General features: G+C 37.7%; 1 protein-coding gene across 2 annotated transcripts; it reads right to left on the bottom strand.

Annotated features, from left to right (window-relative positions):
• Positions 1-20,576: 20,576 nt before the first annotated feature.
• LOC102310064 (glutamate receptor ionotropic, delta-1) lies at positions 20,577-112,770 on the bottom strand. 2 transcript variants are annotated; one of them, XM_042225867.1, is made up of 15 exons: positions 112,456-112,770; positions 99,365-99,570; positions 65,447-65,500; positions 56,026-56,199; positions 52,910-53,071; positions 51,681-51,800; positions 41,480-41,581; positions 39,775-39,972; positions 38,333-38,663; positions 35,962-36,100; positions 29,689-29,884; positions 28,098-28,264; positions 26,570-26,810; positions 22,702-22,840; positions 20,577-21,661 (listed from the first exon to the last, which is right to left on the bottom strand). In XM_042225867.1, the coding sequence occupies exons 1-15, from the start codon at positions 112,727-112,729 to the stop codon at positions 21,249-21,251; spliced, it is 2,916 nt and encodes a 971-aa protein (XP_042081801.1). In that variant the 5' UTR covers positions 112,730-112,770; the 3' UTR covers positions 20,577-21,248. The 2 variants fall into 2 exon arrangements, with proteins under 2 accessions (XP_042081801.1, XP_005934559.2); XM_005934497.2 differs by lacking the exon at positions 22,702-22,840 and having other exon boundaries at positions 112,456-112,768.
• Positions 112,771-139,028: the final 26,258 nt, after the last annotated feature.

Here is a 139,028-nt window from a genome sequence, read left to right as displayed (position 1 = left end):
CTCTGGTGCAAATTACTGACCTCTGTCATCATTTTAAGTGGGGGAACTTGCACAATCGGTGGCTGACTAAATACTTTTTTGCCCCACTGTAATCATTATGTTAAGCTGTCACTGTTTAGAATTTCCTGTTAAAACACTAAAAGAATGTGTAGTGCTTAAGTGCAGCAGGCAACATCTTGTATTCAGATTTGGGAATGCCGATAAATTAGGATATTTTCAGGATACATGGTAACATTACTATAACAACAGCCCGGTCACTTGTTAGGTTATAACTAGAATGAGTCCCAAGTCATGAATATGCAGAGCAATAACTGGTATACACATTAACATTGCTCTTGAGCTCATCTAATTAAATGATTTATCAGTTGACACAAATGTAAACAACTAATATTCTCCAGTAGTTTGATTCAAAAAAACAAAACAAAAAAGCTGAACATTTCATAACACTAGTCTCTCTGTGAAGATTTGTCCTTTCTCTACATTACAACATATTTGGGTTTTTTTTTTATTTATTTATTTTTTATATTTTTTATATTTGGGTTTTGGAATTCAGGTCAAGCAAAAAAAAAAAAACTGTTTAAAAATGTCACCTCATTCATTTTTTGATGGTTGACAGATTGAAAAACTGACTAACAGTTACAGGAATTACAGTTTTCTAAGTTTCAATGTAAGTGACTATGTCTAAAATGTAAAGATTTACAGTTTAGCATTGACAACAACCCACCTGTGTGTTTAAGTTTTAGTCTTTTGATACAATTACAGATAACAAATAAATTTCCAGACCTGTTTCAACTGTGGCTTTAACATTAAATTGAGTAATACATTTGTGAAGCTCTGTAAATGCATGTTAAATTGTAACTCATTCAAAGAGATATCCCTGTTAGGCTAAAGTAGAAAGATTAATAAACTGGATTTATACATCACGAATATATAGATATAGGTGCCAGAAACATTAGTTAATATTAGATTATTTCTAGTCTCATAAACGTGTCCTCATACATTTAGTTTTACTTCTGAATATTTAGGGACATCACAGCACTGGAGTCACATTTCCACATAAATGTTGAGTATTATAGTTTTATCTTCTTCAAATAAGTACAAATGTACCCAGTTTGAAATTAATATCACTGTTTTAAGAGCTTCTTACTCAACGTCACTTTTATCTTCATTGTTTTACATTCATTCTACAGTCATTTTTTTTTTTTTTTTTAGAAATGAAGAAACATTATTCACACCATTTAAGTGTGACTTTGAAATGACCAATGAGTGCATCACATTTTCTGGTGCTCTACAGTCTAGTTTAGCTTTGAGCTTTGGACATCTGAAGCTGTTAAATCTGTACCCAATGAGTTGGCTGCCTCTTGGTTAACAGCAGTTGGTTCATAAAACTGCACACAGTGGTCGGATACATTTTTGTGGCTCAGAGATTCTATCAGAACAGGTCAGTGTGCAAAGTTTTGATTGTCTTGAGTGAAATATTATCTAAAAATAAAAAATAAATACATAAATAAATAAACAAATATAACAAAATTTAAAACTAAAGTCATTATTTCATCTTGATGCATGCTCAATCACCCAGGTAAGTAAATCTCCAAAAGTCGATTCTGTTCATCTGGACGTAGCGTTTTCAGTGGGAGAAATGTTTCGTCACTTATGCAAGTGACTTCTTCAGTCTCAGCTGACTGCAGGTTTCCCCAATCTTATAAGCAGTACATTTGCACAATGACTTAAACCAGCCAACTGAAGGAACAATGGGCTGGGAGGGCTGGGAGGTCAGTTCCTTCATCATAATTATGCAGTGTCCATTAAAGTTATGGATAGAATCTATGACAAAGGCCAAGTCCTGTGTCCAGAAAGCAACCCAGTATTTGTATTTAATTACTATAAAAAAAATGTTGTAAGCTGAATGATCACTGTAATGATGATCAATCAACCTTGTGCACGGAGCTTTTGAGTCTTTTTGAGCTTTTGAGTCCAATTAAAACCAAACAGAATTTAAACAGAAATTTTTAAATTCCTCCACAAACAGTGATGTTGCTGCAGGATGGAAATTTAACTGCATGGGTGGCATAGGTGCTTGATAGCCTTGTTTTTATGTAGGCATACAACCAGAATAAAACCGGCTTAGTCATCAAGCCTAGAGTCACAAGGAGGCTGCTATTTTTCCCCAGTGCAACTGAGCCATAAAATGGAAATTAACTTGTGATGCACAAAAAGAGCCTCACATGCGGAAAATTACAAATAGCATGGATGCCTGTTGAAAGCAAATCAAAGATTAAAGTGAAAGTGAAACATGATTTAGAACAATTTTCAAAATTGTTATTTTGTTAAGTATTGAGAATACATGCATGTTTTAAATGTAAATTTACCTTTAGTTATACAATTAGGTCAAAAAATGATGTAAATATTAGCTTTATTTGTATTTTCTGCAATATATTGTGATATATTGCATACCGAAAGATGCGATTCCAATAATTAGACTTGATGGAAATGTTTTGTAGTTAAGAAATGGGTGATGGTGTAAATAAGAGGGAGCTGGTGATTCCTGGATGCGCGTGGCAAGCTCAGGGGGACGTGAGGCAGTTGAGTGGCAGCTAGTAGGCAGAGTGAACTGTGGGGGAAGCAGAGGAAGTAGTGAACCTGAGGCACTGAAAAGCACAAGCTGGATCTCAACCAGTACAAAAAGTTCTTGAACTTGTAAGTTGGCCATTGCATAACTAGTATGTTGACAGATTTGAAAAATCTGGTGAATACTGAAGTAAAGATCCAGGAGAACTGGTGTTGATAAATGATGAATCTGAAGTGTGCAGGAAGAGCAGCAGCAGTCAGTTCGACAAACACACAGAGACCAAGTGTACACAAACAAGGAAGAGTAAGAAACACAAGGAGGGGAAAAAAAACAGCTCACACACAGGAAATAAGTGAAAAGGTCGGGTGATATCCTGCCACAGAGTGAGAGAAAGACCAAAAGGAGTGGGCAGAAAGGGAGATGGTAGATAGGTGGTGAAGACTACAGAGTGTTAGTCTCGGATTCTGTTTTTCCTACATGTATTGCAGAGATGACAGTGATTTTACATAATACAAAGTTTTTCCACAACCCATTAAAACAATCACTAATGTTGGTTAAAATCTCATATATAGCAAAGTATCTATGTTTTAATTGTTGTCCAGTGAATTTCTATGTATATGACTTTGTGAATGCAGAACCCTCCTAAAAGTCTGATCATCGCCCGCGGTTAAAGAAACGGATGAGATTTGCTGGTGTGGCTGGGGTATATGGCCTGTAAAAAACACTTTGATAGTTTTATGCTTATCACAGTACACAATAAAAGCATAATATTTTGCAGTCTCTCCTAAAGTGCTTCATAAATGTTGTATTTACCACTTTGCTACACACGATCACTCCGGTATGATGATTAGTAGTCCTTGCAATGTAGAAATTCATTGGTGGCTTCTTTTGCAACCCAGCAATATCTTTTTGATCCTTCTCAGAAAGGAACAGATAGCAAGTACTTTCTGAGTCCAGTGTATCCAAGGGCCTTTCATTTCCAGCTGATAAGGGAAAAGAGCTCTCTTTCACCTGGTGTGAGAGTCAGTGTAAGGTTCTCTCTTATCAAAATAAAGTAAAAGAGCCTTTCTATAACCTTTCAGTTTCCTTTAGATAAAGACTACAAGAGGACAGAAACAAACAAATACTTTTTCATTTTCCTTTATTTGTCATCATGGACTGATAGTCAAGGATACATACACACACCTAGAGAGCGAGACTGTCCATCTTGACAGTAAATCCTCCTTCCTTCTTTTTTTTTTAGATAGTCCACTTAATCAAATGTTTCTTTCAATAAAACCATTTGTTTCATTACCTTTAAATATAAAGTTACCAACTTTAAGTTATGCACAGTATTAAGTTCAAAGCATGTCGATATTTTTTGTTTCATTAGATTGTCTTCATGTCATATGGCAAGTTACAAATTCTGTGTTAATGTATTATCAAAGTACAGTTGAATGGTCAAAAATCCGGCATGCGTGCCAAAATAATGCACAATAAGATTGGTAGATTCCTCAATAATACAATCAAATATCTAAAAGAAGCGTGCACTTAGAGTGTGAATTAGGGAAATACTGTTTGTTTTGATGCTAAAGTAAATGGAGGCTGCACACTACACAACACTACAAAGCAAATTATTATTATTTCTTTAAAGTAAAATATATGAAGTTTCTTACTTAAAATTACTGGCAACTTTATTTTTATTTAACCTTTATTTTTACAGGTAGTCCCATTGGTTCCAATGTCTCATTTGCAAGAGAGACCTGTTCCAGACAAACATATTAAAATTACATATTTTACATACTTATTTTGTCTTTCCTGTAAAATACCTAAGGTTACTCACTGCCTAAAATTACTCAGTGTAATTATTTTCTGAATTTATATACGTTTATCTGTTAATTCTGTCCTATGTGACATTTTTATTTCCCAAAATAAATAAATCCAGTCATTAAATGTTTAAATCCTCATTTCGTGTGCACTAGCTGGATGTCTTGATTTGGTAGCCCAGTTTAAGATGTGTAGCTATCGCCAGAAAGATAGCACAGTTTAAGCCTGGTTTTACAGAGCTTCCCTCTTCCTATCTCCGCTGACATATGCTGCATTTGCTGACTTACGAGTAAAGCTGTTCTGATTTACATTTCTTTTCTGTTTCTGTTGCACATGAAATATTTAGTGAAATGTGGCCTTTTAAAATTAGATGTTAAGCAGAAGCCCCTTCCTTGTCTTTTACAAGCTGCTGCTAAAATCCCTGTTTCATAATTGCCTCATGAAAATCATTGTATGAATAAGTTAAAAACAACGGCCGTGAATTTGGCTGTATTTACATAAAAGCAAAATATCTAGAGGCAGAGTTGCAAAATTAACATCAGTCGTTTGACCTCCTTTAGTAAAGTCTGCATACAGGCAACAATTTTTAGGCACCAAATTCAAAAAGGGAGAATCTATTAATGCTATTTAGCTCCAGTTAATAATTAAATTCATAAGAAGGCAACATTTTGGTAAATAGGTTCTTTTACATCGTAACAAAGAAGATTCTGTGGAGACTGGTCTGTTGGGAGACTGTGAAAATCTGAGTATTATTTATCATCATTAATATTTTTCCAGAGATTTATTTGTGAGCCAACATTTCAAACATATTACAAGGCATAAAATTTGTAGGCCCATCTTTAATATCCCCTCCTTTTTTAGTTAAAATGTCCTTGATCAGGGACATTGATCCATATTGAACCATCAGTCTCGGGGATCAAAAGTTACTGTAACACATATTGAGGAGCCGCTGATGATCTGAGCTATATTTTTTTTGACAATCTATCCAACAGCTCTAAAGTGTTTTCAGTCAAACGTGTAAATTAAAAGTCCATCTCATGAAATTGAATTTTTACTTTATGAGTAAAAGCCTGTGAATCGTAGATGAAAAGTTAAGATAGCAGCAACGACTCATTTTCGTCTTCTGGGCAACGTCTTTACAAATATTTATGACATTCCCTCTAATAGCTGATGAAATATTTCAATTTTTACCAAAGCGGTAGACCGACATTTTCATCCCCACAGTCTCACTGCTGGCTTGAACTGGTAAAAACATCTCTACTTGCAGTTACTGCTGTCTAGAGCCAAGATACATGAATTTTGTTTTCTGTCACTTGCATTTAAACTGTTTGTGTGTCACTTGTCATGTTTATTTGAGTTGTAGGCAAGTATCATCAGTCTTTCTGTCTCTACTCATGTGAGAACAGAATATAAACCTTTAAACATTCTGACAGTACTGTATGCTCTTCCTTTGGATTCATTTTGATATAAATGTCAATTAATTTACATCATAAATTAAAACGTGGCAATTATAATTTTGATTTCTAAGTGCAAGTGTTAAGTTTATTACATTAAAAAAATGAAAAATGTAAAATAATCTTGGTAGATCTGCATCTTAAATATTGCGTATCTAACTACGCTTTTAGCACTTTTAGTTAATGAAATCATTAAATTCCTTTTTTAATTCAACATTGTTAATCATAGAACAGGAAAAGATTGATATAATGTTGCTTGGAAAGGGGAAGCGAGTCTTAGAAAAGCTCCTGCAATTCTCTCCAGCAGCTCTGTATAAAAATAGACATTAAGAGAAAGTACACAGAGTTTTGCAATGTTCTTTTGACCAGCGTGACATTGCCACAACAAAAGCTTTTTAGCATTCCTAATACCTTTTCTTCAGCTTGAAAAAATAACCTCAATAAATAGATTCTGTGCTGAGAAAGAAAGATAAAACATTTAATTCTTCATGGAATATCAGTCAATAGATTCAAAAATTGCATACTGGGTTTCACGGTTAAACACTGTGTAATAAAGCAGTAATAGGTCTAAGACCATACACACACACACACACACTTATATGTGTCCGTGAAGGTTCTCAGTTTTCCAAGTCATCATAGTCTAAGGAGCTTGGAAAGAAAACGTCTTGATGCATGCTCAATCATCCAGGGAAGTAAATCTCCAAAAAGTTGATTCTGTTCATCTGGACGTAGCGTTTTCAGTGGGAGAAATGTTTCGTCACTTATGCAAGTGACTTCTTCAGTCTCAGCTGATTGTAGGTTTCCCCAATCTTATAAACAGTACATTTGCATAATGACTGAAAGATGTCCCCTTAGGCCCATCTTTCGCCATCTTACAATGCTGTGATTGCAGCCATTCCCCAACTCTCTGTGAATGGTACTCATGGCCATTGATCAGTGGTCTTTGATCAGTGGTCTTTGATCAGTGGGTTTTGGTCAGTGGTTGTTGATCATTGGTCATGACAATTTGCATAATTAAGATTAAGGAACTGACCTTCCAGCCCATTGTTCCTTCAGTGGGCTGGTTTCAGTAATTATGCAAATGAACTGTTTTTATAAGATTTGGGGAAACCTGCAGTCAGCTGAGACTGAAGAAGTCACTTGGATGAGTGACGAAACGTTTCTCCTACAAAATGCTACGTCCAGATGAACAGAATCAACTTTTTGGAGACTTAGAAAGAAAAGTGAAGCTTTTGCTGATTGTGACCCAAACCCAAACCTTGGCTTGTGTGATTAGGTAGATGATCAATAGGGGTCCAATAGGATCAATAGGATTTTAAGCTTCCATAGGCCTTAAAATCTGGGATTCTCTACCAATTGTTCTTGCAACTGAAGAAGCTTCTCAGATGAGAGGTGAAAAGTCTTCAAGGAAACTTAAAGAAGTCCAGATGCTTTTCTTTCCAAGCTCATTTGACTTATACTACACTCAAAGTGTTTGTTGGCAAGACACTTAAGCCCTAAGTTGCCCCTAGTACATTCAGCTAAATATGTGTGTAAATGTTAGATAAGGTGTTTAGGTATAGAAAAAGGCTCTTGCATTAATGTTTGTGCATTTGCATAAATGGTAAAAAGCATTATGAGCACTCAGAATGCAAAATTGCTATATAAATACTTGGCCATTTATGTATTGCATATTGCGTTGTGTGTGTTTTTGTAAACGTTATACAGAAATAATTTAAAAACAAAAGTTCAGGTGGGGCAAGTTTTGTATAAATAACGAGGATTGTGGTGCTGGAGTTATTCAACATCTCCATGACTTTTCCACATTCAGCATGCTCAAAATGTCTCAGCATGGCGTTGGGTTCCTCTTGCTGATCCAACATATAGTCCAAGAACAATTGTTTCAGCTATGCGTCGTCCTCCCTCCCAGCTCGTCTTCTTTCTCTCTGACCGTCTGCTTATTTATTTAGTTATTTATTGTTAAGCAAAAAAAAAAAAAACCCAAAACAATTATAGTGACAGCAGCAGGTAATTATAATTGTGATTTGGTAAAAAAGAAGCACTCTGTGAAAGAATTGAAAGATTTGAGAAAACAATTCTCAAAGAAAGATTTTACATATTTCAAGGAAACCAGGGAAAAATCTGGGATCAAGCCTCGGTAGACAACCTGTGATCTCAGGACATAAAAATAAATAATAACAAAAGCAATCCAATTTCCACTTGTTTTCTGGAAGACATTGTGCCTGTGTGTTGTGAAAATAAGGTGAAAAGGATGATCCACAGTGTTCCCTGTTAATAATTTTGCAGTTTGCGAACAGGCAGTCCTACTTGGATATATCATGCAAAATATAGTAATGATCACCCTCACCCTGACCGTGAAATATTTGCCAAGTCACACCGAAACAAGGGCTTCTTCAGTGTGCTGACGGATGCTCAATCATCCAGGTAAGAAAATTGAGTTACGAACTGGATGAAAAATGCTACATCGAGCTGAGGAGATTCAGCTTTCTGGGAGGTTCTTCAGTTATTATTATAAGTTTCGTGGATTGGAACAACAACATTGTAATATGCTAGTTAAAAATATATAGAATAAGGATAAAATCAAAATTAAGTGTTGATTTTGACAAATTAGGTAAATCATTGTGGTGTGGTGTAAGTGGATGGTGCTGTTAAAGACCCAGCAGAAACTTTCAAGCACGTGGATGAGCTTACTAATTTGAAATGCATATGCCCTCAGGCTGAAGTAACCTCAACACACTTGGGCAACAGTCTTGGCTCCGCTTTGTTCTTATCTCAGGTTCAAAGAAAAGTGAAATCTCACCCAAACATCCTATTACAATGCACTGGGCTCTTCAATTTATAGGCAACACAGACATCATGCTTGGAGAGTTTGAAAATCTTGTGCAAACAGACCATGTTTGGCTCATAGACTTGGACGAGGTGGAACATGTGTTGCCAATCACAGTATCCAGGTTGACTCACAGTGTGTGGAACAAACAGTTTGGTGGCCCTTTTGAGCTCCATAATGGTAGAATAGCACACACGCACACACACATCTGACAACACTGTTGCCTTGTATAGAAATATTTCAAGAAAGCATCCTGTGTGGTCCCTTTGTGTTTACCATACAACCAAAGGTCCTGGATTCAGGTAAGGTAACTTGGAGCCAAAACATGCAACTAGCACTGTTGTAAAGGCAATTATTTATTTTGCAGTACCCTGAGATTTTACACGATGGAACTGAGAACAGATTTGCCAACACATGTTTTTTCCTCTGTCTTTAGATGGTTGCAGACCTTAATAAAGCCAGTGAGACGACTTTAACAGAGTATAAGGCAGCTATAGGCAACTGATACAAAATTACCATTGAAATGCCAACAGCTCTCTTTTCACTGTCTGAAAGGGGAGTTGAATGAACCTCCGACCTCTTTGTTCATCTCCCTTCACTCGCTTACTATCCTCTCTGTAATATCAACAACATGAACTCAATCTATAACAAAAGGTTTCTGTCTGTTGCCGTCTGATGTTTTTGTCTTCCACAAATGCCAATGAAACCCGTGTTAATTATGTTATTGTAATGCATTGGAAAATCAGGAAACCAATTACAGAAAGCTTTGGGACAGTATTTTCACAACCAGTTTGGTCTTGCCTCTTAATAGCACAATCTATGTTTAATATCAGCAATGCACTGCTATTCTCAACCCTGAATGGAAGATGCTCCATATATTTTGTGTTCTTCAACAAAGTTTAAATTTACAAAATATTCAGTATGCAGCTATATAAAACAGAAATGGAGCATCCACATTGTTTGTTCTGAATCAGTCAGTTATTGATTAAATTAAATAATTGTTAAACCTTTAGTGGTGATTAAATCTCTCTGAACAAGTTACAAGTTGCAAATAAAACAATGCTCTTTACATAAGTCATGTGCTTTAAAATATGTCATAACGTCTTAAAGTGTAACAACAATGTATAGGTAGTATAGTAGAAATATATATTATTACCATGAGATAACTGAATGCAACTGAACAGGGACAGAATAAGGCTTACAGACAGCAACAATGAGTTTGTGGTAGAATGAGTAATAAGACAGTAAAATGATGGATCTTTGACGTCTGTTTTATTTTGTCCAGATGGCCACACAATCTGTCATTTGGATAAAAAATAGCAGTCCAGCCTATTAAATACCCTTTTCTGGACAATTAACTGTACTACTTCCTCTGCATCAGACACCCATACTTTAGAAATAGCATCCTGATTAACTAGTTGGCTGTAGGGAACAACTATTCAGAGACTCAGAGCATGCTGTGTGGGTGAACAACAACCTGTTGGTGAGCAGAGGGGAATATTTATTTTTTCCCCAAGTATGAGTGGGAAAAAAACATTTCTCTGATTGCAAACACTAAAAACTGATCTAGCCAGAGAGAAAGAAGCATTTTTAGAGACACAGACAGAAATGGTAAAGGAGAAAGAAAAAGTGGAAAGAAATGGAGGAATATTGAGATTCTGCTGGCTCCCCGAGTTATGTCTGGTATTCCGGGAGAGAAAGGGCCTCTGCAGCATAGGGCATAAAACTTTCATAGCTCTGTCGGGATCCTCTGTTTCTTCTGGATTATTTATCAAATAGTGAAGTTGTTTATCACACAGCTAATACTGCTATGCTCAGGTATGAGCCAGGCAGTTTCGCATATATTGAGCTTCATAATGAATATTAATCTGTTTTCTAGCAATATAAAGGGCAAAAAAAATGGATGTGCCATATTTATTTGACTTAAGCATAGGGTACTACACAGCTAACCTAGAGAGCTCTTTCTCTGAAGTTGTCTGGAAAAACATGCGGCATAAATTGCCTAATGAGGATATTATTAAGGGTGGATTTAGTACAGGGGCTGTGATTCATCCAGACAGAAAGAACAAAGTTGCCACAAAAAGTACTTGAAAAGTGCAATCCTCCACCAAGGCCAATGCCACACAGCATATAAAGAAAATACTCTGAATTGCCATCCAAATGTAATTGGCTGTTTCTTTACACATGTTCCACCACTTTTCAAGACATTTTGTAAGCAGCTTTTTTCTTTAGTAGTCCTGCTGCCTGACAAAGAGTTACAAAGATGTGCAAACAAAAAGCACTGAGACGATTTTTCTACTAAGGCTTTTAGTCTTTGCGGAGGAACAAAAACTACCATCAAAATTGCTGATGCTCCCCAAAACAAGAAAAAGTCCCCCAGAAACAAAAGACCTCCTGTTATCAAAAGCAGGATCTGTGGCAGTAATGATAGGTCATTTGCTAATCGACTCTATTTAGTTCTAAGGGCATTTTTTGGCCTCACAACAGTCATTATCTCATCCTAATTAATCCCATTAGAAGCCATGTACAGGTCACTGATGGCTGTATGATGTAGTGAGAGCAAGGTATCAGATGCCCTTTTGTAGTGACATACCAGGAGCTGCTTTAGCTTGGCTCGCCACTGCACCACAAGAATAATAATAAGACATCACATTGAATCGTATTTAATGTACTGACGATTAACTGAAAGCATAACTGATTAAAGTCTAAACAAGTAATTCACTAAATTACTGACTTTCCCCACATTTTCCTGTATATGGCTTCTTTAAAAATTTGCTACGACTTTTTTATTTTACATTTCATTCTAAATATGATGGCAAACTTTGTCATTAAGATAGCACTGTCACTGTGGGCAAGCTTGAAAGCTACCATTGTTGCATTGTGACCTTTGCAGCATAGGTTTACATGGCTGAGCAGCTCGTGTGGGTGTAACATCTGTCGTTATTAAATATTACTTAGACTTACATCAAATAATCACATTAAGGGCAACTGACAGTACTGTCCACAGTAATCTTTATTAATAGCCTGCAAACATAAAAACAGAAATACTTTTACAAATGATCACCCACATTTCAACGCCTTAAGAAATTTAGAAGTATTTAATTACTATACTTAAGCATTATATAGCAGCAGATCTAAAATATATCAAACTATTTTAGAGCTGGAATGTCTAAAGTATTATTTGACACCTCACTGAGATCCTGCAGTTGCACTCACAGACAAGATCCAGGCAGAGATATAAAATGCACATAAGAGTGTGTGTTTGTAAGAGGGGAAAAACACTCCCACTCATAGCAAAACATTATTAACAATGGGTGATTACAATGTAACAGAATGGTCTGAAGTTTTAACGAAAGGTTATGTAAGGTTATATGTACCAGACATGTATTTTTAAATTTTGACAAGCATTAGAGTTTAACAAAGTGTAGCGTTAACGTGAACAGGCTGAGTTACAAGACCTCTGCTAGATGTAAGCTTTGCTTCTGATATTGAACATGTAGTTACGGGATTGTTTGACACTAGGCCTAACCCTAACCCATTTGAAGATTATTTTGTAACAGCTCATTTGCCTTTTTCTTTATGTCTCATAAAACAAAAATAAACATTATTCACAATTTCATTAAGTTTAAGTTTCCTTCATTTTTCTGAGTTAACAGTACAAAACCAAAATATATTGTTATATATTGCTGTATAAAGAACAACAGCACCTATTTTTGTTAAAAAAAGAACTAAAAAGAATCATTAGACTTTTTTTATTGGATGCTATATGCCATGGTAACAACTGAAACTATAGTTAGAGCTTTATCCCTATTCATTTTGTACTTTTCTCACAGTGGACTTGGTTAATGTAAAAAATGATGCTTGAGCATTTCTCTGCGGCAATCAGAATTTAACATTTGAAATAAAATATGATTAGTTTTTTCTGTTTATTCAGCACTGACAATCAAATCGAATCAAACCTCAGCTTTGTAGTCTGATAAGTGATCTTTGGGAGCCCATTTACTTGTAAATATTAGGTAATTTATTTATTTTTTTAGTTAGCTTTTATTGTTTTTCGACACCAGTAGAGAGGAATAAGTTATTATCACACAGACTGTGCTTTAGGAGGATAAAGGTTCTTCTTTTCAGGGGACTTGATAATAGTAATTAAATGCAATACTTTCTTTTTGTAGCACACGCACACCATTGTTGTTCAGTATTGTGTTGACTGTGGACTAATGAACATGAACATTCAAAAGAAGAGATGCCTTTTAGTTTTTCAGAAGTTGCCCTGGGATCCTCTTTCACATGTCAAGTTATTACACACCTTGTTCTTGGAGTGATCTTTATTGACCTTTTCTGGAGAGGAGGATAACAATGGTTTTGAATTTCTGTCATTTCTTTTTGGTCTGTCTAACTGGTGATTGGTGAAGTTCAACCTTTTCTGTAACATTTTCCAGTCTGATAAGAATCAAAACCACTTCTTTTGAAGACAAGAAATCTGAACAAATCTTATTTCTTTGTCCCATAACACACGTGTAGACATGTGTTGTGAGATCAGACTTTGATTCTTGAAGTAAAGGAGGGCTTACTGCTCACGTGTGAATGCTTCTCTATTCACTGAAAACACTTGATTTTAATTCACTGATAATCCTAGAGGTTCACATATTTTGGATCCTCACAGATATTTAAAGTTTTCAAATCCCTCAATAAATAAAGTATATTATTTAAATTCCTTAAATTGGTTTCTTCTTATCTAGTTTTTGGACTAGTATGACAATCAGAAAATGTTTGAGATCACATTTGTGAATGTGATCTCAAACACAAAGTATACATGAAGTATAAAGTGCATTTGAATCATTTAGGGCAGAGCAGTTAAACTGAAAAAGATAATTAAAGGAACAAAAAAACCCCAAAACAACCACATATGGTCATTATAGAAAAAACAAAAACAAACACAAACAGGATGTAACTAGCAGAGACATGACATGCAGGCAGAGGAGGGAGACAAAGAAAAACGGGAAGTGATTTAACAAAACAAAAACAGGAATCAAAACGGTTAGAAAACAAAAACAGTGGTTTTTGGCAGGACAGTGGTCCTTCTCTGCATGGTGGCTGTTTCCTGCCACCCAAGGTCCAAATGGAGCATTCCTGGTTTTGTTGTTTATCCTGCTGTAAGCTTTTCTTCTGTTTATGCCTTTTCTAATGTCAGGACCTTCCAGATTAATTTACTTTGGCACACTTCCTGTCCTAACCCTCAGGTAAAGAACCATTTATTTCTTAAATATACTGATGCCCATAGTTCTGTTTATTATAGTCCCAAATGCTGAATATTTTGCTGTTGTACTGAGCTTGAAAGGTAATCTTTAAATAAATGTTATGCAAGAATCAAATATATTTCCTTCAGCTGAAAGGTTAGTTGTTACCATTTAGGTACCAAAATTGAAAAAGCCATTTTCAGATTGTTTCACAGCACTAATGTTGTTTTTAAACTTTTGGATGTTTTATATGAAGTAGTTGGATCTAGAAGCATCTACTGTACGTGGGCCACCAAATACCTTAATAGGAGTGAATAATACATAATTTAATAGTAAGGCACTTTCCCAATATTAAATAATATTGTGTATAATCTGCACTCTGACAGGAGAGGCCCTTTTTGCTTCATGAAAAATTCAAAATTTTATAAGCAGTAATGTTTCTCATTATAATGCCAAGAATGAAGTGCCATTTTCATTTTGCCCTTGTTTAAAGCAGTTGGTTTAGGCTTCTGAGTCCCACAAGTAGAAAGTGTAAAAGCTCATTCCTCCCACTGTTGGTGTTCAATAAGGCACTATTATGTGCTTCTCCATCATCACACTGCACATTTCTTTTTGTCTTCTTTAGGAAATGGTTGACTAATTTACTCATGAGGGCAGCTGTGTAGTCGGTTGGTTCACCTCCCTCTGGCTCCACTGAGACTATGGCGCTCTGTCAGTCATTGGGCTCCCTACATTGGTCCAGATGGAAATATCTTAGCCCAGCAGTCTTTAGATGGCTTACCGTGAAATTTGGTGCAGAGGGGGATAAAGCCACACACTTTTTGTTCTCTAACTATAAGACGCACAATATTTCTGGTCGTGTGTGAAATACCTGGAATATTAACTAAACAGCTTTAATATTATTAGACTCAGAGTGACTTGCTTGGTGGTACTCTGACTTTTCATCCAGCATAGAAACTTGCTTAACATCCACATGCTGTCATTGTGAGAAAAATGGAAAGCGAACATTATTATTTAGTGGTTCAGAAAGAGCCATTTGAGTTTCCTTACTTATCACTAAACCTGGACTGAATTTTAAATTGACTAAATCTGAAGGTCATCAGAAGTTGTGTCCTGTAAATAGTTCCAGTATTGTATCAAGACAGTTTTGATGAAAAGGATTTTCTAAAGGTTGAAAGCACCAGACACTCTTTGTATATATAGAAACATTAACTGCATTTATTGTGTTTGTTTGCAAAATAAGCCTTTATCAGAAAAGCTAGTGTTTTATGAAATGTAATGCATGCTAAGTTATTGCAGTTTAAATTGCCTGAGGCCTGAACTTCTGATCTTCAGAGTTTTCTGCATATTTTTTTGTCCCTTGTTAAACAAATTTAACCTTGTACAGCTGCTGTTATTGAATATTACTTAAACTAACATTAAATGCTTACCTTAAGGGTAACCTACAGTACTGTGCACAATAATCTTGAGACTGCCAACAGAAAAAGAGTTGAAAAAATTGGAAGGCCATTGCAAATTATCCCCTAAATTTCAAAAGCGTATACTTTTTAGACATAGTTGGCTATTAAAAAGCAGGATTATTATAGGGAAAAATAATCAACCCTAAAACTTTTGTATACATTACAGTGCTGGAAGTTTGAAGGTGAGAACTGTTGTGTTGCATTTTGCAAGCTTTGTAGTACAACATGGGCCTTCAAAGTGTACATCACCAAAAGAACACTTTGCTCTGCTGACTAACAACAGGTAAAACTATTTAGACAGCAAAATTGTTTCTAATGACAACATAAAAAGGTTTACATCACTCAGTAGCTAAAAATATATTTTTATGGCAAGTGTAGAAACAAATCACTTATCAAAATTAAAAGTTTAGGGGGCAAAAAGACAAACAGCTTTCCTCTGGACAAGAAGGTGAAAGCCCTGCATGCAGTTTGAGGTGTGATGGCTCAATGAATGGATAATAAGGCTGCAGAGGCAGTTTGGACAGACGGTCAGTGATCTTCCCGAAGGGAGAATAGATGTTATTTTACAGCAGATTGCCTACACTGCCCACACGAGCTAATTATACAGACTGTTCATGCGAGTCATGTATGGCAAAATTGTTTAATTACAAAGTCCCTGTTCATGCAATGGTGTGCTTTGTGAAAAACTGATGGAGATATTGGTTTTGCATGTAAAACTCATCCCTTTTGTGACTTTCATTAACACATGGTACATTATCTATATTTCTCATCATCTTTTCCTTATATGCATATTCATTTAATTCACTACGCCTTGTGGAATGTTTAAAATTTGGACTTGTCTTCAAGATAAAAGTATGAGTAATCTCTTGTGGTGAAAATAATCTCAGTAGCTCCCCTGGAGAATTAGATTTTTGTCCAAAAGCGAGAAAGAGCTTCTGCATGTGCTGTATCAGATGTGGAGGTGAAAAGGGTCATGTCATAAGATGAGTCATGACATGAAGTTGTCCCAGTGGACTGTTTGTGTTAGGCAAAAATGGGAAGTATGTCTGTGACAGGACCCGGCCCAGCTCTCAGAACAAGGTCAGTAGTTCCTTTGAGCACCGCCATAGATACTTTGACGCTCTGCTCAACACCGCATACGAGACTGGCAGGCACGATTACTGGACAGGAAAGGTGATGAGGGCAAATCAACAATCTCAACACACATATATAAGCACAGACAGATCTCCTGGTTCAAGTATGCTGAAGTGCAAGTGGCTCTCAAACTTGAGGGAAGCAATTTTAAAGTCCTCACTTCCTTTTTGAAGTTTTTATCATTAGGGTCACAGTGCACTGAAGTAGGGCCACCTTGGATAGAAATCTTGGACAAGCACTCCACCTCCATGGAAAAAAAAAAGAAATCAGGCCAGCTGACACAACAGTCAACACAGCAGGGGGGTGCTTGAAGTGAGGGTTCATGTCCTTGCTTTTGCAGTAGTGACTCCTCAAAGAAGTTTCATTTGTTTTGTTCTGCCTTAACTAGAAAAGTAGAAGGTGACTGTGTGCTTTAGAGGGCAGACAATGGTCTACAATCCCCTCATCATGCCATGAGTGTGGTTCAATTATTATCATCATAGCACTTAAAAATGAAAAATAATTACAACCTGACTAAAATATCGGTGTTAAGTAGGGTGTTTGGGGCCAAATTGGTGCACTGGTTGGTGGACCACATTTGCATGTGTGGTTGTACACCAGTATGATTATAATCTCTGTCTCTAACAGACTCCTAGGAAATGATTAATTCAAAATTCAAACAAGAAATATCACATTGCTTTTTTTAGAAGACTATTTTCACCCAGTTTGTTCTTATAAAAGCCTGGTTTGCTTGGTTTAGTGGAAATTGATGCTTGAGGTCGAAACAACAGACTTGCTGGAAGTTCCTTTATGAGTCTGCAAGATTAGAACAGGGATCACCACTCTTATATACTATAATAGATATCAGCAATAAGCTGTATTTGAAAAAGAGTCACCGCACTCCCAGCCACAGGCTATGAGCATGTGGCCGTGGTCATTAGTGAGCTTCACTGTGAGTGAGTAAGACACAGTTTGCCAAAGTAAACTCGGGGGGAACAACTAGAAAAACATTTGTAACATCAAACCTAATCAGACACTTAAATCACTGTCACCCAGCTGAACATGGTCATTATAAAGAAGGTAATAAAGGCAAAGTGTACAAAGCTATCCAGAGGTCATAGCCATCCACGAGCCGGCAGCCTTGATATGAGCATTGAAAGGATCAAAGCAGCTACGGGGAAAATCATGGAGTTGAATGGAAAAGACATAAGGTTATTCTGTTATCAGGTAAAGTTATAAGCATGCTTGAAAATGCTGCAAGTACCTGACATTTGTTTTACCCTTGTGTTGCCCTTGGGTCATTTTTGTCCTCTAAAGAAATCTTTTGCTATCAAAAATGTGTTCTTTATTCATCAAATGGTCTGAAAATAACATAAGTTATTCATTACTATGCTATGCATGATTGGAATAAGTGTTGCAAAGGCCCATATTTTCACACCATACTGCTTTCAAACATCTTTGATCTTGTATCACTGATGTGTGGGGTCAAGCAATGGTCATAACAACCACAACAACAACAGCAGGCAGCACAATGAGGAGGCAGGTGCTCTATATTCAATTAAATTTTATTTATACAGCGCCAAATCACAACAACAGTTGCATCAAGGTGCTTCATATTGTAAGGTAGACCCTACAATAATATACACAAAAAGTATTCTCACAAACCTCCATTGCACTGGAGGCTTGTGAGCATACTTTTTTTTTACCATGTTGTGCAGAGCAATGACCAGTAGAACAATGCATATATTGTCATCTAGTATAATCAGAAGGAAGAATCAATGTTCAGGAAGATCCAGGGTTAGAAGATAGAGAAAATATTGTCAATATTTAGATCACATGCTACCCTTTCTCTGACAAAGCACATCACCCACCTGCAGAAGTGGAAGAAGGCTATGAAGTGAAGGAAAGTGATGAAGAATCTGAACAATGTTCAAGTAGGTTCTCAGGCATCCAGGACATGGTAGTCTGAGGAGCTTGGAAAGAAAGTGACTGGGCTTCTTGAAGTTTCTTGAATTTTCAGAATGTGAAACTGAAATAGAAGATGTGTCAGAGGACTACACATCTTCCATTTCAATTATGATGAAGACAAAGAATCAAGCAGGAAAGAGGAGTCAGCTGAGACGGAGGAATATTTGCAGTAACGTGAGGAAACACTGATCTGGTCTTCTATCCTTCCCAGTGACAGACAATGCATGACTCTCCCATGTGCCACAGAGAAAGACAATCTATCATGGTCCAAGCACATATGCCAGGTCCCATACTCCTTCAGTGGCTTTTCTACTCGAGCACTGGAAACATTATACACCATGTATTCTGCTTGTATTCTGCTTTTTAACGTTCAAATGCCAATGGATGCATCAGAGACCAAGTTGGGGTTCAGTAAGTTGCCCAAGGGCACCTTGGTAAGAACTCCAGACTAGAGCACACAGAGATTGAACCAACAACCATCCAATTAGTAGATGACCTGCTCTACAGCCAACGCAATGACAAACAAAGAGGGGCAACAAGAGAGGAAGAATAATGGATCGAATGCAGCTGTAGGCATATGTGGGTGTGTTGATTCTTACTGCTGTGCATCCAGTAAAGTTGCTACAGCCAGTTTATGACATCCTGAGTCTGGTAGAGAAGTTTTCAAGCTGACACAAGATTAATCACAGAATCGCAAAAAGGATATGATTTCTTGATAAAGACACAATAGATGATCGTCGTTCATGACACAAGCGTGCTCCCATTTGAGGAGTTTGGAACAAGTGGGTGTTTCTCCTGCTGTTGATGTAAGATCCAGGTACTGATGTGACTGTGTGTGAGCGCCTAGTCCCCTTCAGAGGATTCTGTCCATTCCAACAGAACATCCCAACCGGGGAACTATGAGATAAAAACATGAGCAGTATGTGATGCCAGGTCCAGCTGTAAATGGAACATGCTAGTGTATGATGGCAAACCATCTGGCCTGCAGTCAGGACACGCGAGTTGTCCCTAACATTGCAGAAGGTTTCCAAAAGAAAACAATCACCTGTAACAACTTGTTTACTGTTAAAGCAACCAACTCTGGTTGTGAAATGATAATCACAATAACTGATGATTTAATTTATTTATTTTTACCCCAAGACAAAGGAAAAGTTCATTTAAATTAGGTTTTATCAGACTTAAATTTAAAATGGAATAAAGAAATAGTGTCAAAATGTTTGAATTAAGTTTTAATTAAAAGTGGGGGAAAAAATCCACTTCATATTAATTAAGTGTCAATCAAACCAGATGGGGACATTTTTGACCCCTGAGGGGCTTTAAAAAAAAACCCCTTTCTTACTAAAGTTCAACATACAGCACTCTGTAGTTAGACAAAAAGTCAAAATTATCTAAACAATTAAATATTTTATTGTCTCGTTTTATTTTCGCTCAAAAACTGAGTGTACTTTATGTAGACAAGGCCTGGTGGCCCTAAAATGTATAATGTAGGGTAAATTTTGTGTTAATGTGTTGGTCTTAAGTAAAACTAAGATGTAACACTGAATTGATTGACAATTTATACTTTAAAAAAACAGTCAAATGAAGTGGGAACATTGTTGACCCCTGAGGACCACAGGTGTATGGAAATCGGGAGGACATTATGAAGGAGTCTGCTGGACCCACTTTTGTAAGGTATCCTGTAACTTTGTGCACTTGGGGAATTGCAAAGTTTAGTAATTGTTTTTTATTATGAAAACACAATTTTTACATTACATCTGTATATGCGGGTAGTTCTTGAAACTGGCAAAAATGCCATAATTTACCAAGTTTATCTGTTGCTGCTTATTTCAATTCCATGTTATGGGAATAAGATTATGCCTGGAAAATGAAAGATTCACAAGGCTGCCAATATAATATTTACGTTTTCTCTTTTAGCCTTATCGCCGCATACTGGTTGAACTCAACGCTATTTGTTCAGGTAGACCGCAGGCGCAACATCTACACATCGAATGAGCAAATATCACACATGGTTTACTATTTAAGACACTTTAGCTTGTACCTGCACATCTTTAACCCGGTATCTGACTTGACTGTCTTTCTACATACACACAAAAAAGGGTGAACACTATCCCGTCAAGTATAAATTACTGCAGATAGTTTTTCTTAAATCCAGTTTATTTTATGGAAAAATCCAGTAAATAAAATAATGATAATATTGATCTAAAAACTAATTTATTGTTTCTAGTTCTTCAGTATTTTTTCCATTAAGCACAATTCTGTCAGTGATCACTTAAACATACAGACAATGTGACAATGATATTCCAATAATATATTCAAACGCAAATCTGGATGTTTTTGTATTATACTTTTTATTTTTTTCATATGAAACAAATCAGTTCTTCCATTGTGTTTTAAGTGTGAAATGTCTGTCATGAATTCTCACAGTACATTCAGTTAATGATCTGAAAGAAAACATCTTTGAACTTGGCACTTAGAAAACAACCACAAAGAATTGTCACCTTTATTCATTTAGAACAAAATTTACAAAGCCATTCAGTCATTTTTTAATACTTTTTTGTTTTTTAAACTCAACTGTTGAGAATATTCAAAATACACTTTTTAATGTTGCTTCTCTCGCTTTGTACTTACAAATATGTACATTAAAGTCTTTGTGTCTTTTCGTGTGTTGTCTCATTGGTAGTAAAAATCCTTTTTTTAGCATTTTATTTATAGCTCGTCACACGGCCGGCACTCTGTTTAGCTCTTCGCTATTCTGTTTGAGCTCGAGTGTCTGTGAATGTTCGGCTTGCTTAAATGGATGTCCCGTGGCTGGCCTCACTGGCTTCTGGGATGGGTCCTCCTGGCACTGGTTGGTAGGACATTGGCATGGGTGTCTTGACTGGGCTCTGCCGGAAGAGCCCTCCGTTGGGTGCCCTGTGTTTGCAGCGAATAGAGGGCATGGTGGCACTGCTCAGGGGCAGGGGCAAGGTCCTGCCAGCGGACGCGCCCAGTGTCCTTCCTGCCCCATGACCCTCCTGGAGGAAGGTGGTCACAGAGAGTGGCGGTGGTCCGCGATGGGCTGGGTAATCCCGAACAGACAAAGCCTCCAGAGACTGGCTGGGTTGCATGCTGCCAATGTCCAGGGCAGAGATCTCTATAGACTGACCTGGCAGCTGCTTGTGGGCTAAGTCCTCGTCCAGGAGGCTGTTCAAACGTTGGTGGACCTGTTCCAGGTTCACTTCTTTGTCCTAAAAATAGATTGAAAGGAAGGCAGAGCCAAAGAGCGTGCATAGAATAAAAGAAGGCAGTAGAGGAGAGCATGAATGTAATCAAAGAGGAGTGTGATAAAAAAAACAAGTGAAAATGAATGCAAAGTGAAAAGGGGTTAAAAGATTAAAAGAAGAAATGAGAAGAGGATAGAGAGTGAAAGAAGACAGAGAAAGACAGGTTATAATAGTCCTTTCATCATAAGCTTTGTAGTTAGTAATCTTCAATACATGCAATGTAGTCTATTCTATCATCAATTACACAAGCCTAACACACATCTAATAATGTTTATATGACTCTGAAGGATGCTGAAATGACACACTGGCTTATTTCAGCATCATTCAAGAAACCAGAGCATGAATTAAAAATGTACTCAAATTTTTAAGCAGCTGACATCTTGAAAGACATTACTTTCAAATAGTAAATCTTAAATATGGTGTCATAAAAGGTAACGCCTCCACTTCACTGACACGGACTTAAAGGAAATTGTCACTTCATGCAGAAGTGTTTAAATTTTTTGCACAATTACGTGAACACACATCTGCAGGAGGTGACTCTGGCATGAAAAAAATCAGCTGTTAACAAGACAGGCTCTAATGGATGCACAAACTATGTGAGACACTAAAGTGTAAATGGAGACAAATTAGGTAATGTCAGTTAATTGAAGTAAGCCACATTACTTTGAAGAATTTTTCAAATATTCCTTTTTTTTTAGACGGGGAACATACATATGGGACTGGGGAGAGAGAAGCCAAATAAGCACATAACTGTTTATCAGACACACATTTTCTAAAAAAGGTTTTCATGCTTGCTTTCGAATGTTAATCTATAATCATGCACCCATTTAAGTTGAGGCAGACTGATGACAGACAAAACTAGACAGGCAAATAGCAGGAGAGACCATGGGGGTGATATGACGGATGAAGCAACTACAATCTACCCCTGTCGGGCCCCATGCCCCGCCCTTTCGCCCTGTCACAGCCAATGACCATCCAGTACAGTGTGTCAGGCCTCTCCTGACCTGTGTCAAGAGCCACGGCCTCCTCCCAGTCTGTCTCTCTGTCAGTCCAAATGTCCCGCCTCCCTTCTGGTAAGGAGCTTGTTATGTCATTATATGTCAATGATCCAGAAACCCTTTGCAGAGCGTAATCCTTAGTCACCTGCTGGAGACCATAGACAACGATACATAACCAAAATGATCCCCGTGAATCCGGACATTGACATATAATTGTAATAAATTACTACTTGGCTAATAAAAGGAATAGTTTGACAATTTGTGGAAATACTCTTATTGATATATTTTCTGAAAGTTAGATGAGACAGGTGTCAGTGTTGGTAATTAGAAACATAAACAGGTCTACCTGCAGGAGAAATGCATAAATTGTGTTTTTATAATTGATCTTGTTTTTAATTTTGTATCGTAAGGCAACACTGTAATAACAATTTTATGATAATAATAATTATTATCATTTTTAGTATTATTTTTATGGCAATCAAACTACAATTTTAGAAAAATACAAAGTGGTTAAACATATAATTCAGGCTTAAATGAGCGCAGCTGCTGTAAGCAGCAGGGTGTGTTTGTGTGTGCGATAGCAGAGCTGTATGGATATTTGTGTGCTCAAAACATTTTTGTCAGACTGGAAAAATGTGACATAGATGCCGACTGTGTAAATTAATAAACTTATCAGGCTCACACCTCTATTATTAAGACAAGGGTTGAGAAAAGCCTGACAAACATATAACTACAACTGCATAATATTCTATTATTTCAGGGTTTTTTTTATGTGAATAAAAGTAAAGCCCTATTATTTGAAGCTACAGCCCCCCTGTCATTAAAAGGTCTAAGAGCAAGTAAAAAAAATTATATAACAAAAACAGCTCAAAAGCGTAAGTGTTGCTATGCAAGTTTTATATAAAACCAGAAATTACTAAACTTGGGTTTTTTTTACTGCCTGCACACTGAGGTCCAACTTTCCCAGGAATGGACACACTATTTTTTAGAGAAGTGATTGATGAGTAGGTGGTGAACTTATTATGAATATAACCTGTTATTCAGCAGGTTAGGTGTGCTACGTAAGTTGCCAAGTAAGAAGTAAATGGCCTTTATAACAATAAAAACCCAGGTTAAAACCTCTGTTATGTTGCTAAACCTCTAAACTTGCTTTGTAGTACAGACCAGATTCTTTTTAATATAGATGCCATATCCAAGAGGATGTTAAAGAATATAATTTGGCATCGTGTGACTGAAATAAACAAGACTTATTTGATCTATTTGGTCAGTAATTTAGTATTGAAAACTGCATGGCTAGAAGATTTTTTTAATTTCATGTATTAATTCAGTATTTAATTGTTATTAGACTTTTGCCTTAGAGGTGACGCTTTTTCTTAAAACAACTACATCCCATTCTCCATTGTTCACCTCGATGTTAACTATGTTTACCTACATGAAGAAACTGGTGTGCGGCAGTATGCAGAGTGCATGTAGTGAGCACGATCCTGTGGCATTAGACTGACCCTGATTCACTGACATATGCACAGTACCTGGTGCAAATGTTTGATGAATCCAAATGTGATTTTGCACATATGAGCAGAAATGAGAGTAAGCCAAGACTCGCTGTTTTTTCTGTAGCTAACCTGTGTTCTAAAAGAAAGGAATTTTTCATTTTTAAAGGAAAATTGTTGTGCCATCACGTTTCTGTAATTATTGACAACTAAGCAATTAAGTGTATTTCCATAATGTCAAACTAATTGGCCGGTGTGTTCAGGCTTGCAGCAGAGTTTTGCTTTAAATGGCTGTCATAATGCCCACATATTGTATTCTAATGCTGTCATGGGGCCACAGAGCACTGCTTAAAACAATTTAGAATATAAAGTAATAGTCCACCCAAGTCTTTTGAATTTTAATCACTCCCTCTAGGCATGAAAGGCAATTAAAGTTTGTGCAGTGGTCAGCTTGATTTCATGACTGCTGAGCGGATTTTTTTAACCACATCTCAAGGTAAACATCATATTTGTTTTAGTAGTTTAATCTAACAAATACCAGAAAGTTTAAGTGAATTATACAACTTGACATAATGTTAAATCTTGGAAAGATTTTAAAACTCGAAAGCCAATCCAATTATGTTCTAAAAACGGCAAAACTAATATTTGTGAAGCGCAAACACAAAAATCCTCACTGTGTTTGGTTTGGATCAACTACTTCACCATTTGGGTACTTATTAGTTACTTTTTTGTTCTGCCATGAAAACCTGCCATCATTGAATCCATGTGAAACCAAGAAAAACTACATGCTTTTCGCAGTCTAGAAGGGAGCTGTGAGACATGCTGTCACTTATCTTAAGAAGCAGTTTGGGTCCTATAGATAAGATTTTGTTCTTTGCGTCCTGCTGTTCATTACTGCTGTAGCCAATCCTGTGTTCATGATATCATACTCTACTGTCATAAAATGCTAGCTCATTTTATGGCCATTTTTTTGGTTTGTTTGTTTGTTTTCCTGGACTGTACCAGTTGTGAGAGTACATTTTACTTTTTATTATTGTCAACAGTTCTTGTTTCTTTAATTTGTCCTCCTGTTTGTTTCAGTTTCAACTGTGTTACAGAATAGTAAATTTATTAAAATAATTTGTCTGCACCTTTCCCACCTCACTGTTACCTGCATACATGTAACAGGTTTTGAATGAGTTGTAAACTGTTGCATTTGCATGCGCAATTGGAGTAGGAAATACAAGCCTCTAGAAATCTCCTTGAACTGCTACGATTCTTTATTTACTGCTCCCTATACATCGGAGATGCTGCCCAGCATCTTTATGTGCTTCTTTCTTTCTGCCTTAAATTTCCACACAGTCACATTTCAAGACTACAGAGCGTGTGTGTTTTACAGTCAAAAGATTTTGGGTGGAAACATCTTTCCAACATATCAACAGCAATAAAGCACACAACCACGATTAGAGTTAGCACATCTTGTCTTTTTAAATAATGGCAGCGATGTTTGTGTAATGAATCTCACATGACAGCAATATGTGGTTATTAAGAGAGCAGCTACTGCTGTACACACAAAGACTGTGAAATAGAAATCATCAGCAGTAACTCAAACTCTCATATGCACCAAAAAGCAGCTTGGATGGAGTTTGATTTACTGTGTGTTTTCCAGGGCAGGACTGGGTCTTAAATGGGTATTCTCATCCAGTATTGTTGGACTGTCAAGTCAAACAGGCAGGTCAAGGCTCAGATTCTTTACTATCTGCATTTGCTCACACTTTAGTTTAGGGATCCATGTCAAGCCTTAGTTGTCTGGACGCCTCATGCAGAGGGGCTGCCCAGTCGACAGCAGCAAGATAAAGTCTGAGCTCTAAAGCATTAAGACTTGAATGGATTAGCTAAAGAGAGCTATTGTACAACTGAAGCACTTATCGACTCAGAAGTACAATTTCAGTATGTGGTATTAAATTTGCATGTTATCTTTTCACTGCGGGTCTCTCATGTGAGCACCAGTGACGGATTTTTAATTTTTTTTGGCAATTAAGGATTCTTTGTGTCAGCATGAGAGAGAAGCCTCAGAGAAGTCCCTTACAAAGCACCCCAACCTCTCTCCCAACATGAGAAGGAATGAGTAGATTGATCACATGATGTCTGGACTATCATCAGGGGCACACCTATTATAACTGGGTGTACTGCAGCTCTACTAAATCGGGGCTGGTGTCAGCGCCTGCTGGATCCATAAAGTAGAGTGTGGCAGTGGCATCTCTGGGCAGGACCGGGGGGCCCGGGGGTCTGGGTCTCGACCGGGGCCTTGGTGGGGCAGGGGGACCCGTGGTGGCCACCATGGCCAGGTTCTGGGTTAGAAGGCCTGGGCCTGGGCCCTGGCCCGACGAGTTGTCAGTGGTCACCTCTTTGGGCTGCTCTCGTCGGCAGTGGTTGCTGTTCCACCACGTCTCCAGTGCAGCTACTAGGAGGGCCAGTAGCAACCCTGCGGCAAGGATGCAGAAGACGCCGGCAAAACTGTGGAGACGCAGCGCCCGTCCCTCTGGCTGGGCTTCTGTGTGGCTCTGCAGGTCACAACGACCTTTCTTTGGCCACCACTTCTGCTTCAAGATGTCAAGATCCCCCTTTTCTTGAAGCTCCAAAATCCTGCTCAGAGAAAAGACTAAGTAGTTCTTTCAACACAGTAGGTGGAAATCTTCATGTAATAACCACAAGACAAATCCTTTGCTAACACTGATTCTGATTAAGTCCTAGGTAACAGAATGATAAAGGCAGAAGAGCAGAGAATTTTCACCACAATATTATCATGTAACAATAATTCAACGATATTGTGTAGCTCACGAAACGAGAGTAAATAACATAAAACAAAACATGGTTAATGTATTGCATGTATTAGCATTTCATTGTAACCTCATTAAAATCCCATAGAGGGTAAAGCTATTAAACACTGCAGTTCTTAGTTTACAGAGCGCAAGATGTGACACTGATTGTAATCAAGAATCAAAAGTTCGGTTCTATAAAAATGAAGCAAAGAAAATCAGAGCTTAGGAGTAATCAGTATCATATCAAACCGTATAAGCACAGAAACAAAGATGATCAAATACGAGAGTTGGCCCATTAGTTAGTGCACGAATTACAGGGTAAGGAATAGATGTATGCTGGGGAGAATGATGATGGCTGATCACAAACACAGGCGAAGCAGTTAGGGTGTCCCACTGGAACAGTTAACTTTTTGCACAGTCATTACTCAAACTGTTCAACAGTGACTGACATTTATGCATTTTGCAGAAGCCTACACATTCATTCATTGCAAAAAGGCATAAGCAGATATACTGCCAGAGTTATTTATATACTTTTATACTCATGAAGTGTCTCAGCCTCACCCTATGTTCAAATATTCCCATCTTTCACTGAAGCACTGTTTGTGGCAGATTAATCAGTCTTTCTTTTTGAGTTGGTGCTTGTCGAGAGTTCATGTTTTCACATCTAATTAAATATTAATTTTCATTGACAAACAGAGAGTGCCATGGAAGTCGGGAGCGTTTTTATTCCTGGGGAGAAAGTTTCCTGCCCTGCTTTCAAATTTTAAGACATGAAATTACTTGTCTGTCCTTGAGCCAAATGCAACAGACAAATAGTAAAAATATGCTTCAGATAGAGGCCAACAGTATAGAGACCAACTTTGCAATTCAACCTTGCTCTGCTACACTTGCCATAGTTGTCCACGTAAGAAATATGCACAATTAGTTTGATCATCTATTTAGAATAATCCCTTAAATGAAGATGAGTATATTATGAATAAACCTCTACCATAACCAAAAGAACTGATGCCCAGACCAATAAAAATGAAGTTTTAAGGTACTGAACACGTTAGATGTTACAGCATTATTGCATCATTGGCTTCTCTGCTGTAAAAATGCATCGTATACATACTTCTGTGAGAAAATGTCTCTGTAAGGACTGCCGTGCTGCAGGGCCATGCCATAGCCTCTGGTGCTCATGCTGTTTCCCGCTATAGTTAACGTGCAGTCATCGTCTGTCAGGGCAGCATACTCTACCACTGCCATGTCCCACAGAAACGCATATGACTCTCGCTTCGCCTGCAAAAGTTTCCATCACAAACACAAAAAGAGACGCACGTGGTAATTACATAAAGACATGCTTAACTGCTTAGTGGAGAAATCTTAAATGACTTTTAAAAACATTTTCTTTAATCATCAGCGATCGAGAATGCTTTGTATAAACAAACAAAAACTGATTAGATACAGTGTAAATGCAATTTGCATTACGCTTCTTTTGAGGTTAAGAGTAGACTATTTTACTGGAGAAGCGCACAGGAGGATATTTTACTCAGACAAAGCAATGAGCAGTCCGAACACTGGAGCTAAATATTTGCATAGAAATTACTGCACATTTGCCCACTCACACTAAACACTGAAAACCTTATGAAAAAAACAAATATTCCTTATTCTTTTTTTCTGGATTTGCAATCTTCACCTAATAACACATTTTGAGACACCCAATCATAAGCTGGAGTTTGAAAATCACTGTGTAGAAAATGTAGAAGAGCCACAGCTGAATCTGTATGGATTTTTATTTATGTATTCATTGTTTTGTACACAGTCCTGACTTTTGCCTCCTGTGGTGTCCTACATCCTACATCTTCCAGAGAAAGACTGTCCCTGTAATAAATTAAGATGAACAACACAAAGAGCCACTGGGTTATGCATACACACATTCCAATCAAACTATGGTTATATATTTATATATGTACACATATATAAAAACTGCAGTATTTTGTTTAAGAATGAAGAGCAATGCAGTAAATCAGTAACAGACTAAAATTGCTTTCTCTCGTCAAATTAAACTGAGACTAGTTTTCCTGTGATGTACGCATCCTTGCATTGCCTGGCCTGATTACACTCGATCCAATTATCAGCTCAAATAATAAAGCTGTTTTGTGTCAAGTGCACATGTCAGACCCCACTGTAAATTATCTAATTATTATTGTCTAGTGTCTGGGTTAAAGAACGAGATGACAAAATGCACAAACTATTCATTTAGCCACACAGGCAGTTTGTGGGAACAATTAGAAAAACTTTGCAATTTGTTAGATTAAAAGAATCACTTTTTACCTCCATGCTTCTGTTAGTCAGACATGCATTTGTTTTAACTAATTCTCAGCTTGTTCCTACACGGTGGTGTGAGATAAAAAATGCAGTGAATTGCAAGACAATCCCTTATTGAGCTGAAGACATTACAGATGTTTTTAATTAATTCATTTATTCTTTTGCGGCTAGACAAATCCCCCTTCAATGCCTGCTTCTTGTCAATATTTTGCTGTGCATACATTTCCTTTTTGAGGGTGACCTGAAATGAACTGTTAGATTGCTAAGGCATTGTTAAAACATCGTCCTGTGTAAAGCAAACTTTTACAGAACATCTTTTTTTTTCTTAGAGACAAAATGCTCTTTCCCCCTTGAAATTGAACATTTTGTTCATGAAGATAAAAATAAATACTCACCTTCTTGATACCCTCTGAAGGGCTGGATACAGAGTTCTCAAAGCCATTGTTTTTGTTGATGACTTTCCACAGTTCAGCATATGTGCTGTCCTGCTCCAGAGGGTTGGTGCCTTTGGCCCTAAAATACTCGTACACAGCCGAGTCTCTCACCGTCCCATAAACTAGGTCCACCTGCTTGGACAGGTCCTGGAATGATCTGCATGGTCACATGAGTGAATTACTTGCTTTGTTTAAAGATAAAAGAAGAAAACATACAGTAACTGTCATGATAATTGAAACATTATAACATTAGCATTAATGTTACTTAACGTTAACATGAGGTTTTATTTACCAACAGATAAAAAGCAAAAATATTGGATATCTATAGGGGATATCTGTAAAAGCCCAGCAAAGTGTTTGAGATACTGACTTGGATTACTCAGCTCTCAATCCAGTCGAGCATCTGTGGAATGTGCTGGACAAAGAAGTCAGATCCATGGATCTCAAGTCTCAACTGATAGAAAGAATGTGCTGCTAACATCTTGGCTGCAGATACTACAGCACACCTTCAGGAGTCTAGTGGACTCCGTGTCTCGATGGATCAGGGCTGTTTTGATCAACGCAATTTATTTATTTAACAAAAATTAGGCCAAAATGCATCACTACATCACATGATTCAGTAGCTTGCAACACGACTTTTACTAGCCTTAACTTTAAGTAATGGTTTTGGAGGAAGCATTATGCATTGTCGTTCTGGTTTTTTTTTTTTTTTTATCAATTTTGTTGTAGATTTGCGCTACACTTGTGATATCCAGTCCTGGAAAGAGTGGCAACTGTCTTGAATGTTTTCCTCTTGTGAATAAACTTTCACAAATGATTGGTTTTGATGGAAACAGCATCACAATAGCTGAAAGCTCCCAAGCAGCAAACTGCCAAAACTTCTATAAAACTTTTTTTTTCTGCTCCATAGAGGTGGCCACACTTGTGAGGCTCAACTAATCAAGTGTATTTCATTAGCAGCAATTGGCTGCTAATTGCCCTCTTAAGGTGCGCTTAAGTTTTTCACACACTGCTTCTGAATCGTGGCTTAATTTTTTAGATAAATAATGACATCGTTTATTTGTCATGTTTTGTATTTCATCTGAAGTTACATGTAACTAATTTGAAGACATGCCTAGGACCAGATTATTTGTTGTATGTCCCGATACAGAAAAAGATGAAACCTTGAAAGGGGCTGTACTTTATTTTATGATGGCTATGCTTGTGGTAAAATGTTTAGTTTTCAAAGGATACCTTTTCTGTCATAAACTACTCACATAAAGTGTGTTATGATGATAAATAACATAGATGGGCTTAAGGTTTGCATCCAGCAAAGTTGCTACAACTAACTGTATGTTAGCTTGTAAAATCATGCTCCACTATTTCTCCACACATGCATGATGCAAGAAATCCCCGATGTATGAAATACTTCTGGTATTAATTCAAGAAACATGCATGAACAAATGCTTAACATTAAAACTATTAAATTACACTTGTCCATGTGTCACAACAAATTCATATTTCATTACTATCAGATGATAAACCAGATACAAGATTCCATTATTTTGTTAATGTTGTATTGTTATAATTATCCACAATAACAGTGACACAGACAATTCCAATTTATTAGATGTCCCTTTATTGCTAATCTAGATATTAACTATTATATTGCTATATAAATAGGATATAAGCATTCCTGTGTTTGCAACCCGGTAGAGCAAAATCAAAAAAATGTGGCAAACACTAATTCAAGCTGATATCAGCACTCTTTTCCCCTTTCATTCATTATGCCACATAAGTCTCTTGGCTTCTGTCCTTTACAGAAGGACTCTCTTTTCCCTCTATTTAAAATTCAAGATTTAACTTGCCCCTAATGCACTCCAACAAATCAGTAGACCTAAAACTGCTGCCTTCCTTTTTAATGCACATTGGAGCAAATCACTAATCATCATGCCCTTTATCAACTAAATTAGCTACACCTGTAGTGCGATACCACAACTTTCTCCAGCATTGCCAGCACAATGAGTCCAGTGTGATTCACAGTAATGATGATCAGTTTGGGGGTACTGCATTCATGAATGATTATGGGGTTCATCCCAATGGCTGGTCATTAATCCCCAGTAGAACCTGCTCCAAATTGCATTCTACTTTTTATTGGATCTAGAAGTTTCTGCCTCAAGATTGTAGGAAATAAGAAAAAAGCCACTTGCAGCTTTCATTTTAAGATGGACTAATTCTGAAACTTAAAAAGCTAAATATTTGCCAATTGCCAATGCAATGTAAAAAATGTTTTCATATCGCCAATTTTCTTTATTGGTATTCAGCTGATATGTCAACTCAATTATTAATACCTGACAGGGGTGATGGCTATTTGATATGACTATAAGAAACTAAAGAAGAGATGGAACACACACCCTTTAACCATGTCATGTTGACACTGCATAATTTGTCCAACAGCGGGGCGCTCTACAGCACCACGAGTCAGACAGCACATTATTCACGACTTGTTGTGGCAATAAAACATTGTTATTAATTATTACAAAACATTAATATAAATTAGATTGTTATAATATCTTGTTAAAGTCTCATAATAACTACAAAAAACAAAAGTTAAGGAAATCTGTTCATGTTTTTTTCCCTTGAAGCTTTAACCGTCTTTTTTCCAATTCTCTGAGAAGTCGGAGAATTCAATAGCTTATCTGGAGCTGATACTGCAGGACTAATTCAACCATTTAATTGGAGGCGTATATGGTGTGGAAGTGGTTGTGGAAAGGGGAAAACAGCAAGTGAGAGCAAAACAAATGACCTATTAGATATTTCATGGTCTCTAACTTCTGCTGTCACATTAAACTACGAGCTTTAATGCACTGGGTTAAATATTCAGATTTTTGTCTAACATCTTAGTTTCATAACTACATAAACACTGTGACCTATAGTGTGTTATGAAGGTGCAGATTTAAGATACCACAGAAAAAACAATGGAAGAAGGTGAAATAATTAATAATATGTATATGATCTACATGTACTAAGAATCGTGGCCCATTTTAAGTACTTTTTCTGGTTCACCTTTTCTTCAAAGCACTGCATCACTCTTAGATTTTTGTAATAACTGCAGAAAGGTGAACCCTCTGTTCAATAAATATAATGGCTGAAGTACATTACACAGACCTTTTCCTTTCGTTCCTTTTTCCCCACACATGCATGCATAGATTTGTTAGCTTTACATATCTGTAACTGGCCAAAGCAGTGAAAACTGAAACAATATAAAAATCAAGAGAATTTAGCCAAAAAACTTGATCTAATTAGTATTAATCTACAAGGTATCTGAAGGGACACAAGTTATTAAACTAATCTCTCACTTTTTCTTTTGCTCTCTCAAACTAATTCAAGATAAGAACATAAGATTAGGGTTTAAATCACAGCAGGGGGTGAAAAAAATCACCTCTTTGTCCCCAGGCGTAGTAAAGGCTTATTTTGACACACTGTAAACAAATAGGAACGAGTTGTGTAGTGTTTAAAAATGCAAATGTTCACTTAAGATTAAGTTATTGCTCCTGTTACACCACACTCATGTATCATGCACACACCCACACTCAGAGAGAGACAAATGCAAACATGCATGTGTGCTTAGCATTGCTCTTATTGGAAATTTTCTAAATGTCATTTCCTCTGATCATTTCCATGTGGACATTCACAGCATTACCTAAATCCAGGGTAATGCAACCTCACTGACAGCAAAAGCCCGAGCTGCTAGTTTTTTGGGCTGTATGGCAAGATCCATAACCTGTTTGTGAAAGAAAACAGATTTTTCCAAGAATCAAAGCAACAGCTTGAGCTTTAATGTTTTTCAGATGAAGGAAGGTGGACTGAACCTCACTCCATCTGATTTATAACATTCAAGTCACATTGACTCCAAGGCTAGGATATTGGTTTTATGTTGGAGGACAAGCTACCAATGCCATTGTGACAAACACAAAGCAGGGACACATTTCAGTTGTGTACATTTGGAGATATGCAGCCCTGTTCTGTCAGGTACGTCGGAGTATTAGTACACATTACACAATGTTGTCAAAATAGAGGAATGTTGGAATTTTCAGGGTACGGTGCATGTGCTTAGCATTGCTCTAATTCACAGTCCTCTCGGATTATTCCTGTATGGACATTAATGACCCAGCTGTTCCTACACTGACCAAAATAATAGGACTTTAAATGAAGGTATTAACGTTCCTCTTTCCAACACTCTTCCACAGCTTTTCACAAAACTGAGTTTACAACGTGCGTCTGAAAGAACTGAATTCCAAACCTTTTCCCTGCACAGGAGTGATGTCTCCTTACTAGAAAAAGAATTGCACCACACAATACACACTGCTTTTCTTTCCCAAGCCACTCTACTGTATTTTTTCCAGATCAATGAGAAAAAGAGATTGTCCTAAAGAGCCATTGTACATTTTCTATACCATCTGTGAAAATGACACACAGACTGAGTTCTCCCTCTGCATCTCAGTAAGCAGCTATCGCAAATGTTTATCAGGCCAAAAAAGATCAAATTTGTTAATGGAACTGGGTCACAAACAGCCACTTATTCATATTGTCAAATACATATTTAAAACGCTTACAGGTCGAAAAAGGGAGAAGTGCAGTAAATTGTTTTGAATTTAATTTTTTAAAATTGGCTAATTTAGTGTAATAAACTGATAGTTTTGCTACTTTGTGTTGCCAAACTGTGCGAAACTGTAGTTTTCAGAAATTATATTTTCTCCATACAAGATTACCATTTCCAGTGCTTGATAAAAAACTATATCTCAGGCAGTAATCATCAAAATCTTTTTAGTTTTTACACATATGCAGCATGCATCCAATCCATACAGTACTTTGGATTGGGCGGGTCGATCGTGGCTCAAAGAGTTGGCAGTTCCTCTTGTAACCGGAAGGTTGCTGGTTCGAGCCCCGGCTCGGACAGTCTCGGTCATTGTGTGCTTGTGCAAGACACTTCACCTGCCGCCTACTGGTGACGGCCAGAGGGGGCTTCTGTCAGTCTGCCCCAGGGCAGCTGTGGCTACAACTGTAGCTCGCCTCCACCAGTGTGTGAGAGTGAATGAATAGTGGAATCGTAAAACGCTTTGAGGGCCCTGAAAAGCGCTATATAAATGCAATCCCTTATTATTATTATTACCTTGACTGATAGTATAGTCAATTTAGATTAGCACAAAGGTGAATCCAACACAGCCTAGTGTTACTATTGAAAACAGCAGATGTCATGAGGTTTTTTTTTTTTAATTTAAAACTGGTCACAGTGTACTTTCTTCTTCAATTTAATTCTTAAGTGCCATCATTTGCAGTGTGGTTCTGTTAAACTGTAACACACGCACCACAAATAAAGATTAATGTCTCTCTAAACAGAAGCACGCACACACACACACACACACACCTGCAAACAAAATCTCTTCACAGGTGAGCTGTGTACTGCTTAGCATTCGCCTCGTCTACTCATATGTCCACATGTGGCTATTTGTTCAACAGAAGATGGACCCAATGCAATCAAATGCCTCTCTGCTCATTCTTTGGGGAGAGACAGCAGACCAAATTGGATTCACTGACAAATAAAATTTTGGCTGAAGACAGGGTATTTGTTAGGCAGTGGGTCAGAAATCACCGAAGCACTGTGTAGACTGACATGCACACAGATTATTCTTAAAACTCAGCAGCACATGTCCCTGTAATTAAAATACTGTAGAATGTTTAATGCCTCAAAATATCACCCCATATTATATTTATATATAAAAAAATCCACATGTGATTTGAATTAAGCTTCTCTTTAGATAAATCAAATAAATAACACATAGGCAAAGACATGCATTTAGGATTGAAGCACGCAGATGCTTATTAGCATAAGCATGTGGATAGGAAAAAGATAGCTTGAAGCCATTCATGGCTCTGTTATGCTTCTAGTAATGTCCCTTGAGTCAGCTCAATTGGGGCTGAAGACCATTGGTGTGAAGTAAGAAAGCCTGAGCTTATCAGAACTCTGGTCCCTGCTCCTTGTTCCCTAATTGAGGCTAGCAGCTCAAGGCCACTTTAGCTGCTACTAGCAAAATACACCCAATTTTCACAGACTGCATTGTGGCTAATGCATGTGCTGGGCTTTTTACCAAGAAGAGACAGATACCGAATACAACTATGTGCTCTCTAGTTTTGATTAGCATAATTTCTTTACTATCTATCTATCTCTTTTTTTTTTTAAGTTTATTTTTTTACCGAACTGCGTTGTCCATTCGTGAAACAGTGAGGTAGGCTGCCAGGTTTGCTGTGTAGGACGAACACACGATAAGGGTGAAAAGCCACCAGCTGCCCATGACGATACGGAGAGCCACTGATCCCAGGATGGAGTCACTTCCTGTTGTGGTACAGACAGAAGCACAGAGTTAAAAACTACAAAATAAGTCTTTGCCTTGCACCAGGTTTGGTTTCAAATAATCACTACTGCCATGATTGATTTATCAGGTCATTCTTTCCTCAATTACAAAAAATTGGCCAATTTAATTTTCAAAGTAAAGTACTGTACTCAAATTGCTTGTGACATTGAGTTTCATTTCAAAGAATATTTGTGGTTGTTTTTCTGTATCGCAAATAAAACAAGACGTAGTGAAAAAACCAAACCAAACCCATAAAATGTTTCAGGTTTTTCAAACATGTTGCTGATAAAAATCAAAAAATGCAACCCATTATAGTACATTATAATACTGCTGAAATATATAGATTCTGCTTTACAAAGCAATCACTGTGATTATATTATAAGAGAGCCATATGATAATACCTTATGTAATGACTCTATTTTTTTTACCAATATGATTTTAAGATATTTTTTTTATTTTCTGAAGCAATTGTACTTAAAAATTGTGCTAATATTTGCATAAAACACCAGAGAAGCTGTCTGCATGGTGATTCTGTATAATTACTGTAAGATTTAATAATTTACTTTCCCGAGAGCTTTGTGTATTCAGAACCATCTACCCTGAAATGCTACTGTTTTTTTTTTTTAAATTTTCCCAAAGAACACGCTACTCATTAAAATTCATCCTTCTTTTTTCACCCACATCTTTAATCCTGGCTTTTCCTTGTTTTCCTTGAGGTTAAGAGACTGGTTCATCACATTAGCTTTGGTATCATCAGTATTTCTTCTGTCATACCAACACATTCTCTGCAAAACAATCCTGAAACAGCTTTTGAGGTGCATGAGAAAAATGTCAGCACAAATTCTAATTTTGAAGTGTAAAGCCACAGAAATGCCATCTGAATGATTCAGGAATATGAAATGTAATGAAAACATATTTGTCTAAAAGTGTCACCATCAACACAACTGCACCCTTATGACATCTCGGAAAAGGAAGAAAAAAAGCCCAAAAAATCTGGGGCCTTGTCAGATGCATAGCACTGCGGCATCAGTCATTTTTATTACATACAGCTTTGATTTGTTGAGGTCACTGAATGTGAAATGTGGCTCTGGAAACTTTACTGGATTTTACCCCACTGCAATGGTCCACTGTGGTACAGTCTCTTTCATCTTAGAAACAAATTGATTAAACCCTTTATTCATAAGGAAATTGTGTTAGTTTAATTTGTTCTCCTAGACAGTTTCAGATAATTTCCTACCTTGGTCTGACCTCCTTTTGGAACAAAAGAAGTGTAGTCCCTGCTTGAAAAAGGCAGTGATAAAAGTCAGCATGTCTTTTTTTTTTTTTTTTTTTTTTTTTTGAAAAAAAAAAAAAACACCAAAAAAAAAAAAAAAAAAGCCAGCATGTCTGGGCGTAGATAGTACATTGTGCACCGAACATACAACAAAAACCAGCCAAGTGTTGGCATATCATTATAAAATCAGTGGGGGGATATGATTGCCAAGTTTATGCACTCTGACAATGGCACACTATGCATCAGCAGTCAGATCCGTATCAAAGTGACCTACGTCATCCCCAAGAAAAAAATGCAATCCACTTGACTCAAACAAAAAGTGGCAACTTTGGAACATGAGCCAGAAATGAGGGAGAGGCAGAAAAAAGGAGAGGAATTTAGCTTATCTTGAAATATAGTGGGTGTTGGGTTAAAAAAGGCTCACGGGCAGTGTGCCAGACTTTGACAGATGCAGTTGAGGCTTTAACATCAGTTGCTGAAGTAGTCATTTATCCACAGCGGACATACCTGGATCTCCACCAGATCTAAAGATGGGATGCTCTCTTTGTCAAGGGCACCTTTAGAAAATGCTAAGGTGGGCGCTGTGCCCCAGACTGACTCACTACTGAATCAGCATTTTCTCTACACAGACGTAGACATTAACATATGTTCTTCACTTGATTTGACTTTTTCATTGTGCTCTTTTGTCATTAATCCCTTAAAGCATTTTAATTGTTTTTCGTGACTTGTTCTATTTCATGTCAGGTTTCACATTCAAAACTGTCTGACTGGTGGGTTTCACTGATATGCCACTGAAGGCTAAATACAGACAGGTTTTCATACAGTCACTATGGAACAAAACCTGCAAAGCCTTGACTCTTTGTTATGACAAATACTGTTCAGGATGTGCAATTGCTGTTTTTGGATGTTGTCATTGACTAACACAAACTCTATTACCCACCTTGTTGCACAAAAGCACCGTAGACAATCCAGATAGCACTCTGAAGCGAAGTGGAAACGGTAGGTGGTGGATGACCGGCTGTATTGTTCTGGCAGCGCACTGCCTGGATGCGCCTGAGCAGGAAGATCATGATGCCCACCACAGGGATGGCTGCAGCTATGCATGCCCAGACTGCCAGATCAAATGGTGCGAGTAAAGAAAAAATGTTGATCTTTTCTTCTGACTTGTGCATCAAAATTCCCACTGAGTAATCCAGGTAGCGTTTGCTGAAATCAACCACACTCTCACGCTCTGGCGTGATGGTGATTGCTGATACTGCCAAGTCAGCACGCTGTGAACAAAGAACAATACGTTTCCATTTTCAGTAACTTTCTAACATTCTATTTTAAATCAACAGAGGAGATAATTACACTGTCATATGTTGTTGGGTATCAGAAACAAATCTAGTTAACTTCACCTGCATTAATTAGTGAATCTTTTCTCAACACTTAGGAGATTAGATTGGCTTGTGTGTCTGTAAAATCATTTGCCTGTGTATATAAAAGGCCTCCAAGCTTGAATCTAATATGTACACTGACACAGGAATTATCCTTTCTGACAGTGTGAAAACCTTGCGTCTTATTCTCTAGACAAACCATTAGCGTGGTGTTTCTGTGACACTGCTCCAAATGGAGGGGCTGAATTGGAAGGAAATTTGTTATGTGCCATCTTTTCATTCTTCACAATAACACTGATAAACCTCAAGAACCTCTTTCAGTCCACATTTTCAATTTAAAAATGGATCTTCAGGAACAAAAAGAGACAGGAATTTGCTATCATCTCAACTCAAGTCCTCACTTAAACAATTTCTCTCTGCCGATTCGTGCCCTCAGCAGAAGAAAAACCAGAATCTTTTGTAATGATGACATGAAACGTCCATCATAACTAACCTGCTACATTGCTGAATAGTCTGTATGGTTATTCTGTGTTATTGTAGCATTGAAAATGTTCCTTCTGCATTTAACAAATCACACAGCTCACTCAGATAAACAGTTGAATTAAGTAATAACATGTATCATGCTGTCATATACCGAATACAAGACTCTAAGAAAGTTTATACAGACACTATGTACAGTGCGCAATATATATACACTTCTGCCTTTATTAAATTGAATTTAAATTCCACTATTATTATGAATCATAACAGTATTTGTCAGGGATCCATTCTAACAGCAGTATTCAGACCCATTCAATCAAACTGGGATGACACCGACTACAACAAAAAGAAAAGTTTGTTTGATTCTTTCTTTCTTTCTCTCTTTCTTTTTCTTTTTTTTATTACTAAGCCTCATTATTAGGTTTCTATTTCAGAGCAAAATAAAAATGGCATGACTCCCAGAAAAAAATATTTGGACTGAAATCTGGACATTGATTGAGTGAGATAAAAAGTAAAACCCACTAACCTTGCCAATGAGCTCTCCAATCATGCCATTCCAGGATCCATTAGGGAGTGCTGAGCCATACTTCCCATCTCCAACTTGGTAGATATCATACTTGAAGCCCAGGATCTTAGCGAGGGCATCTAGCACGTCGATGGAGAAACCCTTGTATCTCTTGGGTTGGCCCAGAATATTTTCTGCCACCATCACAAAAGGTTCTTCCTGTTTGAAACAATATTGTGTCATATAGTAAATGAGCTTTTAGGTAATCTGCTACTCATGTTAGCATAATCTTGAGAAAAGTGTGAATTTTATCTCCAAGGCCATGGATTTAGACTTCAACTTTGAAAAGACTAGAGTATGTGTGTGTGTGTGTGTGTGTGTGTGTGTGTGTGTGTGTGTGTGTGTGTGTGTGTGTGTGTGTGTGTGTGTGTGTGCTTAATGACAGGAATGTCATTTATCAAAATGCACCAAAATCCCCTAAGGGCCAGATTGGCAACTGAAGCGAGGACACAATCAGTCATCTTAAGAACAGCAGGGTGACACCTTTATGAAGAGCTTTTGGGTGATCTATTTTAATCTTAATAAAATAGTTTCCTTAGCAACTGTTGACCCGTAACACATGGCGCCATGACAAATGCTATGGGTCATCAATGTGGAAATTGCTATTCTGAATTTATTGCACCGACTCCTGGTTCTTCTTTATGGGTTGAAAGTGTCAGGGCAGAATTAAACGGGTGAAGGTGGACTAAGGCGAGCTGAGAAAAACAGGAGGGGGACAGGTAAGGAGGGGTGGTTGTGGTGCTGGTGGTTAAGTGGGCTGGGGCAAATGACTTGATTAAGTGACACTGCCAGGAAAGAGCTTAGCTGAACTCATGTGAATGAATAAGCTGCAGGTAAATCATGTGTGAAAAAGAGGAAAAATGGAGACTGAGGAGGTGGAGAAGTGACTGAGGGGGAGGACAAGGTTAGAGACTTTGCTACTAGAATATGACAAGCGGTCTAAGAAAAGCCGCTGCAGTGTAGGACTGATGTTTAGCAGGCTTCTGCTGTGCTACATTCTCAGGACAAGACAGAGAGCACGACTTAATATTTCACTTTGAAACAGAGAAAATGTGCAGTGTCCTCTCTCATGATGATTATAATGACTGAAATAAATATTTTGAGTAAAAAAAATATTCATTGTACCCCTTTCTGTATATTATGCTGAATGTTTAGCAAACTGCCGCACGTGATAGCAGAGGTTCGGTTAAAAGGTTCAGCTTAAAAACATGACTTTACTAGCTGAGGAATCAAGTTTCACTAATCTGTTTGTTCTGTTGTATTTAGTTTATGTTGAAATTCAAGCTTTAAAGAAATATGCAGTGTTGTGTATCATGTAAATAAAGTTTTTGCTTCATGCTGTGCACATGAGACATTTGATCTAACCTGGAAAAGAAAATATTTATTGCAAAAATAGAATAAAAGCCACACAAATTGCAGTTAATTATCAACAGCAAACTTTATGATGTAAACCCCAGGTAATGTCAAAAACATGTAGGGTTAATGTATGAATATCTGAAAAAAATGCAGCAAAACTGTGCTAGTGTGTGTGCTACAGAAACACTGATGCTTAATTTGTGGGTAAAAAGAAAAAACTAACTGTTTGCTTATATTTTGGTGTTTCTTTCTCAGATATTTGCCTACGCAGTTCAAGTGTTAATAGATTCGCTGTACTCCCACAACTTACCAGTAATGTTACAATCTTGAGTGTTACTCCATGCATACCACTTTCTATCCGATTCTCCTTTAGGCTACCATTCAAACCACGAGTGGAGTCCCAGGTTGCCAGCTAATAAGGAGAAAGAGAAATAAGACAGATGAGGAAAAAATAAGAACTTATCAGGTAGCAAGCCTCTAAACAACAGCTCTGTAATATATTTATTACAGGTAGAACAGAATAAAAACCAAGCATGAGAGCTGAAGTGTTTGTATTGAAGTATAGTGTTGTTTCCCTGCAATGATAATCATAACTGAGTCGCCAAATGCCTACCTTAATATGTAAACTGGTTGGATATTAAATTCCTATGTTTTCAACTACAAATGTATTGGCACACATACACAAAGAAAGTGGCAATAAGAATGAAGATGCAAGCAAAATGAATATGATGGGGATATTTTATGCACTTTGTGCTCATCATGTGGAAAATTTGAGAATAAAAACAAAACAGGTAAACAGAATTTCAAACCCATCACTTTGAGTTTGCGTCTCGAGTCTAAGATATTGCTTGACTTTAAAACTCTCATTCCACGCTATCAACTTTTTGAGCCACACCTCACGTCTGTGAGTCTGTGTTTGTTAAATTCTTAATCAGTGCTGCTAGCTGGACAAGAATTCTCAAGGATCCGATGTGTCATTTGGAGTGGTCTTTGAGATTTGAGCTGACAGGACAAGAATGGTAGCCCACGGTCAGACAACAGACCTTTTTTGCCCACAGCACATCGAGCTCCAGCGAAAACATTAAAAAAGCAGTATGCTATAGAAAGTATGCAAAAGTCACTCATACTATAGTTTTGTTAGATTAGTCTATTTAAAATATAGTAAAGCATATATGAGTTTTATTTTATTCCAACATTTATTTTAAATCATTATTTTAGCTTTATATTTTTTTTAAATTTCAAAGAAGATTTTTTTTTTAAATGTTTTTAAGCATTTAGTTAGCTTATTCCACCAAACCTCGCTCAGTGGATGCTGAGCCAGCAGATGATAACACTATAATGAACACAAATGTAACTGGCAAATGTTATGCCAAAGAAAACTGTCACATGCTGAACAGACAGTGAGACCCTTTGCAATCCAGGCCCATCTGTGCGCTCAAATCAAAAAGATTTTGAAACTCTTCCTCAGTTGTTTGATCATTGTCCAAACTGCGACATAGAACATGTGAGCACCAATGGTCTTTCTCTGTTTTATATAAACATACATAAGGCGTGTTTGAGTATTAAAATATGATTATATTAGTGTAAGAAAGTGTGCGTTAATAATCTTATGTTAGGTGTTATTTTGTAGCTGTTGTCTATTGTTCTTGCAATGTTCTGTTTGACTAAATGTTTTATAAGAAAAACAAAATGAAGAAAAAAGTTACTTACACCATTCACAAATGCAAACTTAAAATTACAAACAACAACACCATCAAGAGAAAGCAACAATTACTGCAGACAAATAAGGGAGCAACAAAAGCATTCATCTGTGAATAAAAAGCAAGTATCTGAGGCAATCACAGAGGCTTTGATAAAACATCACAAGTGCATTTCATTATCAGCTGGATCTTTTGTTCTTCACAGCCCATCTGCAGAGCATGCAAGTTTACAAATTCTCATTGCTATGTATAGCTTTACTGCAAAATGATCGATGAAATGAATCATGCTTGTAGCACACCAGCTTCTGTTGGTATGTGAACAGTTTTCTCCTCCTGCAGGATTCCACTAATGAATTGTGACTTCTAAGCACAGTCAAGGATCATGGATGACTGTTTGTGTTTAGTCACATATGCGTGACTAAAATGTCATCTCTTGCATTAAATCATGTTTTGTTACAAATATATGAACCTTACAAAGGTTATGAGCATAGCTCTGAAAGCATGTATTCAACACTTCTACTGTAATAGTCAACTTGTTCAAGTTCATGGTGGATAACGGTGGATCAAAGATGGATCAAAGATGGATCAGACTTGTTCGAGTCCATCAGTCCACACCCTATCTCCAGTTCATGTTTTGAGACACCCCCCTAAGCCTCTTTCTTTCTGAGATGCACCAGTCAAACTCACATTTGTCCATTTGTCTCGCATCCAACATGCTGAGTGGGAGACAGACGTTATTCGCCTCATATATAAGTGGTAATAATGCTTTGGATCATCGGAGTATACAACTGGCTTGCATGTTTGTGTTTCTAAGTGTGTGCTGGGGCAAAATGTCAGTCTGCATTGCTTGCTTCACAGGGGTCTATTTTCTCCATGAGCAGCTTTGCCCTCAGTGAAAAACACTGAGCAATCTGTGCTCTGTAAACTGAAGAACACTAAAGAGGAACACTTCTACTTCACAGAGCTTTGCACACCAGCATGCCACCAGGAAGGTCACAAACAATATATATGGCAAAGCCACACTCCGTGCATCTGAAAGAGTAACAAATGAATGAACACACAGTGGCCTTTGATTACCAGCTTTGAAAAGTCACTTGTAGGTTAAAAATTGCTTTACTAGAACATAATAATGCAATCTGTCTGCAACAAATAAAGGAAATGTGATGAAATTTCCGAGGACGTGACAGTGAAAAAGGATGGGTATTTATGTCAAGAGAGGATGTATTACAAAAAAATGTTTTTTTGTTGTTTAATTTTTGTTGTTTAATGTGAAATGACTTTTTCCCTGCTCCTTCGAGCTCTTCCTTTGATTAGGGTTTAACTTTTTCTAAAGTCTTTGCATCGCTAAGCATTTAGTCACACGTTACAGGACTTTTGAATGAATGAACAAATCTTCTATCTGAGGCTAATGTTCACCTTGTAAATATAATTTTTTTGCTAATTTCATTTTGGACTGCAGATCTTATGAACTTATGAAGGAAGTCCGATCCCTATTCAGTCTATGGGAGGAAATCCAAGAATTCACGGGGAATAAATTCCACAAAGAAACAACTGGGAAAATTACGATGTCGCTGAGGGAAACAAATCTTAATTAAGAGTGTCTTGTTAAATGTAACAACGCTTTAATTTGACAATGAGGTACATGTTTGCTCTAATAAAAAGTTCAAGTAGGGCACACACATCTCTGAAAATGTCACGCAATTTCTGCCTCATTCTCGAGGAGAGGCTATGTTGATAGTCAAGTGTATGTCAAGTATGTGAGAAGACAGAAAGCACAGCTGCTACTGAAGTATGAATTCATAGATTGAAGCATAAATAAAGCTGAAAATAATCAGTAAAACCATTTCAAATAGTTAAAATTGATATGTATTTTTTGACAACACTGTATCTAATTTCATGAATAGACACCAAAGAGAATTATAATACTATATGAAGGTGAGCCATAGATGTTTCTTTGCATAATAATAAGGTAGTACTAACCACTTTTTAGTACTAACCTCCCATTTCAAGTTTTTTTATGATACAACAATACAATTATGTGAAAAAATAAAGATCAACCTAACCTGCTTCCTGTGAATGGATTTCTCCTGAACGGCAATTGAACAAACTAAGATGATGGTTTATACCAACGGCAATTTTTAATCGCGATGATATGTACTTTTCTTAGAAGACCTCTCCTACAATTTTAAAGCAGTCCTTTTACTTGTGCTATTTATTTAAGTTCAAACAAAGTCACATGTGTTAAATTATTTGGAAGGTGTATGCTTTGTTTGGAGGATATTGTGCAAATGAGAATGCTCTAAACCATTTAAAAAGTCACAACAAAAACAGGCTGCTATTTAGCTAATGGTCATGATGCTCAATAGATTTAAATAATCATCTGTAATATTGCTCAGTAAATGCCAATGACTATTGGAAAACAACAAAAGGATGGCAGTCAGACAGCTCTCCTTTCACAGCGCCACTACTGTCTCAATTATTGGATGGTCTAAAAAAACTAACAGAGAGCATTTGGTTCCATTTTATGGAAACTTTTAAATGTTCATCATTATGGACAGGGAACTACAGTTTGAGCCAGTTGCAGCTATTCTGCTTGTCCTTTTTGCTAGTTTAGTGAGCCAAGTGCTTACATATTGACAAGCTCATCATACAAGAAAGCTTCTTATTGACCCACAATCTTTGTGTGACTCATCATATGAGTATGCCTACCCCAGTCACTGCTTGTGTCAGGTGAGCCTTTCTAGATGTCCTTGAATCAACCGTTCTTATTAAATACATTTAATGCCATACTGTAGTACTGTGCAAAAGTATTAAGTCACCCCTAATTTCTATTTATTTTTTTGCTTTATGACGCATGACCTGAGAGATGTATCTGGGTCTTCAGTTAATTCATCTTCTGTTCATTGAAGCCTTATCAGAAATGGTCTAAGTGAAATTGTGGCTGTTATGCAGCCAAGTTATGAACAAACAGAAACAAAGAGAAAGGCTGAAATGTGCCAGATTACACATAAACTGGGCGGGAAATAAGCGGCGACAGGTGTTGAATCCAAACTTGATTCAAATTGTCCTCAATATGTACAGAGGAGCTCAGGACAGACGTCTAGTAGGAAAGTGCTGTCAGATATTGATTCACCACATGTTATCATCAAGAAAGTTTCAGATTGGCAACAGCTTCATTTTTCAGGATGATAATGATCCCATAAACACTGCCAGTGTAGGAAAAGCATGCTGGGATAGGAAAGCGCATAATAGAACGCTATCAGTCAGAAGTCTGGAGAATTCCACCTGCGTCCTTAAAGAAACGACATCTGTGACAAGGACTAAAGGTGGTCAAACCAAATACTGACTGAAATTTTGCCTTAGATACCATATTCCCATTTTTTAAAAAAAGTCCATCAATCCATTTTCTTCAGCGCATCAGATTCAGGGGCTGGAGCCTATCCTAGAAGACTATTTTAGAGGGGGGTACACCCTGGAAAGATTGCTAGTCTGTTGCAAGGCTAAAAAAATGCACCAAAACTGTTTGATTTCTGTTATTAAAATACTGCTCCAAAAACTTGGTGCTTCCTACTTTTTATACATTTAGTTGATTTGATTTGATTTGATATACCTTTATTAGTCCCACAAGGGGAAATTTTATAAGGCTGCCGACCTATTGCACGCAATGGCGGCGCCATCTTACCCTCCGACCATACATATATTACAATATAATATATATAATATATAAATAACAAAATGTAAATGTAAATAATTTAATGGATAAAAAACACACTGTGTCAGAGCACACAATAAAAGTCACAGGGTAATTGAAGCTGCACTGGTTATTGTAGCTGCAATTCACATTTCAAAATTTAAGAAAGGTAAATTGATAGAGCAAGCTAATAGCATTTGTAATTATATACTGCCATTCAACTCAAAACCCAAACAGATGTTAATGCACCAGTGCCCTGACAGTACCGACAAGAGTTATCCCGGCTGCAAAAGTTTCTCTGTAATAAGTACTCACACATGTGTTGTCATGATTTGTCTGTACAAATGGACACAATACTTATTTATTTTTAATGTTCCATTTTACCTTCTCCATCCCAGAGGAAAACACTGGAGTGGGACTGGCTCTGTTATCTCTAATCATCAGCACTACAGTGAAAAATAAGCTAGCCATTTAAATTAGCCAAGAAAAGAGACATCTTATCTGTCCTGATATACTAAAAATGAGGTTGGCAGACATGGTGCCAGTCTATCACTCTAACCTCTAATAAGCAACATGAAGCAGGATTTAGTCTGTAAAACTGTGTCAGACAGTGGAAAAAAAATAAATGAAGGGGAATAGAAACGAACAAAACGGAAAAGGAAGAAGAAATACAAAATGAAAATGAGTTCACCCCATTTCTGAATAGAAATCATTGCCTTAAGAAAACCAGAAGTAAAATAAAAGCACTCAGTGATCAGTTTTTCTCCCTGTTATTTGCTATTCATGCATTTATACTAAGACTTTTAATACAATGTACAGTGTGTGCCACAGTAGTTTGATGAGTGCAGTTATTCAAGCAGCAGTATAACCCTTCCTCTCTTTTTATATGAATTATTATAGTAAACGACTACATACAAAAGGTGAAGAAAGGCAGATCCATTGAGTCACTGTATACAGTGTCGACTTTAAAAATACTGTGAACATATGATGGTGTGACATGCAAATTTGCAGGCTAACGTAAAACGTAGGGCACTGGTTCGGTTTTCAACTCATTAAATTTACTGAAAAGTGAACAAAGAGCAGATGATTTTGCACATTTAAAATCATATCACCGGTTATAAGGGTGTTAACATTTGTTCAGTATTATTTTTATGATGGATTGAAGCATGTAAGAGAAAATACATTCAGGGATGAAGAGAATATCATCCACTTTTCATCCAATTATTTGAGACTCTCAGAAGGATTTACTTTTGTCAGCACAGTGTGGCAGTCAGACAAGCATAAGTGGGTACAGACAGTTTTAATGCTTTTCTTTTATGCAGACACTTGTGAGAAAAGGCAATTTGCACATGATAACAGTTGCACAAGTTACAGGATTACAATGCTTCTGTGATTTATTTATTTCTGACTATGCAACTTTACCAAACTAAATAAATTGGATATGGTTAATGGAGCTTCAGTAAGCTGTTAATTTATCAATCAATTGTCAACTGAGGATTTTCAGCATTAACAGGTGTCTGGCACTGCTTACAGGGGCCTGTGATTGAACGTATGTAAAAAAAACAAAACTTAATTATTACTTTCCATATGTAATAATTATCTGGTGAGACCACAGACCCAGCAAAAATAATTAATTTAAATTGGCCCAGAAGTACATTATGATATAATATTTAAAATAAAGGTTACCTAATTTGCGTTTTAGTTTGTGAAATGATCTTTATCCACCTGTGGGTTAAAACCAAAGTAGGTACAGGAGATTGGAAAACCAGCACAGGAGCCAGAAAGTGAGTTTCCCGAAGCTAGACATCTCAGAGCCTGGCAAATGAATCGCTAGATCAACAGCCCTATCAACCCCCTGTAGATCTATTGTTGGAAAGAGAGACGTGCCCTTTAGAGACTATTTAATGTCATTTCTGCCTCATGGGTCTATGAGAAATAGGGTTGAGGATGAATAAATCAGCGATCAATAAATGCCTGCTTTTTAGATGGCCGTGCAACAAGCCACATTAGAGCTCATGTGAACCTACTATCTACTATCATGAATATCAAAAGTCACAACATTAAAGGGTGATTTTATCCAGACTAAGCGACTGATTTAACAAAGGGAAATACACCTGGATCCCTGGTGTCTAAGCTTGGCTTGGTCAATGCAACGTTGCCAGATTTGGCCGGATTATGAGCGCACAGACTCGGTCTGATATGGTGCAAAGACTGCTCCAGTTAGCAGCACTTGGGTAGGTTTTAGGAAAGTGTTGGCAACCAGAAGTGTTAACATGTACTTTCTTCTGAATCTGGTGCATTTTTACTTAAATCTGCCAAGAAGCTAGTCGCCAGACATACCAGATTATAACTGCTGATGAAAAAGTCGTTTTAGTATCCTGGGGAGGAGTTTAAAAGATGCATGTACTGTACTGTAATAACCAGCCAAATTACCAGATTCAGTAAATGCTGTGCATTTACATTGTAGCAAACTGAACTACTGTTAGGACTCAAAACGTTTTTAGATTAAAGTATGTTCGTAATACCTTCTAGCTTGGAATCTAGCTCCCAACAAACATTTCTTAGGCCGCCATATCATAGATTATTTTCATTGCAAAATAGGACAGTTAGGAACAGTGTCAACGGGAACATCAGCACTAGCTGCTGCATGTTATAGTTCCATGACTAACACTGCAACCATAAAATTAAATGAAGATAATTCAAAGCAGCCCTTTTAAGAGACTATCAAGCAGATATACAGTAATATTTAATGTAGGGTAATATTTTTAGTTTAAGTGTGTTAAAAAGTGGTTCCGAATAGAACATTAACACCAGCGCTGTTGCTGTAGACACATTCGCGAATAACTACTGCATGATACATGCAAGATAGTGGCTTGAAGGAATAATTACATTCAAATGAATTGACTTTTCTCTATGAGAGCTTCGTGTAAGCTGGAAGTCATTAGCAATATCTGCTTATAGACGAGCTGACACATCAATAAGAGCAAACTGAAAAACCAAAACAACAACAACAACAGCATCGATCACTCTGCATCAGTTCTAGATGGTGGAGAAAACTCACAGTAGCCATCCAGGAAATAGTATTTCAGTCTTCATTACAGTTTCTAACCAGAAAGACGCCTCATCTAAGACCTATCAGGCTGGGAAGAAAATGGACTGAATGCAGATAAATGATGATGGAAAGGGAGGAAACCAGGGCTGAAAAATGAGCAGAAAGGGTTAGTGAAGAAGGGAAGAAGTGACCAGAGTGAGGGAAGGATGAGCAGGATGGGAAATGAGAAGAAAGGATAAAAGGGAAGTAAAAGGGACAGAATGGGGATGGCTGGCAAGGGTGGAGAGGGGTTGGCATGGACTCACTTTTACACCCAACTTGGGAAAGAAAAAGTACAGCAAAAACAGGAACCTGCATCATATTGCAGAGGCATTCTAGTGTGGTATAATAATTAGTGTCGTACAGAAAGAGAGTGGAGTGGTAGATGAATTCATGTCTGTTTTCTCAGAGTAAATGGTTCTGCCAGCTAGTGAACACACCGGGTAATGAACAGCAGCACTGAATGCAGCTGGCACCCCATTATCTGACCTTGCTGTCCCCATTATCTGGCCTTGCTGTCCCCTTGTGCCTCTAATGATTTTGAGATATAAGCGTCCACATGTTAGCTTGCTCTCTGGCCTCTGTTCTATGTTTGCCTGGCTGTATGCTTGAAGGTTTCTGAGATTCAACAAGGATCTCAGACAGATAAACAGGCTGTACAGTACATGTTTATTATGGAGTGCACAGTGTGTATATATGTTCCTCTGGGTGTCTGTCCTCCTAGCTAATGCTAATGACCACATTATGATGAATTGGCTCCATGATTTCTGTTAGGCTGAGTGGTGATTAAATCTTCATTACCGCTTCTGGTCAGTCCTGCTCTACATAGATTGCCAAGAAACTCAATTCCTCTTCATTCAAGAAGAAGCCCCTGACTGAATCAGGACAAACAGCGACAAACAAATTACAGCTAAGAAAGAAGAGCACAAATAATGCTCTCAATCTCTCACTTCAGCTCTACACCGTCACAAAGATCAAACAAGTTTTGCAGTAAAAAGTCCAAAATCAACTTACAGAGCCTGATGGAAAACAGGCAAATGTCTGTGTCCATCATGAGAGATGATGTGTTTTAATAATAACTCTAATAATAAAAGTATATTCACACACACACACACACACACACACACACACTTTTTATTTGAATTCTTGGATCGTAGAACAAGCCAAGATGGTTGGTGTGATGAAATGGATGACTATAGGAAAAAGAGCAGTTTAATTCCAGAGCTCCAGTAGAGGGCACCCAAATACCTGGCACCTAATTGACAAGTAGTTAATCCCTGTGACCTCAGCTTTCAGGGGTTTGCGTACAGATGAGTATCTGCCCTGCATGTAAGTTCATTTAATTCACCTCCTGAACCAAGAAATAACATTTAACTTCAGGGCTTTGAACCAAAGAATAAAGATTGGGAAGTGACGATACAAAACCAAAAGACAAGTGGACAGCTTCGATGGAATATTTCCTCTAGCAAAAACCCCCAAAGGACCTTTAAGATATCTGATAAAAAGGTTTACCAAGTTTTGATTCTCATGGACACATATCCTAGAGGGTCCTCGCTGGTAATAAGTTAGCCACAACTGTTACGTGCGATAAATAAACATTTACAGAAAATAAACTGTCAGGACAACAGTTTTCCTTGTTCTGAAATTGACTGCCTAAATATAGGTGATTTGAAAAGGGGCATTTGCATGATGACAGTTTAATTTTAGTTACATTTCTCTACAGCCCTCAACTAAGTAAACACCCAGCACTATTCCAATGAACTAGCTTGTGTTCTAATGTATAGAATATATGATGTTGTGAAAAGAAAATGTTGCAAAATCCAATATATTATTCTGTATAATATATTATATGCTTACTTATGGATATGAAAAGGAGAACACATGTCCTAATAAATCTGATTCTGTGTCTCTGTTCTTTTTCCTTTTGCTTTACTGTCACAACTTGCAAAAAAATTGCCAAGTGTTTGGTACATTTTCCAGGACTCAAGAGACAAGTACAATAAGTATACATAAAATTTTCCAGACTGACCCGTTTCACATCTTTCCCAAATGTCTCGCTGTAGCTGGTCCCAAGAATCTCAAACTGTACATGAGAATTAGAGCCTTCGGCACGGAAATCCATCAGTCCAGTCAGGCCACTTATCCGCCCCTGTTGAAACAACAGCTGAATGTATTAAATGTGTGAGATGTTATGAAAAAGAAAGGGAAGAAGCAGCGGTAAGTTCTGTGAGGTGTGTGCTTGTGTCTACGATCTACAGGTATTGGAAAAAAATAATAACAATAACAACAAATAGCCTACACATATTCTATTACACAAAATAAATATCTTTGCACATAATATTTTCATCAAAATTTAGTTACATTAAACAATTGGTTTATTTATTTAACTTGCTTTATAGAATAGGCTCTGTAGAGAAAAAAATCAACTACTTTTAAAATAAAAAGTCGTTTAACGAAAGCTCAGATGGAGCTTTGTTGCACAGAACTGTATAAATTTAGAGTTTTGTTTACCATCCTTCATTCCATAAAATGTATGCAACTTCTAAGATGATAAGCCTTAACCTATGAATTCCATTCCAAAAGACCTTTAGGTACAGTAGGAGGTTATCAAAAACAATTTAGAAAAGTTCAGCCAAACGTTGAGTTGTTGTGAAGCTCTAACCAGTCAAAACGCTGTATGCATTTTAGAAAGAAGCTTAAAGTGTAAGAGAAAATTTAGTTCACTTAAATCATGTCATGTGAATGACATAACATAACAATATGATAGCCGCTACAGTGAACACCATTTTTCTTTGCCGTTTTGTCATGCTCAACTTGGTCATTTCCTCTCACACTTAAGATTAAACCAGCATGACTCTCTGCAACAATGAAAAATTCCATTATCAGATTGAAATGGATGACATCGAGCCACTTTCTGCTATAATACGCCTTATTTCAATGAGGGAACAGAGACGGCTGTACGAGCAAAGGCGTCAAAGCCCAGAATCTTCCACAAAATAAAAACTGGTTTCATTTTAAAAATAACTGAATAGTTCATTGCACCATTCTGTCTTTTGAGTGTAAAAATCCCCTTTATAGATGCTAATGCTTCTCATAAATTCTTCATTATGCATTTCAGACTCTTAGTCATCTGTGACAAAAAAATACTCCATAAACAACTGCTATTAGAAGAAGAAAAACTAGAAGGAAACAGCAGGGTCTATATTAAAAACAAACCAAAACCAAACAAAAAGCAACAGTGACTTCAATCCCAAATACCTTTTGAATAGTGTCCAACATAGACCATCCTCCATTCCATGGCTTGGTAGACTTCCTCATGCAGTTAAGGCTGGCCATACTGTGCCACTTCCTGTCCTCAAGCTTCCTATAGAAGGCGTTTGCCAGCATCAATACGCTATCATACAAGTAGAGATTGGACACCTGATGAGGGAAAACAATAAAATAAAATAAAAAAATATTCTTGGTTTCTTCTTTGTGACACAGAACAGCACACAAACTCAGCATACCGCCAAGAAAACAAATATTAGTTTTCAGGACTGCAGGAAATATCACAGTGTCTCGGTACTGAAACTCAAAGCAGTGGCACACAAGTAAAAAGTATTTGTTTTTCATTCTGGTGAGGTGGGCTGTAAAAAAAGAAAAAGGAAATATTGTTGGTGAATAATAAACTCTTGCTTCTTTTGTCTGACAGTGGGACACCACAATTATACTCCCTTGCAGATGTGCACATGGACATATTATGCTATGCTCTTTTCTGCTTTGAATCCACAGCCATACAAGAAACTGGAGGATGCCCACACATTGCCTCTACGCCTTTTGATGATGACAAGACTTTCGACAGTTGGACCTCTTTTTGGTGATGAAAAGAAGACCGGGTTGCTTACTTCTTTCATGACTGTCCAAATTTATGTTTGCAGGAAGCTTTCTACTTGAGCACTCAAGCTGATTTGCTGAAAAATGATGGTATTTGACTTTTTCCATTTGTGAAACAATTTCCATGAAACACTCAGGAGGCGAAGGTCATGATGCCACTGCAGTCTGACGCCAAAACAACAATTGTTTCTGCTTCGGTAATCACATGCCTAATGAATTCAGTGTCCCATTCAATTGCAGTGTGTCGTGTGAGGAATCATGTCAAATGCTTGCTGTTATAGTGTGACAGTGGATTTGATAGCTCCTCTAGGTCAAGTCAAGTCAAATCCTCCCACAGCAGAATATCCAGAGAGGCAATAGTAGCTGCCACTCCAAGCAGCGGCTTCTCTGTGGTAAGACATCATGTAAGTTAACTCCCCAAGGTCACCGAGTCAGAAGCTAAGTCCAGGTGAGATGCAGCTTGATATCTCTGGATTTCTAAGGTTACACCACAGCTGAAGCATTGAAAAAGGGCTTATTAGTACAGTAAAGCACTGTACTTTACTCACTGTTTAACAATTCTGATGAATGCTTAAACGGCCATTACCCGTTATTTAACCCTCTTTCATGTGAATTATTGAGGACTGTGGGTGCACACACCACATGGTTTTGCCATCTGTCTGGAGTACGGATAAAAAGGAATGTGAACATTTCAATAGCGCTACAGGGAGCGCAGCCATTTCACTCCAGATGGATTGATCAAAAGTGTGAGAGGTGTAAGGAGCCACTCTTAACTCTGCATTGAAAGCAATACGTGGCTGGGTGAGTGAGGTTACTTTAAAGACTCAAAGAAGAAAATGACATTGTGTAAGGAAGACAAGAAAGCCAAACGGCGAGTCTTCTACACTGACCCTTCTTGTCACTGATTGAATTTACCTTTCCTCTGGTTGATGGTTGATAAATCCTTAATACGAATCAAAGGCAGCAGAATTTTTAGAGCATACCTTTTACTACAGAAGCCTTTATTAAGCTTGCAGTTTCAGATTTTATTAACAAGTAATGCACTGATTTCGGGTTTACAGTAATTTGGGTTCATTGCCACTTCATTTTATTTGCGTGTTATTAAAACAACCCTTTTCCTTCATTTAAAACAATAATTTGCTCTGTTCTGCCAGTTAGTCTCTAGACACACTAAGCTGCAGTCATTGATATTCATGGGCATTCATGTCCCTCATAATTATCGTACCAAGGGAGTTTAATATATATTCTGTTGCATGCATAATCAGTTAGTATTTGTATTCATTGGCACTTGGCAGATGCTTGTACTTTACACTATGGTTGCATGCGTACGCTGTACAGTCACTACAAATACCGGGGAAAATTTGTGTAAGTAATTACGTTCAAATCTTTATACAGGCAATTTGTGGTAAACACAAACCAGAAAAAAAACACATCTTGCTTCATTTATCTGTCACTGGTACTGGATGAAGTATATTAAATAAGTTTGTTGGTCCTGAAGCACACATTTATTATCTTAAAAGTATCCACAGCAAAATGTACAAGGCAAAAAAAATAAAGTTAACAAAAAAAAACAAGCATGAACTTGCTATCAGTCTAAAACCCACTGTGACAATGTCCATCACACTGCTACTATTGTGCATCTTTAAAGGCTCTTAAACTGTTAGCAGTCGGACGTACCGCCCACGGGACATTGGATGGTTTAGGGGACTAATAGGACTGCTAAGGGGTTAATTAAACACATGTGTTTCGAGCATGCTCAGTATTTTCATTGACAATGAAGGTTTAAGAGCAGAGATTTTTCTTTACCTGTTTTGTTACTTTTTCCTGATTAAAGGAAAAAAATAATAATAAAAGAAACCATCTCCACTAAAATCTGCTGAAATCGACTGCATTCAAATTGACAACAGGTACTTATAACCTTTTACAGTGACCCTCAAGCAAACGATAAGGAACCATTTAACACTCCAATATGCCACCAGTATTTGGTCTGGTTGTGCAAAATTACACACTTAATCACACTGAGAAAAAGGAAAAAAATAAGAGTGGTTGTTTATATAAATAAACACAGCATCAGTATGGGACCTAATAAATGTTTATACACAATATAGCAGAATGTATTCACATGTATGTTTGATTAAGGAATCACGTCAACCTTCCACTGTCTAAATTAAATAATAATTCACATGGCTTCAAATCATATTGCCTTAAGTGCATTTATGCAGTTTTTTATTCACCATTAAAATTTTTATAGATATTTTGTAGAATACCTGATATTGATAAGAATCTTCAGAGTCCTGATTTATGGAGCCAGACATTAGTATAATAGCCCTTTAACTTACTCTAAAGAGTATTTTTTTTTAAATTGTGTTTGTCATATTAAACAAGATTTAAAAAAAAGTTAATAGATTGTACTGCATTTGTTAAACAGTAACGTGCAAGTCAATATAGTCTGAGTGACAATCTTGTAAGGCTTCAAAAGTACATATTTCAGTATATTTTACCTCCAGGGACTGTAGATAGCCTTCCTGAGGGTCACAGAGCAGAGACGAGATGCGATGATTGTTCCTCATACAGCGAACATTGGTATCCCTCCACAACGGGAAGATCTGACGAATGATGGTCATTCGCCCCAGAGAGCTGTGAACTAACTCCATGATGTCTGCATCGCTCACCTCCTAAAGGTTAAAATGACAAAGCAGTTTAATTCCCCCTTTCCACTGAATACAAGTTATGAAAAGTCACATATTGTATTAGATTGTGACATTTGCACAATGTGAAATAATGAGATAAACTGTGGATTTTAGTGGAAATTTGAATAAGATAGAACTTTGGAGGGGCTTGACTTAAAAACGGATAAATGGTGAGGCTGAAATGTAAACTTATTTGGTCATCTTCATTTTAAGAATGTCAATTTTCTGTATCAATTTATAAATGTTTAATGTTTAACCAAAGCTTAATTCATCAAATACGTCTGTTAAATAAACCAAATTAATTAAGTTAATGTTTTTTTTTATTAAAAAAAAAACACAAAATATTTTAATAATTGTAGTCATTTCAAGATTTCAACGCCTTTTTTAGCAATTAAATACAGAGTTCATTTTCTACAAAACCTTCTTGTTTTGCCATTACAGAGTCAAATCAATGATCATTTGAAGTATATCCATCACAATAATAGTTCAGGTGACCCTTGGTCCTCTTCTATGGGGGATACTTGTGTGAAGCATCAGATCAATATTCATGAGACACTGAGCTGCCTACTAGTTTTCAGAGCCAGACAATCGTCAATGCTGAGGCAGACAATGAGTCTCCGGGGAAACACTGAGTTCATATGCCATCTGACAATAAAGCTGTGAGGTTTTGTCGGGTCAAGACTCAAGTATCCCCAGGTCCCTCACCAAACACCCCTCAATACATGCTCTTTATCAGTTTTCCTAATCAGACATTTTGATCTACCTCTTTTGCATTGACCTCCCTAAATTATTTTTCTCCTGCTGGTTTCTGTCCAGACTCAGTGTTCATTTCTCAGGGACTCTGTCATTGTATAGGCCCTTTCTTCTTTCAGCCTAATGTGGTTTTCAATCTCTTATTATCTTCCCATCACTCCTAATAAGTCTTTCTTTGTACCTTTACCTTACTTTACCTGACCATCAGTCTTGTTCCTTCACTACAAATTGTCAGTCCAAATCTGCCTTTTTACAAACTGCCTTTTGCTTTTCAACACTGTTCTTCTTACATATATCTTAAGTCAAAAATACATATTGTAAAAACGCAATGTGGTGAGCACGCTGAACTTTTTTCTTTTGTCAATTTCCCAAATATCTTTTGTCTCATTGGTGATTCTAGCTCATCTATTTCTTTCCTATGACTCTTTTTTTTTTTTTCAGACTCTTCACAGCCAGACAAGTGGAACTGATGAATATTCACGAGTTGCCAGGACACTTTAATCGGGAAAATTATGGTTCACAACATGGTTCACAGAAATGAGCTCTCCCATCCAAGTTAATAACTTTTAGTGTCACCTAGTCCAAGTATTCTGTCACCATCACATGTGACATTTATGTCATAACCTGACCTGGCTGTGACATTTCCCAATAGGACATGGCTCATGAAACATGTGCCTTTTAAACTTTGAGGAGAGATATTACACATATTTCAAGCAAGCGGACTGCAATGGTCATCTGAGGGATGGATTGAACCGTTAGAAGGGTTATTAATCTCAATGGGCCACTCTATGTGATTATAGTAGCCTGTAAGTCAAATTGCAATATTAATTCTGATGAAAAAAGATAATATACAAACTACTTTTAAACTCTACTGGTGTCACAAAATTACTTCAAGTTGTTAAAGCCCCTTCAAAATAACCCTATTAAATATTAGAAAAAGGGAATAAAGTATAGCAATGTTTCAACGACCAAAACATATTAATCAAATCAAGTCTATCTGACAGAAAGCCTAAATTATCCTCTTTGTGCTGCTCATTCTATGTTATTAATCCCTCACTAGAAATATATAAAAATTATAGCATTAATCTGACAATCATTTAATTAACAGTTAAGGTGCTCTTTTAAAGCTGCGGGTGACTAAGCTGAGAGGAAATAGGAGTTAGACATGAAGCGCAAAGCCCCGTGGTTATGATATTATTTTGAGGTGTTCTCGTCAATGAACACGCACACCTTTTTATGTCCTTTGAATACATATTTGAGGGAGAACAGCTCTCAGTAGCTAGACAGACGATAATATTATTATATTATGAAATGATCTAGTGATATACATGAATCATTGCTGCCCTGCGGTCATTTTATATTAGAAAAATAAAGGTAAACATCAGGAACACTGAAATCCAAAGAAGTCTTTGCTTATCTGTTACACATTGACCGATGTTATCAGAAACGGAGATTTCAATACATAAACATCTTCTTCTTATACATCAAAAAGAAGATATGATGATACTGTTGAGAAAATTGTACAAAATTGAAGATTTTCTAAATTAGATACAATCCTATCCTCCAAAAGCTGATCGTTAACTGTGATACCTGGAATCACACTAAATACTGTACTTTCACAAAGAAATAACTTATTTACTTGTGACAGCGACGAGAAACATATTACATTTATTTTCATCTATTTGAAAAATCATATGTAATCAAGCAAGCAGCATTACGATTATTTATTAACAATGTCGAGGACCGAATAACATTAGATATGTTATTATTTTAGGGTCACTATGTAGAGGGAATAATGTGGATAACATAGCTGTGCTTCAGTTAACTGCAGCAGTTTGTGAAGATCTAAGAGTTAAATCTTCAAATTGGTAAATTAGACCAATGATAACTAAACAAGGGTTATATTAGGCTTTATTAATAATGATTTCAAGCGCTGGCAGCAAAAAGTGATTTGCTAAATAAACCACAACAGCTTATTTAACCCCTTAGCAGTCCTATTAGTCCCCTAAACCATCCAATGTCCCGTGGGCGGTACGTCCGACTGCTAACAGTTTAATGACACTGTATCACTTCCTCAAGTAGATGAAAGCAGTTATTATTTTAAGCTGAGACATACCAACAAAGTTTTTTTTTAACTTTTTCAAAATAGTTGAGGATGCAAACACTAGGACATATGGTTGGACACATCATGTCATTTCTGCAGCTTTGGTGAGGAGTTATGGAAGCAGAGATTGCTTGAGTCATTATTGCATCTTTGCATGAGTTATTATTTAATGGTATAGTAATTCCATTAAAAAGGCTGATTAATTAGAACAGGTTATCAGAAATATGACATAAGGTGGGATGATATGTAAAGAGTAACAACGATGTATTTATTAATCTACTGTTTTGTTTTTTCATTATCATTTTTTTTTATAGGGTACTGCAGCTGTGTGAGCAATCCCATTACACAGACCATTGTTCACAAGGCCAGTAGGCCAAACTATAGGCACAGTGCAAGCCGGAATCATCACTTGTGGTAGTGCACGTTTCATTGCTATGATGGAACTTAAATTTCAGCCTGGAGGTGCTGTGTGTCTGTATGTAATTTCAACTGCCCATTTATTAACCCTGATGACATAAAACGTCTGTGGCTGTAACTGCTGTAACATTTAGATAAGGTACTTCATAAGGGAGGTCTCTTGTCTGGGGTCCTTTAGATTTATGACCATGGCACTGAATGTCTCCTGTAGTTATCATTTCTGGGTTAATAGATAATTTTTTGACATCCCAATTAGGTTTCTGCATGGATGCTCAACATGCTTAATGGTAAAAAGGGCTATAACATAAAATAGATAAATACATTATTATACAGCCTTTTGTACGAGAAATCTAATATTTGAAAATGTCTAACTAGGTCGGAAATTCAATAAATACAACCTGAGGTGAACAATAACGTGTCATTATTTAACAAAGATGAAGCCGAAATGCACAAACAGTGTGTGAAAAACAAAGTATAGTCCGTCATTCAAAAGCTTGTGCAATCAATCAGCATCGTTTTCTGTATGACTTTATCAATGCCTCACATCATTGTGGAGAGATTTTGGTCCTCTTTTATCTCTTTATGACATAGTTTGAGTTCGTTGAAGTTAGCAGGCATTCATTTATGCACAGTACTTTTAAGGTCCTGCAACAACATCTCAATCAGGCTGAGGTCTGAACTTTGACCGGGGCATTGCAATACGTCAATTTAAAAAAAAAAAAAAGTGATAAAAATGCAATTCATTTGTAGATACGGTGCTGTGGTTGGGGTCATTGTCCTGACGTATGAACCAATTTTGCCCAAGCTTTAGCTGTCAGACAGATGGCCTCACATCTGACTCTAGAGCAGTTTAGTATACAAAAAAAGTTAATGAGCCACTTAATGACTGAGAGGTGCCCAAGTCCTGTGGCTGTAAAGCAATCCCCAATCACCCTCTGACATTAGGATGAATTTGCCTGTGGAATTGCCTTGATTGCCTTGTTTTTCACAATGATCCTTCTTACTTTAGAACTTAAAACCCATCCCAGGTTTATGGGATTAATCAACCCCTTCTCAAGGACGACTGTAGATATCTTTCGTCTTTGCCATAATGCTAAAACATACCAAAACTTCTTTTGTCCTAGAAGTGATCACACTTGCTGATCATAAATTAAGTGGATGCATTTGATTAAAAACACTCATCTGCTGCTTTCCCTCTCTATGCATGTGCAGTAAGAGTATACTTAGTTTGCACACACTGTTTCTGCATTGTGGCTTAATTTTCGTTAATTAAATAATGACATGGTGTAGTAGTTCATATTTTGTATTTTTAAGTTGTATCTGACTAATTTTAAGACCTGCTGAAAAATAGATTTTATTTATTCTGCCATGATACATTAAACCTTAGAATTTGAAAAGGGTATTCTTTGTACCATAACTGTATATTTTTTATGTTGCAAGTGGCCTCTTTGGTAATCCACCTCCCAATCCCACAATCTTATGTAGTGGTGATTATGTCCTTAGAATAGAGTTTCCATCTCAGTTGCTTGATAGGCAGCTACTCGAGACATCAGTCACATTATGACTGTCTTCCCTGAATCTGTCTGTCACAGCAGGCACAACCACCTAATCCATCAAACATTCTCAAGTGTCACCGTCTTGGCCTTTGAAGGGAGAAAAAAAAAAAGAAACAACGACAAATCCTCCCAGGATGCACAATCCATCTGAGTCGACTAGACGGTGTCTGAGGCAGACAGCCTTCGGTGTGCTAGCAGCTGGAGCACCCTGGTTTAGTGGGTGGTTTAGCGAGACACCAATGCCTATCATCTCTTTGCCCTCGTGCTCACATCAAGTCCTATTGCACTTCTTGCACAACAATTTCAAAGCTTTTCACTTTTTTTTCTCTTGAAAGATTATGTTGTTAGTTCATTTGTGTTTTCAGCAACTTCCTTCATCCCAAGGGCTCATGATCTCTGTGCTATTCAAACCCACTCAACTGGCTGGAAAACACAGTCTAATCTAGAAACATTTGCAATTGAAGGATGGGCATATTTGGCTTCTCATTTGTAAAGATGTGATTAATTTTATTGTGCTATACAATACAATTCAAATCTTTAATTTTGACTGGTGTGAAAACCCAACAAGTAATCTGAAGATGGTCAACTTGGAGTGTAGAAAGGCAATTTTGTAGAATTTTTTTTAAAAAGAAACACATTAATTAATGACAAAAACAAGTACTTGTGGTGGCAACGATTATAATTTCTGTGTCTACGACTCTTAAAATTCTGCATTGCAAACCAGGGATATCAAAAAATTCTCCCTGCAAGCTTCTATTGCATTTTATGATTGACAGATTACATTCTTTGTGCCACATGCTCTTTGACTGTGTGAGGTCTAAAGCCTGGCAGAAGCACGAGTAGCTGATGGAGGCGGGCAAGCAGCGGTGAGCCTTATGATCACCTGGTTAAAATGTATGCCACAACTCTGTCATGACCAGCTGAATAGTACCAACTGTCTGCAGGGACTGATGGTGCATTCAGAGGAAAGATGTAACAGGCCTCTGTTATTTCCCCGCAGGATTTTGTGATTGCATCTAGTCAGGCTAAAAGGATTTTCAGATTTTGAGAGCAGGAAACAGTATCTAGATATACTGTAGCCATGTAGCAATGAGGATTACAGAATTCACCTGCAGCTGCTGAAAAAAGTGATCCCTAACAGATGCAGTTTTTTAAAATTACTTTGTTTCACTTCTCACGCGTATGAATGAATTAAAAAAAAAAAAGAGTGCACAATCTTTCTGCCATAAGCCATGTTAGGAACTTCACAGAAATCTAATCTCAGGCTAATGTAAACAAATTAGCTTTGCACCTTCCTTTAAATCCCTTCCCCCTTTCGAGATAACCAGGCAATGCGGGTAAATCATTTACACATTGATACATACCTAGATTCAATTTGCAAGGGATTTTTGTGTTGTGTTGTTGCGAACAGTGTAAGATGAGGGAAAACAGGATTTAAGAAAATGATGGACTTGATAGCAGCTCAGAGTTTTCATGTGATTGTTATATAAATGAGAAGTCTTTGGAGGCCAAGAGCTGGGGGAAGCCCCCCCCCCGCGCAAACAGAAAAAGAGCTTTCAACAGTGGTAATTGAATTTGTTTTGGTTGAATTTGCAACGTGTCTGTGTTATTCTCATTTCAAGGTGATCTTCAGCTTTATGGGCAGTTTATCTTGAGTGATTATATGAAAAGCATGGAAGGTGGAAGCGAGAAGAGAAAACAATAAATAAAAAATACTGGGAGTGTGGCAGGGATAGAGTGGAAAAAAACAATCCTTACTGTGTTGCAACAGAAGGGAGAGGGAATGGAAAATTATGTTGTGAGAAAGGGATATAGAAAAACGAGTGAAAAAATCAAATGATATATTTCATAGTTCAAAGACAAAAACAGGCAAATTGGTCTTTTTTTAAAACACATCCCACGGAGACATAAGTCTGCAGTAAGCCGCATCATATCCACCATTAAGTGAATGCAGGAGAAATTAACATGCCATTAGTTCATACTATTCCAGAGTCAGATGCAATTAAAGCTAATGTGTGTGGAGTTCTGCACTAATTGACTGAGAGCTATGCGTGAGTTTGGTTGTGAATACTGCTTCAAATTGCAGCTCCCAACACATCCTCATGTTGAGACTACAAAAGCATGTCTGATAATATGAATGGGATAATATGAGCTGCCAGATGCAGAAATGGTTTAAAAGAACTCCTGCTCTCATTAGCTGTCGTAAGTCAATACTTTAGTTATGTTAATGCTGAAACGCATGGTCAAAATGTGACAAGGTCATTATTTTCATAAAAGCTCATTATAGTCTAAAATTGGGTAATTTAGGCTGCCAGATAACAGAAGGTTTTCAACACACTAAGCCTCATTAACTTTTGCAAATCAATATTCAAGCTACAAATATCCTGCACTTTGAATTTTTAACTAAAGCATACATGATAAGTGTTTTATTCTAGTTGGTTGGTCTAATGTGTAGTGCATCCAAAACGCATTTTCAGCCTTTATATTACGAGTTATTTGCCAAACAATAAAAAAAACCCAAAAAAACAGCTTTTCTCTCTCGACCTCAGTATCACAATCTCTGTAGAAACGTTGCCTAAATAATGTGGCTGTCAGGGGAGCGTAGATACATTTATCACGGTCTGCGGATTATGAATCAATATGTGTCATGTTTTGGATTCCAGTGAAATGTTTCAACAAGTCAGGGGGTGATGTTTTATTAAAATTCATTGATACCCCCTTGAAAACGAGATGATGCATGGTATTAAAAAAGTTTAAAGACACATAAAATGGACACTGATATGCATGTCCCTGTGTGTATGTGTGTGTTGTGTAGGAATTTCTTTCACTTATGTATTAATCCCGTTATTGTAATGCCTTGGTGCCACTGGATTTTAACATGTCTTACACTCATACTTAAGACAAATGGTAGGGGGTGTAGTAAGGATGTTGGGGGAAACAGGAACTCCAGAGGACCAGTCTTTTGTCTCTTTGAGGACTCTGGGAAGTAGCAAGGGAGTGTGAACCTTAAGGTGTGAAACAGCTGTGTACTGCCTTTTGTTCCTGGAGAAGGTATTTAACTGAGGGCCATGTTAGGCTCAGTGAGACTCTGCTGACCCTGCCCCACGGTCATGCAGGGGCTCCATCAAGCTTGGTTGTCTGTTCTTTGTGTGCTTTGGATTAAAGAATGTTAGCTACCGCTCACCGCTCGTCTGCAGGCTTTATTTAAGTGGAAAACGTCCACAACAGTGTGTACTGTAAGCGCTAGAGGTGGAGCTGCTGGGCACAGTAAGCCTAATATTTTAGGTCAATTATCTGGGAGAAACCTTCTATTTAACATCTTTCAACCACAGCTTGTTCGTAGTGCCGCTCCCACCCTCCATGCTACGACATCTCCAAATAATTGTGAATCAACTCAAGTGCAATCCTGGGCACTAAAGCTAAAGAGGCCACTTTTCTGTATTCACAAAGTGAACCTGAGAATTTTGGTACCACAGACACTTAGCCTTTTTAGGTCAAGGCATGCAGAGCAATGGTACGGTGATGGGAAAGAAAGACAAAACCTAAAGTGCCCATGCAAAGCTCATTTACAGGTTTGTTATTTTTCCTATGGACTTTTACTAGAACAGCTTTTAATACCAAGGCACCACCTCTTTTCACCTGCTATCTGAAGCATTAACTGCTTTAATGTGTATATAGCTGTATTAAAGTACTGTGCAGCACAGGCAATCACACAGCATGGTAGCTTTGGCCACATTAGCATAGCAGTGAAGATATAGAAACTTTACTTTGTTGTGTGAACATTACCATCAGAATAAAAGTATTCCCCTTCAGTTTCTGAGAGGCCTGGAATACAAGAACACTCTTCTATTTACTCTTGCAGTCAACAGAACATTTGGTGTGCTTTGCTCACAGCTAATACATTTCAGAGCTAGCAGAAGCTGCAGCTGTCTGCATCTGGATTCAACTGAGGCAGCTGTTCATTCTTTGAATGTGTGGCAAACTAGCTGCTAGGTGGGCATTATGCCAGCGGGTTACACAGTGACATAGAGATCTAACGGAAAATGGCCCAGACTACAAATAAGGAGTTTCAGGTACTTTGGAGGCAGTGGAAAAGAATTACCTCATTTGGTGTGGACTTTAGAGCTTCACAAAAAGCTATATAACTGAATATATGTTACAGGAAAAACATAATGTAGGGACTTTTAAGCGTGAACAGTTATACAATATCAAATAAAGGCCTAGTCCCTCAGGCACTCAGGATTAAATCAAATGATGTGCTGCTTATTTAACTCTATATGAAAGCGTAGTGAAGGCCTCATAGGTCTCACATGCCTTGGGAGCATGTGAGAGTGCTGAAAGAGGCATACTGACATGAAGGTCTAAATTCACTCAGGTGCATGCAAGTGTGTTTTGGCCTCACCTCATTGGCATAGACCCAGTGGCTGTCCTTGGATGCCAGGTTTGTTTCCACAGCCTGCAGTGATAAATTAAAGGAGAAAGAGAGAGGAGAAACAGAAAGAGGAGGACAATTGAGGAACCAAGTGCACAAATTCATTGAGATCACACAGTAGTCCATGTAAGTCTCTTCTCAGGTGTCTCTGGAGCTTAATTTGTAAATCAAGACATCCTCAGACACAGAGAGGCTGCAGGTCCAGTGTGCAGAGAATACAACTAAACCACACAGCCTGTAGCACATTAGAGCAACCAAGCTTTTTAAATAGCGCTGTGCTGTATTTTTACATTGGATGTGAGAATGAAGCCTGCTGTACAAATGCACATAATTTGCCCACTGCAATGGGACCTCTTTCAATTGCCATAATAATTTCACATTCCCTTTTAAAACACAATAATGACACAAAAAGGGAGCTCGTGGAAGTAGGTGTCATTGTTGGATAGAAATGCATTACCATGAGATCTTGTGGCACCAAAGGGAGACTAGAGGGGTAATGAGTTGAGCAAATAATGATGTAAGTATCACATGTAATGTCGTGTTAATGCTCAGACAGAAAGACAACCAATAAACAATTTCAAATATCATATTCTCGTTATATATTTTACTTAGATGGAGCCACAGTTTTTCTCATTTATTTTGAAACTATGTTGATTTTCCAAAAGGGCAGATGCTGCATTGAAAGCACGCAGCTTTTTGCCACAGTGCAACAGTATTTAAATTTTACAGATAGTCAAACGTCAAGTGGTAGAAACCTTATTTAGCTTCGATGCATAATGGTTGCTTTGTGACTTTTTCCATTTTATTCACACTGAATGGAATCAGCTGAATACAAGGGTGCACGTCTACATGTATTAATCTTTCCTCTTACCCTGCTGCTCTGCAGTCACAACAATACGTTCTCTGCCTGAAGTCTAAATGGAGTAACCAATATGCTCAGCAAAGAAGACTGCTGTTAAGGTAGTTAGAGCACAAGGAAAGTGTAACCTGCAGTTAGTGATGTGTATGTAAAAACAAAGAACCACCTAAAATCTCTGGGAAAGATGAAAATGACTATTCTTATGAATAATGAAGTCCCTCCATCGGTCACAAGTCTGAACACATCTGTCTTGCTTAACACATCACTGTATGCGCTCTTCTGCCAATTGATGTCATTAGTTTTTAAAGCAGAAGACCGATGCTTGAACATATAAAAGATTGAGCCCTGTGGTTTTACTAAACAACACCATGCTCATCAATAATAGGCGGTGCAGTGTACAGCCTCAAAAGCTGCTAATCAATCTTAAGACCTTGGAAGCCTCATGATTTTATTTTAATGTTCCTCTCATTGCCAAATTGATCTCATCAGACTGTAAGAGGACCATACCAGCACACAAGAAATATTTACCTCCATGACTAAAATACTTAAAATGAAAAAGTGGGGCCATATGCCTTAAAAAATTACCTTGAAATCCAAATGGGTATGCCAACATTATCAATGAATGCCACAAAACACCAGACATATGGCGGGTGCAATGGTCCACTGGAGATTTATGTAGAAAAATAGTGCTTCTAATCACTTTAAGTGTTTAGTTTCCTGTTTGACAACATATATGAAGCTTTTTCCTCAAAAATGTTCATATTTTCACATATAAAATGGTAAACTTTACCCTGTTTACTGTAGATGTGCTGGTCACTGACAATTTAATATTCAGATCAAGACAATTCAGATCGTTGTTACTATTGGACACTGCACATTAAATGGGACTAAACGAGGATCAAGAATTAAACTATTTATAGTTATAAACATTCAGAAGGTTGGTACAGTTTTCTAATTATACATTTCACACGATGGTGATGAGGGCAGAAAAAAAGTAAATGCTTTCTATTGTGTTGCTAAACCTTCAAGCAAAACAGTGGAGGGTATGTGTGCATGTGTTGTACAGTAGATCGCATGAGTGGAACAAAGCAACATCAGCAACAGTGTTCAAGGTTGAGCCGATGGGACTGCATTAGATTACAAAAATGACCAAAAAGAAGAAGGTTATAGCTGAGATTGCGTGAAATAAGGTATGGAGATTTTGAAAATAAACCTTGAATAGTGTTATTTCTGAAAAAAAAATGTAAATAAATGTTTATGTGAAAAGGATTCAATGCAGGTTAGTTTTAGTATCTTAGCAGTGTTTTTTTCAAATGGCTCAAATGACGTATTATTGTTTTTTTACATGGATATTACATATAATACATAAAATTTAAACATCACTTCACAAAAGAGAAGGGCAGTCTAATTTAATTGAGAAACAACTTCAGCATAACTTCTACAATAACTTCATCATCAATAAAACATTAGCGAAGACACACAATTCAGTGTTAATCTCAAGTTAAATGCTTAAAAAAAACATGCGCACGCACACACACACACACACACACACACACACACACACACACACACACACACACACACACACACACACACACACCACATTCTTGTACTCTGTATGATATTCATTCAAATCATGGTAATGACGCTTTGGCCCTAAATAAAAGCTGACAATGATAACTATTGTCTGCCTTGAAGAATAGCCTTTACATTCAAGAGAGTCGACAGCTCCTTGAAGTGCATTCGTTGTTCCAGACAAAGTCTGTCAGATGCTATAATGGTAAAAAGAGAGTCAAGTGTGTAGTATGAGTTAGTTAATGTGTACCAGCTGTGATGCAGTGTTTTGTTGAAGCCGTGGGCACAACAGAACCCTACACTTGAGAGGTTCACCATCAGTTCACAGCACAATTCTGCACTTACAACTTAAGACACAAACCCTCGTTATGGTAAATTATGTTTGCAAGCTGATGTTTAACTCCGTTTCTGTACGTATGTGATGAACACATAACTGCGTAGACATACTGTGAGAAGTCATTGCTTGTTATTGCTGTCGTTTTTCATCAGTGTTATCTAAGTGAGGAAAATGTGAGAATGATGAGTGTTGTTAAATGTCAACTGATACAACTATGTTTAACAGGAAACTAAATTAAGAATCAAAGTTCATTAGTTGTTTTGTTCTGTATCTCCATTTACGAGTGACAGTTCAGGCAGTCTATCGTTTCAAAACGTGAATCAAGGCAAGCAAGAACTTGGGGTCTCAGAAATGCTGAAGAGAGTTGCTCATCAGGATTCAAAACCTGTATCTCCTAAAAACAAGAGCACCTTGGGTCCAAGGAAAATCCCTACATTATTTTGCCTAATCAGCCCCTCTTTTAAATCGCATGTAGTCTTATTTCAGTTGAACTATGAAAGGGCTTTCCACTTTGCTTGGAATTTATCATACCAAAGCCTAAAAATCCATTTGAAACCCTAAATGTTATCAACATCCAAGCAGAGCAATTTTAGCTTTGTGTTTTCTTTATTTCCATTCACTTCAGAAGATGATGTAACAGTGAAACTCTGGAGAGAAATGGGGTTTTAGAGGAGGAGGCACAGACAAAACCCTTGAGTGACATCTAAGGAGTATTCTATTGATACAGCCAATGCCTTGCATCGTAAGATCTCTAATCAGAGACGCAGAGTACCCCAGGCATGTTCTTATACAGTAGCAATGCCACAAAGGCAGTCAGAGAATGCCAACTCCAATTTAAAACCGTGACAGCCGAAAAGGGATTGACAGGAACTGCAGTTAGAAGGATGTGAAAATAGGTGGGGAGGGTTGGTGGTGGTTTGAGTAAGGCTCAGATTGAGGATAAATCTCCTGAATGTCAGAGTGCTCAGTGTAAACTCATTCAGTGTGATTATTTGTTGCGTTACAAAAATCATATTTTAAAAGCCAATCTGAATTGCACACTCAGCTGCCTGATTATTATGCATAACTCCATAAAAGTAATACTTTCAAATGCAACATAAATCACATATAATACATGACATCTTCATAAAAGTTCTAATATTAAGATTTTGCTGATACTAATCCCGAGTGGTGTTTAGTTTTAAAATAATTTTGAAGGCTGTAGTTTCTGCTAATGAATTGTATTGACACAGACTGTCCATGACAATGACATTGATAAACACTATGTTAAGACAAACATCAAATACGTATTTGATTGTGGTTTTGTTTACCTACTGCTCTTTGTCTGATGGTAACAAAGCCAATACTATCCACTGAATCTTACAAGATATTTCAGGATTGGGAAATGGAAACAATTAATAGCTGCTCGTCTTATTAAAACAAAATAATCAAAACATTTGTAGAGATTAAATTATATCTATTACAACCTGCATCACAATTTTTAAAAATAAAGTAAGATAAGAAAACTGTCATTGAAGCTTAACAAATGTATGACTTGCGATAATCCACTGTTTGCTTTTAAAATGAGTACTGTTCTCGTTATTTTACAGCAACTATTCCGATCCCTGTAAGGCAATCTACAGTTTGGCTCAATCATCAAAATTCAATGTTGCTGAAGCATTTAACTACAGCCTGACAATATAAAATGAATAAGAATCACCAAGCGATACCAATTTCTGTTTTAGTTTCATGAGACATCACATTGTTACAGTATGTACCATAAAATAAAGCAAATAAGATTCATGTAGTAGTCATTTATATAATTATCAGTCCGCCCACCTGCAACAATAACATTTATATCTGCAGACTCACAGATCTCTCCAACCGCATACTTTTCTAAATGGAATCTCAGACTATCCTGATCACCACAACTCTAAATTGTATACAGAATAAGCAGAAGTAAGCATCAGCATTAATTGAAATTCTAACTGGCTCTGACTCCTCTGAAGCCATGTGGTGATTTATTTACAGAGTCATGAGCCCAAATATTATTGTTGCATTATTGAAAATTCTGAATTCACAAGGACAACATTGACCCAGAAACTGAGGCAAACAATGCTCAGACTGCAGGATTTGAGAGCTGAAACTGAACTGGCTAAACAGTAATCCGGTGTCACTTTGTGACTGTTATTTCTGCTGCAGAGATTTAACCCTTTTCTGGTCTAATTTGATGCATGAAGAAAAAAGAAATTTAGTAATGCATTCATTAGTTAAAACAAAAGAATCAAATTGGTTGTGAAATACGTGTATTATAGCTGAACTGTTGCATGTGAATGTCATTGACAATCACAACATGAGGCTGACCGTCCAGAGATGTGGTCCAGCTAATGATCTCACGTCACCCAAAGGGTTGCATTTTCCATAACCATGCAAATTAGCTCATGTAGCCATGCTAAATAAAGTCTTGGTTTGCCATTTATTCCTTTTGGCCCATCTTTTTTTGCTGCTTAATGTGTGGGTTCCAAAACAAATATTTTTTTTTGTGTTATAAGCACACAGTTTTAAGGTTCGGCAGGGGGCAACTGTTTCTGGTATTTTTAAGTGGATACCATTCACCAGGTCTTAGCATTTGGTCATGATTTTAAGAGGGTGAACAATGAAAGGTTTTGGTAGCAGTCCCACCTTCTGTGCTCTTCCTGTATTAGGGTCTCACAAAGAAGCCAGAAAGGCATAATGAGGTCTGTCATAAAAGATTCAAAATAGTCCCTCTGAGCTCAGCCTTGCAACTGTTGCTGTGGAAACACACCTTCAGACCACTTAATCTGCTCCATTGACAGAGCATTGAACAAAAAGATGCCAAATGCCCTTAGTATACAAGTATAGACACATTCAAACTACTCATGACTACATACGCTAATGCATTCCTCACTACTGTCTTATTATAAAGTAATTCTTAAAAGATACAAGCTATTGTCCCATAGTCTTTAGTGATACCACAACGCTTGGACAAATTTCTTCTGACCCTGCAGTCTGAGTTTTTAAGACCAGGTGTTCCTTCTAAGGAGTTGGCACACGTGTGTCGCATTAAAAACAAATCATGACTCCCATCTGCCATAGCACTAAGGCTGCTAGCTTCCTCTGCATGTGGTTAGCTTCCCACGCCTTACGCTAGACATGAGTGGAATTGCTAATGTCCTTACTAGGTGACTTACCAGTTGGTACATTAGCCTTGGTAAATAAAATAAAATTAGAGGAACTGCACATAGTAGCAATAAAGTGTGCATTTCAGTCGTCATGTTCGGTCATAGAATGTTTTGAAATACAGAAAAATAGGCAGAATCAGTAATCAGTGATAATGTTCTATAAAACTTGGTTAAAACTGATTGAAAATTGTGAGATTGGCATTAATATCGCATAACTTATATTGAAAAGCAACAGGATTTCTTAGTGAGAGATGCCACACTCGTTTGCTGGAATCCCAACTGTGAAGTGGTCTTCAACTTTCCCTGTGGTGTATTCCCTCTATAAGCTGCTGGAGTAACTGTGAGCTGTAATGTTGTGAGGGGAATTTCCAAGAGTTACTAAAAGGATTAAAACTCGGTGTGACATTTTATGAATAGCATAGCAGGCTGAAGAACCTCCTGAGTGAAAGATTTCAGTGAAGCTTTAAGAACCTTAAAGGTGAAGGAGCAGTTACTATTTTTCAAACAGTGTGATGTCTTTGTAGTTTGTGGCTTGAGTAGAATTGGTTAAAATCCTAGAAAATTTAGGAAAAAAGAGTCTTTAAACTCTCTCTTTTAGATGTCTTTCTCTGAAAGGGTCCTCCTGAAAGAAAAACCCTCTGATTGATAAGATTGTCAGCACTGAATTGTGCTCAGATCAGGAAAATATCTCATTGTAAAATGAAGAGAAGTAGTGGTAAAAATTCATTTAGAATACTTATAGTTCACTTTGTCTTTTTTTGGAAAATATACAAAGTGAATTTCTAATCGCACTGAAGAGAATAGCATCTTCACATAACAATATCATCAACCAAACTCTTCTCAGATTCAATTAGCATTATTTGAGGGCATGCCAAACTAGCCGCTAGGTAGCCATTATGCAAATGTGTTCCATGGTGGCATAAATTAGGAACATGAGAAAAGGCTGAACTCCAACAACACAAGTCAGCCAGTTCTTGTGCAGTGTCTGGCACAATAATGCTCCTTGGTATGGGTTTCTGACTTGGATAAAGTTACAGACTTTTCAAAAGCGCAAAAAGCTGAATAAAGTATTAAAAGTAGAGAAATAAAATCACAGCAAAGACTGCAAAGATTGTTTAAAATTACTTTTACAACCAAACTGATTGCTTAACTAGAGAATACTGAATCACAAACCCTAGCTTATAAAGCATCTCCAAATTACTCAACTTTTAAACATAACATTTTAGTGAGTCACATAGATGCGTAACCACGTGCATTTCATAGCCAAAGAAAGTGTCAGGGATTGAAAGGAAAACAAGACAGGATCGCACTTCATATTTTAACATAACACCAAAGTACACTTTCTGAATGATACATCTTGGTACAGGATAAATTACTTTGCAATTCTGCAGGGTGCCCTTGGGGAAGCACCGAACATAAACTAAACCTCCGCACCTGGGGGAAATTTATGTTGTGGATCTTTGATGATATTTGCAATTGAATTTTTATTGCGTAGCTGATAGATGTGATAACCAAGGATAATTAACACAGAGGAAAGTGATTACCTCACCAAAAATTGTTTTGTTCATCTGTGACTGCAGTCGCAACACAAGGGCATGCAGATATACAATCACGGTGCTGTAAAATGTAACACAAACTGTATTTACACGCAGAAGCACAAATGTAGCATTATACAGAGTGTTAAGCCGTTTAAGGACAATATTACACAGAATATTGATGTTCCAGAAAACAAACAGTCACTTTGATGAATGGATGTCACGGCTGACATCTTTGTGTAACAACTCTGAGATCTTTTGGTTTAATTTTCAAAGTTTCTGCAGGATCGAAGCAGCTCTTTGATGCTCTTGAGTGCAATTTGTCAAGTGAATCATCAATGATGAAAATTAACACACCTGTGATATGGGGTGGAGGAAAGCTCAGCAGGTGACCTGAAACAAGCAAGGCCAGGAATTAAAATGAGGCAGATAGGCCAAATTCAAAATTAAAATCTGGAATTCATGGGACAAAGGATTAGAAGTGCATCTGAATAATGCATGCTACCATTATCTTACATTAGTTGAGTGATTTGAACTAAGTGAAATACAATAACCATTTTCCATAAGAGCACTTTGTACCATTCCAGGCCATTAGCTTCGAGTAAGTGAACAGAACTTTACTTTCACTCTGAACTTCACACCTTCAAAACACCTTGCAACAGAAAGGTAAGCGTTTTTGGGAAACATTAATATTTAAGCTGTCCATTTAGTCAAACTTGGATTCAAGACAGGATGGGTACATTCTGTGCAAATAAAAGTGAGCCACTCCTCATTTTCTTTATATTTTTCTTTCAAGGAGCCAGACTTTTTGTAATTGTTTTAAGTAGTATCGAGCATCAGTTCTACAGCAGAACTATTTTATGACTTATCCAAGGATAAAAAAGGCTCATAACTCAAGGGACAGCCAAGTCTACACATAATAGACAACTTAGGAAAGAACCCATTTTAAATGGTGTCTTCAGGTGTTACTAGAAGCCTTTTCCATAAATACAAATAACTGATTATATACAACACACTTTGACAGGTATGTGATAGCACTTTTACACAGACATGCTCTTCCTAAAGAGCTATTGGTTGAAACTTTTGCTTGTATGGTATGCTCTTAAGATGTCTAAAGATCCAAATGGGACAACAAAAAAAAAAAAAAGAAAAAAGAAAAAAAAGGATATCTAAGGAAACCAGATAAGTGGAGGATAAAAGAAGAAGACACAGGCCTAAAAAACCTTCTACAGTGTCATCTTTAGAGGGTGACTTTCTACAGTCATTTGTAAAACACACGGTCTTTCATGCTCTGTATCAAAAAATAACACCAGATTTTAACCCTTCACACAATAAAATCTGAAAAGCACTCAACTGGAAACGGCTCAATTTTTTCAACAATGATCACGAAGACACGACAGCACTTTTACTGTAGTAAAAGCCTACATGCATAGAAAAAACACAGTCAGACACTGTCATCCATGGATTGGTATCTGCAGAGCCCAGACCCCAACAATACTGAAGCAGTGTGTGACACAGAATACAACAAAAGGCAGCCAACATCCAAATAAGAGGTGTAGAATGTTCCTCCAGAAGCCTGGAGCTGTACAAACTCTTTTTCTGCCTTATCTACTGTATTTACATTTATGTTTGCACATTTTAATAAATCACTGTAAATATTTCCCATTTTCCTAGCAAAGTATAGAGAACTGCTGTGTGGCCTGAGACTTTTGCAAAAGCTACACACAAAAAAAAAATGCCTGAAACTTTTAGAAGCAGTTCGGTGCACAGAGTCAAGTGAATGACACTTCCATCTGTTTTGTTCTACATGAAAGCTGATTTGGGAAGCCGTGACCTTATCGTTCCATTAAGTGTATCCAGTCATAAACTGCTTTGATTACATAAGACAGTTGCATTTGGGCTCCTGTGGAGCATTAAGTACAGTTACACAGTTTTCACAAAGGACTACTACAATGTAGGACCCCTACGTGACGCCCATGTCAGGGACCTTGCATGACAAACTGACATGTATGTCTCTCAAAACCTTTCAGTCCCTTCAGGTACTGAGAACTTGTTTTTCACATTGCCTTTAAAGAAACTCTTCCCACCAGGTAAGAACAACAAGGCACATTCAGACTTCAGACACACACTGCTGTAATCTCTGCTCTGGGGTACACTGTCATACTATACTGCTGAAAATGCCTCAAAGTCATAGTTCGCAGATGACTGCCAGGAGAGAAGAGTGAAAACAAGGGTTAGGTGAGAAATCAGAGAGAAAAAAAGGTGTTATAAAAGATATGACAGCTTAGTCAGGATGTAATGAAAAAAAACAGTGAGTCACACAAGACTGTGGAGCATATCATGCACCTTATTTTTTCACTACTCTAAGTCTCTCCTTTTGTGGTCTGTACACTTACAGTAATTCTAGTGATTTGCCTTAAGGAAAAAGAGTATATGCGGGAAGGAATTACTGGAGTTAATGAAATCCTTTTAAAATCGACTTTTAAAGTTTATATGCTAATTTTGAGCTTATTATTTCATAGAAAATAAAGCATGTGCTAGTTATTATTCTGTTTACTGTCACAAACTATGTCTGAATGTAGCTTTCCCACCTGTGGTATTGTATAAGACTCCTTTGAAAAGCCATTATTTCTGGATAATATTTTTTTTAAAATTTGCCAACAATACATTATTGTTGCAAATAATCACACATCTTGATGGAGAAATACTACAATGCTTGCCTAAAGAATATGAGATACGTACATGCATAATAAACTTTGCCTTTTGATGCTTTTCTGAAACATTTCATCTCAATAAAGTTGTCAGCAATTAAACTGAGGAAAATCTGCTTTTCAAGATTAAAACCTCTGAATCCCACAAATGAAAATGCAAATATAGATTGCTTTTACTCTTTTGTGAAAAATAACAGATGTGGTTCTCTTGATGCGAGGCACTAGTTGTTCTGGATTTAAATATTCTTGTGTTCCGCATAAGCTACTGCTGATCAGCAATAGCTAATGTGGGACACAGGTACAATTTTTAAAACTGTAAAATTTTTACCCGCTCTTTAAATTTCATTAACACCTAAAGTTTGCATTATTAGAAGTGTGCTGGCTTTGACTGACAGCTGGATACAGACAAACGCAGTAGTTGTCTGCTGGGCTTCACCTCAGCTAATTAGAGTCGGTTAAGGGACTGGTGTGCTTTGTAATGCATTTATATAATAAATGCTGGGCAATATAACCTGTTCAAGAAGCTTCAGTCTTGCTGAGAAACATTGTATTAGTTCTTTAGCATATTAGTAATAGAGCAGCAGTAGTAGTGGGTGTCTGTGTAATGCTTCCATTCAGTCTATGGATACACTCCACTAACCAAGCTTGCTAGCATTAGCTGAGAACTTCTCTGCTTTTTCATCTAGTGATGGCTCCTGTAAATCTTCCCATGAATCTAAAATTGAGGTTTAAAAACAGTACTTTACACAGTAATGGGTGTTGTTATGGTGCATGCAGGGTTTTTAATAGAGTGCATAGCTGCAACATTTTGACTTATGTCAGTCTCTTAATATAAAAGTGTGAGCTTATGCTATTTCAAATCCACAGTGCAGTAAATAGAAATACTTTGAAGTGAAAAAAACAAAAACCCAGAAAAAACCAACCTGATAATAAAAAAAGAAAAGATGATGATACCAGAGTAGAGGCCATAACCAGGGGTGCCACAAGGGTGGGCCGGGGGAGCTCTGGAACCCCCCCAAAATGTGCTGGACCTCCCAGTGAATGTCCTATGTTGGTAATAATTTTAATAAACGTGAGCACAAGAGAAAGGAAGACACCATACAATACACTGAAACATTAACTTGTTATTTATTTCTGCATATACAATTTTTGTCATTCGCATTGTGTCACTTTGTACGTCCCTCACAATTTTCCGTCGTCACCCATTCCCCTCCGCTGTGCCCCTGCACTGTTCTGTTTTTAGTGTGTCACCCTAATATTTTTGTGGCCCACATACGGCTACCACTATGAAAAAAGGAGGTCACCCACGGCCATAACAAATGGCAGATTAGCACATTCGGCCCATGGTGTTAATGCTTTGTTTTCTCCTAAAAATCTCACTAAAAGGAACTCTTGTAAATTACTGCAATATTCCTGATGTATGCTGTTTCCCTCCTCTTCTGAATAATCAAGGACTTCTTCATGCTGGTTAGAGTCAGAGGTCATGGTAAGCAGACTGCTTAAGCTAACTGATTAGGTACAAGCAAGCACGTTAAGTGGGCAGACAAATAAAAAAGAGGGAGCAAGATAGTTAATTGTGAGAGGTCAGCGGGGCCAAAGATGTACATGAAACTCATCACTTAGTCTAGAACAAAGTTGCATCTCCAAGAGAAAGAGATGCCTTGAGGAGAGTGGGAGTGTGAAAGTTTCAATTTTGACATAATGAAAACTTAAAAACAGAACAAAACAAAAACACTGAGAGCTAGCTGCCCAGTAAATACAAGGACAGAAATGAAATTTGAACAACTATGTTGGTAAAAGCATGGATACTTCAAGAATATCATTAACCAACCTCTTTGCTAGCATATCAGTACACTACTGTGAGGAAACTGGACAGACAGATATAACAGTAGCAGATGGAAAAAAAATACCCAGCAAAGACCTGACAGAGGAGCTGAGAGATGAATCTATCTCCTGTTCACCAAAGCCGCAGCAGGAGGCAGCAGGACGCAAACAAGGAGAAAAGGCTGAGATATGCCAAATTACACAAGAACTGAACTGAAGATCAGTGGCAACAGGTCTTGTGGATTGATTCAATTCAAATTTGACATTTTTGGTTTGGATCTTCCAGCTGTTGCTCATTTTCCTGAAAAAAAATATAAAGAAATGAGGAGCAGCTCAAGAGTTTTGCACAGTACCGTGTCAAATTCATTCCCATGCATGCCCTGCCACACATGTCCACACGTACACACACAAACACGTGCACCCACACAGTCTCTTTACTTTCCTTAGACTTGTGTATGTTTTGCTTTAATTACCTCGTTAAATAAATCATGAATGCTCGAGTGACAACATCATCTCTTAACAACGTTGAGCGATACTGTTAGGGGAATCATGTATGCTTGTTTAATGAAATGTTTCTTACTGTTTACTAGTCAGCATTGTGAAGTCATCAATGGTTTGAGGTGAACACAGGTTCTTTTATGAAAGCTTTATAGATATTCAATGCCAGTGCTCTAAACTCTGGGGGCAATTACAACAAAGTCTGAATGGACTCCTAATTGTAGAGACAATAAATTAGTCAAATGCATGCTAAATGCATTTTTTTTTTATTTCCCTGATTCCACCATGATGGCAGCAAAGATATAATGAGATGTATTCTCTGTGTGGAGGTTTACACTTTTGGTAGAAAGGAAATCTAATTTCCAACTGTGCTCTGGTTGCGGTCTCAAGTAATGGTTATGCTGCTTTATAGCTGGCACAAGCTTTTCAATACACCTGAGGAGCACTTTAATTTAATCCGTCTCATCAGGATCAATAAATGTGTCTGAACTGTGACTCTTTGGGACACACTTGCCCGTTAATAGGCCAGAATGATATTAGAGTGACCATTTTCTACAACCTCATATACGCAGTTTGGTGCTCTCCTATACTGAAAATCAACTCTAATCAAGCTGGAGGCCCACAGCACTGCCAGAATTCGCAAAAGCAAAGCTTTTACATGCATTAACAGAAACCTAAAAAAGTATAATATAAAAATTATTTTATTTTACTCACACAGCCCTTTTCATACAGTATGTAGTGAAGTGCACATGGAGGGCTATGAGAAAAGAAAGATATGGAACAGTGGGAGGAGAGGGGTTCCCAAAGCTGAGGGGAAGGCGGAGCTGTGGGAGAGGATAGGGGGTGCATGATCAAAGCCTATATTTTGAAATCACTTACTTCTCCATTAGTTTGATTAATGGGGCCAGCTTCACAGTCAGACAGAGGCAAGGGCCTTGAAAAATGATGCAATTACTGCTTTTTGAATAGAGGGCTGAAAAGGCCTGTTTGAAAGAAGGATCTGGAGGATATTCTACAGGGCGTCCTGGACAGTAGACTTTCTCCTCTTCATCCATCTATCCTCCCACCACACACCCTGCAGCCTCAAACTCTACCGTAACCCTACCCATCCAAGGGAGATCTCATCAGACTTAGCTGCATGCTTCACTGGCCCTTCCTAAGCTGCAGCTGTATATTACAGTGTAAACTGTAATTAATATGTATTTGCTATTTTTTTAATGTTTGTTCCACATTCTGTTTAACACTTAGATGACACCTCCAAAGCATTTCTGTAAAGTTCTTTAATGACGTGTCATCTTAGAACATGTACTGTACTTAAGTACATTTAAGGTATTATTCAAATATTGAGAATTTAAAAAATCCCTGGAGTGATCAGTCATAACAATTCTTACTTTTTAGTGAAACGTCCTAAGGAAACATTATGCCACTCATGTCCAAAGGCTCTTAAAAGTTCACATTGGTTGGACATACAAAATAGGGATAGCTATTATTATTTTTGCATTATTGTATGGGTGTTTGAATCTGTGTAAAATGATCAAAGAGTGGGTTGAGGGTGGAGGGGTGATCTGCATATTGTTTGTAATGGAGAATGTTTGGCGTATGCAGATAATGAAAAGGTACCAGGCACATAGAGAAATAGTTTAAGAATTTCCCATCTGCTCTTGGGCAGACTTTTTGTCTGAACATGACACTAGACAAATGTCACAATGAATATCGCTGAAGTTCTTAAAACCCTATTGCCCAATTATAACTGCTTTCATAAGACAGTTTTATGTGATGCACTCTGCAGGAGGCAAAGGAACAAATTGCTTTCTTAGCTCATCTTGAGTTCAACTAATGAGGTCAAATCACTGCACTGCCCAGAGAATGAGAGGAGTGAAAAAAAAATGAAGGAATGAAAGACTGTGACAGTGGCAGAAAGAAGGGCTTTGGAGGTGGAATTCATTCTTGTCAAAATCTTTATAATACACTGCATTTGGAAAGTCTTCTGAAAAGTAGAAAGGGCAGGAAAACCTTTACTTAAATGCCACCCAAACTGTGTAGTTTTGGATAGTAACTACTTTTCAGCAGCCTCACTGTAGCAGTGTGATTAAATTTTCTGCTCCATGGGGGTTTTCTGATCCTGACAGTTATGAGACAACAAATGACTCTGCTTTCTGTCAAGTCTGGGAGACCTCTGAACTTTCTTCATCTGCTTGGGGTAAAATTACAACAACAGTCATGTCGCCCGTGTTTGAATGTAGCATCACAGAAAATCTTTCATGTTACGCCAGTTTGTGTGCCTGCCTGCTTGGATTTCTCCGTGTGGTCTTACATGCAAAAATGCTCATTATGAGTTATTAAACATGAAAATAAATAAATAAATAAATAAATAAAATGAAAGTACTGTTTCATTTCCTTGGGGGGGATGAGTTTAGAATGGCAGATGCATAGAAGCAAAAGAATCATGTCGTAAACGTGCAGCAAGGTCTAAACTTTAATTTTACAGAAGACTTGTTGGCATGATAGTGTGAATCTTCCAGTTCTTTACTACACTTGAATTAAATACGCAACAACAGAGTGTTGGCATAACAAATAAAGCAACAATCTAGGCAGAGTATGAAATCAAAGTTCAAGATGTGTCCCTGTACTCCTTCAGAGATTAGCATTTACAGTGATTCTCTCCAGAGCGCTCTTTGGGTTTTTACGCCAAAATCAGTTAAGCATTTCACACAGTGCTCACGATGCAAAGTAAATCCGCTAATGCAATTGCAGCGGCACTCACAGCCTCCCACAGACTTCCGGGAAGGCTCTTCTCAGAACAGGTTTGTGCAGCAAGATGCTGATGACCTGTTACAGAAATAATAGCTTCATTGAATGATATGGGGAATATCCATAATACCCATGATAACAGTGAGGTGTCAATCAGATAGCATGTTGATGATAAACTAACTAAACAGGAAACATTTCTGAATTACTTTTGCTATATGAAATTATTCTAGTAATTTACAAAGACAGTTAGTGATTCATAAACAACATATTGAATATTGCATAAAAAATGTTTGCGCTTCCTGTTCAACAGAATCTTGAATAACACCATCTGCATATCTCCATGTACAGTGCTTATGCATATATGAGCTTCAGTATATGGACATATCTTGAATGTGGGGGTTAACACAGACCTGAAAATGAGACATCAAAGGAAAGCATGAATATGCATGTGCACATGTTGTACACTGACTCATAGAGGTTTGAGTCAAAAGTAAATAGGAAAACAGGGAAAAGTAAGTCGGAAAACAGGTAAAAAATGGGGTAAAGGGATACTCGGACCAGCATTTATATTTATATTCTTTTCACTGGGGCTGTACTTTAATTGAACATTTTCTCCTGAGCTTTTGATCTGTGATAGGCTGTGTGCCGGGTACCAATACAGTACTTGTTTTCCAAGTGGTTGGCTTTGCAATTACCCTTATAACTCGTACTGTATTTTGAGTCTGCCACTTGGGAATTGGGCAATAATCCTGAGCCCACAGCAACAATTTCACAGACACAGAACTTTCCGACAATATTGTAGGGTTTTGGTATAATTGCATCTCATATTATGCTGGAGGGAGATAAATATACAGAGTGATAAAGCTATTAATGCATACAGACAAAGTAACTGTCTGTATGCATTTTCACTGTTCCAATTTAGAAAGAATATGAGTTACATAATCGTTTGGGAAAAAAAAAAACCCAAAAACAATAAAGGAACTGAAATAGCTTAAATGATTTTTCCACACTGAAAAAAATTATTAGAAGTATAAAAGTGCACTTAACAAATTCTGACCAGCTGGGTTTTGGACTCTCATCCTACTGCTTACTGATTTACAATACGGGAGTAAGAATGAAAAAAAAAAAAAAAGAGTCGTATGCAGCTCTGGAGGTCACTAGATAAATGAGACTTCACTGAATGCCTTTTATGACATTAACTATTCTCCCTTCAGAAGTAATAAAAATTGTCTAGGAGGTTTACTGTTTCAATAATGCAAAAGATAAATCACAATCAGAAACATCAATCGAATTTTATCACCCTCTGTCAGGACAAGAATGTGTTTTGGGTGCTGCTATGAAAATGCATAAATTGAAGAGGTGTGTATGATGTAAACTACTGTGCACCCCTTATTCCTTTATTATTTAACCCAAAGATCAATACTTTAAAAGTGGTCTTCAAGTTAGATTTTTTGCTTAGATTTTTGTTAAGCTATGAACCAGTGTTGTATCTATGCATAACATACAACTTAGCAAAGTTTGCAGCACTAAGGTGATTCCGTAAGAGCTATTAGAAAAAAACCTGGCGAGCCTAAAAAAGCAAATGAACAATATCTGAAAGTCATGTCCTAAAGAAATAAGTAAAGCCTGTCACATGACCTGAGAAATGTATCATACTGTTTGTCAAATGTTTCTGAAATGGTCTCAAGATATGCTAAATTCAATAACTGGACTGAATAATAATAAAATAACAAATTGTTGGAATTGTGACTACACAAAAATACTGCCAGATTTTGATCCATTTACTAAGCAAATTATGAATGAAAAGGCTACAGAAGCCAGAGCGCTTCGAATTGATAGGCCGCAATTGTTGTTTTCATCATGTCCCCTTATTATCATTATAATCATTTTTTCCACTTTCATCATCAGTATCACAATTCTCAAGTTATTTACCTATTTACCCAAGGCCCTTTCCCACATTTGAAAAAGTCCTCTGACGTTTATTAATGTGAAGAAATAAGCCATCACCTCAAATACACCACCATTTTAATTCTCCAGCATTACTTATGAAATGGCAAATTATTTATGAAAAGCTCTTTAGCTTCAGCAGATGATTCATACTTGCGCAAGTAATAACTATCCATCAAGTAAAGAGCTTGCCAACTGCCCTGATTTCGATTTTAATACCACAGTTTGGATATACAACCATTTCTCTTGATTATTCAGCTCTCCCATGAGATATATACATGAAGAGTGGGTTTTATTTAGATTTTATTTTTGGAGTAAACTACTTTCTTAGTATTGTAATGTAGGAGGTAACCTTTTGTACGCATGGGCAAACTCATCATGAATATTTCATTGTCACGGTTACTGAACGTTGCAGAGTTTCATATAGAGGTACCAATAAATGATCAAGGACAGAGAGGGAGCCATTCATTATTTACCTGTCAAATAGTGGCAATTATTCGTCTCGCAAAGCATTTAATGTTTTCTCTCTGCACACTACAGTCTCTCCATGCTTTATGATAAACACTCAACTTATTATGGAGGGAAAAAAATCACATGGAGCTGCTTAATTTAGTCACAGACACTCAAACTGTTCAAACCAGGGCCAGGGAGCAAAATTATTTTCTGGAGTTTCAAAAGGCTACAAAACAAAGCTTACACTGAAACAGAAATCTATTACACTTGTCCTTTTATTATTTCCATGTTACTGATAATACTAGAGGGAGGCTAAAAGGTGTACAAATTTATACCATAACGTACCTCTCTGCCTGCCTAACAAAAAGATGACAAACCAAATAGAGTTAGAATATTAGTGAACAAAACAAGCTTGCAGGGAGGGTGAAGGGGGATAAACACACAAAGACAAATGGCAACAAAGATAAAAGTATACAGTGCAATAAGGGGAAAAAAAGCAAAGGGGATGAGGTTATGGGAAATAGGCAAGGGCGGCAAGACAAAGTGTCCATGTAGAGGAAAACATCAAACCATTAAGGGAAAAATACAAAGAGCTAAAAAAGGACCGCCCTGTAACACGAACGTAAGGGGAAAGTGAGACAGCGAGAAAGAGAAAAGGAGGCAACAGAGGGCAGAGGAGGATGGGATGTAGGACAGTGATAGATCGTTTTCTGGCAGCCTCAATTTGTCATGCTGTTATTGGGAGGAAAATGGAATAGAGGAGCAGCACTGAGGGTCAGAGTGAGAGGACAGAGGTCCAGAGGTGGGAGCGTTAAGCCAGTGGGGAGCAACGCCAGTGGACGGTAAGCGAGATAAACTCCACACACCCCTTCAACTCTGGCCCTCAACGGACGATCGGTGAGGCTACAGTGCTCTGATCACTCCATTCCAGTAACCACTGCCTCACACTGGTTGACTGGTTCATGTCTAAACATGACTTTAGTATGTGAATAGTCTATGTTTAGTGTTCTCAAAGTACAGCCCAAAGATCAATGATAGATCATGGTAACATTTTATGCAGAAGTATGCATTCCATTTAACCACAGATCATATCATACTGTACCATCTTGGAGCATTTAATTTCTTGACCTTTCTAACACTGACAAGTGCAGCTGGTATCAAGGAATATTACAGCCACCTTACTATTGGTTAAAAAGAACCGTATGAAATACATATTCACAAACACTAACTAGTGTTTGATGTGGATTTTTTTTCTTTGCAGCCCTAAATCATTCCACTCCCTAAATTGGCGCAAAGTCATCAAAATGTCATACCCTGCTCTATGTGTTTTCTAATCATGTGACTAAATGGCACGAGATTTAAAGGTATTTAAAAGATAAAACTAAATAAATTTAGTTAGAGCAGGTTGTCTATTAACTGGTGATTTAATGTTGCTTCCTGTGTCATGTTCCCTTGGGCAAGACATAGAACTCCAAGTTTCTTCCTCAGGTGAGTTTGAGTGTATAAGTGTGTTATTTATTTGCAGAACCTTGCTAATGTTAGAAGGTACTGCAGAAGTGCAGATCATTTACTAATAAAGCCAGTGTAATGTTTTCTAGAGGAACTTTGGGAGATAAGGTAAGACGTTTGCACAGACTTTATATAAAAGAGGCAAACAGCCACTGTGAGATCACCCAATTGTTTCTGGACTTTCTATTTTAAAGCATTATTGTTAGCATATTGACCAAGCCCCTATTCATAAAACATATATTCTACACCCAAGCTAGTAGCTTGTAACTAAATGCTAATGGGCTCATTTCACCAAAAGCATAAATGCTATTTTCATGGTGAATTCAGGGGATCCCTACAGTCACGCTAACATCACTATAAACGTGAAAAAAAAAAACCTGAACACCGTAAACTATACTTTATAAATGTGTGCAGAAATGCATGGTTTTGAGTGTTATTTAACAATTGTATTATTCTTAATAAGCAGCAAAAGCTAATCTAAACCATATTTGGATTAGAAATGGTGATATCGCTCTAATCAGCCAAAAAGAATATGACTGCAGTCACTGTCTGCTCATAAAGAAAAGTTAATCTTAATACTGAATAGGCTTTTATATAATGTCCACTATTTAAAACTTCAGCTGCACTTCCCCTGCTAAGTACTAGCCATAATGCCTTTCTGTTTGTCACCTCCATAAATTCATGCCACTCAACTAATGACAAACTGTAGCCTTCATTTGTATTGTGAACCGGTCAAATCCAGTCCTCTAGTGGATGCGAGTATTCTTTTTGTGTTTTCTTTCTAAAAGAAAAAGAAAACTAAACAGGCTGTGCGGTACTTCTGGAGCTTTTTAATTATACCTGGCCTCACTCATTAGCACTAAGGGAAGGGGTGTAGACAAAACTGGCAGTGATAGATCTGGGGAAAGAATCAGGGGTGATTGCATATGCACACGTCTGTACAATCTCTGTGTGTGCACAAATGCAAAAGATGTTGTTTGTGCCAACACTACGCACCCCTGCACCAACACCATGCTCTCTGTGTCAGGTTAATGAGTCATGCCGGGATAAACACTTCCAGGTCATAGCCAGCTTTATTCCATCTGAGAGAGAAGGAAGGTTCAGGTGCCAGAAACACAACTGTGCTACATGCTGGAATAGTTTGTTACAACATAAGGGAAAATCTACTTGTTGAGAGTCTACTGACTACCGCTGATATGGTATAAAATTTTACCATATGCATCACCTGTGAAGCTGCGTATTGCTCATGTAGAATGTCAAAAACTGGAGCAACAATAAAAATGGGGTAAACAGTGCAGTAGAGAAAAGAAAAAGAACTGGACAGAGGAAATGAAGACAATCTAGACAGCGGGGATATTAGCTTTCACTGCTGAGAGGTGCCAAATGGTGGAAAATTGTTTTAGACCTTCTTCATGGTTCGATAAGTTAAAGTGCCACTGATAAGAAGGAATAACATTTGGATCAAAAACATAGCTGATAAATCTTGAGTAATTTTTTTCTTTCTCCAATCCAACCACATTTGGTAAGTCTGTTATTGGAACATTTTTCTCAAATTCCCATCACTGTAACGTTGAAGTGAACACAATACCTGCAAACATTTTTTTCTTCTGTACCATTTCCAACCTGTGACACTGACTTTGACAAAATAATTGACACAAAATGGTAAAAAAGTAAGAGCTTTCTGCCAAACAATATCTATTGCTTTGCTGCCAGAAAGCAGTGGATAAAATGTGCGTGAGACTTGTATGCATGCACCCTATGTGTGTCTGTCATGTCAACGGCATGACCCTCACCGAGAAAAGTCGTCAAAGCGCTCCATAATAGCATGTCAACTGGGGCTGCTTTTAAATTACCATCGCCAAGCGTTTGTGACGCAATAAGACAGAAGAGAGTCCTTGACATTAAAACACAATTCATAGCAAGGGCAAATGTGTTTATTGCAAATCAAACTCAAGTGTCACATGGGTCCATTTTTAATCAGCAAATCGTGATCTCACATCTTGACAAGTGGATCAGTTTGTAACACAGTTGCCTATCTGACATGCAGTCACACAGCATACTAGGACAGCCCGAAGCCTTGAGTCAGTACTGGTTGTTGGGCCTGCCTGTTTCTTCTTTCTTTTCAGTTTCTAGGTAATAGCTCCTCCCTTTTAATAAAGTCAATTAAGCTGGTTTCCTTCAATGATGTCTCTCCTCCTGGAAAAAGGTGACTTTCAGGCACCCAACTTGGTTTTCATTTTCTTGGGTTTCATTTTGTTGCAGCTATCTCCAGTATAAGCCACTTGTAGTTTATAGGTTAACGCCTATTTTTCTTCAGTTCGCTATTTCTGAAATTACGATGAACAAATTAGCTTTAGCAGAAACTCTTATATGTGCCTTTCCCCTTTTTTCTTGTATCCTGTGTGCATAACACTACACATGCTCAGAAAGTCCTTTGTGCTTCTTTTGTCATTCAGAAAACAAAAAGCGTTTTCACCAGTCATAGTAAAGCAGACATGACAAAAGAGAGAGTTGTCAAAAAATTATTTACAGGACTAAATCATTTTAACTATAGACTTGATGAACTATGTACAAGCTATTCAAGGAAAAGGGCACTTAATAAAAAGTAGTTTTTATGCCACAGTTCTGTTCGATACCGAAGACCTTGATCGAGTATAAAAACAGCTCCAGTGTATTTTCTCAGTGAGTGCATTAATATTACCTTCTACACTTTGAAAGACATGAAATATATGGATAATGAACAAGATGCTGTATTTGGTAGAGAAGGTGCATAAAGCAGAAGACTGAGGCAAAATCAAAATATCACTATATGACAGGCAATGTAGTAATCCACAGTCACCAGTCTAGCAGGTGAAGGTCACAGTACTGCATGCCTAGAACTATATGGCAGTTCACACAGAGCCTCTCTGACAGTTAATGACATGGTTGCTTTAAAAACAGATTTTCTTCAAGGTGAAAATCCAGTAAATTGAAAAAAGAACTGCGACAGATTGAAGCTACAGCTGAGTCCATAAGTATTTAGAAAATGACATAAGTTTAGTCATTTTATTTCTGTACACCACCATAGAGAGATTTTGCATCAAAATAAGAACAAGATGAATAAAATTCAAGACTTATTCAGGGTGTTTGAGACGTTTTTCTTTATCGTCTCCCCTTTTTAGGGGCTCAGAAGTAATTAGATGAGTGACTATCAAACAGTTTTATGGTCAGGCCCTGTATCATAATACAGAGAAAAACCTTAAAAAAAACATTTTAGACAGATAACAAAAATTTTATGCGTGGCAAAATAACATTCAGGTACAAAAAAAGAAGAAATGCAAAATCCAGCTCAGAAGAACTGGAATACTACAGAAGACATTTGAAGTGGAGATGATAGAAATCTTTCTCTGGTTAAGAAACAGTCTTTCACAACATCTAACCGAGTCAAGAACGGCCTTGAGGAGGTCTTGAAATGTACAATGTAACAGGATGAGTTCTGAAGTGTACAGAGCTAAACTCTGTGCTCAGATTCAACAAAACGATACAAAACTGATCACAGAACGCTTCACAGTAGAAATGGATAATGACCCAAAGCATACCGCAAAAGCAAACATCATCAAATGGTGTTACAGTTATTCACAATTTAAAGTTAAAAATAGCTTTCGCTTACTTACTTTGAGCTAAAATCATTTCAACAGTCTGTTATGCGTGACAAGCTCGGAAACCTTGTTTCCACGTTTTTGATGGAAAGCATCCATGTAGACAGCATCCACATTTACAAGCTTGACAAAAATGTTTCCAACTGCCAAAGTCCATTATTTTGTTCTCTCTGACTACACTGGACCTATTTAACCATGAGATCATTGCCAGTAGGTACAGTTGGTCAGATACGATATACATTATCTTAGTGCTCATCGCTTTTGTCTTTCTCCACTTCCATTTCTTCCATTAGATTTCACCCATTACCATTTCATGCAGAGGTGCTTTATTATGTTGATAGAGCCCGCCCCCCCTTTAGCGCCCAAAACTCTTTCTCACTGTTAACCTTTTCACTCTACATCCATCTCTTTTTTTCCCCTCTTGTTTTTGCTCTTTCTTTCTCTTTATGTGAGTCCCCCCTTTTAACCCTCCTACTACCTCTATGGAGCACCTTTTTCTCCCTCTCACATTACCTGGCAACAGCGCTTGTCACTCTCATAGCTTGGTGTAGCCGCTGCACATGAGGCAGACCTCACCAAGCCCCTGTCCTCATCCATCAAGTGCGCTGCAGAGCTGGCATGCCAGCTGACACAACCCATTCTGTTTTCCGTCTTATCAACACCTTCAGGAAGCCTCCATCCGACAAGAACACTGACAAAAAATGCTATGGAGACTAAGCAAATAATTCATTTATATTGCACTAGAAAGGCTTATACTGTGCATGCTTCTGTAAGGGCCTTAAACCAAAATTCTGACTCTGATTTTGTTATACTAAATGCATTACTGCTCAGAACTTAATACAATACAATTAAATTGCAGAGAAATTAATGATCATTTGAATCTTGGCATATTGATCTCCATTTTCAGCAACCATAATTCTAGTGTGTCGGTGGCATACGGTAGATAATGACAGTTTATATTAAAAGGCTAATTGATCACGAGAAAAACCTTTTTTCAACTTATGTAAGTACAGCTCAAAGATGTTTGACTAGATGAGTGTGTGGAGAACTAGCCTTTGTAGCTTCGATTATAATAAAATAAAGGGAGAAAAAGAAAGAAATAACTTTTTTTTTTCCTTCTGACACTCAACGGAGCAGTCTTGTCCCAAGAAATGAAGGCTAAATTTTACACAACAGTATACTACTCTCTTCATAAAAACACACACACGGGCTCCAACCAAAAGTAAAAGTGAGAGGCCTTGGTATATAACTGAGCATGAGGACAAAAACATCAAAGAATGGAGTTTAAGAAAACAGACCCAGAGGTCCTCAACTGGCAGTATTTTTCAATTGGTAACCGTCAAACTCCAGTCTCAACTTGGCCTTCTAAGGTTGCAAAGAAAAGGCTATATCTGACACTGGCCAATAAAAGCAAAATATTGAGCAGAGAAAGAGAGATGGGTAAATATTATACACAATTTTAAGATGTTTGTGTCAAAAAGAAGAACATTTATGAGATGTGAAATATCTGAAACAATGTCTTGAGTGCTTGATGTCATCTTGCAAGCATGGCTGGGCGAGGGAGTGATGTGTGACATGTTTCTATAGGATAAAGAGGACACTGGACTGGGGAAAGTGTCACTCCATTTTTTAGCCCCATGCCGTACCCTGTGAATGTCGCGGTCCTGTGTCCTCCCACAACAGAACATTGACTTATAATGTACAGCTTCAAGCTATGCAAAAACTATTTAGAAAAAAAAACAGTCAGCTGATATTCTGCCTATAATGGTGTGGTGTGGCTAGCACAGTCACCCAATCCTCCAACAAAATGGGTAGTGTTGGGTGTAATGCATTTCACAGTAATGCATTACACCCAACACTGGTAATGCATTTCACAGTAATGCATTACCAGTGTTGGGCAAGTTACTTTATATTAGTAACTTAGTTACATTACTAGTTACTTCTATCAAAAGTAACTCAGTTACTTCAAGTTACTCATTACTTTCAAAGTAACTAGTTACTAGGGAAAGTAACTTTGGTTTTACTCAGAATTCTCTTGTTAATGTGTTGCTTCCCTAACTGGATACTAGAGGTGGGCGATATAAACAATATACGATAGAAACGATATAAATTTGGCCAACGATAGAGATCTTGACTATACCATTCTATCGCAATAGCGCATGTTGATGATGTCATCAAGCTGCGCCTGTTTTGGTCAAAAGCATCGCAGCGGCTACAACCATTATCGTCTGCAAATTATGCCATGAGCCATGCCATGATTCTAGCCTACGTCACAGCGTCACGTGCGCTTTTTACATCCAACGCGAAAACTGCAGTCGTGGTGCTTTCGATTGTGCTCAGAACTCGTAAATTCAGCCTTCCGAGTAGGAAGATGTAGGTAACTCCAGACTGCAGATGAGCTGCATACAGGGCTGGACTGGGACAAAAAATCGGCTCAGGCATTTTGACTAGAGACCGGCCCACCATTATAGGAAAAACCATAAAGCCTTTGAATGAAAACAAACGCTGTTGTGACAGTGATGTTTACTGTCTTGTTGGCATATATGTATCAATCTATCCTATTGTTTGTTGTGAGATTCAGACAATTGTTTGTTAAAAGCTAGATATTTTAAATGAGAATATGAAAGAACAGTATTTCTTTGTGCCCCCCTCTCCCTGTTAACGCCCTACCTGGCCCCCCTGGCAAAACTTTGCTAGATCTGTCCATGCACAGTTACCAGCTGTCAGCTACATAAAAAAATGGATCCTGGTATTATTTGTCTCTCAGAAACAGTTCATAACTTCCCTTCAACTTATTCATGTCACCTAAAAGGTAAACCTCTTTCTCTTTCACCTATTCAGCTCTGATGATTCAGTAAGGACATCTCCTGGTTTCATCTTCATGTTTCCCTCTCACCACATATCCAAACCGACATCATGACCAGCAGGTTTTACAGCCATCAGCTGATACTAGAAATTAATATTAAATAAATTCAAACAGCTGATCAAGCTTAAACGTGCTGCTGTTGTTTAGCGCACATCCGCTGGTTTCCTCTTTCTGCCGTAAAGTGGGCGATAAACAATCAGCTGATCATTGATCAGTTTCATGATTAAAGTAGCAAGGGGGTGGGGGGGGGATGACAGAAGAAGAGACAGCTGCAGCATAAAGACACAGAGGTCATGTCCAAATTCATGGGCTGCATCCTCCTGAGGACCCGGCCTTCGCAGTCTACGTGGGCCTGGTCCTCAGAAGTTCGGGTAGGCCGGAACTAAACGGCTGTGAAATTGGACGGTCTAGCCTTCTGATTTAGTGTGCCGCTGTCTCGGTGGATTTTAATAAACTCGGCCGTCTGCTCCTTGCTATCTAAAATAGCGTAAATTCTCGACCATCTCACACTTCTGTTTAATTAGTTTTCTGTTTGACGTTTATTCAGCTGTGTGAAAACCAAGGAGGAACCCACCCAGGGGATTAATAAAGTTTTATTTTATCTAATCTAATCTAATCTAATCTAATCTAATCTAATCTAATAACTTTAATCTCAGCCAAACCGATTTACAAACGAACAAATAAAACACTGAAAAAAGACCAACAATAACATTTTTAGGTTATCTAAGTGACTCATATATTACGTTAAACCTGAGTAGCGAAAGTCCGCGGTGATCTGAAAATGATGTGCCGGGAATTGTGCCGTTCTCGGCGGCTTCAGTGACCCTCGAGCTCTCGGCTAGCTATCAAGCTGGTGGATAACAGATGTCTCCGAAAACGTCGAAGCACTTTTGCAAATATTTTGTGACTCAGAAAGATTAATAAGAGTAATTTTAAAACATAGTAGCGGCCGCCATTGTCGGAAACTGGAGTTTGGCTGGGCTGCGCTATGAATTCTGGGATATGGTGGGCCACGAAGGACACACCCGACACATCCTTCAACTTCGGGGAAAGGGAGGACGCATTTGTCGGCTGCATTCGGAGGAGTCTACGAATTAGTACAGCCTTCGGCGCGTCGCTGTGACGTAGTCGGTCTACAAATGCGTCCTCAGGAGGATGCAGCCCATGAATTTGGACAAGACCTCGGACTGGCGGTCGCCTCGGGTCTCTCCTCCTGAGGTGCCTCCCCTTTCCCTCAACCACCTGCTGGCCTCCACCACTTGCTAATGTTACTGAGTTATTTTTACACTAGTGATGGGATTTCCGGCTCTTTATAGAGAACCAGTTCTTTCGGCTCGACTCACTAAAAAGAGCCGGCTCTTTCAGCTCCCAACCGACTCTTCAGGTTGTTTTGTTGCTTTAATTAATTTATTATTAACAACAATATAAAATTATGCACAAAAGGAATTACTAATGTAAAAAAACAACAACGTGGTTTTAGTTATATATGTTTATATATATACGGTGTAGATATACGGTGGCCCCTAGAGACAAAGCACGTACAAATTCCAAAGCATGTACAAACTCCAAAACACATTTCTAGCATTAACTGAACTTCAAAACTGAACTACCTAGATCACTTAAATTACACAATTGAAAGCATATGTGTATTGTTTGTGTATTTATACACAAGCACTGATATATATTCAAATAATTTTAAAAAATGTTCATTTACCTGTTACTACCACACACCAAATCCGGTCGTTGGTACTTGCTGGCTTGTGTAGCCACTAGGTAACAAAAGCTCAACACTGTGCCCTAGCATCCTGGAGCACTTCTGTTGTGTTTTGTACGTGTTTTGGAGTTTTTACGTGCTTCTGAGTTTTTACATTACAGTTACAGTTATATTGTTACTTTGATTACAAAGTATCTTTAGTTATCTCCCAATTATAGATAGAAAGAAATATGCTTCTGTCTTCCTGCACATGCATGCTACAATCAACTTTCAGGAAACAGATTTAAGTTTTTGTTCCTAAGGAAGAAAAAGGGTGGTGTGTTCTACAGGTTTTGAGTGTGCAATACTGAGTTGCTGACTGCATCCAAGAGAGGAACAATTGTATAAAACTGCTAAGACAACATCAGTACTTGGAAAGCATCTGCACAGACAGCATGCAACCTCAAAGCTAGCCAAGAACCCAGAGGGATGTTAAAGCTGAGTGCAAATGTGACCTCGACCCATCATTTTAGACCTGCTAGGTGATCTTGACCAATACTGTAGGAAGAGCAGTGAATCTTGTGAACTGTTAACAGACAGAGGGATAATGGACGGTTTGCTGTGACATCCATAGCTCATTGGTCCTTCAGCCAAATGAACTAAAACATTATATTTTCGGGGTGACCCAAAACTTTTGAGCAATAGTGCATTTACTTGGATTAAACTATATAGTTACACATATTGAGCTTACCATTAGGACACATTATTCATTTTCAGAATTCGCATTTAGCAAAGGTATTTGAGTTGCTTAAAGCATTTAAATCACCATTGGTGAAAATGAATGATTATCTCACAGGGCCACAGCCTAGAGCCAAAAATCTAATTTGAGTGTCTTCAAGAAATATAGCCTGGGGCTGCTCCACTGACAATTAATTGGTGAGTGACTTTGGTAACTCATAAAATGTGTCAAGATTTTTTTTTTAACCTAAATGTGCATCATTTTAAGTAAGTGATTTAGCAAATGCTCACTAATACAACCCAAGGACGAAGAAATGGGACAGCTGAAAGCTTAAAATTCCACTTTATGGCTCTCTAAAAGGCTTGTGTGACTCCAGTGAAATCCTTCTATCATGAAGGGAACAGAGAGCAGTCAGGTGTCAGAAAAGAGGCACAAATGAAACAGACAGAAGACGCTACATCCTCTCATGGCCAATGTGAACAAGAGACTAGATGGCAACTGTCTAAATGAGAGAGGAGAAGTGCCCAGAATCTCACCATAATACCACAGACAGTGTCAATGTCATGCAGTCTGTTTATAATACCAGAATGACTGTGCCCTGGGAGTGGACAGGAGAAGACAGACTTGTGATTGAATGTGATAGATAGAGAATCATCAAAACAAAATGTGAGACTTCGGTGAGTCTCGGTAATGCACACAAGGTGGAAGAACCTGAAGGTAAAGTTAGGAATATGGGGTCTACAGTGGTAATAGTCCTTTGACAAACTGTCAGTAGAACAGAGGTGCCCTTTTTTCATGTGCTCAGTTCACCCACACCTGGCCTTGTAGACGATGGACTGATGAGAATATGGGACTTAAAGCATAAGAATATTTAAAGAAAAAAAGAAGGGGGCAAAAGGCAAGGCACTATGCTTGCAGGTTTGGAAAGGGTGTCAAAGTGACAGCCTTAAGTTGAAAAATATTATCATCATAATCTTAGCCACTGCAAATTATCATGTTCTGAATAAGGCTTAACCTTAATAACATAATAAAAATCTTTAAAAGAGCTGACATGGAAAGCAAAATGTCAGGTCAAATCTATTTACAGTGCCAGGAAAATATACTTGGCCTCCTGGTTTGAAGGATAAAAGAATAAAATTAATTGTGGCTTTTAAAAGTGTCAAATGTTGGGGACATCCTGATGTGGAGAGGTGGCTAGCTCTACAATTTAGAAGCAGCTACTGAAAAGACCCAATCAACTTTGTGGTTTAATCTGACCTTGTGACAGCCAGCAGCATTTGTTCAACAGATCTCAAGGGGGAGTGAGCAGTGATAAAAGATCAGAGAGGTGTAGAAATGTCAAAGACTTCAAAACAAAAAATAAATTCTTAAAATAAATTTGAAATCTGACTGGGGGCCAATGTAAGAAAGCCAACATGGAGGAGTCTTGTTTGCATGTGCTGGTTAGCAGCTGCGCTTCATTCAGCCAAGCACTGACAGAGTGAGACCTGAACAGAGCCTGTTACCATAGTGAAGTTGAGATGAAATAAATGCATGAATAACCTTTTCAATATCACTTAAGCAGAGAAAGAGCGTCACCCTTCCAAGTACCCTAAGTTGAAAAAAGCTAGCTTTAAGAACAGCATTTATTTGTTTATTAAAACTTAGAGTGTTATCGAAGATCACTCCCTCATTCGTTGCAAATGGTTTTTATACAACTTTAAAGGACCAAAGTCATCCATAGCCCTCCATAAATGTCCCTGTAGCTGCGGTCCTCGGATTTAAAAGTTGGATTTTTAAAACTGCAATGGCACATCAGACTTTCTCTGCCTTATTGAGAAGCTGACGAAGAAAGAAAGATAGAGATTCAGTTCGTGTACTATAGTAAATCGAGAGGGGGAATTCTTTTGGAATATGGACAGTCATTCTGCTGGAAAAGCAAAAGACCTTAAAGGCTGTAAATATTCATGTTTAAGTTGTCAGGTTAAGAGGGTTGTTAATACTGAAGTCATGTTATGTTTGGGCCCCAGCCTTTATGCATCTCTACCATCACTTGCATCTGTTCTGAATCTTTGTACAGTATTGTGACTCTTGGTGCCTCTTTGTACTTGTCTGGGATCCTTTGTTGTCCTTTTTCCAATCTTTGGGGAAATTGTGCACTTCTTTGTAGTCCTCCTAGGTTTTTTCTGTAGTCCCTTTGTGTCTCTTGCTAGTCCACTTGGGTCTTTTTACAGACCCTTTTTAGTCTCGCTGTGGTTGCCATGCATCTTTGTGTTGTAATAGATTTCACTCAAGTTAGTTTGCATCTCTTTGTAGTTCTTTGTGGCTTCTCTTAAGTAATTTTTTCTCTGTTTTTTTTCTTCTTCTCTTTGCAGTCAACTTGGTTCTCAGTATTTTTCTGTGTATGGAGGGAGGGGGATGGGAATCTTATGCATGTTTTACATCTCTTAGTGGTTATTCAGCGTGTCCTTCAAGGCTACCATAACACATTCTGTCACACCTTTCACATATCATTGGGACAACTAATATCATCAATTTCAGTTAGCTATTAAACACATTTGTTAACATTTACATCACACTGGTGCCTACAAATTGATGTCATCTCATGAGTACTAAACTCCTCAAGGCATCATATTTTCCACTGAGATATTTGCCTATTTGAATTTTCTGCCCCAGCATCTTTGGTGAGGTGTGGACACACTGACAGCCATTACAAAGGTATTAATGAAGCTTTGATAAATGTACATATCTCCAACACTTACATTAACATATTCACAGGAGCATTTGGAGGGTGTGCCAATTGCAAAGCTGCGCTTATTTCTTAGTCCCCAAGATGCCTGACAGATGCCTTATGCTAATTGCATAAGGAATGATAAGGGATATAGTTCTCTAGATTAAATCTTTTTGTGAATAAACAACTTATGCACCAGCCTGTGTACCTGTATACTAAAACCGAATTCACTGCAGCAAAGGAAAAGATCGAAGCAGTGTGTCATTAATGAAACTTGAAAGCCTCTGTGTATTCACGGCCTGTGCGCTAATTCATTTGTCTGTAAGTGCTTCACTTTTAGATTAATTGTAGAGCATTGACAATAAGCTAATCAGAATGCAAGTGAGGGTTTTGACTTACAGGAGGTTAAGGCTTTTTCCTATGGTATTTGCTCACAATAGATAGACAGATTAAATAAATGAGCGCAGAGGATTGAGGATAAACAGAGGTGAAATAAAGTCCTGTCAGGGTAAAACCTTTGACGACACACGAAGTATATGTACACAATTACATTACAAACACAAGTATCATAACATGTCTTCCCTATCATCCAGCACGCTGAAAATGCACTAAGCTACAATGGCAATAAAAGACAAATATGGACTAATTTTAGGTTTTGCTTTTGTAAAGCCAATCACTACATCAGCATGGCCTGTTTTCATTTCCCACAGCTCAACCGTAGCATTTAATAGTTTAACATTTAAATCTTTCACAATATGAAACATTCGTATCAAGTGAAAATAGCGCCTTCCATAGTGTTCCGAAAACAAGAATAAATAAAGGCTCAGCTGAAAATAGTTATCACTACCGCCCAATCTATTAGTATTAAATCTCTGCAATGCCTAAGTAATTACTTTCCATGGATTAGTTTTGTGGACTATAGTAATACTATAACTTGTCTTATGTTCACGTCAAATATCATTAAAGGAAATTTCCACTAAGCAAATATAATGGACTTAATAAACCATTACCTTCTTTAATCTTGTATTTACCAGACAGATGGATGCTACAGGTAAGATAAACTCAAACAAAAAGATTTTTCTATTGTGTAACTGGCATAATTTCTTTATCTGCAACCATATTTTAATGTCCCTTTTCCTTTTGTACCCTTTGAGGTCAAACCTTTTCAAGTCTGTTTGAAATCTTCTGGAAAAATCTTTATCAGCGTGTATCTGTCCTTGCCAGAAGAGCAGAAGATTGAGTGTCAGACCTCGATGCCTTTGCTGGCCAGAATAAGCCATTCAACTCAGTTTTATTTTGCCATATTTCTTCACTGTGTCCAGCAATTCCAGTGCCACACAAGCCCATTCTTCAAACATGCTTATGCAGTACATTACATAATCTTTCAACACGCTTTGACAAAACTCCCAACAAATAATTAAAGGACACCTTTCACTTCAGACACCCTTTAACAGAGAGAACGCAGGAAAACTTGTTTATTTTCATGCAGCAGTTTATGTTTTTAAAACTGTTTTGAGGAATGGCCAGCTAATTAACTAATGAACTTTGGACTTACTGAGGTGAGATTAAAGGCAGAAAAGATGTCTGCTAAAACAGAGTTAGATATATTGCCTTCTGTTTTACGCATCCATCTCTAATAAGCAAATATGATGTAGAAGGAGCAAATAGCGGTGGTGTTACTAAGAGCTTCCAAATTGGGATACTATGACCCAGAATGAGTTGAGAGAGAATCCTCTGTGGATACACACAGCTTATTTTATCTGAACTGTTGATCTTTTCAGCATTAAGGAACAAATTATTGTTTATTATTGTTTTATTGTAGAAATGCTGGTTATATTGTGTAATTATTTACAGCATTCTATGTTTTCTTGAGTGGCTTTTAAAGTCCTAGAGACCATCTTTCAATGGAATACCAACAGTCACAATCATCTATATTTGGCCTACCAAGTCATGTTTTGCTTGACAAGTACTATTGTACTTTCCAACAAGGGTACTTGATGGAGAAATCCGTGTTGCCAAGTACAACAGTAAGACGTTTCTTGTAGTTGGTCAACACATCTAAGTGTTGATTTTGGCCTACAACTTCTTACAGAAACTCTCTAAATCCTTTAAATTTCTTGGCTCTTGATTGGCAACTCAAAGTTTCAGCTGCCTCCACAGATCTTCTGTAGGACTGAGGTCTGGAAATTCCATAACCTCAATGCGCTTCTTCTATAGCCAGTCTTGTTTATCCACTTTATTGCCTTGGTGGTATGTTTTGGGTCATTGCCATGTTGAAAGACCCATCCAGGATGCATGGATTTTGAGGAAAAAGGGGTTCTTGTCCATGATTTTTTAGTTCAAGGGCTCATCTATTGGCTGCTCAATGTGGTAAAGTAATTATGTTGCCTTAGCAGAAAAACAAGCCAAAGCATAATGCTTGCACCTCTGTGCTTGACTGTGGAGATGGTGTTCTTTGTCAACCGTCACCTTCTCACCAAGATTCTTGCTGATGATCTTGTAGCCTATTCCAGCCTTGTGCAGGTCTACAATCTTCCCCGTATTAGAGCTCTTTGGTCATGCCCATGGTGGTGGAGCGGATGGAATGGATGCGATGTATACTTTAGGCATGCTTCATATTTATAACAAGATGAAATCAGGAGTATCTGTATTGTCAATATAATGTCATGTCCACTCTGTGGGAGCCAGAATTCTGGCTGGGTATGGGATCAAATTCCAAATCAATTTTTGTAGTTTTATTAATGTGCTTTTTTTTGATTTTTGGGTGATATTCTGTCTACCTTCATTAAAATAAAACACCTATAAAAATTAGAGATTGTTTTTTTCCTTTCTAAGTGCACAAACTTAAAATTCAGCAGGGGCTCAATTAATTATTTCCCTCACTACTAGTGTACTTTTTTTCATTTGCTTCAGATTAAGGGTGTCAGGAAATGCTTTTCTTTTTATGGATCATTATCTCTATGCAGCATTTGTTTTTCCTCTTGGTGTTTGACTACAACACTTTGTTGTTGCATCCATTATTGAAAAACAAAACAAAACAAGAGTCAATAACACAGCCTACCTGGTGGACGAACACCTGTGCACCTCGAGGGCTCATGAGCAACACGGCCCTCCGTAAAGTGTCCCGGTACCGGTTGAGTTCCTCAGTGCGCATCGTGTTGAAGAGGTCAGTAAATACCCGACTAACGTTCCGGTCCACCCTCTGCAAGGAAACATCTAGACCCAGCCGAGACGCCTGGTCCATAAAGGTTTGCAAACCTCGGATATCTGATGGTAGACAAAAGATGGTATGAAAATATGATATGGGTGAAAATGCAAAAACACAAACAAAAAGAGAAAAAGAAAAAGCACTTAGAGAGTTGCTGTCTTATGTGGTGCTATATTCGAGGAACATTTAATCACAAGCTGCACTTTCAACCTCTGCACACACAGAGTATATTCTCAGGCTTCATTCCAAAAGGCTTAAAGGCAGGTTTCTTTCTTTGCTCCTGATCTAAAGCGTGACAAAACACAACAAGCACTCCTGTCTGTCTGTTTCGTGGGGTTTACAGGATATGAAACTGCAGGCAGGTGTTGCGGTCCCCAGAGATCTTTGTGTGTGTCTATGTTCGCTATAAAGGAAAGCACTTTAAAATGCCTGCATTGCACATACAAATCAGAGGTGATGTGCAGCAGTGAGTTCACAATAAGCACACCAATCCCAGCAGTCACAGGGGGGAGCAGCTGCCCAGCATGTGCCAAGTCATGCTGCATTGTTAAAGAGAGGTTGGGCGAAATCGCTGAGGCCAGACCTCTTTCTGTGTCCAGTGTGTGTCTGTGTGCGTGCATGATTAGGTTCCTACTGTTGCATCAGTGAAGGTTTGATGAGTCATCGAGTGCTCTAGTGCTTTAGTACTCAGAATGGACAAAATACAGGGGCATATGCACAAATGTAAATGAGGCTGAAGAAATTCACAGAACCCATTGTACCCATTTTTGTTTATATTTTTGCTACTGAGGGCCAAAATCAGAAATTAGGCCAACACCCCCCCCCAAAAAAACCCCCAAAAAACAAAAAAGAAAATCTATCCTGAGCACAGATGCAACATCTTAGTATATCGACCCTGTTTCTTAGTCTATATCTTGAGGCAAAATATGTACCAAATGAGACAAATCATAAGAATTAGATGGAAAGTTTTTTTTTCCTAAAATTGCTGCAGTGAAGTCTATTTTGAGGGTTAACATAAATAATCACTGTTGCTCGTGGATTCTCCTCAGAATGTTCAAAGGGCAGAACAAAAGAGGAAATTAAATCATTCATCATTTTGAGGCATCCCTAAACTTACAGAGAAGCATTCTTTGAAAACTCTTTCACTTGCAACCGCACACTTTCTTTTTTTTGTCCCATTTTCTTTGCATACAAACCTAATCATGGTTTCACAACTCGACCCTTACAATTCATTTGGCTACATGAAGTAATTAGATATCTCTATATGCAATACCCAGCTGCAGTAACTGACTAACACTGACTTTAACTTTGCATTCACTGCATGTGTTGCTGATGAGACAATCAGCAATTATGGATAATTCCAGGTAATAATAATAATAATAATGGATTGGATTTATATAGCGCTTTTCAGGACCCCTCAAAGCGCTTTACAATGCCACTATTCATTCACTCTCACATTCACACACTGGTGAAGGCAAGCTACAGTTGCAGCCACAGCTGCCCTGGGGCAGACTGACAGAGGCGAGGCTGCCATATCGCGCCATTGGCCCCTCTGGCCATCACCAGGTGAAGAGTCTTGCCCAAGGACACAACGACCGAGACTGTCTGAGCCGGGGTTCGAACCGGCAATCTTCCGATTACCCAACTCTTGAGCCACGATCACCTGGGAATGATTGCTATTATTCTATCAGTGAGTTCCTCAATTTTATGAGAACCTGCACCTCTGATATTGCTGACAAGACCAAAACATATTCGTAATCGACCACCATTGTGCACCAATATCTACGTTTGCTGGACAGGTTTGCATCTGAAAACTGTCAAACTGACACAGGAAGGCTGTAAATTACACATTTCATCCAACAAGGATCTTGTCATATGCAGTTAAACATATATTTTGTTTTGTGTAGTGGTATAATTACAGTGTGAGACCAAGAGAAAGAGGAGGGCAGATAGTCATATTTTAACCCCTAATTAGCCACCACCACTCGTTATTATTCCATGTACTGTGTTTTAGACAGACAGTATATATTGTTATTGTTTTACTGTTAGAAGATGTTTCATAAGTGGCGTCACATTTATCATCACTACATTGTTTGGGAAAATGAACCAAAATACAGGCTAATGATAGTATTTGTGCTGTAAGATTACCTATATTTATTTAAAATGAATAGTAATACTTTGATGCTAAGCCCCCGCTTAAATGTATCTACTCGCAAAAGCGATCAGATCTCTAACAGAGGCCTCTAACTGAAATATGCTACAAAGAGAGTATAAATGGGTAGAATTTCTCTAAACTGAAGTGACTCGATAAGGAGACAAATTATTATGGATGCTTTTTATTAGTCATTCCAAGAGCTTTGTCAACTCTACTGACTTGAAATTTCTGAGATGTGGGGAATATTTTGTATCATAATCCAGTTTCAAGATCTAAAAGAGAGTCTGAACAAAAATGTATTTTTTATATTTATGAATGAGGAATTCTGCAGATCTTTAATCAACAAACGCCATAATAACGCAATGCAGATTTCATCAATACCACAAAAGATCTGGAGGAACTGGTCAACACTCCATAACAGGAAGATAAACTGTTGTCTGAAAACTTGTAACATGCTGTAACAAAACAAAAATTAAAAAAAACAAAAAAAAGGTTGATAATCCCACGAAGAGCAAAGGGAAAGCTACCATGCGATAACTATTCTATGAACTGATAGAAAAATTGGACTTCAAAGTCAACATTCAAACCCATAGCAAATGTTTCCACGGGGAAACCGTGTCAGCCATGGATAGGGCAGCAGAAAAGAGGATTAACGTGGAATTAAAGGTCTGATTTTTGGACATGTTTACCCAAGCGTAATTTCTGAACACAAATCTGCAACTGAAAGTTTTAGATATCAAAACTTGACCCTTGCACAGACTCCCTTTATCAGTCTCCACTCCACCCCCCCACCCCCCTCCTCCCCCATTTTTACTCTGGAAACTTACTACTCTTGTTTTCTGTCTGGCCCTCACATATCTTTTTTAATAATGGTATGAATCTTTTTTTAGAGCGGTTGGAAAAGATAGATTGAGAGAGACTAAGAAAGACCCCATGAAAATGCTCTAACATTCATTTCAGCTCTAACTTACATTGAAACTAAAGCGGGACTCCCTTTTGGATTGAAGCAATGCTGAAATGAGCACATCATGATCAAAGGGCTCAGAGGTTTTTACTGAGCCGTCAAGCTGCGCTCCAATTCAAGCGGAAAAGCTTGAGAAATGGCTATGCTACCAGCTTATGTTTACTCAAAATTGAGATGAGTCTGTTTAAGTAATCAGTGTTATTCTTGCAACAATAACGTCAGTTAATTATATGCAATACAGATTTTTTTTTTGCAAATTTGTAATGTTTCAGACACTGAGTGTTATGCACAGCAATTACAGCTACACAGAGAGAAAGGGAGCGAGGCAGAAAGGGAGAGAGAGAGAATGGGACATTCTCTTCACATTCTTCTTCCTGGGTCTATATTTAAGTGCTTTAAGCTGAATTTGTCTTTATTCATTCTCTGACTGAAAAGATATATTTTCTATGATATCCAGATTTACTGCCATATCTATACAGCAGTAAATCTGTTAATCATGGTTTCATTCTGAAGCACTGCCCATCCATCCCTTTATCCAATTCAAGGTTGTGGAGGGGCTGGAGCTCATCCCAGCTGATAATGGGTAAGAAGCGGGATACACCCTCGATGGGATAGATGGGTCTATCATAGGGCTAAAATAGAGAAACAGGCAGATATTCACTTTCCCATTCACACCTACAGCCAGTTTAAAATCATCAGTTAACCTACTGTAATATGGATGACTTTGGACTGTGGGAGGAAGGTCTGAGGTGGCCAGAAGGTTTGAACTAAGGCAACAGTGCAACCTTTTGCACCACCATACCACCCACTTACCACTGTGCACTGCGTCTGATAGCAGTTAAATCTAAGCAAGTTCTGAAAAAAGGGCATAGATTCCTTTAAAAAACAACATTTAGTCTTATTTTCTCTGAATAACATAAGCATGTGCATTGAAAGGTTTGTTTGTTGCTGTAAGAAGACAGTGATCAGTACATGATCAGTACAATTATTAATGGGACATCTTGGAAACTATAATAATAAAAACAATCCTACACAATTTAATGAACTGGGCTGCAGACTAAACATACCTGCTGAATCTCTATGGATTTGTGATGCAAATCTTTCATATAAATCTGTTTTTGTATTTTCTGTTTTAATTTGATATTTACTCTTAAGCTTATTTAATGTTTGGTTCTGATATATTTGCCCTTTTATTGTGCACTTTCTGAAAATCCCTGTTTGCTGTCATTCTTTGTATGAGTAAGAACATGTTGCATCACTTTGTTTTGACAGTAAAAAAAAAAAAAGGAATGGAAGCACAATCATTAATACAGTTCTAATATGAAGAGTCTGGTCTAAATAGGAAGTGGAGGGGGAAGACTGAAATGGACTTACAGCCTTGGAATGATTATTACCTCAGCCCGGACTCTGTGAATGGACTCAAATACTGAACAGTGAGTGCATTTCTGGCTTACATCACCATCACATGTGTCTAAGAGTGATACAATCAATCACCCTACATGCATTTTGCTTTTGGGATTATACAGCTTTGTGTACTTAGAATGGAGAAAGATCAAAATGCAACAACTGGAATAATAACACAGAATAGCAAGGCTTGATAAATAAAAAGTGAAAAATCAGTATTTGCACAATATACAAGGATTAAATTAGTTTTTGTTTTTTTTGTCAGAGGCCCAACTTATTATTATCCCGAACTTTAACTTACTGGCTAAACAAATGATGATTATCAATTAATAACTGGGAAAATAAAGCATATTTTTAAGGAAAATATTAATGTCTGACCATGTATGATTTCTTTAGTTGATGTCAATTAGAAATCAGCAGCTGCTATTTATGCGAATAACTGAGAAATAACCACAAATAATGTTTTTACATTTTCTGCTCCCTATGTTTTTCTTCTGTTTTTTATTATTGGTACTTTGGGAGCTTTAAACATGTAAAAGTATTCCTTTACTGCTATGTACTGTCACTGGACACCTCTGTAGTTACACCATGCTAGTGTTGGACTGGACTGTCTTTTGCCTTCAGAACTGCCTTAATTCTTCATGTCATAGATTCAACGAGGTACTGGAAATACTCTTAATACTCTATCTATCTATGCATGCCAAATTCTGGCTCTACTATTAAAATGTTACCACAGAAATTGAGACACATAAGGCCAGGCAACATTTCTCCAATCGTCTTTTGTCCAGTTTTGGAGCTTGTACAAACTGTAGCCCCAGTTTTAGTTTTGTTGCAGACACGAAGGACATCTGATGTGTTCATCTCCTGCTGCAGTCCATCTGTTGACATGTTGTGTGTTCAGAGATGCTCTTCTGCATACTTTGGTTGTAACAAGTGTTTATTTGATTTATTGTTGCCTTCCAATCACCTTCCCCCAGTCTGCCATGCTCCTCTGACCTCTGCCATCAGAAAGGTATTTACATCTATAGAACTGCTGATCACTGGTTATTCTCTCTTTTTGGACCATTCTCAGCAAACTCTAGAGATTGCCTTGTGGGAATATCCAATTAAATTAAATTAACAGTTTCTGACATACTCCGACCACCCTGCCTGACACTAACAACCACGACATGTTCAGAGTATCTCTTTCTTTCTTCCCCTACTGATGTTTAACATGTCTACACGTCTCAACGGAGTTGCTGCGAAGTGATTGACTTCTTTGTATTAATGAGAAGCTGAGCAGCTATACCTTATGAAATGACCAGTAAGCGCGTATACACTCTATTGTCTATTATTATTTAAATATTCTCTGTATTATCTTCTATTACTTTTCCACTTTAATTTATTTTTTAAATCACTCTCTACTCTTATTAGAGCCAATAAATGGAGGTCATATGTACTTTTACTCCCTGTGAAATTAGCTGTTATGTTAGCTGGCAGTGTTAAAGACCTTGTGGTGTAAATGTAGTATTAATAGAGATGAAATCAGGCAACACAATAAGACATGCATTTAAAAAGGACATGACGTAGAAGTCTTCCATACGTTTCCTATGATGTGCTGCAGGCTTGCTAAAAACTCCACGGGAAATACCCTTTGTGTTTGTCTATGTCCAGACTCTCTCTGTGTTATAAATGCATGTTTTACATAGGAACCACCCCCTACTTGGGACCAAAAGCAGCCTAATCAATCTTACACCTAATACCAGGCTAATTCGCTCCTTCTTTAACAGCGATATGGTCACCACAGGGAGGACAGAGACAGATGTAGCTGCTCCACAGTCATTACTAAGTGCAGGTAACTCTGACAGACCTGCCAAGGAGCATCCTGAAAAATCAACCCTTCTTTTAGATTTCCTATAATCTTGACTCAGTTGTCTATTATGCTCTTCTTGTTATAATAAAAGGACAAGATAATTTCTAAGAAGCTTTTATTTGCAGATAGTCTTCCCACTGTCCTTCCACCCCCACAGAATCAATACTTGGCTTCTTTTAGGATACACTCAGTTATGAGTAGCTATTGTGTAAAACACACCCTAAATGGCATACACAGAGGCATACACATAACACATCACAAACCTTTAAAATGATACTTAAGGTTTAGAAAAATCTCTTTCCCCCCATGAAAGGCTTAAGCAGAGTAATTTTGTGGCATTTTCTGGCCTTTTGGAACCTTTTTATTTTACAACTCATCACAAGAAAGACATGAATATGAGTACAAATGCTGAAATGTTTCACTCAAATCCACAAATTTAAACCTTGTAGTGCTATTACAATAATGTGCCTAAACCTTCAGTAACTCTGGAAATCATATATGCCATGATTGTTACAAAACTACAGTCAAATAAAGTGAAGACATTTGACTTTAAGCCAAAAATGACGGCATCACAAATGAGGTAGTTCTCCTTTCCCTCATTTTTAAGTCCTTATTCATGGTAGTGCTAGAGCAGGACCAGAAAATTCAGCTAGACAGATATTCATTAGTTGGATTGGATTGAATTTTGAGATTTAGATATTCAATTTTTAGATTCTTAGAAATGTAATTTCAGCTTGAGTGTCCCTCTAAAGAAGCATTCCTGACCAAGTGCAGGCTCACCTCCGTTCACCTCGGCTTTGCCAAATTAGTGATCTTGCTGTTAGATTTAGTGATTTTCTTTTTAAAAGAACAAATGCATTGACTTCTTGGCTAAACTGTTGTCAGTACTGTGCCACAAGTGTGAGGTTTTCCCCTTTCTCACACTACTCTGTGGATCTACTCTGTTGCACAAGTGGCAGAACCTGTGACGTATGCACACTCACAGTGTTATTCTCATGATTTGTTACCAAGATAAAGGGTGTGCAGTGTGTGAGAGGGGCAAAAAAGAAATGCAATCTATTGCTACTCTTTCTCTCATTAAAAGTGGTCACTAAACGTAAAATAATGGAACAACCATGATCTTTATTTTATGTTCATGGCCATTTTGTCAAAGGTGTGGCAGATATAAAATCCGCAAACCTGATGATGATGTCATAGTCTGCACATCTATACCATGAAGTCCTGGTGGCTAAAGTCTTGAATATTTGCTGTTAATGACTGTCCTCTTAATACTTGTAATGCAAGTGTAAGTCAGCTTTCTCTCTCTCACACACACACAGACACACACTCTCACACAATATTAATCCAATTTGTGTTTGAGCAGTAAAAAGCTACCATTTAGTAATCACATCTTTTAAGTAGCTTATTGAGCAGGTGTGTGGTAGGTAGGCATGTTAAGCTAGATTATCACCTAAGCATAGCATGATTGACTTATTCAGTTTTTTGCTTTCTGCTTAATGGTGTCTAAAAATAAACAGGTATGTTTACAATGGAAAATTTAAAGTCAGGGCAAAAATTCAACCCATAACTGCAAATTTAGTGAAAAAGAAAGCTACCTTCAGCTGCTCCTTTATTCACAAGAGGACACCACAGCAGTTAGCACCCCATGTTTTACGTGGGATGCTCTAAATAACCCCAAAGGGACTTGTATTGCTTCCTAGTTTTAAACTGGGAAGCTTTTGCTTGTTACGTGAATGTGTGAACCACTAGACTACTGAGACACATAACTTTAGTTAAATTAATATATAAAAAGTCAGCAGGGGCAGTCATCTTTGTATGAAAGTTTCATTTTGAATGTAGTCGGTTTGAAAAGAACGCACAAAAGGCTGCACAGTCCTTGATGGCAAAGTCTCGCTTTGCTATCAAAAAGTTTGTTTTTCAGTGCAAGAGATTAATTTTCATGGCCTTTACATGAACTGGATCTGTTTGGCCCTTCTCACAAAAAAAAAGAAAAGAAAAAAAGCTGAAGTATCAGATACCCTTCAGTATTGTCAGAGAGCATGACTTAAATCAGCAAAAGTAGGGCAGGCTGAAAGAAACAAAACAGCATAAGATATAAAAACTGCTCCTGAATGAAAAACACAAAAATTAGACTAAAGAAAGAAGGAAAAGAAGAAAAACAACAAGAGCAAAGCTGAAAGGATCTGTTGGGTAGCAATAAGCTGTTATAGGATTATCATATAATTTTGCTTTCTTCTATTTATCTGACGGCACGAAAGCCAAAACCACAAGGATGTTTCACAGTTTTAAAACAGTGTTGTCCAGCTTCTCTTAGAGCTATAGAAGTATAAGCAGGTTATCTCTGTTATTTGTGAAAGAAATTATGGAATATGGTCTCTCAGAACTGAGAATCAAATTATATGTAGAAAATGTACAATGACAAATGTAACCAGAAGAGGTGAAGCTGTAGAAGTTGTTTACATAATGTGCTTTTTATGCAACTGATGCATTGGTGGAGACTGGAATGAATTGGCTCCCCTGACACGCTTCATTACACTGAGCTATATATTTTACCCCTGAGGTCAGGGAAGCCACTTGTTTAAGCTGTAATAAAGCACAAATCTCACCCCGTACACTTCTAATGTAGAGTAAGGTGTTAGTCTCACAATTCAGGTGGCTGATACCCAGAAATCCTACCAGTGGCTGGACAAAGCTGGACTGAAAGACAGCATGGAGGCACTAATCATGGCAGCACAGGAACAAGCTCTGAGTACAAGATCCATAGAGGCTGGGGTCTATCACACCAGGCAAGACCCCAGGTGCAGGCTGTGTAAAGATGCCCCAGAGACAATCCAGCACATAACAGCAGGGTGCAAGATGCTAGCAGGCAAGGCATACATAATGATAACCATCATAGTAGTAGACTCTATGTATAGCATCAGTCTATATATATTATAATTATATATTATAAGAGATAAGACTATATTATATATATATATTATATATATATATATATATATATAATATATTCCCATGTTAAAAAGAGGAGAAGGCCAACACTGATAATGTGATCTGAGCTCCTGTGCTGTGAGGAGTTTCTATATTTCATTTTTGCAGTTCCATCACTGATCTGACAGAATTTCACACTGCTGTCATGAAACGAAAGTGTTATGTAATACAGCCCGGTATAAGAGGCAAAAATAAATAAATAAATAAATAAGATGAAATGTAGTTCCTTTACTAACAGCACTAACAACCATCTGTCACCTTATAGTTCAACTCCAGGTTTATGCCTTTACTAACCTTTTCTATATCATTTAATAATAAAAATCATTTGATAACTCAGTCAAAGTTCAGAGAAAGTGTCTGACTTTTCTGCCTACAGAGAGTCTTTCAGAAAGTGAAACATTTTCAAACCTAAACATAAATCAGTATTTATCATGAGCATTTTAGTCCACTGGCTGAATCAAGTAAATGCAGTGGACCGGTGACGTCTAATTAAACGTTTTAGCTTTTTACTTTTCACTGTTTGCCCAGATTATGATTAGTTAAGCAAATTCAACTATCACTACATTGCACATTTCACACTGACTGCTTTTTGATTGGGATAAGGTACTGAGTAAATCAGCCAAATAAACATATGAACATGACTGAATATGGACACGAAGCAATATTATTAAAAAGTTTGTAGAATAGTTGATGTTCAAGTCTATTTAACCTTTTTTTCAGACCACAATTGTATACATAATGTGTAGTAATATATGTATATATATATATGTATATATGTATATATATATATATATGTATATATATATATATATATATTGTATATGTATATAAATGATGTTAATGCCATAACCGCAATAATGCGGTAAATCTCCATTAGCAACTTAGCGTAGATCACCCTGTGCATGGGGGGTGGGCGGTTTTAACAATATTAACAATATTAATGTTAAAATCGCTAGTACATACATATATGTACACATATATCTGTACGTCACTTTAATTAAAAGATGTACTGGACAAAAGCACATTGCAGCTTAAGAAAATACATAGATGTTGACTCGATGTAGCTGTAAATACTCATAACACATCCTAAGGGCATAATAGTGTCACAGTGTCTTATTAACTTTAGAAATGGAAAAAGTCCTAATCAACAAGTTTAGCTGAAAGGGCTAAACTTTGATATTGGCTAAAATATACCTATGAAAACCAACCTCTCAGCATCCACTGTCAGTAGTTCTTGTTTTATATGTCAATATTTTGATAATTTTATACGTTTTCTGGCTTCTTAATTTCATAAAAAATATCTTCTTTAATTTATTATTCTATTGGTACCAGTGCAAAAAAAGTATCCCAGAATTCCCACAGAAATGTAACTCAAATCAACATATGTAAGAGCTCGACATTCACTGAAAGCCTAGACAGATTAACAGACAGCACTTTTCTTTGCAGACAGTTGTGTCAGTCACTATTGCACTGCTTTAAAGCAGACACCACAGGTATTTGGACTGTTCTGTGATGAGGATCCTAATTAGCCGCTACATTCCTTAATTAAATGAGTTCAGAGCTAAATAGTGTAACACAAGCACACATGTCAGTGGTGCTGACTTTGTAGTGTCTAATTTAGCAGACTTAAAAAAGGCTACTTTGTTAGAACAGCTTCTTGATGAACCAAGTCTTCTTCATGTGATATGCATACCGCAATGTGCAAAATTCTGAGTTATTTTGAATGCTCTGATTTTTATCCACCACACAACACCATGTGTGACGTGTCTGACTGGTCCTAAATGTTTTTCTGCAGCAGGAGAAAGAGACCAAGTAACCAGCCAGTGCTAAAAACCTATCTTTAGTGACTGGATGGACAGTGTCCTGCAACAGATGGCATGGCCTCCAAAGAGCCCTGATATGAACATCACTGAGTCAGTCCTAGATTACATGTAGAGACAGAAGCAACTGAGACAGCCTGAATCCACAAAAGGACTATGGAAAGTTTTCCAGGGTGTTTAGAACAACTTAGTTGCAAAGAACAAAAAACCCCAAATAAACCCAAACAAACTGTACTTAGGAGAATTTGTTTCAAAGAAAACCACAGGCAAGTAAGAATCTGATTGGGATTTTTCTTTCTGTTTACTTTTGTTTGCTTATCAACAGAAAAGCCAGCATGATATGTGGCACTACTTTTCTAACCATTGTCTCTTTCCTTTTAATGACAATAATTATTTGAATGCCGATTTAGGTTACCTCTAACTAAATTTATAGTACATTATGCTGACTAAGATATGTGTTGTGAACAAGGACAAAATAAAGCCTTAACATTTCCCAAACTGCACATGAATCTATTAAAGTATGATGATTGGAATTGAGACACACAAACAATGGCTTTGCTGGATAGAAAGACAGACAGTTAGTCAGAGATTTTAAGCTATCCACTCTATATAGCTAACAAAACACATGGCAGGCAGTCAAGCTCATTATAAAAAGGACAGTTAGAACTGGTTACCACAGATAGGCAGTGAGCCAGTGACAAAGAAAGATCTATAGCAAAACAGATGGTCAGACACATGCTGACCCCATGAGACAGACATATAGAGAGCTAGTTAGTCAGATAGACAGCTAGTCAGAAAGAAAAGCAAGGCAGCTTGTCAAAATGAAGCACAGACAGGTTTCCTTCTGTAGTTGACTTTCATTGATCCAACTCAATGCTGAGAGTGCATTTCTGCAAAGAGTAGCAATGACAGAAAGAAATCCAAGGACAGAGCTTTGTAAATGTAAGCCAACATGTCAAACACATGGAGGACTCTGCTAAAGTGACCAAGTTACAGTTGGGAACTTGCCTGGGGCCCCGGTATTCTGATGGCTTGCTTTACTATACACTATATCAACTTTAGCTCAGTTGTTTTCAGTACTGGAAAAATAAAACAGATTTATACTGCCTTCTGGACTCCACTCTTCCCAGAACTAAAAAGATTAGCCAGCAGAGACAAAGTCTCATCTGATGAATGGCAATGCAGCAAAAGGCTTTATATGCCCACTTCATTCTCCTACCCTTCCACTGCCTTGCCAATCACTCCTTGATCCACAGTGAATTGCCCAAATGTGGGTCACAAAAGGTCTGGTTCACAGGGAACTCATAGTGAAAATAATTAAACAGAAATGAAGAACATTTGAGAATATATAAAGTACTGTTGGGACACATCCTCACAGATGACTGCACCACAAATGAGCCAATTAAGCTCATACTTGTTTCTTCATGACAATACTGCTAAAACTGAATGCAGCAGTGAGATGTCGTTATTTTTTTTTCCCTCCTGAACTTTTGATTTATTTTTTAACAGCGGGAAGTACAGTATGTGATTGTGTGGGAGTGATGATGTTCCTTCAGCTTACTTCTCACTTGGTCTATTCTTTTAGGCACATGAATTCTCAGCGTTAATACGGCTTTACTGCAGCAGCAGCCTGATCTTCATCTCAGAAGATAGTTATAGGATATTTACATTTAAATGAAAGCAGTGAAACCATCTTACATACAAATGTCATGTTTATGAGATATATTTGTTGTTAAGGTGCTCTCGTTTTTCCCAACTCACCGTAGTCGCTCTCGTAAAAGATGATGAACTTCTGCCAGTGCAGTTCAGATACAAGAGTGAGCAGGACGTCGCTGATTCGAACAGGTGGCCGTGCAGCCAGTGTGTAGCTCTCTCCGTCTGGGCTCGGGTTGAGCTGACAGGCAGTACGGGGTGCGCCATCCCCATTTCTTTGAATGAAGAGGTGGGGGATGTGCATTGCATCTGTCAGAGACTGCAGGGCACTTGCAGCTGCACAGCCTGTAGATGTAACCAGCGCGAGGATCCCTTGGTTCATCAGCTCGCATGCTGGACAGAAGACAAAAAAACAAAACAAAACAGACTTTGTGAATACGCAAAGAAAGAACACAGGAAGAAATTAAGGGCAAAGCACTGAGAAACATTTTATTGGGAAAATTAGATTAGAAGAAGAAAAGGAATAAGATATGAAAACATAATCAATTCCGACATGGATTTAATTTTAAAATAACATATTTTTTTCCACTTGGTCTTAAAAAAAATAATAAGATGCTATATCCTACTTAAGATTATTTCTGACCCTTAGTTGAGAAATGATCACTAAAAGTTGGAGGTTTGCCCTAAAGTTATAATATAATGTGTAGCTGAGAGATTCAGTGGAAGATGAGGTTGATGAGTGAGTGTATCTTCTAATCCTTGTCCACAGACAAAAAGGGAAAGCGCTTGCTAACGGAAACTGCTACTTGAAAACAGCAGAGAGCTACCTGAGACTGTGGGGTTCTTATCAAAACAGAAGAGGTGGCTAAGTGGGAAGACTCTGGCATGAATAAAAATCAGGAATATTTTAAGATGTAATGATGCCTCATGTGAGTCCCAGCTTGATATGGTCCTACATATCCTTCACTCTTTCTCTTGGTTTTATGTGTAATGGTGGTGAAAATCTGTAAACAAGCAGGGATTAGGACTGCAGACACATGCTTGTAATGTCTGTGGTGGTTTTAAAGTCCCTACATCTCTATTTACACGTGCAATTTTGGGGGGGGGATCTATTTTTGATCCTCTTAGGGAAGGTCACCACATCTAGCGGAACAAAATGACACATCTTTCAAAGATGAGGTACTCAACAAGATACTTTTATATCTTCAAATAACTGATTACATTTAACCCTTTAAAGTGTGAACCATGAAATTATTGGCAGAAAATTATATTTTTTTGAAAACTTAGTGCTTATTGAACCTTCTTACAGATAAAAAAAATATTTATTTATTTTTATTATTATTAAATTATTGTTATATTTGCATCAAATTTGCTAAACCTGTGTAAATGTATTGCATTATGCTATTTTCACAAGCCCTAAGACTCATTCTGACCCCGTATCAGTTTCTCATCTTATATTCCTGTCATGTTTCTAAGATGAAAAAGTGTTAGCCCTTTAATGTTGACCTAACCCTTCCCCCGGAGTATGCTCCCGTTTTCCCTTTGGTTATGAGATGCAAAACAGAGAAAAACACAATCACCACAAAAGAGAAAGTGATAGGAATACAAATGCAAAACAGCTTAAATGAAGAATATTGAATTTGCATTTAATTTCAAGCTCTATCTCTGTTATGTGCTGCATAATCATCTACTACAGGGATTGTCGAATTTTGCATGTGACATGGGACAGTCTATGACAAATGTTGCTTTTAAAATTCAACTCACTGTCTCTCGCACAGCAGGGCTTTTATAATTGCACAAACAGCTGAGCATAATGTACAAAACAGCAATTAAATGTTCTCTCACTGAATTTCATAATACTTCCTAATTATATGGTCTACTTCAGTGTCTACAGAATCTGGCACAAAGGAAAAATGATGCGGTCTAATACCAAATTATATCATTCAAACCCCTTCATAATAAGTACACAAACATATCATAAACATGAAAGTAAGATATGATATTAAAACCTTCGTGCAAAAGTGAAAAAAAGAGAAAGGTTTTTGTGATGAAAATAAATGAGAATAAGGGTCTGAGAAGAAGTGGTGAGGCGAGATGATACTGAGTGGAGACATAGTGGGAGAGGACTGTGGATGTGTGTGTGAGAAAGTATGGCAGAAGAGCTGGACTATTAATGTGACAAATGGCGATTTCATCTGCTGACTGCATGCACATGACTACATTAGTGCACTCTAAATCACGACTAGAGGAAGTATGAGGAAACTAAGTAACATACTAAATAGGAGACAGAATGAAGGAATATTGGGCATCTCAGGTAGACGGGCATGCACTGTATTCGTGGTTGTAGTGGTTTAAGTAAAACAAGAAAAAAAGAATAAGAATAGAAATGCGAGAGAATTAGGAAAGGGGTGCGGGAGTAGTGGAGAGATTATTTGTAGCTTTTTGCATGAATGCTCAGGGGAATTCAAGAAAATGTTCCTCAGGCCAGGAAGTGTCTTACAGTTTGTACATGAGTGGGAGAGACAGACAGACAGTCATACATGCAAGCCAAGGTGTGCAAAAGGGCATTTGGCAAATTTTCTGTAGGGCACCATGAAATACCTTTATGTTGCCCAAGTCATGCCAGCAGCAGTGATCAAATCTAGTACATGCTTCAACTTGGATACAACATCTAAATGTGTCTGTTGGCAACAACAATATGTATTGAACTACACACTGGAAAAAGTCTGCTCCCAAGAGTTACCGATTCTCTTTTAACAAGTTTCACTCTCAGGTGCAGCCTACTCACTACAAACTTTACAGGGTTGGGAAGGGTGTAATATTGGCTTGAATTCCAGCTTCCTGTGCCATTAAGATACTTGTAATAGACCTGGATCAGTTTGTTCATTGACAGAACATACAGTATATGAATTCTAAGTTGAAATGATGAGTTTGGGACTGTCCATTTCAGATTTTGGTGAATACAGAAAAGAAGAAATGCATAGTTTGCACATTTCATTGATTACCAAGGGACAGCCATTTTTTAAAATGAAGGCAAGGGCAGGAAGTATAACATTCCAAAGGGTTTATGGGTAATAAAACACATTTCTGCGAGTATTAAGCAGTAGCATAATAAACTGCAGTATAAATAAACGACTGGTTGCACAAATGACTTTTCTAATGTAAGGCAGAACAGAAGGAAGTTATAATAAAAAAAAACCCCAAAAAGGAGCAAACATAACAAAAACTTTAGTATCTGGTATATTTTAACCTAATCTGAACACCTTTATTTTTATTTTAAGTGTGAGATTCAAAGCTCAAAAGCAGAGCTTTACAAGGAAAGCACTGGCTGATTTTAGGATATCAGTGAAAGGTGAATCCCGAGGACTGAGTGACATGGAATTAAAATGAGAACCTTTCATTTTAATGTTTCACACTGTGTGCCTGAAATACAAGTACTGAGCCAGGTTAGAACTGGGAATTTTATTTTATCATCGCATCTGAGCAAACATAATCATCCCCAAAATGTTAAACGTGCAATTTATTAACTGATTATAAATCTGTATTTTGTGCTTCATGCATAGTGTAATTATTTACCTAATGTTCCATCAGCTGTCATGCAGTGAACTGGAATCGTCACCTTCATTTGTGCTATAGGATCAGGACAGAGTCACCTCCCCTAACCTCTGTGTTTCAGGTGCTTTTAGCAGGCTGTGGCTAAAGTGTCTTCAGCCATTTTGGCTTCGTAATGGACACCCCAGGCCCATTATACAGCAGACAGCCAACTGACAGGAGGGAGGAGTACTCTATAGTCATTGGCAAGGATGATAATGGTGGAATAATGACTCTTAAATGTTCCCCCTGAAGTCGACAGAGGCCATCCTTCATTTCCTGCAAGCTATCTGACAACCAGAATCAGCATACAACAGCACTCTTATTCATGTGTCATATAAAAAACCTCACTTTTCCAGAATAACACGTGCAAAATACTCTAAATTCACATAGTTGATTAACATTTACTTTAACTAATTGGAAGAATTTATAAACTACAAATTAAGGCACATGATGCTACAAAGTAACAGCTCAAATGGGGAAGCAGAAGTTACTGTATTTGGAAAGAGAGATTCAGTAATCTATCATGGCCACGGTGGAGAATTCGTCATTTTCTTCTATCAGTAACGATATGGTTGATCGATGGACAATGAATTCAGTAGGTGTATGAATTTTTAAACACTTTTAATCAAAGCTGCATATCTTTAAAAACTTGATAAACCTCTCATCACAATAAAATACATTCCTCCCTGATCAGCAAAAGCACATGGCATTTTTCTGCTCAAGTCCTCGCCTCATCCGACCAGTTCAGTTTTGTGCAGATGGGCCATGGAGCGAGAAAATTATCATCAAGACACCAGACTGGAAAAAGACACTGCAATCTGTTTTCCCACGAAAACGGGATGTCATCAGTGTCTCGCCCTCATTTTACCAATGTAATATGAAGGGATGAAACAAAACACCACACCACTGCCTTGGTGAATATTGCATAAATTGGGCCTGTCTCAGTGATTTCACAGCCTAAATAAGACAGTCTCATTTAGTTTGCTCTGACTCAGAGCCCGATCCTAGGATACAAAGGAGGGAATCAACACTGAGATAAATGGTGCGTGTTGTCAACGCAACTCTTCCCTACAGTGACAGTGGTGTAACTCTGATCTAATTGAGACAGCTTGTAATACAAGATTCAGAATAAAATGCTTTATCTTCATTTATGATGGGAGATTTTATATTAATCTGGGATTATTTGTCAGAGTATTAAGGTGCTACAATGCTTTTTGCTGTTTTGATAATAAGCGCACATCTATTTATTCTGAATATCAAAATCATGATATTTCAGTATTAACTTGAATGTAATTAAAACAGATTTTAATGAATTATTGATTTAACAAATTTTCCACAAAGAAAATACCACAAGCTTTAAATAATAATTTAAACCCACCATATGTTTACATTCAAACTTCTACTTGGATCAAACTCAACTCCGTCAGCACACTGATTACTATATGAAGGGCACGGACTGAAATGCTCTGCTGCTGAATTAGTCATTGATGGCTTTGGAACACAGTGGACTTCTTTTTATGTATTAGCTGTTGGATAATTTGCAAGAGCTTTAAAATGTCCATATTGTGCACAGCTAAGAGGAGACGGGATGTTTTGTCTCATTTCTTATAAATGGGTCCTTCCACACTGCTTTTGGCAGCTTCCCACAACATAATAGGACTTCACCACACAGAAGGGACAAATGGGAGAGATCAGTATATGGCAGCTGGACCAAGACTCCATTCAACAAATAAATGTGCGGCAACATTGCACCTGCAGTAGGTATGAGCCATTTCTAAATCAAGCTCTCTTCTTCACTCTCTCAATCTCATCTTGTGCTCTCTTTTGGGAAGATAAACATCCTTGGCCCTTTCCTAGTACCTGCTCTCATCTGTCAGACTACGATAAGGGTACATATACCCTGTCAATACTATTGATGCTAAGACTGCCCACGTCATCTAAACTGTGATGGAGTATTTCACTTCAGTAAATTATACCCTCCAGATAAGTGACAGACAGAATAGCAGAAATAAGCTTAGTACAGTGAAAACTGCTTATATTCAGGGGGTGGATTCAATAACAGAAAGACCTACAGCTCAGCAGAATGCAATGATAAATATTACCTTTGTGAATTTTGAACTTTAATGTACAATTCGTATTTGTCCACTGGGGCCAGGAAAACCTCACGATGTAATTCAATTCAATGCAATATCATTACAGCCTATTGCCTCAGAAATTAACTCAATAAATAACTCAGAGTCTCAACATACATTTAAGTCATAGGCTTTACCAGACATTGCATTTATTGGAATCTTTTGTATTAAAATTAGATTTCAGATAGGTGCTGGTGTTTGAAACACATTTAAGTGCATGTAGTCATCATTTCCCGTTAACCGTCTTCTGAAATCTCTCTTCTAATGCTGCCTAAAAAGCATTACAGTACATCTCCATGTCAGTGTCCCCACTTCTACATATGATGCATGCTATAAACGCTTGTTGGTTTTTATTCGTTTAATAGTTATACTTAAAAAAATGTTTCTACTAGAGCAAGAACTCAGAAGTCAATTGCTCTTTACTTTCTCAGCAAAGCCAATTGTTGCCATTACTTTGTGAATTTCTAATGGCTAAAATGCCTTTGCTGACTTGTAAATAATTCAGTGTGACAGTGGCAGTGTTGCAGTACAAACAATGACACATAGCTGGCATCTTTTAGAGTATTTTAAATCATGCTACACTAGTTCCTGTTAGTCCTATCAGGCACAATGTTTGAGGTACATTCACTTTTCCAAACTGTGTGCATTAAAACCACCACAGCGATCGCGTTGCACTAATTACATGCCACATGCGTAGACCGGCCTTAGAGCTCACAGAGAAACAGTGCGTTGCTTTGTTCTGTACAAAATCTATAGACTATATGTTACAATCACTGTTGCATTTTCCAAAAGCATGCAAATGGAGTTATTGTTTCCTTTTCTCTCTTTGTGTTCTGAACTGAAGAAGCGGCAATCAATCACAAAATCTACATTTTGTTGAAAATCTGAATGGTTTGTGTGTTTAGAATGAGGCCCAGCGTGTACTTTAGTACTTTCATGTCTCATTCTCTGGGTTTCCATGTTAAATATGCTTTTGAGAGCTGGATCTTATTATTTATGACATCAGAGCTGACAAAAGAAGATAGCTGCTGTGCCTTGTTAAATTTATGCTCGGGGAAATTTTTTGGCTGCTGGTGGTACCCAGGAGATGTGAAAGGAAAAGAAATATAGTGTACTCTGCAGGCTGCGAGAAGAGCTTGACCTAAAGGAACCCACTCCCTGTACATTTTGTAAACAAGGTAAACAAACATATAGAAAAAACTTGAAGGCACACCCAATGTACATTTGTCAAAAACTGCTGAGTCATTGATTATTCGCCATTCTGACAGTGAAGCAGATGCCACCAGACAATGATAAAAACAACAACACCAGAATGTGATACAACTAGCTGCCATGTCTTATGGCATCAGTTTCAACTGTTGAGCAATCAGCAGTGACTTAACCCTTTTCCCTGAAGCAGTGAGCTTTTGATGTACTTCACAGAGCAGACATGTGTGTGGAGTCTGAGGCAGTAACATTAAAGACAGTGATTCTACTTCTAAGATTAACTTGATGTCTGTAAGAACAAGAGCACAAATGGCAATCTAGAACTGCATATATATTAATCCATTTAAATGAATTCCTACCACTCTTTGTTTCTTTGGTATCTCTTAAGTCCCTTATTTTTTTCAGAGTGCTTTTGACTCTCTGTCACTTGTTCTCCCATCAGCACAGCCGCTGTAGCTTCCAGGGCTAATATGGTCAGTGTAATGCACACAACAGTCTTTTACGTATGCAATGACATGTGTGTGTGTGTACGTGCATGTTGCCTTTTTTTTCTCTTCTCTTTTTATGCTTGTCTGATTAGCCTTCTTGGAATTAACATGCGGCCATGCCTGTTGGGACAAGGTGCTTCATTGGCAGCAGCATGCTGAATATTGAATCAGGTGAATAGCAAACCTAGTTTTGATGTGGTAAACATGTGTTTGGGTTTTGTGATGATTGATTTGGATGGTGTTATCAAGAAAGATTGGCTAGCATTTTCAGAGGATAATCATGACTCATTCACCACAGGGATAGACTGAGTGGAATTAGGAAACATCTCACGCGCTCTCTTGGTAATGTGTCATTTGCTCTGATATCATCTCTTTCTTTGTCTCTCTCTGTTTGTACTTTTCTGGTCTCCTTTTCTTTCTCCCTGTCTGCAGATCTCTCTTGGCCTTTTTTCTTTTTCATCTGATCTCTGTGGGTTTGCTTCGCGTGTGCCCTGTTAATGTCACCCTGCACGTTGGTTATCACAACCTGCCCTTGTCTGTTCAAGCCCATCTGCATCTCAAACAATACCTTAAATATGCAAGATAAATAATGAATTAGCATAAGTTCAATTAAGGATGCTATCTTTCTCTGTGCAACAGTAGCAGTCAGTGGATTAAAAAAAACAAAACAAAAACATAGCTACATTAAAATGAGCAAACTTTAAATACGTACATAAATACAACTGTGGTCAAATGACTGGCAGCTCTTTAGGAACTAATAATAAAGTCGATCTGCAAAACAGATGATTGCATTAGGCATTATACTGGGACTGGGCTCCAGAGGACAACCCCTTTAACCCTCTCAAGGCAGGCGTTGCCGATTTGCAACAGTTAAAATCTAACAACCTGATTACCCCACATACATATTTTATGAGTTTTTTTTACTCAGAAGTACCACTGCAGGACTTGGTTGTGCATTAGCAACAAAAAGTTTAATTTGAGCCTGAGAGGGTTAAGTTCCCCATGGCATCTCACAGATACAAGTTTTTAAGCTCTTTTGGCAACTCTGAGTTCACTTTATAAGTCAACTTAATCTGTCTGCAGCAGCTAATGGTTCAGTAGCAATAGTGGCGCTGCTACAGTTAGATGTGGTTAGGCACATCTGTGGGTAGATATGAATCTCTATAGTCTGGAATGAATCCCAGCAAAATGTTGAAAAGGGATAAAAGACAATTTTTCTCATTTGTTGTTGCCATTTATACTGTAAAGCTCCAGCTTCAAACTCACTCTATACACTTGCTGTTCATTTTTTAATGATCTAATATGATGATTTAAAACAAAAGATAATGCCACCTACCTACTGTTCAAATCTTTGATTTGTGTTGGGAAGCCGATCAGATGAAAGATTCCATAAAATGAACTGACACAGTTTCTTTTAGATACGGGTTAAACTGAAAGGCTGCACTAAGGCCTTAAGGATTATTTTGTGATTTATGCAAAACTGCTGTAGCAGACTCCAATAAGCTTAGATTACTCTAGAAAACTCAAATAGATTCCATTTAAGTCTTAAATGACAGCATGCTGTTAACACTGTTTTGTATTAAACCTGGTGCTTTCAATTATTAGCTTTGCTGGCATTATTATCTTTTTGTACTGGGAGCCCAAACATCCCATATGAATAGGGAGCAGAAGCATTTTGAGAGATGAAGATGTGTGCTCATGGTTTCCACATGTACTCTGCACAGTGTTTTGGCACAACTTACTAGCACAAGTTCAATGCTGTTGGGCACTGCCCTTCAGTACTTTTTCTGTGAAAAATAGCATCTTAGATCAATGCTGTGCAATACTGATCCAACTAGTTCTTGCACCATTTATGTTACATTTTCTCAGCAAAACTTTAAGTTTTAGGTTTCTTATACTGTAAAGAAATATCCTCGATACCTTTTCCTATTCCGATTTACATTATATTCCCTCTTTCAGTGGCTTGCACATTGCTAGTGTTGAAGTGTGTTAGCCTACCATCTCCACTAAAGCTCATGTTGGCACATAAGATCACAGCCACCTGTTCCCACAGCTTGAACAAAGCTGGACATGTGTTCTTCTGCAAGCCTGATGGCAGATAGGTGTTCACCTACTTTGCAAAGTAATTCACTGAAATCCACTCCCACCATTATCTAAGACCTGAGTCAGAGGGAGAAACAGCCTTCTTCCTACGTGTTAAATCAACTTGATGGGCTCACGATGTTGATTCATCCTGCTGAGCTGAGCAATACACAAATTAAATGTCAGGCAGTTAAAAGACACAAAAACTGTGTAATTAAGTTTTGGCATTAGTATAGGATATTAAAATTCTTTTTTTTTATTCTAAAAAATTGAAGTGACAAATTTATTGTTCAGTGTTTTAACATGACACATCTAAATTAAAAAAAATGTAGTCGATCAATACGGCTGAAAGGGGCCACAATTGGGGTATGAGTGGTTGGTTGAAACACTGGCTGAACTCAGAGTGAACCACCTGTGGACTTGAGCCAAACCTCTGTCATGCACCAATAGAAAACAATGACACTTTGAAAGCTCCTGTCAATTTTACGTCCTGAATCTGTTCAAATGATCTTTAACATTACTTCCCTTCACCATAGCAAACCCTGTAAATACTATAGGCAGTCATTTTTAAAGAAGTAATCATTAATGAAATTGCAATTAACACAAGCGGGGTCTTAAGATGAGGGTAATGGTGTGAACAACAGTAAACAAACAGCAGCAGCTGTTACATGCGCACAATTTTTTATTCAGATTAAAATCACTCCGATTAAGGATATTAGGTCGGCTAATTACATGGGATGTTATTTTAATACGCTCTGGTGTTTTTCTGAACACACTTAATAAGAGGAGTGTGATGTGCAAAAGTAATGAATATGTCATGCATTAATCTTTCTCGGCTATCTTATCTCTCTGGCACAAGTTTGATCAGTTCTGTGAAGATGGATCCTGTCAGTTTAAACCCAGTAGTTTCAGTTATTTTGTTGCTTAAAAAAAGAAGACAAGAAAAAAAAAACAGGGAATAAGTTGAGTTTTTTAAGTTTCTTTATACTTTGCTTCGATAGAACCAAACTTTTAATTTAATGTGGTACTGAGCAATGGTTCTCCTGGCTTTCTAAAGTTCTTTGAGAACATTTTTGTGCACAGTTTCTGGTTTTGCACTCATTTTCCATCCAGTTCTTGTACCCAGCCATTTTCAGAAGAATGTTTTCCTTTTTTAGTAAGTCACCTAAACACTTAGTTAAATAAACATACCAAAGTTAACACAGCTTGACCAGCATAAATTAGTATCCTGGCCAAAGAGCTATTAGCTGAAAACTTGGCACATCTTAGTATGGTGTGAAATATGTGCTTAAAAAATAGAAAAGTAAACAAGAAGGAGGACAACAGAAGTTGCAGCCTTAAAAACATCTACAGCAGCAGTAGTTGAAAGCCCTGAGAGATACATTTGGTCCTTTGTAGCTACCGTTTACCAAAATCTCATGAGAAATGGCTTAAGTAGTAGGGTGGCTGTCAAGAATCAATTCTTAACCAAGAAAACAGTGAGAAATCGCTGTTAGAGTCGAGTCTGGACCTTAAGAGTACTAGAGCAGTATGGGACAATTTTGATAGAGATTGGAACAAAAGGCAAGCAGCATCCAAAGAAGAGCTTCGGAAGGTCCTTCAAGAATCCTAGAGAGATACTTCTGAAGACTAAGAAATCTGAAGAAACCTTGTATAAGAGAGTTCAGGCCATGCTGAAGAATAAAGATGAATTGATTTTAAAACTTGTTGAGACTGTACAAACTCTGTTTTTGCCTTAAGTACTGTACCTTGAATTATCGATGCACTGATTTCCTATTTTGCTAGTAATATGCAAAGAAACAATGTGTGACTTAAGACCTTTGAACAGTAACGTAATGTAGTAACTATGGCAAATAGAACATCTCATTAAGCCATTCTCCATTTTAAGCAATATTTTTAAGGAGATGGGGGTGCGGTAAGTGACGGAAGTGACGGACAGGGTAAACGACTCATGTTGTAACTGACGTCAGACGCTGGAGATTTTGGGGAAAATTAAAGCGAATGGTAGTTTAGAATTGAACAAATTCCTTTAAGCTTCAGTATTACCAAATACACTTATCAATTGTCTTATGACTAACAACATAACTAACAACATTTGTCTAACTCATCTCCAACACCCTGGAGAACAATGGGGAGAGTTTAGAGGCTCTCCAAGATTACATTGATCAGTGCTTCCAGGATCTCGTAATGAAGAAGGCCCAGAGTGCATCTTCCCCGGCCAAATCTGAGACGCCGTCGTCGAAAAGATGTCGCCCGGCAGATTCCCCCGGCACAACATTGCCGGCCGGCAAAAATATTGCTGACATACTGGAGTCGATCGACCAACGTTTGTCCAGTTTCGATGCAAGGCTGTCCGTGGTGGAGATTCTTCACCGGGAATTTAAATCCTTGCGAGAATACCTGGAGTTCAGCCAGCAGCAGGTGGAAAAAAAAAAAGGGAGGTTGACTTCCATAAGTAATTTGAATGACTTGTTAATGCAGAAGATGTAACGTTTTTCTCTCCTTGAAGGAACAATAATCTATATTCACTCCTTGTTGTCACAAGTGTTTTTAATTCTGAACACCGGAATCTCCTAAGTTCCAATAAGCTTCGGTTATTATCTTGAATTTACATGCAATGGTTGCACGAAAAATAATTATAGCAACAGTCAGCAGCTTATCTATTATTCATTTCCTACTTAATTTATTTCACCAGTGTAATTAAGGATTTCTGTCTTTAACTTGCTAATCACTAGATTATATTTAAAGTTTGAAAATATTCCAACCAACATTGTGTAATTAGCCGACCATTGTGTAACTATTCATAGAATAGTTACACAATGTGTAGTTTTACTTTCTCAATTTCTTACAAAGATGTTGCTTTTACAAGCAAAAGGTTTTCACACTTTTACTCTCATCTTGCATTACCTTGTTGAACTAAATAATGAGCCTGCACTTTCAAGAACCACATTAAGAGCTAAAGCCTAATAAAGTAACTGTGCACAAAATCGCTGGAAGAATGAGCACATACAATTCAAAGCAATTCTCTGTCACATTGAGGAGTCAGTTCTTTCTTTCTTTCTGAAAAGGAACTGACTTTCCCCTGAAAGTCTGCTCTCTTCTTAACGTTAGCACTGCCCTGTTGAAAAACAAATTAGCTCATTATCCTTGAAAGGCTGGGCACATAGGAGCGGCATGCGTGACAAGCCAAGCCTTTGGTTGTGCCAAGCTGAAAATGTCAACATACTACCTCGAGAGTGCGCATTAAACTCAGGCGGTAATGGCTGTCACAAGACAGATCCCCATTATCAAGTCCATTAAGGCACCACACTTCTTCCCAGTGAAAAAAAAAGAAAAAGAAAAAAACAGCCAACATGCTGCATAATCTTAAAGTTCAGAATAAGCATCTGTAGATAAATACCAAGGTGACACACTTTCCATCGTGCCTCCAAAAACCTTTCATATGAAGTTCATTAAAATCAACTACAGGAGACATATGTGCCAAAATATCTTTTTGTGCATGCATATGTATGGGTGTGTAGGCATATCCAAAGTTTTCTATATGGTATGTCATTTCATTTGCATGAAAAGTAGCACCTCAGTAGCGAAGTTAATTCAATTTTCAAGTGTGATGACTAAAATGCGCTGGCATTTTCTCCGTAATGGATTCACAGTGTAATATACTGTATCCCCACTCAAACAATTTAATTTATTTTAGTACTTTTATTTATTTTTTTCTTTTCAGTCTAGTCTTACTGGAAGGGACTGAGCTCTACACCTAATTTACCAAACAAACGTAAAACAAATGAGACAGGGATTCTACAGGAGTAAAGATGTTTGGAAGTGAAACGAGTAGTCAGATATTCAGTGTCTGTCTTCATTTCACAAACAGATGCCGTGATGAAATATTGTTTCAGATACGTAAACCACTTTAACTTAGCTAGAAGTTGTTACCTTTACATTGAGCCTGAGCGACTGTTTGCTTAATTTTAGTTTTTATTATCTCATATCCTAAATTGCAAACCTCTAAGTCATTTTTTGCATCAGGATCTAATTTCCTAATAGACTGTATTTCTTTTTTCTTCTGTTGTTCTGCACTCAAGTTTTTATTAATTTCCCCTTTTGGGAAATGAGTAGTGAGCAGAGGAAACAAAATATGGAAGAGGTCCCTCATGCATGAAATGAAAGAAAGCGCTTTGCCCTCCTGTAGAAGCTGACATTGACGTATTCTCCAAAGGTAACAGCTCACTCCTGTGACATGCTACGTTTTAGCACCACGGATAAAAATGGCTTCCAAAACATGGATGCTCTATATTTATCTTTTTCAACTTTGCAACGGTGTGCATGCTGTCAGTCTATAACCTGTGGGTGCTCCCCGGCAACTGTTTCCTTGGTAACAGGTTCATTCAACATGTTAGCCATACTTGTACATTTGTAGCTAGTTTTTGGGGAGTGGTGCAGGACAGTATATTAGCTTTGTTGAGAAGATGGACTGTTGTGAGAAAAGTGTACAAGCAACAAAACACAAATTCAGCTTGTTAGCAGTTTTTTTAAATACATATTCATAGACTGCAAGTGAATTTTGAGATGTGTTGGTGCTGGTGGCATTGTTAAAGAACTGAAACTACTACAGACCCCAAAATAGTCCTGTTAATATTTCAAAGCACGTGTGAGATTGTTTTATGTTACAGCACTGCAGTATATGAGTACACAAGCAGATGCCACCAACACATAATATTGTCTGTGCCCCACTTATACCTAATCGAGAGTAGCACATTATGTGCCAGTAAAGTTGCTACTGAAAGGCCTGTCCCCTAATAGTGCATGTAGGTATGAAGTAATATCTGATGATTTCAGAGGTAATGGCATAGCAATTTTAATATCATTTATACATACAGTGAGTATGTATAAAACATCTCTGTGATGTTTCTCCACTTGTTAATTGTCTTTCCTTAAATTTGTCACGTATCTGCATTGTGTGTAGAGTAGCATTTGCAGCAAAAGTTTTCACAATGCAGACGTCATAATCTGTACGTAGTCTAACATTTATAGTGTCACACAATGCAAAACACTGATTTTTATAATTTAGTTTAACTGAGAACATCATATAACATGGCACCTCTATTCTATAATCCTTCATGTGTGGGAAGAGCAGGAAAGACGGAGCTAGTCATGTAACTTATACAGTAGGCAACCTTTAAGATTGATCTATTAATTACAGTATATTATTTTTATTTTTAATATTATTTTTTATCACTAGGTCCACCTCCTTTTTTGTTATTATTCTTATTATCTACCTTTTGCTTCGTAAAAATATTTAATCATACTTAAATTTTACTTAGCAACTTAGTAAACCTTCCAAAACCAGACTTTAGGAATACTGGACGAATGCAAGTTTCTTTTTGAATGATGAAAACTCTGATTTCTACATCATCACTGCATAATTACATTCTGTTATAAGAGGTTATGCATGCATTTTTACATTCAGTTGGACCAATTATGCAGTCACATGCTTCCTGCTCTATTTATTCTACAAACATGTTTTTTATTCCTTCTTTTGTCTCTATTCTTGTTATCTTGTTTCTACAACATAATAATCTCCCAGAGTATAAATATAATTTAATTGTAGATTTCACAACTAATTCTCATAGGGACATAATGCCTTATAATCAATTTTAGTATCATAACCATGTAATGTCTTCGTGCATTTTACCTTTATTTCCTTCAACCTCCATCCACTACACCCTAACATATCCTGCTGGCAACCCTGTTATTTCTTTTTTCTTTTTGGTTTTAGTCACGTTTCTTGTTATCTTGCTATTAAAACAGAATAATCACCAAGGGTATCAATAAAGTTCAGTCTAATCTGAGATTATCCAGGTACTACTGAAAAGGACACAATGCCATATATATGATTCAAGTGCCAATTCAACGGGTGGCACAGGAGACACACAGGCCAGGCCATCTGCTTGCAGATACTGAGGTAAATGTGAGCAGACAGAGAATCTGGAGGAAATATGATTTGGTTTATGTAGTCCTTAAGTAAGCTGTCATTCCCCATAATGCATGAAGGGAGCTGGCAAAAGTAGGTCTATTACCATGTTGATAACATCAATTTGAAGTGTCAGTACGGGGTGAGCTAATACCCTGTCCGGCAAGGCTCTTCTCTCGTCTCCACAGCCACAGGGGTTCTGATTTGATTAAAATCACAAACCAGTCATTCTTTCATAAACCTTCCAGCCACTACCTCAAATGGTAATAAGATCTATTAAAGATCCCTAGGGTGTTTTATTTTTTTTTGCCAGAGGGTGCTACATTTACTAACAGAATAATCACCTGTGGCATTTCTGGAGGCTGTCGTCTCATTCGACTGACTCACCAGTTTTAAGTCAGGAACTTGATGTGATGGAGGCATTAGAAAGGTGGAAATAGAGTGTGGATGCACATTAATCTTTGATCAAACTTTGCCTCTTTGACTTTGTTTTTATCGAGTTAGGGTCACCAGATTATAAATTATCTCACAGTCTGTCAACCCCCAACACCACCCCACCCCCAGTGGTAGTAAAAACACCCGGGCAGGCAGCCATATGGCCCAGTCCGCATTATGCTATCCATTCAATCAGGGAACCCACTGGTTATTGGCTGATGACTCAGCCTCTTGGTGCAACAGTCAATATTTTGGGGCTTCAAGTATAGCCACTAGATAACGGATAACTGCTGGTTCTCTTCAGTGATTAGCGTTTACAGTGTAGTTATAAATGCAGATGGGTTAACAAAACGTTCTTAAAAAGTCTGAGTCTTGCCAGGTAGTGGGGTTTTTTAAATTGCCTCTTGGCTAACATGTAATTTTCTGCTTCTCACAAGGACTATTCCCTGGGAACAGTGAAATTCTACTTGAACATGATTGGTTATTACTACTCAGACTATAAAAAGAAACCACAAAACTTTCAATCCAGTGCTTTCTGCTACATACAAAAATATGGAGACATATATAGAGTATGCTGTCCATCAAGACAGAACACATTATAAAATTGTTTTAGAAGGCAGTAGATTGTTAGCTATATAACAAATAGTATTTGATAATAAGCCTAAGAAAACCAGACGTTTGGCATGTTGGACAAATATAATATGATGTATGTGGAAACTAAAGATAACTGATTTCTATTTTAAACAGGTTATGCAACAAGCAATTTATGAACCAGATATGTCTGTAATTACCTACTTTCTGCTTTATTTATTGCACAAGTTTGTTCTTGTTTTGGTGACACAGGTGGCTTATTGCTGATTCATACAGTTCTGTAGTGTGCTCCAATGATCACTGATCTGACTGACCCAGCGGACCTGATCTGCCATCTGCTTGAGAACTCCTGTTGTTTTGTCTCAGTGTCTCAGATCTTCAAAGGTTTTTATCTGCAATGTTTCTAAACCCCATTCATTTTATGCCTGCTTCGGTACTTACTTGTCTTTCTCCCTGGTGTGAATCTTTTCCTCATTTATTACAGTGTGATCTCTATATAGCCAGGTATATTTACAGCACACTTCACATCAACAGTTTCTACCCACAGTGCGGTGCAGCAGACAAATCATTACTCTATAGCTCAGCAAAAATAAATGCCCTAGAAAAGTAACAAGTAAAACGTTTCAGTTAAATACTATCCACTGGTACGTATATTGTTTCACACAGATACTGTATCACTTTCCAGCACAATGGTATTACTACTTTCTTCAAGGTCTAACTGAGAATTAATCAAGGTCTCCAGTTGGTGTCATGATTATCCGTCTGTCTGGATGTAATTGAATGTATGCAGAGAGTACCAGAGAGACTCTTCTAAATCTACATGGACAGAAGTAATGACAAGCTGTGAAGCAGCTGGAGGAACTGTCTCCTTTGTTTCCCAAATTTTACCTTAATGGCTAAAAACTTTCACAATACCTGTGGGGTAAGTTTAACTAAGCAGTGTTTTCTCTGCTTTGCAACTGCATTTCTTTTTTTTTATCCCCTCTGTTTTACCCAGTTTTTTTACCCTTAGATGTGCCCTGCAGAGTGCTTACTTATGCTCTCTATGACTGCACTATCCAGTTCTTGGCCTCATCTTCAAGTCGCTTTTGCTCCTTGCTGTTGCCACCTCTCTCCCATTTTCCTTTCTGTATTGTAAATAAGTGGAACTTGCAAGTGAACACTTGATTTCCCACTGGCTTTGTAGTTGTTTAGTCCTGAATTCAAAGTGAGAGCAGAGGGGGAGCAATGTGAACCAAGCAGCCTGTTGTGAGAGAGGCAAGTTCTATACTGAGATTTTAAAACCCATCCTACATTTAATCTGATAAAGGAAATTATATACTGTAATTAGACTATATGACTAAGAATTCAACATTTTCAGAAACAGACATATTTGTTGTTAATGGGATGACTAATATCACACTTAACCAACAACAGCCAGCTTGGCATTCAGACTGGGTGCTGTGTATAAACAGATAGCTTGGTTGGTTCTGTCCATAGATAAACAAATCCACCTACTAGACTTTCCAAAACTCATAAATTAGCAGTAAAGTGCTGGACAGATCCAAGTTCACTGATTCTCACAAAAAAAAGTTATGCTTTCAAGCATTTATGCTTTCAAAGGCAGGGAAAAAATGTAGACCTTCTTTCATCTGGCTATTGGTTTCACTGAAGGATTCAGACATTAACAAGGTATAAAGATCAACTGGACCATGCCCACAAAGAGCCTCATTCTTTAGTTCCTAACAAAAAGCTAATAAGCAGATGCCCTGCTGCTCTCCCTCATTCGCCCACTTGTCTGTTAGTACTATAAGATTTACAAGCTGCTTGTAGTCATTATACAGGCTTTGTGTTTCTAATTGGGCAATCCCACACTCCTGCAGGTACTGCGTGGACCCTGACAAGGATCCCGCCTCTTCTCCTTAGCCCTTGATGCAGAAAGAAAATGTCGTCATTTCAGCAGAGCAGCCTCAGCCCCCCTGTGGTATACTTTACAGTCTCACCAGACTGGAGTGAAATCCTAAGGACACAGTTTCAAATTTTCCTGCACAATATCACCAACATAACATTGCTGTAGTAATGATATGTTTTAGCTTTGAATTTGCCCTTTACTCCATTTGAGAGTAGATAAAACAACACATTAGGTCCTCGTGTGGTAGTGTAGGTGGCATAGTGGATTTGCAAGTTGCTGATGACACACTGAGCAAAATCTGGGCTCTATCGTCAGCAATAATGGATGAAAAATGATTCACTAGACCGTGCCTGCACTCTCACTGAAACTACCTACATCTATCCAAAAGCGTTCATGCTGAGCACCTGTTGGTACACCTCTCAACCATGACTGATAAGTGAAAATTAAAGCTCTCTTTGAGGAAAGGAACGATTTTTTAAATTCTCACTCCCCACTGCCATGTGTTTAAAAGAAGCTAGGTTGGAGGTATGATCTTAGAAAGAAGATCCTAGAATGCTGTGTGACACGTTTACTGGCAAAAACATGTTTAATTGATTCTAATATTATTAAATAATATTACTATTACAGTATTTTATGCTACTCACTTTTATTATTATAGTAGCTTCAGTGATTTTCCATCTTTATGTAGTACTTACTGATACCTGAACTAGTGCACATTTTCTTTTCTACCAGTGAGGGTGAGCTCAGATTTTTTGCTTTGTTTGTTTTTTTACTTAAACAAATGAGATTTGACAATTTTTGGTTAAAAAGAAATCTAACATCAGCCACAATAACTCTAATACATTATAGCATAGACAAAAACGATTTTTATTGAGTCATGTATTACCTTTTCTGTTCCACAACATGGTGGCCATTGGAGAATTACATTTACAAGGAATCCAAACTCCCTCTCATAAGTTGCCTCAGGTTTTATTTTTACATTTTCTCAAGTCATATTTTGCCTACCTTTTACCAACCTTGATTGCTCCGGGCATATATACACACACACATTTTGCTCTGTCAAAAAAACCCCATGCACATCTTTTATCTATCCTCTGGTATTTATTCCTACACACTGACTGCTCTTATCAGGCTTGTGTCTGTTTCATTCACTGCCACTTCTGTTCATTCACTATCAGTGAAGAGATCAGACGTTTAATGCATGTAGAACATGGCTATCTTATCCTGTTGAGTCCTGTGGGCCTATTTGTTAGCTGTCAGTGACTATCTATCTTCATCCCTTTCCTACTGTGTTTGCTGGCTCATGATGCTAGGAACTGGATCTGTCAAATGGCCGTCCCCGTAGGGTAACAGCAGAGCCTGCATTTTGCCAAATCGATCCTAGGAGACGCATAAAGAAAGAACAAGAGTTAGAGAGCAAGCCTGAGACGGAGAGCAATAATACATGCCAGGAAGACAGTTAGAGGGTGATGCTGATGACCAAGCAGACATGTTTGGGCCAAAAGACCTCAAAGATAAAGAAATGAGATGATGGATAGTGGAAATAAGACTGTGGCAGCAAGGGAGATCTTGTTGCACAGCACATGGCTTGCAGGTAAAAAGAAAGATGAAATGGATGTTTAGAAAAAAGAGCCAGAATAAGCTGAATGAGAAAGATAAAGCAGTGGTCATACCCACAAGTATCTGGACATTAATATAGAATGCATGTGATTGACTGACCGAACTCGCATGTCCAGACTACTAAATAAGCATGCTGACAACTAAGGAAGAGTGAGAATGAAGGAATAGACAGAAAAGTGGAAAATACGACAGATTTAGTAAAGAAGTGGCCGAAAGAATAACAGACAATGATAAAAAAGGAGAGAGAGGGAAAACTGTGAGTGAAAAAGCATGCATTTCTGCAGCAGGGTAGCCGGATGGCGTGCTTCACCCAGGGCCATAGATCCTCATTAGGAGTCATGCTGCTGCTCCAAACATACATCAGCAAAACAGCACACAAACAAACACATGGAAAATGTTGGGAGATGTAACATGTGCAGTGGCAAGACATTTTGCAGTTAAAGTGCATGCAATTGGGCAAAACCTTGGAATAGATCTAAAAATAACAAATTGTTAGCTAGAACACAGATAAGCTAAAAATAATACACAGCAGTAACCTCTTCAGATTCTGCTCTTGCCTTACCAAAAGCAAAATCTCATGCCAGGGGAAAAGATGGGAAAGTCCTTAAGTCTGATTCTTTTGACACTGCCTTACTCATGTAGCCATGCAAAGACATAGAGAAGGAGAACAAAAATAGCACGTCTTGCTAAAATTTGACCTTTCATAATTTTCATTTCTTAAATTAGAATTTGATGGCAGCGATATAAAATCTAAACTTTTGTTTGTATATAAGCATTATTATAAGTCATACCACTCCGTCTTCTCTCGCATCCACACAAGTACTAACATGCTTTCTTTTTTCTTTTTCCTGACAGCAGGTTTATGGTAACTCAAGTGATGGAAGACAGACCAGCGACCTGACAAGGACAGACAACGACATCTCTCTCTCCTCTCTCTCTCTACCTTGCCTCTAGCCCTGAGGGCATTGATAAGAGCAGACATTTTAATTTGCTAGGTCAAAACAAATGCTTCAAGAATCTGCTGGCAGGCACCGGAAAACTTAATGGGCTCCTGAGTACTGCACTGGCAGAAAGAACACAGGAACTCATTCATAGTGCATTAATCTACTGTACGTTCTAATGGACATCATTTCTAATGACTTCTCAGGCCAAAAAAAATTTAATGAACCAAAACAGAGAATATACCAGATAATTAGTGTAACATAAGATAAAGAGAAAAACATTAACAGGGGAGTGATCTATCACATGTAATATCAATAATTTGCTAATTTGGACAATGCACATATTTTCTTTCTAGGTTTCAATGCTTGTAACAAATGTTCTTTCACTCTAGTGAAATCTGGAAGTCATCTTATCTAATATTTGAAAAGTAAACTGAAGTATTCAAAATATATCAATAACTGTGTTTAAATATTATCTGTTTGTGAAGTAAACTATGCAAATGCATATGTAGGTTGCACAAACACAATATGCACAGCCATGTTCACCTACTGCTGAAAAATTACAGCTTCCTATCTCTTTGCATCTCTCAGCCATATTTAACTAGAACTTGATATTGCCAGCTAATTACAATCCAAACACAGCCATGCTCGACACACTTATGTACCCACCCATGCTTTAATCCCTGCCCTACTCTGCCCTCACAGCCTAGAAAATTATACATAATGCACTTTTTACAATAGAATATGCCAGTTCCAGATCTACTATAAACACAATATTTTATCTGTATGCACAAATGGGCTTCATATAATGCAAATGCAAATCATGACAACTGTAAAATAAAATCTGCAAAGTCATTCCAGACTTGTTCTTATTCTGTTCTGATACTGCACCAGCAGTCATCGTATCATTAAAATGAAGTCATTACAAACCACTAAACAGTGATGGTTATAATAGCTACAGCAACTGACTTCTAACAAATGAGTATGAACCCAACTGATGCTTTGATGCTTTAAAATGTTCTGATTAGGGCAGCAACATTTGGATTTTGTTCCTTTGCAGAGGAATTAAAAAGCATGGGCACAGAATACAATTTTATGTTGTACTAATCACATTGCTGAGCACTACAGTAACAGCACTAGTAAACATATTGTAGTGGAAAGACTCCAAATACAGTGTGACCTGCAGCTGCTCATTAATATCTCTTTTTTCTTTAGAAAAAATATAATACCTAATCACACTAAGCCCAGCTAATTAATATCCATGCTCTAAATAACCACTTACAGAGAGTTTACAAAGCCCTTTCTGTATGATCCTCCTACTATAAATGAGCGATATAAGAGGTTTAGGAGGCTTTAATGTTCCCCAATGCCCTGGTAAGAATCTGCTTAGAACAATACCATTTACAGTTGTAGTATGTGGTATAAATATCTTTGTATGACGATTTGGTAGCTTCTTTGTGACCCTTGTGTAATGTGGAAATCGAATAATATCCTGTCTGTTAATGCTAAAATGCTGAAAATAGCAGGTTTGTTCAGGAGCTTTCTCATAACAAAGTTCACGGTTAAGGACACATTTCAATGTAACATCTACCGGTTGACAAGTGTAATCTTTTTGTATACGGCTGATCAGAAAACTGCTCAAACTTTCCTGACAACAGCAGTGGATTTATATGGCACACTCTCAGCAGGGGTCACTCCCTCTGTGCCAAGTAAAAACATTTACTTTGTGCACAGCATTTGGAGGCTTATTTCCCCGTGAATTGCTTCAACATGTTTTGCAGCATGAACAGATTCCAAAGCTACAAAAGATGGAGCAGCATGTAAAGCAACTCAGCCTGGAAAACAGATCTCTTGAACGCTCAAGTAGACATAAATGTGATGGCCGTGGCAATATTTAATGAGGAAGCAAATCTGTGAACAAACAAAATCAATGAGGTGCTCTTACAAAACGTTCTTGCTGTTAAAAACAGAATGCCACAAGGCAAACATGGGTTATTTGCAGGAAACATAGCCAACGAAGCTATTTGATAAAACTTAGAACTATAGCTGGGATTGATTTTTTTTTTCTTATTCATTTGGGCCAAAACACATCATTTCAGTTTTAACTTTGCCTTACAGAACATTTGTATGTGGCTATAGTTAAAAGGATTATTCACTTTATATATAAAACATAAAAATGAACAAATTTCCAAAAGAAATGCTAGAGAAAGTGTTGCTCTGACTCAAGCATTTTTATATCAGTCAAGTGACCATCGATAACATGTCAAATCTAGTCAAATTTATATGTACAGCACTACTTAGACACAGAGTAATTTAGTGCTTTACAAAGGGATAGGAAGAGGCTTACAAAGAGATATTTACAATATGCAAAACATATTTTTATACTGTTGCCATTACTGTTGTTATTATTAATTATTTATTGATACACATAATGCAGATCCACAGAACTAAACAATGCATATGCACATGCAACACAGACAGTTTTAATGGAATATGAAATATGCAAATGTTGTATGAAGAAATTGTTTTTTGTGTGTGTTTTTATTGTTTATGGTTTTCTCTAAATGTCATTTGTCTTTTTTTCCTGTTTGTGTCAGAGCAGATTGTGTGTTCTTGCATATTCTGCAATAAAACAAACAAACAAACCAAACATACCAACCAACAAAACATATATGTATTCGTGTCATGATATAAAGCATGAACAAAAGATCAACAACAACAATTAGAAGACCAAAACAACCATCACTGGAAATCCACTTTGTTTCTGCTACAACCTTGGTAAAAGTGGTAAACCAATGGGAGGTTCACATGCTCTACAGACAGCTGTTTTATTCACGTCTGTAATGATCTTTATGATGTAATGATGTAACCTTTAGAACATATCCGAACATATGGAAACTCATTAGAGGACTTGAGCCTTTTTTATATATATATATACAGACGTGATTGTCACCAGGTTGCGTGTAATTTCCCTGGGGGACAGCTGTTTTTCTGTTTTCTGTTTTTTGGGGAAATTTGCTCCACAAATGAGGTTTATAAAAACTAAAAGATTCCACCACCTTGAAACAAATGCAGGGATTTGAGAATGGGTGTAATGTTCTCGATCTTTGTGATGTTTCTTATAATTCTAACTGCAGCATTCTGAATGAGCTGTAGACATCTGATTGATTTTTTACTAGGACCCATAATGACACTGTTATAATAGTTTAATCTGCTAAAGGTGAATGTGTGAATAGGTTTTTGTTTGTTTTTTTGCTTTTGTTTTATCTCTGCAAAACAAAAATAAAGATTTTTTTCTTTGTATCGGACAGATACCTATTGCAGTCTTTTCTGATTTCAGTTGCAAGCTGTTTTGGCACATCCACTCGCTAACTGACTGTAAGGGACCGTAATCCTGAGGTGAGCTGATATGTACAACTGTGTGCCATCTGTTTAATAATAATAGAAAATAATATAATATCCTACAGGGAGTGCAGAATTATTAGGCAAATGAGTATTTTGTCCACTCATCCTCTTCATGCATGTTGTCTTACTCCAAGCTGTATAGGCTCGAAAGCCTACTACCAATTAAGCATATTAGGTGATGTGCATCTCTGTAATGAGAAGGGGTGTGGTCTAATGACATCAACACCCTATATCAGGTGTGCATAATTATTAGGCAACGTCCTTTCCTTTGGCAAAATGGGTCAAAAGAAGGACTTGACAGGCTCAGAAAAGTCAAAAATAGTGAGATATCTTGCAGAGGGATGCAGCAGTCTCAAAATTGCAAAGCTTCTGAAGCGTGATCATCGAACAATCAAGCGTTTCATTCAAAATAGTCAAGTCGCAAAAGCGTGGGAAACCAAGGCGCAAAATAACTGCCCATGAACTGAGAAAAGTCAAGCGTGCAGCTGCCAAGATGCCACTTGCCACCAGTTTGGCCATATTTCAGAGCTGCAACATCACTGGAGTGCCCAAAAGCACAAGCGTGTGCAATACTCAGAGACATGGCCAAGGTAAGAAAGGCTGAAAGACGACCACCACTGAACAAGACACACAAGCTGAAACGTCAAGACTGGGCCAAGAAATATCTCAAGACTGGTTTTTCTAAGGTTTTATGGACTGATGAAATGAGAGTGAGTCTTGATGGGCCAGATGGATGGGCCCGTGGCTGGATTGGTAAAGGGCAGAGAGCTCCAGTCCGACTCAGACGCCAGCAAGGTGGAGGTGGAGTACTGGTTTGGGCTGGTATCATCAAAGATGAGCTTGTGGGGCCTTTTCGGGTTGAGGATGGAGTCAAGCTCAACTCCCAGTCCTACTGCCAGTTTCTGGAAGACACCTTCTTCAAGCAGTGGTACAGGAAGAAGTCTGCATCCTTCAAGAAAAACATGATTTTCATGCAGGACAATGCTCCATCACACGCGTCCAAGTACTCCACAGCGTGGCTGGCAAGAAAGGGTATAAAAGAAGAAAAACTAATGACATGGCCTCCTTGTTCACCTGATCTGAACCCCATTGAGAACCTGTGGTCCATCATCAAATGTGAGATTTACAAGGAGGGAAAACAGTACACCTCTCTGAACAGTGTCTGGGAGGCTGTGGTTGCTGCTGCACGCAATGTTGATGGTGAACAGATCAAAACACTGACAGAATCCATGGATGGCAGGCTTTTGAGTGTCCTTGCAAAGAAAGGTGGCTATATTGGTCACTGATTTGTTTTTGTTTTGTTTTTGAATGTCAGAAATGTATATTTGTGAATGTGGAGATGTTATATTGGTGTCACTGGTAAAAATAAATAATTGAAATGGGTATATATTTGTTTTTTGTTAAGTTGCCTAATAATTATGCACAGTAATAGTCACCTGCACACACAGATATCCCCCTAAAATAGCTAAAACTAAAAACAAACTAAAAACTACTTCCAAAAACATTCAGCTTTGATATTAATGAGTTTTTTGGGTTCATTGAGAACATGGTTGTTGTTCAATAATAAAATTATTCCTCATAAATACAACTTGCCTAATAATTCTGCACTCCCTGTATAGTCAAAGCAGTCCCAGAAACAGTCTCGGAAATGTTTCTGCACAAGAAATCTTTCTGTGCAAAGATTTCTGGTTTTATTTCAAGGTGATGCAAATTTTTGAGGGTGTAAAGTAGGGCAGTGAGACATGCTGATGTTGATTCAGAGGTATTAAGGAGTCAATTTGGAACATTCTTTGATGCCTTCCTTGGTCTGTGAGATTTTTCCGTAATGAGCAGGTTCAAGGTTTTTCGTTCTCTCATCAGTGATCTTTAGAAATCTGTGCTTGGCTCAGGCTGACATGTCATGCAGAGAACGGTGAACTCCTGGTGTTCATTTTGAAAACTAAAAAGAGACTGCCATGGACTAAAACAGTTAAAACCCAAACAAAGCTAATCAAATGATCAATCGATTCATTTAATAAAATGCGCTTAATTTGTATTTTCCTCAATTTTCAACACTATTTATAGTTACTGCTGGCAGACAACAAATGTCAATACTCTGGTTTGTCATGTGCATCTAAATTTAATTGCAAATTGAACCTAACTGAACCCTTAAACAGCAAACAGCAACTGATCTGTGGAAGCAATGGAAATAAGAGCACACCGGCTTCATATCCAATTATCGACCCATTTCAAGTGATTTTAGTAAAGAAATTACAGGCAGGGCTGTTAATTATCGTGTGTGTGTGCACGCACACCTCTAAATGGTCTCAACCTGAAATGTGATCC

Source organism: Haplochromis burtoni, unplaced genomic scaffold (assembly GCF_018398535.1).
Source record: "Haplochromis burtoni strain Fernald_Lab_line unplaced genomic scaffold, NCSU_Asbu1 Contig_186, whole genome shotgun sequence".
NCBI lineage: Eukaryota > Metazoa > Chordata > Actinopteri > Cichliformes > Cichlidae > Haplochromis > Haplochromis burtoni.
This window is presented reverse-complemented; position numbering and strand designations above follow the sequence as displayed.

What these genes read in the sequence shown, in the direction of transcription:
- LOC102310064 (XM_042225867.1), bottom strand. Translation starts at nt 112,729, where the DNA reads ATGAACCAAGGGATCCTCGCGCTGGTTACATCTACAGGCTGTGCAGCT. An exon ending in CACAGGTGTTCGTCCACCAG is followed by an intron (nt 65,501 to 99,364) that starts GTAGGCTGTGTT and finishes TTATCACTGCAG; the next exon opens with GCTGTGGAAACAAACCTGGC. An exon ending in GGCCGTGGCTCTTGACACAG is followed by an intron (nt 21,662 to 22,701) that starts GTCAGGAGAGGC and finishes ATCTATTTTTAG; the next exon opens with GACAAAGAAGTGAACCTGGA.